This window comes from Brachypodium distachyon, chromosome 1 (assembly GCF_000005505.3).
Source record: "Brachypodium distachyon strain Bd21 chromosome 1, Brachypodium_distachyon_v3.0, whole genome shotgun sequence".
Classification (NCBI taxonomy): domain Eukaryota; kingdom Viridiplantae; phylum Streptophyta; class Magnoliopsida; order Poales; family Poaceae; genus Brachypodium; species Brachypodium distachyon.
The window spans coordinates 17,470,376-17,578,712 of NC_016131.3; the positions used below are offsets into that span (position 1 = coordinate 17,470,376).

The 108,337-nt window shown below is 44.1% G+C and overlaps 15 protein-coding genes, 1 long non-coding RNA gene, 5 other non-coding genes and 1 pseudogene across 31 annotated transcripts; 13 read left to right on the top strand and 9 right to left on the bottom strand.

Annotated features, from left to right (window-relative positions):
- Positions 1-2,748: 2,748 nt before the first annotated feature.
- Positions 2,749-3,905, bottom strand: LOC100831009 (stress-response A/B barrel domain-containing protein UP3). The gene has a single exon (XM_003562659.4). It carries the CDS (start codon positions 3,833-3,835, stop codon positions 3,014-3,016), a length of 822 nt encoding a protein of 273 aa, XP_003562707.1. The 5' UTR covers positions 3,836-3,905; the 3' UTR covers positions 2,749-3,013.
- A 720-nt stretch (positions 3,906-4,625) lies between these two features.
- On the bottom strand, positions 4,626-9,725 carry LOC100845440 (peroxisome biogenesis factor 10). 2 transcript variants are annotated; one of them, XM_010237421.3, is made up of 11 exons: positions 9,401-9,725; positions 9,258-9,289; positions 8,088-8,177; positions 7,553-7,647; positions 7,254-7,455; positions 7,020-7,089; positions 6,462-6,540; positions 6,102-6,235; positions 5,879-5,967; positions 5,367-5,452; positions 4,626-5,281 (listed from the first exon to the last, which is right to left on the bottom strand). In XM_010237421.3, exons 1-11 carry the CDS (start codon positions 9,591-9,593, stop codon positions 5,179-5,181), a joined length of 1,173 nt encoding a protein of 390 aa, XP_010235723.1. In that variant the 5' UTR covers positions 9,594-9,725; the 3' UTR covers positions 4,626-5,178. The 2 variants fall into 2 exon arrangements, with proteins under 2 accessions (XP_010235723.1, XP_010235725.1); XM_010237423.3 differs by lacking the exons at positions 9,258-9,289; positions 9,401-9,725 and adding an exon at positions 8,291-9,232.
- Positions 9,726-9,798: 73 nt separating this feature from the next.
- On the top strand, positions 9,799-12,453 carry LOC100831316 (probable small nuclear ribonucleoprotein G). The gene is made up of 4 exons (XM_003562660.4): positions 9,799-9,994; positions 10,100-10,122; positions 11,823-11,944; positions 12,076-12,453. Exons 1-4 carry the CDS (start codon positions 9,960-9,962, stop codon positions 12,136-12,138), a joined length of 243 nt encoding a protein of 80 aa, XP_003562708.1. The 5' UTR covers positions 9,799-9,959; the 3' UTR covers positions 12,139-12,453.
- A 1,559-nt stretch (positions 12,454-14,012) lies between these two features.
- Positions 14,013-17,894, top strand: LOC100845739 (40S ribosomal protein S3-3). Of its 2 annotated transcripts, XM_010237434.3 has the most exons (7): positions 14,013-14,170; positions 14,257-14,404; positions 14,479-14,650; positions 15,154-15,208; positions 15,294-15,425; positions 15,516-15,699; positions 17,484-17,894. In XM_010237434.3, the coding sequence occupies exons 1-6, from the start codon at positions 14,144-14,146 to the stop codon at positions 15,669-15,671; spliced, it is 690 nt and encodes a 229-aa protein (XP_010235736.1). In that variant the 5' UTR covers positions 14,013-14,143; the 3' UTR covers positions 15,672-15,699; positions 17,484-17,894. The 2 variants fall into 2 exon arrangements, with proteins under 2 accessions (XP_010235736.1, XP_010235735.1); XM_010237433.3 differs by lacking the exon at positions 17,484-17,894 and having other exon boundaries at positions 15,516-15,866.
- LOC112270321 lies at positions 15,992-16,129 on the top strand. The gene has a single exon (XR_002962713.1). It is a non-coding gene; the product is annotated as a small nucleolar RNA snoR135 (small nucleolar RNA).
- Positions 16,197-16,334, top strand: LOC112270320. The gene has a single exon (XR_002962712.1). It is a non-coding gene; the product is annotated as a small nucleolar RNA snoR135 (small nucleolar RNA).
- On the top strand, positions 16,400-16,537 carry LOC112270323. The gene has a single exon (XR_002962715.1). It is a non-coding gene; the product is annotated as a small nucleolar RNA snoR135 (small nucleolar RNA).
- On the top strand, positions 16,605-16,741 carry LOC112270324. The gene has a single exon (XR_002962716.1). It is a non-coding gene; the product is annotated as a small nucleolar RNA snoR135 (small nucleolar RNA).
- On the top strand, positions 16,805-16,942 carry LOC112270322. Its single transcript, XR_002962714.1, has one exon. It is a non-coding gene; the product is annotated as a small nucleolar RNA snoR135 (small nucleolar RNA).
- Positions 17,895-19,350: 1,456 nt separating the features above from the next.
- LOC100831618 (PHD finger protein ALFIN-LIKE 9) lies at positions 19,351-23,779 on the bottom strand. Of its 2 annotated transcripts, none has more exons than XM_003562661.4 (5): positions 23,579-23,779; positions 23,361-23,393; positions 20,932-21,160; positions 20,218-20,344; positions 19,351-19,955 (listed from the first exon to the last, which is right to left on the bottom strand). In XM_003562661.4, exons 1-5 carry the CDS (start codon positions 23,667-23,669, stop codon positions 19,632-19,634), a joined length of 804 nt encoding a protein of 267 aa, XP_003562709.1. In that variant the 5' UTR covers positions 23,670-23,779; the 3' UTR covers positions 19,351-19,631. The 2 variants fall into 2 exon arrangements, with proteins under 2 accessions (XP_003562709.1, XP_010235739.1); XM_010237437.3 differs by having other exon boundaries at positions 19,351-19,958.
- A 2,961-nt stretch (positions 23,780-26,740) lies between these two features.
- On the bottom strand, positions 26,741-32,921 carry LOC100831926 (protein bem46). Its single transcript, XM_003562662.4, has 8 exons — positions 32,578-32,921; positions 31,053-31,088; positions 30,880-30,958; positions 30,688-30,742; positions 30,492-30,608; positions 28,788-28,952; positions 27,998-28,253; positions 26,741-27,360 (listed from the first exon to the last, which is right to left on the bottom strand). Exons 1-8 carry the CDS (start codon positions 32,813-32,815, stop codon positions 27,344-27,346), a joined length of 963 nt encoding a protein of 320 aa, XP_003562710.1. The 5' UTR covers positions 32,816-32,921; the 3' UTR covers positions 26,741-27,343.
- Positions 32,922-34,902: 1,981 nt separating this feature from the next.
- Positions 34,903-40,353, top strand: LOC100832222 (nuclear transcription factor Y subunit A-4). The gene is made up of 7 exons (XM_010237450.3): positions 34,903-35,110; positions 37,587-37,681; positions 37,774-37,936; positions 38,459-38,571; positions 38,653-38,721; positions 39,234-39,365; positions 39,729-40,353. Exons 2-7 carry the CDS (start codon positions 37,625-37,627, stop codon positions 40,071-40,073), a joined length of 879 nt encoding a protein of 292 aa, XP_010235752.1. The 5' UTR covers positions 34,903-35,110; positions 37,587-37,624; the 3' UTR covers positions 40,074-40,353.
- Positions 40,354-40,675: 322 nt separating this feature from the next.
- LOC100832529 lies at positions 40,676-44,760 on the bottom strand. Its single transcript, XM_003562664.4, has 4 exons — positions 44,324-44,760; positions 44,140-44,220; positions 41,241-41,413; positions 40,676-41,118 (listed from the first exon to the last, which is right to left on the bottom strand). The coding sequence occupies exons 1-4, from the start codon at positions 44,619-44,621 to the stop codon at positions 40,924-40,926; spliced, it is 747 nt and encodes a 248-aa protein (XP_003562712.1). The 5' UTR covers positions 44,622-44,760; the 3' UTR covers positions 40,676-40,923.
- Positions 44,761-49,736: 4,976 nt separating this feature from the next.
- On the bottom strand, positions 49,737-51,677 carry LOC100846045. Of its 2 annotated transcripts, none has more exons than XM_024454574.1 (4): positions 51,259-51,677; positions 50,759-51,096; positions 50,394-50,466; positions 49,737-50,091 (listed from the first exon to the last, which is right to left on the bottom strand). In XM_024454574.1, exons 1-4 carry the CDS (start codon positions 51,434-51,436, stop codon positions 49,901-49,903), a joined length of 780 nt encoding a protein of 259 aa, XP_024310342.1. In that variant the 5' UTR covers positions 51,437-51,677; the 3' UTR covers positions 49,737-49,900. The 2 variants fall into 2 exon arrangements, with proteins under 2 accessions (XP_024310342.1, XP_010235769.1); XM_010237467.3 differs by having other exon boundaries at positions 50,882-51,096; positions 51,259-51,668.
- Positions 51,678-55,823: 4,146 nt separating this feature from the next.
- Positions 55,824-59,265, bottom strand: LOC100832840 (acidic leucine-rich nuclear phosphoprotein 32-related protein 1). The gene is made up of 2 exons (XM_003562665.4): positions 58,012-59,265; positions 55,824-56,547 (listed from the first exon to the last, which is right to left on the bottom strand). The coding sequence occupies exons 1-2, from the start codon at positions 59,182-59,184 to the stop codon at positions 56,284-56,286; spliced, it is 1,437 nt and encodes a 478-aa protein (XP_003562713.2). The 5' UTR covers positions 59,185-59,265; the 3' UTR covers positions 55,824-56,283.
- A 5,638-nt stretch (positions 59,266-64,903) lies between these two features.
- LOC112268725 lies at positions 64,904-68,452 on the top strand. Its single transcript, XM_024454762.1, has 3 exons — positions 64,904-65,275; positions 65,913-66,131; positions 67,878-68,452. Exons 1-2 carry the CDS (start codon positions 64,994-64,996, stop codon positions 66,129-66,131), a joined length of 501 nt encoding a protein of 166 aa, XP_024310530.1. The 5' UTR covers positions 64,904-64,993; the 3' UTR covers positions 67,878-68,452.
- Positions 68,453-70,373: 1,921 nt separating this feature from the next.
- Positions 70,374-73,708, top strand: LOC100846353 (pectinesterase QRT1). Its single transcript, XM_024454421.1, has 5 exons — positions 70,374-70,944; positions 71,308-71,497; positions 71,588-71,794; positions 72,519-72,754; positions 72,854-73,708. Exons 1-5 carry the CDS (start codon positions 70,598-70,600, stop codon positions 72,999-73,001), a joined length of 1,128 nt encoding a protein of 375 aa, XP_024310189.1. The 5' UTR covers positions 70,374-70,597; the 3' UTR covers positions 73,002-73,708.
- On the bottom strand, positions 73,519-80,835 carry LOC100833465. The gene is made up of 6 exons (XM_003562667.4): positions 79,840-80,835; positions 77,439-77,524; positions 77,252-77,356; positions 76,384-77,172; positions 75,958-76,180; positions 73,519-75,076 (listed from the first exon to the last, which is right to left on the bottom strand). Exons 1-6 carry the CDS (start codon positions 80,138-80,140, stop codon positions 73,827-73,829), a joined length of 2,754 nt encoding a protein of 917 aa, XP_003562715.1. The 5' UTR covers positions 80,141-80,835; the 3' UTR covers positions 73,519-73,826.
- Positions 80,836-82,455: 1,620 nt separating this feature from the next.
- On the top strand, positions 82,456-86,699 carry LOC104582033. Of its 7 annotated transcripts, XR_002960029.1 has the most exons (8): positions 82,458-83,188; positions 83,312-83,419; positions 83,820-83,951; positions 85,379-85,456; positions 85,607-85,663; positions 85,825-86,095; positions 86,214-86,301; positions 86,386-86,699. XR_002960029.1 is itself a non-coding variant. In XM_024454657.1 (7 exons), exons 1-6 carry the CDS (start codon positions 82,934-82,936, stop codon positions 86,298-86,300), a joined length of 717 nt encoding a protein of 238 aa, XP_024310425.1. In that variant the 5' UTR covers positions 82,457-82,933; the 3' UTR covers position 86,301; positions 86,386-86,699. The 7 variants fall into 7 exon arrangements, 1 of the variants encoding a protein (XP_024310425.1); XR_002960033.1 differs by lacking the exon at positions 85,607-85,663 and having other exon boundaries at positions 82,456-83,188; positions 85,705-86,095; XM_024454657.1 differs by lacking the exon at positions 85,825-86,095 and having other exon boundaries at positions 82,457-83,188.
- A 1,480-nt stretch (positions 86,700-88,179) lies between these two features.
- Positions 88,180-96,517, top strand: LOC112269806 (annotated as a pseudogene).
- Positions 96,518-99,567: 3,050 nt separating this feature from the next.
- Positions 99,568-101,570, top strand: LOC106866847. The gene is made up of 2 exons (XR_001407867.2): positions 99,568-100,198; positions 101,120-101,570. It is a non-coding gene; the product is annotated as an uncharacterized LOC106866847 (long non-coding RNA).
- A 4,675-nt stretch (positions 101,571-106,245) lies between these two features.
- Positions 106,246-107,999, bottom strand: LOC100834080 (60S ribosomal protein L9). Its single transcript, XM_003562669.4, has 3 exons — positions 107,542-107,999; positions 106,753-106,875; positions 106,246-106,570 (listed from the first exon to the last, which is right to left on the bottom strand). The coding sequence occupies exons 1-3, from the start codon at positions 107,902-107,904 to the stop codon at positions 106,487-106,489; spliced, it is 570 nt and encodes a 189-aa protein (XP_003562717.1). The 5' UTR covers positions 107,905-107,999; the 3' UTR covers positions 106,246-106,486.
- Positions 108,000-108,337: the final 338 nt, after the last annotated feature.

A 108,337-nucleotide genomic window follows, 5' to 3' on the forward strand; every position in this document is an offset into this window, starting at 1 on the left:
ATAAGCTCGACGGTCTACGGACACTATCACGGAAGGTAGGAACTGATTCATAGCCATAGGCCGGTGGCGGGGTCATGGCGATTGGCGAACAATGTCTCTCTCTCGCCATCGCGACCACTCGCGTATATGCAGAGAGAGCTCTTGTTTGTTGCTGTTTTTTTGACTGTACTCTCTCTTGTTGTTGCTTGTACTAGATAGGGTAGATTCTCGGAATTAACAAGCATATGGCGAATGTGGAAGTAAAAAGAAACAAGTATGCGGCGAATCCACGAACCTCAGTCGTCAAGCTAATCCATTGACTCCTTCGAATTCCTACCGTTCCCAGCGCTGCCGTCCTTGCTCCTTGGAAGCCCAGCCGCGGACCCACCTACGCGGCCGTGCGCCAAGCAAAAACCGGACGGGCCTCGAATACCCAGAGCGGGGCGGGGGCCTGTCACTCTCGCATCCACGCCACGCCACGCCAGGCCATGACGCAGAGCAGTACTGGCATTGTATTCTACGGAGTACCTAGTGGTTAAATTAGTCTAAACCCCAGGCCAAAGCAGCTGCTTATACTAAAACACAAGGCAAATGAGTAAAAAAGTTCCAAACCCCAGGCCATGACCCTTGTTGTTGTTCCCAGGCGCCTGGCCGCCTGGGTCCTATCTGATCTGCCTCTGACGCAGAGTTGTGCCAGCCCAGCCTTTATATACACAACGAGCTACAACCCTGGCACTATGACACGACGGCAGCCTCTACCTTAGATCGTAGTAGTAATGGCCGAGATATCACTTGGCATGGAGGGCGTCGAGGTCGCGCCAGGGCCGGCTTGGACGATGGATGGCCGGCGGTACTGTCAGGTGGAATGGCTGGTCTGCGTCATCGGCTTCACCACCGCGTGCATGGCAGCCGCCTTGGCGGTCTACAAGGCGCCCGCCGGCGTCTTCGACGGCCACAAGCTCGCCTACTACGTCTCCGTCCTCGTCGCCGGCGTCTTGGGCCTGGCGGAGGTGTTCGCCGCGGTCACATGGATGTCGTCCGAGGGCTCCAGCGTTCGCTCCCTTGCATGCCGTTGCGTCTTGTACGCTTCGTTTCTGCCCCTGGCGTTCGTGGCAGGCCTCGGTGGACTTCGCTTACTTGTCAAGTAATAAGAGTTGCTTGCCCGGCCTTAATTACCTGTTTGTTTGTTGGGTTTGGTCCTTAATCCTTTGTTTGTTTGTTTCGTTGTTTGTGTGTGTGTCTTACTTATGTTTGGTAATTAATTGTGTGCTGAAGGCTTTGAACGTTTGTAGAGAGTGTTGCATGATTCTGTATGACGTATAAATGTCTGTCATCACTGCATGACGGATACATGTACGTACCCGTCGTCGTGTGTACTATAGTGAATTTGTGGAGTAACAAGACGCCCAAAATAACTGTCTGGTTCGGAATGAACTGCCAGAAGTACATATCAATGTGATTGTGCTTCAACGTCAGATTGTACGTGTTTAATTATAGTTTATTTTGGAATCGCATGTTTACAAGTCATGTTGATATAAACATGAACTATGGAGATCAGATGTCGCCGTCTCCGTATTTGAGTGCTTATATGTACGATATTACTTAATGACATAGATGCACATAAGTTTTGTTAATTTGTCAAACTTTTCAAAGTTTGATCAACTTTATAACAAAAATATCAATATTATGGTAAATATATTTTCATACTCCCTCCGTCTCATATTAAGTGACTCAAATTTGCCTAAATATGGATGCATCTATGCCTAAAAAGAATCTAGATACGTGTAATAGAAAGTCACTTAATATGAGACGGAGTGAGTAGTATATTGCTTTGACAATTTTTAGATTGACTCTTGCTTTGACAATGTATATACTAATATGTTTTTTCTATAAGTTTAGTCCAATTTTAGAAATAACAAAAATTATATGTCCTACGGTACATTTTGTAAAAAAGGAGTAACACAAATTATTGGAGATGGCAAAGCTGAAGGGGTCGGCTAGTGTCTTTATGTGCTCGGTTCTTACAAACGTCCCTGCTTGGCTATTTAACATTGTCCATGTCTGTAATTTTGTCGCCGGACGTGGAATGAACAGTGGCGAAGGTAGAAACAAAAGTTATTGGGTTCAATCCCCTTATTTATGGTGTATTTTTCACTAATAAAAAAAATAAGACTACATTAGCGAAGGATTTTCCATTGGGTTCATTTGAACCCAATGAACCCAACGGTTGTATACCTCCACTGGAAATGAAGACCTGGAAGGCCCACGAATGACAGGTGAACGGCTTAAGAAGGGATGAAAATGGGATCCTCCATATAGGCATGGCATCCTCAACAAAAAGATGGTACCTATTTCCACCTCATCATCTCTCTCCTGTACTGTGCATACCTTGCTTTACTTTTTACCTTTGCTTTTTTGGCTAAGCCCACACGTCATTCTCTTGCATCATCCCTTGGTACCTGTCCTTGAGCCCTTTCCTCTGCAAGAAACTGATGCCATGCTTTTTCCATCCACGTTGGCTTTGGAACAAGAGAGTGAATTATGCTGCATAACCTCGATGATGTGCAACTGTAGGATTTAAATCATTTTATTGAAATTTTGTCACGGCCCTCGTGTCACCCAAATTCCCGGTGCTGCCCCATTGCACACCTGCCAGTCCTGATGAATCTGATTTCCACTAAGAACTAAAGTGGTCGAGGTGCTCACGAAGAAAAGGAGTACCAGAGATAATCAACCAACGGGCACGAAGCAGCACAGACGACGGCAACATGAAAAGCCCAACAGCTTCCCGTGCTCCTTTGAATCACAAAAGGAAGTGCGTACCAATTGTTTGGTGTACTGCTCCAAACATGATACACAAGGCCTCTCCCGGAATTTCACACGCACTGTGTCAAAATTCAGAAGCAGGATCTCCGGCAAGCAATCCTTATTCATCACACAATTCGATCCCAATTTCACGAGTACATTATTCCCAAAATTAACAACACAGGAACACTCGAATCTAAACCAAAACCTGAGATCCCTCATGGCCTCATCAGAGGCTCGCCGCCGCCGGAGCGTCCCCGGCAGGCCCCGCGACGAAGTCCAGCACCAGCACCTCGTCGAGCAAGGGCCTGACGGCGGCCTTGGCTGCCTCCACCTTGCCGTCCCCTTCCACGGCGTCCAGCTCCTCCACGCTGTCGAACACGGCCACCATCCCGAACTGGTACCCCTTGGCGCGCGCCGGCGAGAAGTTCTCCCCGAAGCTGACCCTGGAGCCCCTGGCCTCGCCGGCAGCCTTGGTCGCCGCGGCGACCTCCTCCACGAGCCGCCCCACCTCCACACCTTCCTTGACCTTGGCGAGGGTGAGTCGGATGGCTGAGCCGGGGGTCACCGGGGACGGGCCGGCCGCGGCGTTGACCCAGTCGACGGCGGTGGCGTCGAGCGCGTTGGGCTGCACGTGGGCCTGCACGGCGGCGACGTGGGCCGGGTGAGCCGCGTAGGCGGCGAGGTCGGGCTTGGTGGCGTAGCGGGAGTGGAGGAGGTGGGTCGGGCCCAGGGCCTCGGCCGCCGGGGAGCGGAGGCGGAGCACGGGGCCCGCGTGGATGTAGGACAGCCCCGGGACTTGCGACGAGAGCGCCTGCAGCGAGGAGACCATCGCGGCGGCCGCGCCCGAGGTCAGGGACTCCGGGCGGACCTTGATGAGCACGAAGTGCTCGATCGGGGCCGCGATGGCGGCGGCGGGGGCGGCGGAAGACATGGCGGCGGCGGCGCGGACGGCGGAGGGTTTGAGGCGGCGGCGGCTTAGCGGGGAGGAGGCGAGGAGGGGTAGGTGGAGACGAGGCGAAGGATGGATGATGGATTTGAGGCAAATCATGGTTTAGCACGAGGGGAAAGCAGAGGAGGTTAAAATCTGGGGGGGCTGGGACAGTGACCTGAAGATCAAGGCATGGAGTTTTATAGGGGGTTGGATGCTCCCGGCGCACGGGCTCCCACGGTGGCGGCTGCGTCCCGATGGTTGGTGTGTCCAGTCGTACGTGCTGCAGTGTGCAGTCCATGGGAGCATCGTGAGTTCGTGGCACCGTACATCAGCCGTTGCGTTACGGAGTTGTCGAAGTGCAAAACGCAGAAGTTTGCTAATTCTCCTGACAGCTCTTAGAATTTTAATGGGGTTTCTGTTGTTGTGTGGCGATTACCGTAATTTATGCGGAGTACTAAAGACATGATAATGACTGAAAATAGACCAATTGCATGGGAGTTGCATGTGCTGTGCCTAAATACTTACTCTTCCGATCCATAAACAAATGTTATCCATTTAGTACAAAATTTATACTGGTACAAAGCGGACGACATTTTTTATAAATCGGAGTGAGTACAATCTTGTCTATGAATGATGTGGAGCAAAAGTATACGGAGTAGATCGCACCCCCGGAAAGCTCAAAGCGGAAGAAACTGGCATATCCGGCACTAACGGGGCCCAAGAGACAACATCAACATGCATAATTGAACCAGGTAATTCGTTAGTCCCTCCGTTTCATAATTCTTGTCTCAAATTTGTTCGAAAATGGACGTATCTATTCCTAAAAAGCGTCTACATTCATGTAATATTTCGACAAGAATTATGAAACGGAGGGAGCAGTAATTAAGAACAGGAGCTGCCCGTAGAATGGTGCACTCAACTTAAAAACATCAACTGATCTCGAACGAGTAAACTAATACAACAGGATCTTCATAGTGCCGTTGAAATGTTCAATGCAGCTGTGGCAGGAATACATGGCTAGGGTGTACAAACATACGGGCAAAAGATAAGACCTGATACAGGTGTAGAGAAAACAAAAACAGGATATCCGATTGCTCAATTGCTCTCTGATCCTAGCAATTCATTTCTACCCTACATAATTCACTTGTTTCCCAACTGTACAACCTACTTGTACAAGGGTATCTATTCTCGTTTCAACTTCTCTTTTCTTCATATTCTGTTTGGTCCTTGGTGCTACTTGATAATCTCTGCAGCTGGAAATATTTAGCTGGAGTCTACTGTCTACAACTTTATCCAATGGCCTTCTACAGTTCTATTCTTCTTCCTGTTTTGGTATACTAAAAACATTTCAGCAGAGGCTGAGTTCTTGCCATACTACAGTATTGGATATATTTGTCTTGATGAAGGCATGGAGAGAGGAGGGGAAAATATGATCCCTTGGTACTGTCAGAAATGATCTGCTAGAAATCCGAATGATATATACAGATCAAACTTGAATGAGTAATAGGAGTTCTGCATAGGGGGCACTCAGGCTTCTCATTGCACCATTCCATTATGCAATTCCTGCATGTTATGACATAAGTTATTCATAGCAATTGAAGAGAGTGGGAGAGATGAAAACCAGTTTGCATCTGTAAGACAAATTTACCAGCAGAAAACATGTCCGCAGGTTGTCGCAGTAGGATTCTGCCGGGTACTGAGACAGAGAGTGCATTTGCTCTTGCTACTGGGCGCCTGAACAACAGACACATAATATACAAAACATAAGCATCGTACAATAGATCACATGTATAAAATAAAAGAGTAGCTGTCAAAAGCATATGCAATTCTAGCCATAATCTTAAATTGTACTCCCTCCGATCCATATTAATTGTCGAAATATTACATGTATCTAGACGCTTTTTAGGCATAGATACATCCATATTTGGGCAAATTTGAGACGATTAATATGGATCGGAGGGAGTAACATTTGTGGATCCCTGTCTTTCTTGGCCCGAAAAAAAAGCATTGTGAGGTGCATCCACACTCTGAGGAGCATCATGGTAACATAAAACGTTTGGCTTCCAATACAGATGCAAACATTTAGTTGAATTTCAGATTGTTCTAAGGTCACCCAAGTTAGTCATACAAACTCAAGAATTCTTATCTGAGGACAAATACCTCTGAGCCAGAAGCCAAATCAACAGCTTTCCCATGGCGGATGTCACTGATGATATTTCCATCTTCATTTAGAACAGGTACACTCCGACCTGTTTCATCGTTGATAAGAACATAAATTATCATACGCCATTGATATTTGTACCACTGTAAGAAAGTAACTCAGACCTTCAACATAATAAAGAAATGGTTATTGGTGCAACAAATTCAGCAAAAGAGTGTGTACCTGTAGATGAAGGATAGCTTCCGGATGAAATTTGATTAATGGAAGTAGCTATTGATGATAAGTTACTTCTTCGGAGTCTTTCAGCACCAAGAATACACAGCTGAATTAACAAAAAAATACCCAATATTTGATACCTGCAAATGTGGATAATTAAACTTGATCTTCTGGAGAATTTCATATCCAAGAGGAAAATAGTTTGACGATAATAAAAAACACTAGAGACCATGAGAAGACTTCTTATCATTTACATTCTCAAATTCGTTTCCGGAGTGTAATTAACTTCGAGGCATCAATGGCTGTATGCTTTGGTTCTGTTTGAGTTTACTTTTAGATGTAGCAGTTAAGTACAGAAAAAGGTACCTGGGCCTTTGATTCATTGGCTTACCAATGAAAACATAATGAATACCTGCTCCTCGCTTTGATAAATGATAATATAATCCTACAGAGAAGGACACATAACAAGAGTTAATCAAGTACCTAATAGTTACTTGTTAGTACAGCAGATCCGACAGAGGTGATAAGAAAGAGGATACAGCCAGTCATTGCTTAAGGTTTGAAGGTAAACAATATTAACAAGGTATTACATCCCACCACAGATAAATTGAAAGGAAACTCAACAACAGTGTCTAAGGAATTATGAATGTGTGACAGTGTTCTGACAAGATAAGCTGCATAACCTTATGAGTAAGATTTAAGCGAATGAGTTGAATTTGTCAAAAAGGGTCTGCCTGGACATTTTAATATGCCTACGCCTCATGATAAATTCAGGTTCCATGAATTTAAGGTGACCACTGAGCAGGACAAACCAAAAAGAACTTTTCAGTTGTTGTTACACAAACCCATGATAACGATCAACTGGCCTTCAAATATATCTCAAATGAAAAAAGGATTTTACATATCCTATTGGATATAAGATACCTTCAAAATAGAAGAACATCAGATTTGTCCGCATAGCCAACTGTATAAAATCTTGAGCAAGCGGCAGCATCTAGGAACAGACAAGACACTTAGACACATCATATAGATGTTAATGTTAGATAAGAAGCATCTTGTTAGTATTAGAATTATATTGTCATTTATCAGTGAGAATTTTTTAGGAGGTGTTCCATATTAAAATAGGGATGGCACATATGATCTAGAACAATTTCGTACCGAAGGCCATTTCTGAACTACCCATAGCCAAAAGGCATGAGCTCTGCTTCTCAACCTCGAGAGACTAGAAGAAGTCATAATTCTGGAAAAGTCACTCGTGTTTGTAGAGGTTTGTGCAATGCCTCTACTAGAATTATCAATTTCATGATGATAATCAAGCTGAGAGTCATCAAGGTAAATACCACGGGAGACCATTCTCGAACTGTTAAAATCAGTATGAACAGAAAATATGCAATCAGCTTCTTCGAGCAAAGAGAATATTGGCTAGATGACAGCATTGGAAATTATTACTGCCATACCTTATTCTTTCAGCAAGATAGGGCACAGTAGTTTGGTACAAAATGAAAAGGATCCGCCTCGCAGGTGTGGGTGGAAGTCCATGTGAGGTTGCAACCTGAACAACTCGATCACAACATGGACAGCATCAGCATGATACTAATACTAATGTTATCCTTGAAGATTCTAATGTACTGACTATTTTCTGCGCACCAAATTCTACAAGATACAGAATGAGAAAACTGATCATCTCACTAGCCATCACATTTGGTGTTTCCTTGCAAAAATAAAAAAAAACATTTGGTGTTCCTTGTCTTTTGTTTAACAGGAGCTTTCGATTAATTTGCTAACTAGGCCCATCTAATAAAGTAAACAGTATTACGTTCAATATCATATGAAAAGTAACTCCATGATAAATAGTATTAAGATCATAAAAGTTTCTTATGATTTGTATGTAAAACTTGATAAATAGTATTTAGATCATAGTAGTTAGATAATGTTTTCCCTCGGTGACACAAGAAAAACATAAATGATGCTAAATAACAAAAACAGTATGACCTGAGATATATCACAATATTCTTCTCCTAGTGTTTGCTGGCCTGATCCAGTTGTTAGCAAGTAATAAAGGGACTGACCAAGCAATTTTATCTGCAGAAATTCAAATCAATGTAAGTTTCTGCCACATTCTACAAATAACATTAGAAAAAAAATGTAATAAGAATGCTAGCACAGAAACAAATGCAGAGGAAAATATTCAAAACCTTCCTCTGTGCAGCTCTATGGAAAAATTGACAGAGCTCAAACAGACAGAGACAGGAAAAGCGTCTGTCTTCGCAACGCTTATACATGGACCGTATCTGATTTTGCCATATAGGATAGAAATCGGCATGGAAGAAGAATTAAGAAGGCTAAATCGTAGCTAAATGACGATATGACGCTTATTTCCTGATTCCAATGAAAAGCATTCCTCAACCTATCCGCTGCGGCGCTGACCATTGGCTGAACCAATTTCACCAAGGTGCTCTTCCCCAAGGCAATAGAGAAAGAGGAAAACAATAAAGACATTTAATGACTGGACCCACCATAAGATACAGCAGTTGAGAAGGTTGTGTATCTACCTGGCGTGGCAAAAATTAAGATACGGCAGAACCGTTCTGCGTTGGGACTGGCCTTATCCAGCACAACAATCATCCTATTCTACTGAATGAAATGCAACACATTACAAATATCATCTTGACATTTTCGAAACATAAGAAACATCAAGCATGTAAAATAAATACAACATACAAGCTCTCCATTTATACTGCTTGACCAAAATAGCTATTTGCAGTGAAGATTACTATCGGTTACTCGGTTAGAATACCTTCTCGGAAGAAACTTTGAAATCTCTGCACTTATTGTTTTAAGCGCCACTACCCAATAAAGTAGATGTGTTAGCCAAATTGGAATCCTTTAAAGCACATGATCTAGCTAAGTGGTCAGCAAAATTCAGAGTTGTAAGTTTTAACAACTACTATACCAAAATCCTAACCTCTGATAACATCCAACAATGTAAAATCTAAACGAGTAGTAACCTAGCACTGATAAAGTCTACACGATTTGGAACATTGATTGGATGATGTAGCAACAGACGCATGGCATGTCAAAATTCTTTCGGGGGATAGCGATCAACTGCTACAAGCTAATCATGGGCTCATGGCAATATAGGCAAATTAGTTAGCCCCTCACCTCGTTCTGGTAAGCAACCGCAACCCTGGTACCTGCATCACCACCAAAACGCCAAACAACCTCAAATCACCACCAAATCGCAAAAAAAGGCTAGGCCTAAGACGAGCTATAGGGAAGAAAGAAAGCAGGGGGGTTTCGCGGACCAAAGAGGTGGCGGAAGGCGTCGCGGCAGGCCTCAGTGACGTGTGCGGCGTAGCTATCGTCCTTCTCCGCCGCGCGCATGACCTCCGGCTGCGCCGCCGTCGGAAACCGCCGCGGACGAGCGGCTGCGCCGCCTCGGGTGCCGCCGCGGGAGCTGGGCCCCGCATCGCTGGCAGGGGCTCCGGCTGACGGCATCTCCTCTCGCCCACGCTCTGGGTGCTCCGCACGCGGTAGAGTCCGGGGCTCGGAGGAGTTCGCGCAATCGCGCGCCGTGGTGAGCTCCGAACCTCCGATGCTCCGATGGTAGTTTTTGCAGATACACCCCTGTTCTTAGCTCTATTTCTCTCTTTACGTCTCTCCTGCAATTTACGAAGGGGACTATGACCCACATGTCAGAGATCTTAAGGGTCTGCGTGGTATTTTAGGGTTCCAGCCTCCCAGAGCGTTGGCGTTTTGGGTTCAGGGTTCTCGCGGCGGCGGCTCGTACTTCCTTTCGCGTCTTCTGAAGGTTTGGGTTTAGCAGCGCGGAAAAGCTTGTGGATCGTTCGTTAGGGAGTCGCCATGAGCCGATCGGGGCAGCCGCCAGATCTAAAGAAGTAATCACTCGGTCCTTTTCCTCCCGGATTAGATCTATTTTGCTTGTTTTTTGTCTCTGTTTTGATAGGATTTTGATGCGATCTTTTTCTTCTGCTGGATTGCAGGTACATGGACAAGAAGCTCCAAAGTAAGTGCGCCTACCAATTCTTTAATTTTTACTCATAATGTTAGTCAGACGCAGCACGCAGGATGCATTTTTTTTTAGATTCTGGGACGTATATGCGCTGTTATTGCCTAATTTCCGTTCCATATTTATTGAGAATGATTATTAGCTAATGTGATGTGCAAAAATCTTATGTTTGTATTGGTCGGCACTGTGTTGTCTTGTAACTAGTACCTGTTGATGGATTATGAGATTTTATATGGTCATTTAGAAAAATATGGAGTGTTGTTTACTTGTTTATGTTTTATTCATTTGCTACAGTCAGTACACTTTTGTGACATACTTGTACGGTTGTACCATATTGTAGTGTTTGCGAAACCTGAAAGTGGTACTGTTAGCACTTAGCAGCCATCCCTGGAAATGTTTTGGCTGAAGAGTTGCCCTCTTTGTCAGTACAGATATTAAGATAAGTCAAAAATTGAAATGTTGCTTATCTGTTTCATATTTATGAATAAAGCTTGACAACTGGCTGTAGTACATAGGAATGTTAATATGCCGGTAATTTGCATCCGACAAGTTTTGCTAACCAGCTGTGCTGCCTTGCAGTCAGCCACATTGTTGATGTAAATGCCCTAAATGATGATATCTTAGCAAAGCTATGGATTCATGTCCAAATGAAGCTTCTTTGTCATAGTTACTCTGATAGGGCATTTACTGTTCTGTTCTGTTGCTTAGTTGTAGTCTTACAAAGTTACATCCAGATATTTGTGCACATCTTGTCATCTCTGGCTTTTGTATTCTTTGGTGCTTGTTATCATGTTAAAAAAAGGTTTTATGTTGCTCTGCCAACTATGTTGTGTATTACGTATTATGTTGTATTTCTTAATTCTACTTAGCCAACTTTCATGGTTATCTTGAATCAAGAACTTTCTTCAAAATCATGGATCATTTCCAAGTTAAGCTTTTTTTTTCATCATTGCTCTGGTAGGTGGCAAAATTTGGTACCATCCTCGAGGCTCCAACAATGGGGCTACATGCAAACATTATTAATCTATATTATTAATGTAGCTATCCCAAACTGAACCCTGCTAGGTGACGTAAATCGATCTTATTTTATTTACGTTCCGAGTGGCATCCTTTCTCTTGCTCAACTTACGTCCATAAAAACAATTTTACTTGTGAACGAGGTGCCTTTCTGTTAGTTCTAGGAACTACTGTCGCAAATTTCACTTAATTTGAATCGTTGTGATCATCCTCCATGTTTTACTCATGCCCTCTTTTTATTTATTTTTATTGAGTCGTTCACTGGTAGTTGAACTTTTTACCTGAATGTCACACTATAGGGGAATCATGGTACTATGACTGGGATAACAGTGTGTGGATCGGGTTTGAAAGTGCTAGATTACGACAGTTGTTTAGATAAAGCTATTGAGGGTGTTGGTATCTCATGTTAACATGGTTTTAGACTAAGCTACTTAAGTACCCTATCATGTGTAAACTGATTAAAATCAGTCTGTCCATAATTCTGATTGAAAAAATGGCAGTGTTGATTATTGGGAGCTTCATATCCTCCCTTTTTGTGTTTCAAGCACCGATTTTCTCATGGAAAAAACTGTGCACTTTGATCAAATGTGGTGTTAAACTGTGGATGTAGCCGCCAATATTGCCATGCTCTGCTTCAGTCGGCTATTTTTACTCACTGGCTCTCTTTTTAATTTTGCCAGTCAAACTGAATGCAAACCGTGTAGTCATTGGCACACTTCGAGGATTTGATCAATTCATGAATTTGGTCGTGGACAACACTGTGGAGGTCAATGGGAATGACAGGAACGACATAGGAATGGTGGTGAGTTATATCTTCTACATGTTCTCTTCCAATGACGCAGTCCCTGCCAAATTATCTTTGCAATTGAAATACTTACCAGCTCATTGTCTGTGCCAACCATATAACCAAGCATATTGTAACAACTTTTGCAGGTTCTCAGAGGAAACAGTGTTGTGATGATTGAAGCCCTTGAACCAATTGCCAAGTCTCAGTGAAAATCGGTTTACGTACTTCTGGTTGAGACTTTGAGCTGCTAGTTTTTGTAAAAATTGATATGTATGCGATTGGGCGTATTATACTGTAACGTCGATGCTGTATGAGCTTTGCCACCTATGTATGTTTAGCCTCCCTTTGGTTGCATACACCGCTGAAGTCATTGCTATTTAGCTGCATTCCATGCAATACTGTGTTTTTATCTTGTGTAGATGGCCATGGAAGCTTGGTATTGTGTGGACCACAAACTAGACATCTGTCGGTACTGTCGATAGAGATCATAGGCATATTTGGTTGCAAGAAAATAACTTCGTCAATGTTCCTCTCATCGTCTGATCTTTGATTTGCAGAGCACCCTTTAGCTTTTGATCTCTGTTGCCACTATAAGTTCGTGTGAAGTCCTGTTAGCTCGTTTCAAAAGAATTTAGAGGATTCACAGATGGGTCACATGCTCTGGAGTGCTACGAATTCTTGTAGTTTTCTCCTGATCTATTTGCAATCCTCTTTGAACTCCCACATAAGGTCACCTTCCATCCTGTTCTCCTGTTCGGCAGCATTTCGTTGGCTGTTACCGTCGAGCCTGAATTAGGATACTGAAGAAGTCACGTCTGGGGCAGCACCAATCTCTTAAGCTCTTGATCTTGATCTATGTCCGATGCCTGCCACCGCAAGGAACATTACCGCTCTATAGTTGCATAATCGATAGCATCTACGTTGATGTGGAAGGAGCGTCCCAAAGATGGGGTCGAAACCAAGAAACGGAAGATCAACATTTGAGCCATTGTCGCCGCTTAGTCGATGCAACCGTCTAAAACCTAATTTCACCGCCCCGGAGGGACGGTACTCTTGACCGAAAGGAGCACAATTACTTGACTTCCGTTGTTGCCCACTCTGTGAAAGAGAAAAACAACCAGAGGGATTGTTAGACCACCTGAGCGATCTCCTGTGTTTAGCTGTTTTAGCTTCTTGGCTCCTCTAGGGTTTGTTCCTCCCCTCATCTTTTGTTGCGTCGTAACTCTGCGCCCCGCGCTTGTACATTCCTCTTCTTAATTAATGAATCAGTGTTGTCGTTTTTCTTAAAAAAGACCAGAGATGAATCTAAAAGGTGTATTACAAAACTTAATCTAAAACATACAAGGATTGAGGGGGCGAGACGAGCCCCCTACCACACGATGTCTATAAAAGCCCAAGAGGCAGTGGAACCAGAGAGATCAGAGGATTGCGGCATTGGTGACTTGGACAAAAGACTCTTGATTTTTTACAAACAACTCATGGATTTTGATTCAGACTCAAAACTTGGCTGCTAAAATGTGTTGCGCTGAATTCGTTTATACTTTTTCGTGAAAAATGGACATAAAAAGAAGAAAGCTCGTTAACCAGACTAAAAATGAAGAAGGCAAAAGCTGCTTGAAAAAATTTGATTATCATAAGGCTGGTCATAGTGGGAGTAACAAAGGTGGTAACATAAGTGCCAACTAAGCAAATTTGGTGATGTGACATGTTATTAATGAGGAGAGGGAGGTTTGTGATAACTAGATATGTTACCATAACATCACACAAATTAAAACAAGATGAGTTTACAACCTAATAAATAACACAATGCATGAGATCACATATATGTTACTACCCACTATGTAGGTAGTAACTTATACTAGTAACAAAGACATGTTACCACTCTAAGTTACCATGCATTATCACCAGCATAATCCACGTTAGTGCTGAAGTAAGACCGGTGGTTCTCGTCGTTCTCGATGGAGTGATGGCACCAACCGGCCCAAACGGTGCGGCGCGGCCGAATGATCGATCGATTCGTGCGCCCGAGTCCCGACCGACGCCTAGCGACCTGACTAGACATTTCGAACAAAAACCCTAGCGCCTGATCCACCTCCGTATATATTCGCATTCGCTCCCCTACGCTTCTCAGCAAAACCTAGGGTTTTATCTCCGTCCTCTCGCTTCAGCCGCCGCCGCCGCACCATCCTTCTCTCCGTTCTCCGTTCTGCCACCATGGCTCAGATCAGCAAGAAGCGGAAGGTACGAGAGTCCGAGCTACTCCTCCCTCTAGATCCCCGGCTGAATTTTCATTCGTCGTTGGTTCTGACGCGTCGCTCCCCTCGCAGTTCGTCGCGGATGGCGTGTTCCTGGCCGAGCTGAACGAGATGCTCACCCGCGAGCTCGGGGAGGACGGCTTCGCGGGCGTCGAGATCCGGGTCACCCCCATGCGGACCGAGATCATCATCCGCGCCACCCGCACCCAGAGCGTCCTCGGTACGTGCATTTCTGGAAGCCCATTCTGTAGTGGTTTGGATGCCGAATCTGAGGTTTTAATCCGTGGTTTCTAGGTGAGAAGGGTCGCAGGATCCGGGAGCTGACGTCGGTGGTGCAGAAGCGATTCAACTTCCCCGACGGCGGAGTGGAGCTCTACGCCGAGAAGGTCCTCAACCGCGGCCTCTGCGCCGTCGCCCAGGCCGAGTCCCTCCGCTACAAGCTCCTCGGTGGCCTCGCCGTCCGAAGGTTGTTTTCGAACTCTACACGCCCTGCAACTGCAACTCACATTAATGCACGTCATACTACCATGTCATCTTCACAACAGGCTTGGCTGATTGCCCTCCAGGCCTGTGTTCGATGGTGACACAAATCAATCACCACCCTCCATTGCATTTTTAAGCACTATATGCATACTGCTTCCATTGCTTGCTGCTTTGGAGGGAATATGAATAGAGTTTCATACTAGTGTTCTGTCATCTATAAAGCAAATAGGTCACTTTGTACCAACTTTGTGTCGGAAGATGACTAAATTACCTGTGCCAACCAGCCTTCAATTGCTGGGAAGTTTTGTCAATAGGCTTCTAATGTGTTTTTGACTGGTTGGCCTCATTACCTGTATTTACTTCATAAGTCTTGCCTTCTGTTAGGATTCACTTATCGAATTCCTGACCAGGATGTCCTATTTCTTTGTAAGAATAATAATTGTTTTTTATGATGCTCTTGTGCTAAATCTGCTGTTGTATTTCCAGGGCATGCTATGGTGTACTCAGGTTTGTCATGGAGAGTGGTGCAAAGGGCTGTGAGGTATCTGTCCTGTATACTAAAGGTTTTTAGTTTTGGTTTCCGTCAATATAATTCCACGTGCTCATTCGCCATTCTTTCTTTGCAGGTTATTGTTAGTGGGAAGCTTAGGGCACAGCGTGCTAAATCTATGAAATTCAAGGATGGGTATATGATCTCTTCTGGTCATCCTGTCAACTTGTATATTGATGGAGCTGTGAGGCATGTTCTTTTGAGACAGGTTTGGTGCTTTCTATGTCACATGAAAGTGTTTGCTTCACTTGATTACGTTGGTTTTGGTTATGATGTTCTATTTGTTACTTGCTTTCAGGGTGTGCTGGGTATCAAGGTTAAGATTATGCTTGACTGGGATCCGAAGGGCAAGCAAGGACCAGCTACACCTTTGCCTGACCTTGTCACCATCCACCCCCCTAAGGACGAGGACGAGTTCTTGAGGCCTCTTGCACCTCAAACTGCAGTTGCTTAAAAGAAGAAAAGTAGTCGCTTTTGAGTAGGCAAGTCTATGTGATTATATCAAAGTTCTAATGAAGTTTAGATGACAATGAAAATAGTCAATTAACCTTTTGAAGTTGCAAACATCAGCAACCAATATAATACTTTCAGAATTTCTCTTAACTATGGTATGAATGATTCGTGCTCTGTCATATCATTTTGCTCACCATGTCTGCTTTTTCATAATGCGAAAATGTAATGTGCTTGTTTTATTTCTGTTCTGTGTCCTTTTTATGTGCAGTGATCAGTTATTCATATTTGGCATGAGTCCAACCTGGTGACTTTGCTCATCATCTTGCAGGATAGTGTGTATTGGCTTAACGCTTTGTTTTATGCGTCTTATGCTGAAAGTGTTTCCTGCTATATCAATATGGAAAGTGGGCAGTTGGGTTAAGCTTTGTGCTTTCTTCAACAATCATTCTCCATTCATCTAAACTGAAATGTTTGTGTTTTTTGCCATCATGTTCTTTGGATTTTGTTTATTTTTGTCCATTGTTGCCTTGCAGGATAAGTGTGTATCGGCCTAATGCCATTCGCTATGCATTTCTGCTGAAAGTGTTTCCTGCTATATCAATATGGAAAATGGGCAGTTGTGTTAAGCTTTGTGCTTTCTTCAACAATCATTTTCCACTCATCTAAACTGAAATATTTTGTTTTCCACCATATTGTTCGATGGATTTGTTTACTTTTGTTCAGTGTTGCCTTGCGGGATAAGTTTGTATCGGCCTAATGCCATTTGCTATGCATTTCTGCTGAAAGTCTTTCCTGCTATATCAATACGGAAAGTGGGCAGTTGGGTTAAGCATTGTGCTTTCTTCAACAATCATTTTCCACTCATCTAAACTGAAATGTTTGTGTTTTTCAACATATTGTTCTATGGATTTTGTTTACTTTATTCCAGTGTTGCCTTGCGCGATAAGTTTGTATTGGCCTAATGCCATTTGCTATGCATTCTGCTGAAAGTCTTTCCTGCTATATCAATATGGAAAGTGGGCAGTTGGGTTAAGCTTTGTGCTTTCTTCAACAATCATTTTCCACTCATCTAAACATAAATGTTTGTTTTTTCACCATGTTCTATGGATTTGGTTTACTTTTGTCCATTGTTGCCTTGCAGGATAAGTGTGTATCAGCCTAATGCCATTTGCTATGCATTTCTGCTGAAAGTGTTTCCTGCTATATCAATACGGAAAGTGGGCAGTTGGGTTAAGCTTTGTGCTTTCTTCAACAATCATTTTCCACTCATCCAACCTGAAATGTTTGTGTTTTTTCACCATCATGTTCTATGGATTTTGTTTACTTTTGTCCATTGTTCATTGCAGGATAAGAGTATATCGACCTAATGTCAACCATTGTGATTATTATACATGTTTTACTCATTTCCTCTTTTTGTTAGTTTTATCGGGCCATTTGCTACTACTTGATCTTTTTACCTGAATGTTAGCACCATGGTACGATGACCTGGGATAACAGTGCCGATTGGGTTTGAAAGTGCTTGACTCCCTCTGTCCACAAATAAGTGTATTTCTTGGTTTGTCTTAAGCCAAACTTTTCAAGATTTAACCGATTTTGTTGAAAAAGTAGCAACACATGATCTCAAATCATTATATTTATAAAACTATATTTCAAAATGGAAACGGATCTAATGATACTAGTTTAATGTAGCTATATTTTTCCATGAAGTTGTCAGATTTTGATATTTTAACTTAGGACAACATAAAAATACACTTACTTGTATACTGAGGTAGTAGCTGTATACTGAGGGAGTAACTTTAATCTGTGGATGCAGCTACCAATACTTTCATGCCCTGCTTCGGTTGGCTGTTTTTACTCTGGTCATTGGTACCACTTCGAGGGAAGCTGACAGTTGGGTTAAGCCTAGGTCGACTCCAACACAGCCACCCAATCCGTTTTGGTTTTGACCTGGACATCCCAGAAGCTCTTGTCGGGCCTTTGTTTGTTTGGGTCTGCTGGTGCTTCCAACAACAAGGTCACCTATTTGATCTGTCTTATTATTGTCACAGACGGGCCAGGGAAGGGTAAAGTGAGGACGAGTGCAGTGTGCACGCATTACCCGGCCCAGATTTGGTGTGGGTATATCTTTGCGTTCTGTAGTACCCCTCAAAAAAATAATCTGTGCGTTCTTTCGTATGCTCCAGATTTCGTGTGTTCTTGTGTATTTTTGCTTTCTTGTTCGTCATACTGCATGTTTTCGTATGCTCCAATCTGTGTACTGCTGCCCAGCGATCCTGCAAAAGTGATCTCACGGGCGCTTCTCTTGCTTTATACTGATATGGCCTATGGAATGCAAAACCTAATTTAATTTGATATCAAATTTTGCAGAATTGTTAAAATTCAAAGCAGTATTTGTTTTACTCTCCCTCCTGCCCATATTACTTGTTGCAGATTTAGTACAAATTTGCACTAAATCAACGACAAGTAATATGGGTCGGAGGGAGTAGCATTCTTAATGTAAAATGACCTATATGATGTCTTTTGAATTATTCAAATTTTTTTGGAAACTGATTTGTACCATGATACAATTTTCAAGTTTACCAATTTCTTTGTATGACCAAAAAATTGGTCCTGGTTGAATTTGATTCAGACTTTTGGAGTAAGCAATGCTACTCTGCTAAGTCTTTCATTTTCCTGCCAAAGTTGTTCGGCTCATAGACAAGTTTGATTAGCCAAATAACTGGTAAGCTTTCAACGTTGGTCACATATTTGTCTTTACAAAAGATCAATTTCATGCTTTTCGAGGCACCAAGCTTGTATTTGGAAGGTTGATTTTATTTGTTTCTTAATTATTTATGCACATCTATAAGTAAGAACGAAAAATGTTTATCAAAAGACACCGAATCAAACATGAACCTTTAGAGTCTGTCTAAAAGAAAACATGGAACTTCAGGGCATGACCGATGGACTTGGATCCCTGACTTTATCATCGCTGACAGGTGGGGCCGGGTCCAAATTTCAGTGTCTGACTTTTAAGTCACGGCATCCCTCTCCATGACCGATATCTCGCAAACCTGCCGCAACGGCTCTACCAAACTGCGCAATGACACCCTTGCTCAAATACGAGAAGGAGCTCTGCTCTGTACTTACCTTCCTATGCCATCCTCATTGGAACGGCAACCGCAGCGTCTACTCCAGGAGACACCGCCGGAGACCGTTCCATGGTGGCTGACAAGGTGCTATGCCACAAGAGCCCGGAGGTGTTGGCGTCGCATGCGGCATGCTGCATAGGTCGTGTCGGCAGGAATGCAGGATTGGATAGTGGGATGCCCCACATCTCGCTTGGCTCCCAATATTGGCCCCAATGATCATTACTCCCCATTACTCCCTTTCGAAATTTTAGACAAGTAACATGGATCAGAGGGAATACGATATTATAGAACCATAGAACCAGCGTAGTTTAACCGAGTTTACTTTTTTTTTTCCTTGAGCACCCACGTATTCAAACTTTCCAAGGGTTAGATCCAGCGTTATACTACCTTACCTCTGATCCTAAATACTTGTCACTGTTTTAGACAAGTATTTAGGAACACAGGGAGTACTTTCTTAGCACCTGTACAACTCTCGAACTAAACAGGAAATTAATCTTTATGCCTTGGTGATTTTTCTACACAGCAAACGGCAGACAAACAAATGGCATCTTTCAGAGAAACATTAGGCAGATCTACGAAATCATCACCGAACTCTTAACTTAGTACAGCAGGTATCAAATCCACATTTAACCCAGCTAAAATAAAACCATCTACTGCAATCCAAATTAAGTTACATTGTACAGGTAGCCTAGCCCTCATAAGGGCAGGGCTCACGCCAACTTGACGCTTTCAAGTTTGTTACAGCGACTGCAATAAGATTACTGCTCAGTCCTACTATGCGGCGAGGCATGCTGCCTCGCCGCCACCTGACCACAACGGCGGCAGAGATCTTAGGAAGACAGGCGTGCCCGCTTGTTGCTGCCACTGCCGTTGGTGCCCGTGCAAGAAGGGCACTTGTACTGCTTGATGTGCTCCGCCTTGGCCGGCGTGATCTTGACGCACTTGCCATGGAACCACCTCTCGCACATGTCACAGCCGATCCAGAACTCATCCGTGCCATAATTGTCCCCACAAGCTCCACAAAGCGTCTCCCCGTGCTCGTCACCACCACCGGCAATGGCGCCACCATCCTGGCCAGCATCTGGGGCTTCATCCTCGCGGTCTTCCTCCTTCGGCTGAGGCTTGGGCTGCTTTGCCCGAGGCTCAGATGTTTTCTGCTGTAAAAGAGGAGGGTGCAAGTGAGCCAGCCATATGTGAAGTAATATTTGAAAACGTTAGTAAAACCATAGTGTCCTAGAGTAAAAGCTTACAGAGGATCAAGAAAGGACTTGTTTGAGGAATTGAAAAAAAAAACAGGAAACAAGGAATCAAGCAGATTGAAAACACAAATGACCTTATCAGTGTAACGATGGATGTGTTGCACAAACAGATGTCAAAATCAAGATACGAGTAAATCTAAAGAAAAATGAGACACACCATTTTATTGCTGGACTTGGATTTGCTATTGCTGTGATTATTATTGCTCGGTGCCTTTGTTTTACTCTTCCCACTAACAACATCAAAAATAGTGGGAAGATCATTAATCATACCAAACAGGCGCTTCCTGCACAATAGCAACAGGTAAGCGTTAGCAACAACACATCAGGTCAGATAGTTGAAAAAATAGCAAGAAACTCAAAATCAGCGGTCCTCACAGGATACACCATACACCAAACATTAACAGCAGAATCACGTGGAGCATTTCCTGTATACCATGACAACTCCAAATACAGATGCTATCAGAAGTTCACCGACTATAAAACATTTTCTCAATCTTCACGTGTCTCATTTTAGATGATTATAGGTGTCCTGGGAAACTGCCAAACTGGCCTAAGGTTGGAAAATGACATGAGGCAATGCAAATTTTCAATGCCAGATTAAAATGCTCCCAAGCCTTCTTCACATCTTTCATGGAAAATTCTACTGCAAGTTTGTGCAGTTAAGACCTGGTCCAGCCTTTCTATTAAACATCATGTTTAGGTTGTAATTTTTTCTAGGACCCTAAAACTAAGACATTAAGTCTGTAGCTTAAACATTAGATGTGGTTATGGCACCAATATAGAAAAGAACTACACAGATGGAAGGAAAAGCAAGTGCAGATACTAGGAAAAAACAACAGTACATATTCCTAGAAGATGGGTAGAAATCTACCTGTCATTTTTATCAAATCCAAATCGAGCACCAAAGTAAAATGCAACAGAAAGTAACCATGCGTCGCTGTGCACAGCAACCATGGATAGCCAATCTTTTTCCTGCATTCCATCTCGTGCAAAGTTAATGCCCAATGCTGGCTCTGGGAGCTCAGGCGGCACTTCTTCAGCAGGTAAATTTACTTCCCAATGCTCATTGGGAAACCCATAAAGGCACAGATTTTCTTTTTCTGTAAAAGAGAACACATGGCCATGTTAAGGCCCAAATTATGATGGCTCAGCTCAAAAGAATCTCAAAAGGCTCTCATAGATATGAAGAAACACAATAGAATGCTCAGAAGTTGAGCATGAATCAGCTCATAAGATGAAGCATCAAGTCTACTTGAAATAAGGATGTGATTCTGCAAAATATTTAAATAAACTAACAAAAGACGCAGATATAAATTATAAAGATGAAAAGAGCTATAAAAATGCAATTAAGACTAATCATTATCAAGGCCTGATATATATGATAAGAGTATCAAAGCTAAGGTCTTTTACTACTACATGAAAAATAATCATCAGATAAAGCAAGTACATGACCAGCTGCTATGGGTTTAGGTAGAAAAAGGTCGCACGTGGTAAAAGGTAAAGCCCATATCATCAAGCAATCAGTCCAGTAGGGAAAATACTGTCTTCCTATTCTTCAGATAAAGAACCCTCTGAGATCTCCCCCTTGTATTTCACACATTATGCATGCCTAATGACACATCATGATAATTGTACCATTAGCCATTCAAATTCTTATTTCTATTTACCCCTAGAATGTTGCCAGTAAATCTACATAAGCCTGTCAATTCACCATCATACTTAAGTAAACAGTGAGTTCCTCTCCTCAAAAGGCTCTCATGCATATGTACAAAGCTCAAATCAAGCTTACAAAAATGCTACTCCCTCCGATCCATATTAGTTGTCTCAAATTTGCCTGATGTATCTATGTCTAAAAAGCGTCTACATACATGTAATATTTTGACAATTAATATGGATCGGAGGGAGTATTATTTCAGTGCACCATTTCCTAGGAGACTCTTCAAAAATATACTCCCTCCATTTCACAAAGGTTGGCGTATTTTAGTTCGTTAAGGCAAGACTTTGACCAAGAATTGCACTATTAATATGTAACATATATGATACAAAATCATGATTATTAGAAAAAACTTTTAAAGACGAATCTATTAATTTCATGTATGTAAAAACACATATTAATAGAGTTATCATTGGTCAAAGCCTTGTCTTAATGAAACAAAATACGCCAACCTTTGTGAAATGGAGGGAGTACTAATTTTCAACCAAAGGCTCTAACATTCAGTATGTTTCCACTAGCCAATGCTAGTAAGTAAGTTGCTCAAACCATTGACGGTGCTTGCAAGCTGCAGTGGAGCCATTACACGCAGCAGCATTGGAGAACAAAATGGAAGAGGCTGACGGTAGAGCCATTTTAGGAGTGCAAATTCAGAAGAAGACCTTGAAGGCTGGAAAGCTAGCTATACCCTTATAACCAAACCATCTGGTAATCTGATAAAATTGCACCACCATCTAGTGGATCCAAACATCACCGCTCTTAGCTCTATGCAACAGTAGAACTGTACACAATAGTACCAAGCTCACTAACCAACATGAGGGTGAGAATAGAGCCGCTACCGTCGTTCGCTATAGACACTAAACAGCAACAAGGAACTGCATGTCCTATCATTGTAGTCTGCCAGTCCTTGCAATTCAAGAACTGCATCAATCATTATTAGGGCAGAAGAATCACACCCCACCTACCAAGCAGGACACAGTAATGCTGAACCCAACAACCCCAGCTCACATATACACCCCAGGCCCCAAGTAGCAGCCTACCACATATGTGGCTTCTTCCAAGGCCAGTGACAGCTCTTCTACTGCCAAGAAAGCTCCAAGGGGCATTTAGTAAGCACGCCACACTACCGCATGAAGGAAAAGTGGAAGATTTCAACAGGATGGGTCATTGATGAGTTAATCAACCACTTCTGGTCAGTCGACTGCTGAGACCTATACCGCACCTAGCCCCCTCCATAGGATGCTCGTTATGAAATCCCCAATCAAGGTCCTCTGCTTGAAATTCGCACATATTATATTGCTACTACAACTTTATTTGGGTCCATGCATACAAAATTAAACCTTTTTTTTAATTTTCCTCGAGGACGATTCACAATAAACTATAGACTGGTCTACTAGTTCTTCAGTACATAGAGTAAAACTCGGTTAAGCTTATATCTAACACTGAAAAGGAAAACTGATTGGTTTTTTTTACTGAAATTATAGTAAAACGCGCATCCCTAATTAAAAGCAGTATCACGAATAATGTTTTCGAAGCAGAACATATCCTAAAAAAATTCTTTAGGAAAATAAAAACAGGAATTCACTCACCCGGGTCGCATTGCCGGAAGAAATCCTCGACATCTGCAGCAACAACCACGGGAAACCAGTCACGAGACCATCCGAGGAACAAACAAAAACAAAAAACCCACGAGCGGCAGGGGAAAGGAAAAAAAACACAGCCCTGCATCTGCAGCCCCGCACCTCGGCGAAAGAGAAAAAAACGCAATCTACCGAAAGCGAATCTGCGGTAAGGGCAAGGCACGTACCGACGGTGAGCGCGCGGGCGAGGCCGTTGCGGCGGCCCTTGTAGTCCCGGAACACCTCCTCCACCGTCCTGGGGTTGTACTGCGCGTCCATTACCGCGAGGATTCGAGCGGCGGGGTGGAAGACGGAGGAGGAGGGGGTTGGTACTAGTACTGCGACGAGTGTGCGATTATTTAATTTTGACAATTTCGGTGGTATCTTTTCGAGCGGAGGGTTTTAAAAGAGGAGGGGAGCGCAGCGGACGCCAAGGGAGGGAATGCGACTTAACTGGATTGGAGAGGCCGCGGTACGTGTCCGTGCTGGGCGGGGCCCACCGCCCATGAGACATCCCGAGTCCCGACGGCGGGGGTGCGTGTACTGCGTATCCTTTCTGCTTTTCTTCCTGGCTTCTCTTTTTTAAGGTCCTTTTTTAATTAATTTCTTTGTTTGTTCTGAAGAGTTTTACGTTTCTCCATAGAGAAAGCAGAGTTTGTTCCCAGAAGAGCGCAGATAGGTGGTACTACTCACAAGGCTGCAAAAATGAGGCATGTTTTGGTCGGCCAATTGAACTTTGTTTGTCAAGTCTTTCACGAATATTTTGCTATTTTTATTCGTAGTTATAAAATCAGCATGACAAAGAGGTGTTTTTGAATGCTCATGTCTTGGTTGTGCCCGAGAGCAACTAGATTGTGGATGTGATCATCATGGATGGGTCCTGAATTTCTAAACAAGATGTTGAAGCTGACGCACGTCTATTTTGGTGGGTTGGCGTATAGATGACATCCCCTTCCTGATGATGTTGTTCCTTGTCAGAAGGTGTTGGTGTGCTCATCCTGATATGAGAGGTTGTCGTCACCTTGGTTTGTACCGACGGAGTTGCGGAATCGGGCGACAATCAAACCCTTGTTTACATAGGTCATTCTATCGTGCATGAGTTTATTGGCTTCTCGTTCACGAGTAGGTGCCGCTAATGCGGATGGCGTTGCTGCTGGAGGGTCTTTATGGCAATTAAGATGTTGCGTGGAGTGGGTTGAAACTAAAGAGCGTTTTGGTGTGTGATGCTTCTCCGTACGGCACGGCATCGTCTGTTGTTTCCTTTTTCTTTTGTAGTGGTTTAGTTGATTACGTTCTTGATGTCGTGTCGTCGTAGTGACCGTGTATATTCTATCATCCATTTGTATACTTTCCATTATAAAAAAAAACTAAAACACACAATTTCTCGTTTCGTACGGTTATTATGATTCTGGAGGATCTAATATGCTCAACTTTTATGTTGAGATGTTTCATTGCCAACCTTGTTCTTGGCCACTGAAATATTTGTTGAAAAAGATTCAAAAACGGTTGGAGGGTTGGAAGGGCAGATTAACTATGATAAATTCTAGTGTTGGAAGTGCCAGATGGTTAAGTGGACGTTGATCTGTCGGCCTACGCAGAAAGGTGGATTGGCTATCAAAAAATTGAGAGCATTAAATATTAATAGTTTATTGCGTAAGTGGTGGCGGAAGTTGGAAAAACAAGATGACATTTGACATCAAATTGTTTAAGAAGAGGTATTGGAAACAGGACAATATAAGGCAAATTAAGGATAGAGTGCCTGACTCTGGTAGTTGGAAAACTCCTTCAAAAGTCAAAAAAAATTCTACATGCAAGATAGAGTCTGTGGGTAATGGCAAGTTGGTTTGACTTCTGAGGATATGTTTGGTGTGGTGAGTCTTCTCTCAAGGGATCAGTTACTGCTCTTTTAAGCATTTGCTATGAGCAAGCTAAGACAGTTTGGAGATGCATTCTAGCAGATGGCAATTTACTTTCAAAAAATGGCCGGATGATAATTTGGTCTGATGTGCTATTAATAACCAGGCTAATACTCCTAAGTGGAGATGAGCAAAAACCTGGAGAAGACGCTTACCGAGAGGATACTAAGGAGATTTGGTTGGCAAGGACTCCTTTCATAGTGGTGCTTTGCTCCAAGTTGTTCATAGATTTTGAGGGCGTGGTGTTTGCTCTCTTGCTAGCATGTACAACAACAATTTTAGGAGTTCCGTTTGATTCCTCTTGGTCACTCCGTTTTTCCTTTTTTTCGTTGGACTACTTCTGTTGTTCCGTTAACATTGCTAATCATGGTTTTCAAAGCGTCGCCTAGTCGACGCTTAGGCGTCGAAGCGTCCGGCGACGTCAAGGCGTCGTTCTCGCCTTAGATTTCTGACTAAGGCGTCCTGAGGCGTCGCGTAGGCGTCCTGGGGCGTCGCCTAGGCACTGAAATTGCCGCTTCAATCCATTCTGGACGCTCTCGAGCGGGAAACAGAGATTGGGCGGGAGAAACCAAAATTGGCAGGCATAGGCGAGAGAGGAAGTGAAATTGGAGGGAAATTAGAGTAGGGGGAGAGAGGGGAACACCAGGAGCTCCCGCCCATCCACCTCCGTCGCCAGGAAGCTGCCCGCAGCCCGCCAGCCTCTCCCTCAGCGGGAAACAGAGCTAGAAGGCCCAGAACTCAGAAATCGGTGGGAGAAACTGAAATTGATGGGAGAGGAAGAGAAATTGGAGGGAAAACGAGTTGGGAGAGAGAGAGGGGAACACACCAGTGGTGTAATTCGTGGGAAAAGAGAGAGAAGAGCTCCCGCCGACCAGATCCCATCCTCCTCCGCCAGTCCGTCGCCAGACTGCTGCCCGCCAGATCCCCTCCTCCCCCGCCAGTGGTATAAATCGTGGGAATTCAAGATATGAATCAGGTTTTCTGTCTACTCATGTCTGTCATATTAGTTCCTCTAGCGCTTTGCAAAAATTGACTAAGACGTCGACTCGCTTCGCGCTTTGAGCACCTAGGCGTTGAGGCGCCCCCCAAACGCCTTTCGCCGAGTACCAAATAGGCCAAAGAACTCCATCCAACCTCAATACATTTCGAGTACCAGTAGATTACAAATTACATCGTGTGTACATGTCACCTAAAGTTTACTAAGGAAAATAGTGAATCTCACCAAACTAGCCAGGGGGGCGGAGAATCTTGTGAGTGTGTTCCCTAACCCTCGTACGGAGTACAAGCAATGAGTTCCTGATATGACACTTTCTTGTGTTTCACCATTGAACACACAATTCTACAAATGACGGGGTATGATGAAATACATGCGCAAAACTGAGAATTGAAAACCACGATTCGAGGTTGCTTTGATTTGTAGGATTACAGAAAACAGGCTCATGGACGTTTGGACCTTTATTGGATATTTGGATCTCAGTTCACAGGAATGCTACAGTTTTAATAGGAACCACTCCTCCTAATTCATTTGTTAATCCTACAAATCAAAGAGGCTGCATTTGCCTATGCAACTCTCTTTCTTGATATTACTGCCATTTTGGTACAACAGACAAAGGGAGAAACAGGAAATCACATTTGTAGCAACAATCAAAATCACAAAACTGAGTGACTGAGCCAACAATATTATCCTATGTTGATTTGTCATACACCAATGCCAGATTTTCTGAGATGCCCTACTACTAACTCCAGTAAACTGCAAATACTTGAATAAGCCAATTCAAACATGATACTGTAGAAATCAGCAGTTCAAGGCCAAACCACACTCGGAAATATATATGCCCTTCCACAGACAAATTAGCAGCAGCGCAGGGTGGAGAACAACCTCAAAATATATTCACAGCTTTGGCTTCTTGAGGTGGAATGGAGCTGAACCATCACCTGAAATAATGGCTTGAAGCGATCTTTAAATCATCAGTGACTTGAATTGCATTGACATCCAAAAAACTGCTGGAAAACATAACGCTGCTATAGATCTTCCAGTTATTGTGCAGCTTCATCTAGAGAGAATGAATTCTAGTCAGACACAAGCGGTAACTCGCACAATTGTAGTTCAGCACCATGAACTAGGTTAAAAAAATTAAAGAGATAAATGATTGGTAGTTCAATATTGACATAACATTAGTAAAATTGCACAATATAGTCAAATACACATATGGCAGCAAAACACATCACAACACGTATAACCATTAGCAATCATTACTGCACTTATCATGGAAAGAGTCATCGAAGCAAACAAATGGTAATTGAAAAAAAGAATCACCAGAGCAAAACATGTATAAACGAAGTACTCCCTACGACCCATATTACTTGTCGAAATATTACATGTATCTAGACGCTTTTTAAACATAGATACATCCATATTTGGGCAAATATGAGACAAGTAATATGGGTCGAAGGGAGTACAATAAATTCATATACTCCCTCAATCCGGTATCAAGTGTCGCAACTTTGTCTAGATACACATGTATCTAGACGCGTTTTAATGTGTACATACATGCGTATCTGAACAAAGTTGCGACACTTAAATACCGGACGGAGGGAGTAGAAGTTTAAATTATTCTAGGCATCTTACCCAAAGCAAAGAGAAAAACAAGATTTCCTGAAAAATGTTATAATAAATAGATAAACAATTACCATCGTCAGCAATTTCACTTGCGCAGCTTGTATCACAGCTCTGCACTTCTGGAGCATATTGGTCTAGAAACAATTGGATTGTCCTCCAGTAACGGTCCCCTCCAGATATCCAGGTATCCATATGCATACCATTGGGAAAATCGACAAATCTGCAATTCTTGTTATGCTCAGAAGCTTTGTCGTACAGCATCCTCATGTGTGAAGGGGGGACCAGTTCATCTTGCAATCCAGAAAGGCAGAGAATGGGTTGTTTGACCTGCAAAGAATATAGTCAAGCAAGTACATGACTGGAGTGAAGAAACAAAGTCTTAGTCAGGGTAAAAAATAACATACCATCTAGACTGGACAAAAAAACAAAAGGTGCAGACTAGCATACATACAGATTGAGGTCTCAGATTAACAGATTACTAGGAAAAATATACTGTATGCTTTTCTACGAATAAATAAATAAATAAATTAGATCACCATAAGATGTCTAGGTATGTCATCGTGTTTCTACCATGTCTTTAAAAAGTTTGGTAAATTTTTTGAGATGGTTCACATGTAAGAAAATGGAAAAGGCGGTAGACAGAGACCACCACCATCTTTATTGGAGTAAAGATGATTGTTTCTGAAGGAGCCAAAGGAGCAAAAGGCTGTTTGATCACAAATTGATATTCAATGCTCTCAAAATTTGGAATCTACACTCAGATTTTCAACATATAAATAAAAATACGATGAACATGGAAGTTACTGAAAGCATGAAAAGAAACATATCAGGAAGTTGATGTAAACCAACCACAAAACCCACCTCTGCAACAACATCAAGTGTATTCCATGGAGAGCGAACAACACAGTTAAGAAGTTTTGGACCTTTAGCAGAACTGCCGCCTATGAACCATCTTAAGAAGGGCAGCATGATACCGGCCATATCCAATATAGATGTAAAAGTATTTTCCAATATTAGAGCAGACACCTGCAACATAGTCATAGAGTAACATATATCATGATTGTTATCAACTGCAAAGGCCAGAATTCAATGCACTTGTGTAGATGTTATTAACTAACTAATAGTCCAATACTCCTTTTTTCAATACATGGCGTATTTGGATCCGCTAAGACAAAAGATTTGACCAAGAGTTACTTTGCTAATATGTAGTTTTGATGACATGGAATTTTTATCAATATGTTCGTCTTCAAAAGTACTTACTGATAACTGTGGTTTCGTATCACACAAATCAGCGAATCACAGATTAATAAAGTAATTCTTGGTCAAAGTCTTGTCTTGAGAAAACCTAATAAGCCATGCATTGAGAAAAGGAGGGAATATATGGCTTAATCTCATTGACCTAAGCACAGGACTGCGCTCACATCCATAAACTCTAAGAGCCTGCTTTGGGTGTCCTATGTTGATCACATCAGTAAAATGTTGGATGTAAGTAATTTCCGTTAACGGGTGAGAGATATGTGGGAGCTGTTTTGAGGTATTTCAGTTACCGAGTTCTAACCAATATAGATGGAAGGGAAAGAAATATCCAGGAATGTCTTTGTTTCATGTGAGACTTCTCTACCTACACCGCCTTACAACATGCTGCTGTTAACCACGGTGATGTGCCATCATTTGATTTTCAGCATACTAATCAAGATTGTGCATTGCTGTCAGCCACCGGAGTTTTTTACACTATATAAGTATATACTATAGTTAGTCGTATACAAAAAGAATGACGAAGTTGGAACTTGGAAGAAGTACCCTGTGGAACTACCCAACTGTAAGGAGACCATAATATGTGTATGGGGGTAAAAGCGGTTGCTGTCTCTATCGCATACATCGACCTATTTTTTTCTCTTCAATTCCTAATATTCACGTAATCACATCCAAATACTTTAAATTGAAAAAAAAGCATGTGTTCATTCAAAGATTTGAATTTCTTGTGGATCAGTGTTTGAAGAAGACATTCTAATCTCGCATTTCCAAACAAGAGGTTCAAATTTCTCAACCCTGTCTTCGAACTTTACAAATGGGGTGATAATTCAAAGGCATGGTTATTCCAGTCTGCTTCAAATTTAAAACTGGAGTAAGAAGAGTTCTAAAAATACAACAACTGGAGTCATAACCAATTACCATATGTCAATATAATGCGATCTTTGCATACAACACTTAAATAAGTCATATCAGCAACTCATAGAATGTGTTAGGGCAGGTTTACATTCCACATGAGTTTATTTTGGCTCCATTAACCAGCATACCATCGTTGTAATACCGATTTCTCAACCTTTAGGCAAGATCTCTAGAAGAATCTTGGAAAAGATCCTCTCAATCATGACCGCATGAAGATCCAAGTCTAATTTATGGTGATCATTTTGAATGTTGATCTACAGGTTCCACAAAAATTATTCGCAAATAAAAATGCAGTGAAGGATACAAACGTAACCAATCCAACAGCACAGAACAGAGGAGCATATTTCTCACTTTTCTATAGCAATACGGGTAAACAAATTGTTGTACCATCAGTACCTTGTCAGGATTATTTTTTGCAAGAACTGCCCCAACAGCACCTCCAAGAGATCTCCCAAAGATAACTATCCTGGATGTGTCAATGTCCTTCCTCTGAAGTAAATGATCAAGTGCGGCCTATGAAAAGAGAGTGTGGTAAGAAAGATTAAACAGAACCATAAAATTAAGAACAAAACTAAATGAAAGAAACAGCAACCTGTGCATCTTTTGTGATGCCATCCTGAGAAGGATAACCTTCACTCTCGCCGTACCTACAAACACAATTCAAGTTTAGGTGGATTAATAAATCGAAGAATAAAGGATACTGGAAACACAAACAATAGAGAGATTCAAGCAAGAAGAATGAAATAAGGATAACAGAATTGGTCTATACTGTGGAGAACCATACCCTCTATAAGAAAGCATAAACACATTGCACTGTAGCCGCTGCATCATTAGTCGAACGCATTCCAAACGGTGTGCAATGTCTATAACAAGTAAAGGCAACATAGTATAACCACAACATAATATGACCATCGCTGAGATATCGTTTATTAATAATTTTTATGAAGTTTAGGATACTGCCGGCATTTTCTTGGAAGAACAGAATGGTTGGACCTGCATCAGGAAAACACTATCAAACAAATAACACTGTGGAAACAAAAACAATGCATAGTTGACGAACAATCAAGATTGAGCAGAGTAGTTCCTAAGCATATATGACGTATAAGGTTCATGGTATAATACTGATGTAGTAATGAGAGTGAATTGAAGAAAAACCTTAAAAAAAACACCTGTCTTAACCCTTTCATTCGCATATATTTTGAGCATCACGAATAGTCGAATACCTAGCTATAAAATAATACGAATATCATAACTTATCTTCCTAACTCAAATAATAAGAACACAGCAAGGCTAACAAAATACAGAAAAAAAACAGTGTATCATACTCATCTTATGCAGAGGCAAGATCAGCTAGAGTCGTAGATATCACCAGCTAGAGAACATTCATGATAAATTCATGTATGCATGCAAATTCTTATTTTGTAGCTAGTTGATCCAGTTGCACATGTGAGACCAAGAAGTAACCAAACTGAGTTGATCAGAAAGTATGCTCAGTGATGACCCCTTTTTTAGGGGAAAAAGAGCCAAGTGTTGCGACGTGCCAAAGTATTTTGGAAGTACATGTGAGAATTGCCATATTTCTTGTCCACAGATCACCACCAATATATTTTCCCATCTCTTCCTGCTTTTAACAGAATCTCAATTCACATGAATTCGTTATGTAGTCGTGCATGCCATTATATATCACCAGAATGCTTGGAGGGTATCTACTTACTAAACCATCTTTCACTGGAGCTAAGCACGTAAAATTATAAGGTGGAAACCTATAGCGATGGCCAGGAAGCCTTATGGTACAATTGAAATAGTATGTGATTGGCAGCTAGCAACAGTAGAGAAGACAACAACACATCACACATCACAGTATAAATATAAATATGGAAACTACATATGTGGAAAATTTAACCCTACCACATATTGAATACTCATGATATTCCAGTTTATAGAACAGCAATAGCGCATTAAGAGAAATACAAAATACTAAGCACAACACTGTTGCACCACAAACACATGCCAGTACCAACTACAAAATCGCAATGAAGCTGGAACCCCAACTGAAAAACACTGTGAGGTCAGCCGATCAACTCACACACCAAACTACAGAGAACTGTACAACAAAGCAAAGAAACCCTAGAAGCGATTAAGGCCGCATGGCATATCCAGGCAGGCAGCGAAAGTAGACTACACATCATCTCGCAGCAGAATCATAAATATCGGACTATTTTCCCGTGAAGCCCCAAATCCTACACAGATCCGCGGACCCATGTCCCGATCAAGGGAGGCAAGACATGAATGGACGCCGCTATCAAACCATGCAATTCTCGGATAAAAACGAGGCCTAGCCTCGACGAGATCCACCAGCTGAAGCCCCGGCAAAACGAACACTACCGATACCAATCGAGAATGGAAACCATTGGATACGGGGAAAAGAACCAACAAACAATAGGAGGTTTGCGGAGGATTGGGGGGACTGGGGGACGCTTGCCTCGGCAGGTGGGGGAGTGGCGGAGGAACCAGGAGTGGAGGCGCACGCCGTCGGCGGCGCGGAGCCAGACGTCCTCGTAGATGAGGCGGAGGCGCGCGGGGGTGATGGGGTAGGCGCGGGCCAGCCCCGGGAGCACGGGCACGTAGACGAGGCGCTCCTGCAGCGCCACCAGCGCCGCCAGCCCCACGACCGCCATGCCCCCCGCGCCGTACGCCAGCGCCTTCAGCCACCCCACCATCTCCGCCGCCGCCGATGGGAGGAGAGCGCTTCGTCGGGCGGGGGATGGCAGCGGCGAAGGGTGCTCTTTGACTCTCTTGTCGTCGGTCGGACTTGGGTTTGTCAGACGGGAGCGGATCTGGTTCGAACCTGACTTCGATGGCAGGCCAGCAAATATCTCAGTTGGCCTTTTTTCCTTTTCGATGAATTGAACTGAAATGATTGAGTATCGTGTGGTACTGTGGTTCATTCAGGGCACTTTGTGTTGCTGCAAGCCACAAATGCCATAAACTTTTCAGAAACATCGACATCACTGATTTAAATTGTACTCACTCCGTTTCATAATTCTTGTCTCAAATTTGCTCAAAAATGGATGTATCTATTACTAAAAAATGTCTAGATATATGTAATATTTCGACAAGAATTATGGAACAGAGTGAGTATCTACCACACCGCAAATTTTTAGTTTAGTTTTGATCAAAGATTCTCTAGGTAGCATCACTCACAATACATTTGTATTTGGTACTCTATCCAATCCATATTACTTGTCGCAGCTTTGTATAAATATGTATGTACCTAGACGCGTTTTGGCTGAACTAATCTGCTTGGTAGATACTGATTGGCTCGATTGACCACATCAATGCAGTTAATTTCTTCTTCTTTTAGGTCAATTAGTACCTTATCTCCATGAAGCCTACCAATTTAGATCGTCCCAAGTTGAGTACATGTTGTTACCTTGATCTTCTATAAAAACACACATCCTCGTTCCTCTAACGCACAAGACCCCTTAAAGTAAGAGGTCCACCGGTAATAACAACGAGCATGAACCTTCTCCTGGTCCTTAGACCATGTATAAGTTATGTAAAAGCAATGAGCCAAAGTGGTAGTTTAGGTATGAAATAATACTTTTTTCTTTCTAAACTAGCCCACCAAGGATCGAACTACATGTTTTGATACCCCTTCATCCCTTGTACATCGTGAAAGACGTATTGTAATTTGGTGCGCCAGATGACGTGTCCATCAATAACGATACAACAATGATGACTTCATTGATATGAGACTCCACGACTCCTGTCTTCTACATGCAATGTGTGAACTGTGCGTGTGCGCGTATGTGTTTAATCGTATTTAAAAAAAAAACTAGTGAATCGTCTGTGTGAACACAACCTTACAAGAGAAAGAGATGACAATTAATTCTTGGCCTATGTCGTTCGATGGATGGTGTTTTCTGTTTTGTTACAAACATCAACTTACTACTTGAACGCACCCTAATGTAATGATGCCAATTTGATCTCGCTTCTAAGCTATCTTCAAAATCACCGGTCAAATATGAACACCATATGAGTAGGATCACGATTACTTTCACAAAAAATTGCCATCTCAAAGAATAAAGTAGTAGGTCAAGAGCTAAGGCCTTCCACGGGATGGTCGGACCAAACTCAAACTTTTTCCTGCCACCGGAGATCGATCCGTGAAACTAATTTCTTCACAGCGTGCATGGACCGATCCAAGTTCCAGAACAAGACCCACCTAAGGGAAAACAACTCTATTCACCCTCTTTGTGTAGTTGGTCGGGTGGGGTCAAGATTTAATTTTCTATTGTTTTATTGACAGTTTAGATCGGTTCATATTCATATGTAAGCTTCGATTCATACTTTCTCCTGCATGTACCAGCCCTCTCCAATGGCATGATCCATCATCCCAAAAAGCAAAGTTTGGTCCGGTTAAAGTTACACACCGGAGAAGGCCTAAAAGAAGACACTAAAATTTGAAGGAAAAAAATTATGTACTCCGTATTTGGGACATAATGTACACAATCATTATATTTTGTTTGACTTGATTTTTTAAATGTAGTAAAAAGTGATGTACAGTATATTGTTCAGTTTGGGAATTTTAGCCGGTCTTGGCCTCTTGGGCATACTGAGATATGTTAACGATACATATATTTCAATGTACAAGTGAAAAAAAAATATAAACTTGGTGCTCAGTTATAAACATATACGCTCTACAAAAGCATGCTCCATACCCTAATGATCATCTGATTCTTGTGTACCTATATCAATAAAAAGAATCTTGATGACATGCCAGTGTGGGCACAAAAAAAAAAGTTCATTATCAGAACAATAAGAGACTGCAACAGAAAAAAGGGTCAAACAGCAGGCTGCATATTTGGCGAGAAGAGAGTGACAGTCCTCTCCTCTTCTTGATCCTCCGTGCTTCTGCTCCTCGCCTCCTCCGCCCTCAAATTTCTCGGCTTCACAAGGATTCCAAGAGATAACTCACTGGAAGAGGATCTTGAAAGGAAGCCATGGGAGAGGTAACAGCTCTGCCGCCTCCCTCTGAGAAATCCCCAATCGTGCTCTTGCATGCACCATCCCAGCTGGTAGTTCTCATCTATTTCCCTTTCCTGGAGTGGCTTCTTAGTTCTTGATTACGGCATGGCACCCCGCGGCCTGGATTGTTTCGATTTTTATCCCCCATGAGTTTTCCCCATTTGGTTCTTTCCTTGGTTTCGGTTTGCCTCTCGGAAATTTGGGGCTCTTTTTATGCGATTTTCGGTTGGTCTTGCATAATTTCGGTTCTTGGCGATAGGGTCGCTTGGGCGAGATTTAGTGCTTTGAGCCTTCGAAATCACCTTCTTTTGCCACAATATTATGCGTGTTTCCTGGGAAGTAAAAGCTCTTGTATTGGTGTTTTAGGCCGTGGAGTGGATGAAAATCTCACTCCCCTTCTGCAGGATTTGGTGAATTGAAGCTAAATTGTGTGTGAATTGTGACGGTTTCTGCTGATTCTGTTTGACAGTTGTGTCAGGATAATATCCACGAGGACAGGAAAATAGATGCTACTACTTCATATGGACACTGTCCAATTAAGCTTGTCAATGTGTGAACATCTTGATGGAAGCTGCATGTTTGCTATGGTCTACTTGTTTCAGCTCTGCCTGTGTGATTTACCTCTGTCACTAATCCTTTGTTTGTGGGATTTGATTAGCTCAAGTTTATAGGAAATTCCAGAAACTTCTGAAGATTCTGGGATTGGAAATTTTAGACTTGGTATCTTCCACTAAAAGTTGTCTAGGATTTTTATTGATGGTGTGCATGCAACAGATGTAAATCTAAGGCCGGTATAGAGTTGGAGCTAGAGTAGTACTGAGGGAAGAAATCAGGGATTCCTTTGAGGCAGGATTTTTTCAGGATGGTTTGCAAGGAAGTAAGGAGTCCCGAATGGGAGATAATGTGCATTGCTTGATTACAAGAGGAATTATTGTTGTATATACTACGTACATTGCCCGAATGGGAGACAATGTGCACTACTTGATTGCAATACTGTTGTTAGTATGCTGGTATGTTTGGTTTGTGCCTATCTTTGCCCTGCCAAAAATTTCGCAGCCTATGAAGATTTGGTGTTTGTTCGGTTGGTTGCCAAATTTTTTGGTTGCATATGGAATCTTGCCAATTCACCTCACAATTCCTTCACAAAGCTTGCCAAATTTCTGGCCACCAAGGGCTAAGAAATTCTTGATCAATATTTTGGCTAGCCAATGGTTGGCAAATTTTGGTAGGGCAACTGCCCGCGCAAACCAAACATACCCGTATTATTATAGTCTATTTGAACTTTTTTATGGTACCCTGGTACTCCATAACGAGGGACTGGAGTACCAATCAAATTTAACCCTTGATTTAAAAGGGTATTTTAGACATTTTTCCATACTAGGGTGAAGCTGATGTGACCCTCCGTCCAGATTGAGCACATCTGCAGGCCACCGCCGCCTCCTCCCCGTTTGAAAGCTACCATGGCATGGCATGTTTAGGTTTCAAAATAGGGCTCAATCCGATAATTACTTATGCAGACATGGAGGGACTTTCTTACTCGGCAGATCTCATGATTCTTTATAAAAGAAAATACCACGTGCAGTATATTGCTGGTTGCATACACCATCTGAAATCTCCATCACAGTCAAAGTGATGAACTATTGATCTTCAGGCTATAAATATTTCTGTGATTCAGCCAGCCACAAGTCATTACTGCATCAGGTGGCCTATTACCTGCTCGTTCCGCTACTAGGGTGAGCAGTGTGATGGCTCGACGGCCGCCGGCAGGCCAAGCCGCCGCAATCACCGTCTCTTCATGGGGAATATAAACTGCCTAGATTAAATAAATGTTTAATTTTTTAATCAGGAGTAGGTAATTATCTTCTTGATTACCATTTTACCCCTCAACTGATGGTACTCCATAGTTTTTAGAGACAGTACTCCTTCCTGGTTGTGATGTGTAGTACAAACTAAGGACGTCCATTGGATTCAGATAAATGAACGGCTTATATTTATTCTGGGGTACCGTAAAATAACTCTATTTTTAAACTTGGAAATTAAGGTCAATGTTTGTGTCTATATTTTTGTATTGGCTCTGGGATGATGATTCTTAGGCTAGATATGTTCCATTTGTTAATATGCTGGAGGTAGTTTCATGATATGCGTATGTCTACCTGTGGCAGGATGCCGTTTCTTGTTGGAAGGTCCATCTTTCTAGAGCTTTTGTTTATTATTCTCATGGTTCAGATATTGCCAATTATTTATTTCACGTGTTCATACATATGCGTGATTGTTTGCTTAGTTTGTAATATCAATTGTCTAGCACACTGCTAGTGATTATATTCTTTAATGATTAGAAAGAAAGTCATAAGGAGGTTGCCATTGGCCACTCTTTTCTTACCATTTTTGGTTTAATGCTGGCAATTTGTCATGAATGTTGTTTAAGGTGTCATTCACCTAATTAATTAGAAGTTTCTGCAGAAAAATGTTGCTCGGAACTAAGCGATAACCATCATATAATGCTAGCACTTCTGCGGAAAATGGAGGATCATCCAGGCCATCCTATTTCCAACTATGTAAGCCTATTTATGGTGGTACCATGAGGTTTTTTGGCTTGTTATACCACACATAGCAAATTTATCAGCTAGCTTATATACACGTCATGTAGGATTTCTTGTCAGGGAATGGCTGTCATACAAAGAAATTAGGTCATAAAATCTACGACCAGGACTCCTCATCAACCAAGTCTGGCCGGTCTCAACAAGAAGCATCTGCAATGAGTGACAGTAATCTAAATGAGCAACACACCTCAAGGTCTTCAGCACAATCTGGTAATACTTTCTTTAACTACATTGCCACGTTAGTAACCTGAGTTTCCCTGCTGTTTCAGCCTTTATGCTGCAACATTTTATTTTGTTTGACTCTCTTTTTGTAAGACATTTGCAGCGCTGCTTCTAAATCTAGATACGACTTGTGTGGAATTGCATTTTAGTTTTCCCTCGCTTCTTACCAATGCCTTTCTCTTGGAGGCATTTCTCTTGCAAGGTACCGACCGAAGCATCAAGCACATCTTGCCAAGTTGCCAGCCGCCATAGCTGGCTGTTTGGATGGGCTTGAGCATCCACAGTCATGACAAAATCTGCCTCTTATAGTGAACTGCCTCTTAAATGCCTCTAAGTCTTAGAGGTTGCCTCTAAGCCACTACAGCAAACTGCCTCTAAGCCAAAACCTGAGAAATGCCTCCATTATTTAAACATCATTAAGTTATAGTGGGTCTTCGCTCTGTTACAACTCTCTCTAATGAATTGATGTGATTAGAGCTTCATGCTAGCAGTTGGTCATTTTTTTTTCAGACAATGATGATGGTCATGGGAAGTACAATCAGGTTATGATGAAGTCACCGTTATCTTTGGGGAACCCAGAAGCTGGTTCCTCACCTGCAAAGGTCGATTACAGCCAATCATTTGTAAGTTATGTCATTTTGAGGATTGTTGTTCTCTTAAATCTTATGTGATGCTTTCAGTTGACCACCTATGTGTTGTTCTAGGCCTGTATGCCTTATACTGCTGATGCTTATTATGGTGGTGTCCTGACAGGATATGCCTCACATGCCATTGTAAGTTTACTCCAGTCTCCAGCCTTCTAGTTCTCGGATGAAACCCTGTAACATTCTACACAGTTCAAAGTGACAGATGTCGCATTAAATTTCACTATAATTCATTTGCGATTCCTTTTGAAGTTTTTTTGTGATTTGTTGAGATTTAGAGATCTGGTATCACCTGTGATTAAGCCTTTATGAAGCCTTGTTGTGAAGGATATTCTTTCTGGCTGCTTATTTATGGTTTTGATTATTGTTCAAACGAAAAGTGAGAAGACGAGTTCTTTAAAATGAAACAGATGAATGCACAAACAATTCATTGCTTTTAGACAAGTACTGTCAAACTTGTACGATTCAGTCTTCTTTGCACAACCTAGCTTTTGCTATTTATGGCACATACTTCCATGCACAGCAGCAAACCCTTTTCTTTATTTTTACATAAAAAAGCTTATAGCCCTGCAAGAACAATTTATCATTTCAGAACTATTTACCCATGTTCATGCCGAACTAAATGGCACAACAACTCTCAGGTGCCAGTGTCTGCTGAGTCTACAGCAGAAGAGCCAGTGTTTGTTAATGCAAAGCAATATCATGCAATTCTTAGAAGGAGGCAGATACGTGCCAAACTGGAAGCCCAAAATAAGTTGGTGAAAGGCCGAAAGGTAATACGACACTAAGAATTTTGGATTTATTCATGGTACTGTCTTCTTTAAGAGATGCTCCGGACTCTGGAGTACTTCTTTGTGCATAAATTTTCAGATACAAATTTGTTAGGTCGCTTTGGTAATATTGTGATGGGCTATCTAGCTCCGGAGTCCAGACTACATTCTTGTGCTATTTCTTGATCAAATCTATGCCAGAGGCAAATTGTTTCTTTTGGATGTCCTCTGCACCCTTTTTGTAGACACATTGTTCCAATCCATTTTGTTCTCCATTTTAGTTTATAAAGGCTTGTGCCCAGCTACTTACAGCTATAAGTTTTACTTGGCAAATATCTATTTCTAACAGTGCTCCTTGCATCCCAGCCATACCTTCATGAATCTCGTCATCGTCATGCGATGAAGCGAGCTCGTGGATCAGGAGGGCGGTTCCTCAACACAAAGCAGCTCCAGGAACAGAAACAGATACAGGCTTCAACTGGTGGCAAGAATACATTCCTTCAGAGTAGCCCGACTTTCGCACCTTCAGCATCTGCTCCTTCCGACATGTCAAATGTCTCAACAAGCAGCAGAATGCTGGCTAATCATCAGGAGCGTGCCTGCTTTCCATCGGCCGGCTTCCATCCCATGGCCAGTTTGGGCGCACGGAGTGGAGGCGATGCAGAGCTGGCCGTTAATGGCATGCAGCAGCGTGCTTCCATGATGAGTTAAAGCATCCTTTGGTGCGCCGCTGGTGGCAAATCATCCTTGGCTTATGAAAATGTGGTTCCGAACTCAAATAAATCAAACTTGGTTGGAGTCCTTTTGAGTTTCCTGTAATTGAAAGCACTGGTTGGCAGATGCTTTTTGTATGTTGACACTGAAATCCGTACCTGATCTCTTTTGTGTGTACCCTTCTAAAATAAAGTCATCCTGGCTCAAGGGGCTGGGTGGAGGCCATTGGCCTATCCTTCCTTACCTGATGTGTTATTTATTTGGTACTTAGGGTTCATAACCTGCAAGTTTATTGTTGCAATCCAGTGACTTCATAATCTGTGTTGCTGATTTCAGTACCTGCAACTTTGTTCATCTTTTACATTTGATGTGGCAACTCACCATTAAATAATAAACACATCAGCGTTCTGGAATGTGAGCTTACAACAAGAACCTGAAAATGATATCTGTAGGTCCACGAGCCAGTGAGGGACGGGTACCTTTCTTATCTCACATTTCAACATTTATTGGCAGAGGTTAGCTTCTGCCACTGAAAGAAATGGCAGTACGATAGTGATGTTCAAAACTGAACAGAAACAGCGATGTACCGGGGCTCCGAATGTAAAATCCAAGAATTTATCAATTGCTTATCTGTTACTAGCAACGGGAAATTTAGTGTGCTGGCTTCAAGAAGGTTCAGTAAGTACAGAATGAGTTCCGCGCTCAAATTTCTCAAAATGCTGACCAGAACTCTGATTTTACTGGGAGTTCTTACCAACGCTGCATCAATTTACACGCCCAATGGTAGACAATTTACAGCCTGGGCGAAAAAGAGTTATGAGGTGAAGAGGAAAATGGTTCTCTGAGTTTAAATGGAAGCACTCATCCTCAGCACCATTTCGAGCCTCTCAGCCTTGCGGTAGTCACTGTCAGTCAGGACTCCAGCTGGAAAAGGTGTAATCTCCAGGACTAGGTGAGGACCAGGGAGCTCATCAAACAAAGCCCTTACGTTGTAGCAACAGACGCTCTCTCCATGCGCGCTTTCCCTCCTTATTTGACAACCCTGAAAGTAAGTTAAAGCATTAAGTTAACAGAACACCGATTTAAGAACAATCACAAGAAGCATGCCTAACACCTCAGTTTTTGAGATGTGAAGTGTACTGTCCTGGCTCAAAAATAAAATACCTTGTGAGTGGAAGCATCCACAAAATGGTCATCTTCAGATAGAACCAAAGCAATTTCTTTAAGAACCCGCCGACCTTCTTCCTTTGAAGGAACTCGGTAAGTCCTCTTGAGGGTGCCTTTGGTCGTTGGCCTCCATTTGCTCACTAGCTTCCTCTTATCCTGGCCTTTATCACCTGAATAAAAAGGTCATGAACCAGATTCATTTATGAAACCACAAGCATATGAATAATATATAATGTGCAGTGAACTATAACTGCATATGTTCTACCATATTTTCATGAATTTTGTCCTCATCAAGGCAATGCATCATAGGAATCATGATGATTCCACTATAAACCTTTTCAGTCATAACACTCGGTTATGCTTTGTCTCTTTCAACATTAATACAGAACTAGATGAATGAAGCATGAATGATTAACCATATTGACAGTAGATTGTATTATAATACGAAAAATTACTGACCCTAGTAAGATGAGATTTGACACAATGGATTTCTCAACCTTTTGATAAACCAAAAAAATAAATAGAAAAAGAGAACTTAGAACCAAGATTAACTACAGATTCAGAGTACTCTTAATAGGGCTAAAATCGCTGCATGCTAATGTTAGAACCAAGATTAACTACAAATTTAATAGGGGTAAAGTCGCTACATGCTGATGTTAAAATAACAGTGAGCAATGGTCCTCCAAATCACAAGAGAGATGCTTAGAAAATGAAGAAGCTGTAGCAGTAAATTTGTAAAAGTAAAAAGACAAAGTAATCCAAGCAAAGCGTCAAGAGTTGACAAATCTATGTAAATCCTTCCCCATTTGAGAGGTTAGATCCTTGCAGGGGCAAAGCCCTGGGCACCTGCCCGGGCTCAGCATCCGAGCTGCCATGGAGGTGCCCTGATCTCACGTGCTGTGAAACGGGGGTTTTCAGGCAACCAGCGCTAGGCTGCTAGAGCGCGCACAGTGCCTGCATGCATGCATGCAAGACGCTGGGCCCTGAGGCACTATCACGAGTCCACGACTCTGTTGCTCTGCTAGGTGTAGACTAACAGACTTGAGCGGTGAGCCAATGGCCATGGATTTGGAACTATAATCATTCCTTTTTTTTGTAAAATGCATGCGTGGTCCTACTATTATTGCTAGGGTGTTAACTTAGTCCTAATTCTACAAAACTGTATATTTGAGTCCCAATTATATCTAACATGTTCATCGCAGGTCCTAAACACCCCGCGGGGCGCTGAACGTCCAGCATGGCGCCTTGATTAGACAAGTTGGCAAGAAGGCCCACATCGTAGTGCAAAAACCACAACAGAAGTAGGGGCAGCTGTGGTTGTGGTGCTGACAGCGACGAAAGCGGCAATGACCCCTTCTTCTTCTTCCCTCATTTCCCTGGCGGCAAACTAGCACATGAGCTCCTAGCTAGACATGGTGATGAAGGAAGAAGCTGAGAGCGCAGTCAAGAGGAGAGGAAGAAGATGGGGGAGGAGAGTAGTGAGGCGTGGCCTTTGGTAGGGATCTATTTGCAACATTTGCTCAGCTCCAACAGCGGGAAATCTCCCGCAAGGCCCTGTGCCAACGTTTCAGCGGTCAAAGTGCACCACCTTGCAGGGCTTTTTAGGACCTCCATTGAACAACTTAAATGAAATTGGAGCCCAAATCTGCAGTTTTTAAAAAATATACTCCCTCCGTCCAACAAAGGATGTCTCAACTTTGACTAAATTTGAATGCATCTATACACTAAGTCATGTCTAGATACATCCAAATTTTGAAAAGCTTGAGACATCTTTTGTTGGACAGAGGGAGCAACTAACTTGACACCCTAGCAATAATAGTAGGACCACACGTGCATTTACTCTTCCTTTTTTACTCGTGTGATGAAAATAGCATCTAGTTATATTATGATTTTTATTGATCTTCCATATTTGTTCTTGGGTGATCATTTCAGTGTGCCAATTACGACTAATTCATTTTTAATCTTCTTTTACTGGATAAATCTTTTTATATGTATTTTGTTTGCACTTGACCTAACAAAAAACTAGTGGTTTGTCACACTACCATGCAAGAAAAGCGAATCCAAAAGAAATTATTAGAGATAATGACCCTTTTTTCTCATATATAATTGTGGTTTTCAAATTTAACTAGTGTGTTAAGTTTTACTCCAATTGTGGGAGTGCAAGGCTACAAGCAAATAGAAGCAACCCAATACCCAATGTCTGAAAATCTCCTTGTTAGGCTTGTGTAAAGCACCAAATTTTGACATTGTCATGAAAAAGATAATAAAGCCTTTGCCACACATATCATAATTAGGCTCCAAAAATTCCTGGCTCAGCCAATGGTTTCTTGCATAGTCTATATGTCTGATTCCTTGCATAGCCATAAGTCTGCAGAACCACCCATGCACCTTTAATTTAAACCACCCATAAGCACTGCCCTCAATCCGTAAACAGATTAAAACATTTTCGTGCCAATAGCGAACTAACCCTCTGGAACATGTTTCTGTTTCATGACTATGCCAATCCACCATTGCATGATAGTTTTGCAAGTTGTCACCTTTTTCTGCATCTCAAACTAAGTTGACACACAGAGATACCTTATTTCCACCTTTGCTCTAGCAAGTCAGAGCATTTCATTCCCATCCAAAGATGCAAAGTTGCCTATCAACATGTACTCGAGCAGAAAGCTTTCTACCCAACAGAATCTTTTTTTCCATACGCCGCTGCCGGGTTCTGTTACCAAAATAAAGGAACAAATGCCCCAGCTGTCCAGAAAGACAGGCTATCCAACAGATAGAACATATTTTTTTAATTTTCCAGAGCCACTACCTCAGATACCATACTGTTTCATTTCTCTGATAACATTCACATTGTACATAAAAGATTATATTGACAAATTTTGAATCTACACAATACCTGGGGGGCCGCCACGGAGCTTGTCGGCCCACTTGGAGAACCCTAGGTCGCTGTCCCCGGCGCCGTCCTCGCCTCGAATCTCTGCACAGCACCACGACGAGATGAATAAACCATTTCATACCCGAATCAAATCAGCAAGACACGAATCAAACCAGCCGTATCATCCACGGGGCGCGCGGTTTACCGTGGGAGAGGAAGGGGTTGCGCGGGGATCCCGCGAGCCCGGCGTGGATGAGCGCGTAGTAGAGGCAGAGCCGCCCCACCCAGACCAGCACGGGGCCCTCGAGCAGCGACGCCGCGATGGGCCCCACGGCGCCTGCCGAGAACGCGCCGGCGGCGGTGGCGGTGGCGGCGCGCCTCGGCGGGCGGACGGCGGACGGGAGGAAGGGGGTCTTCGGAGCCGGCGGCGCGCGGAGGGAGAGCGGGCTCGTGACGGCGGCGGGGCCGGCGACGGCCGGGGCGTGGAGGAGGTAGGCGAGCATGGTCGATTGGCGGCGATGTGGCTATCTGCAGCGCGTTCGTTTGATTCACTGTGGGAAGTGCTTCACTTCAGTATTCTTTCTGGCCTCCTTTTGTCAGTGGTGTAGAAGAAAAAAATTGGAGAAACGAGAAAAAGATACGGATTGGTTGGAAATGCAAAATCTTAATAGTTGGAAATGCAAAAAGCAAGCCACGCTAAGCCAAGCTAACGAGGTTGTCGCCTTTTGGTGTCTGGATAAGTATGATACAAACTGTGTGACGTGTTACCAAACTTTTGTTTTTCAAAACGGAGACAAAAAGCTTTGCCTCATCTCATTAACAAAGAAGATTAAATCTGGTTAATTAGTGAAAAACCAAGTAAAAATGAATAAATATGCTACAAACTGGGCGACGACCCTTGGTGGTCAGTAATACTAGCTTGTACTCCCACCATCTCATATTAAATGACTTTTTATTACATGTATCTACACACATTTTAGGTATGGATACTTTTATATTTGGACAAATTTGATTCACTTATTATGTGACGGAAGAAGTATAATTTAGTGAAAAATGTCACTAAAATATCTACCATTCCGATTTGCAATTTCGTTGGCAAGAATATTGTGCTTGTATGCATGCGGTGGCTTAGGATAATGGCCAAGAGATGGAGGGCGACAGGCAGGAGGACTTTGGGACAGCTACAATATAGCCTTCGGATGGCAAATGGTGCACCTCTATTGGCCTGGTGCAAGGCATCCTTTTTTCAACGGAAATTCTAATTTACCGGAGCCGGTATCTACCAGAGTTTAATTAATTGTTCATCCTCTCGTTCGAGATTCGTTTTCTGTTTTCAGGTTTCGTAGATTTTTGTTGCCTATAGCTAGCTACCTAGACGTGGGTCTCAGGCCCTGGATGGGACGTGGTTGCTGGTTGGGGAAGGCAACGATACAATAACACATTTTAATTTTTGTACAAATTATTTGAGGGTCTAAACGAACTTAGAATTCGATGAAAATTTGAGGGTTTGTTTAAGATGGTTTTTCCCACCTAGAGAAAAATTTCCAAAAAAATTCGAGCAAGATCAAAATTTCGGCTGATCTCCACCGATACTAGTACCACACTAACACGTTTTGATAGTTGCACAAATTATTTGGTGGTCCAAACGGACTCAGAATTTGATGAAAATTTGATGGTTGGTTTAAGATGGTGTTTCCGACCTACTGAAAAAAATTCAAAAAATTTGGTGCAAATTCAAAATGAAAATTTTATTGAAACAGTAGTGCTGCAAGTTCAAAACGACAAAGTTGAAAATGATGTGTTTTACAAAGGTTTGAAATAGAATCTAACTATTGAAACGTTAGTGTCCTAATGATTGCCGATTGAAACATTGATGTCTCAATGAAACTTTCTTATACAACTTTGATCATATAGGAATAAGTCAAAATCTTGCCGATTGAAACAGTCCGATTGAAACGGTAGTGTTTCAATAAACTTTCATATATATGGTCAATTAAAATATTTGTGTCTCAATGAAACTAGTGTTTCAATGTTAGTTCAATATTTGACCACTGGAATAATGATTGGTGCTAACGAAATTTCAATGACTTGTCAATGAAAGTTCAATGGTACACACGTATTTTTTAAATGATGCATCAATGAAAAAATCGCACGGATTTCAATGAGGTATCTTTAAAATTTCAGAACTAGCCGTATCTAGCCATAAATGCTGGCATGCATGTAGTGGTCAGAGCTAGCAACAAAGAGCAAAGCAATTTATTACTTCCGTATTGAAAGATCGGTATGGTCGACTAGAGGGGGGAAGGTGAATAGGCGACTAACAATTTTACTTTTTCTTTTCACTTTTAAGGATACAAGCATTAATATATGGGTTCACTAAAACGTCTAAATGAAGAACACCCCTAGTATGATGCAATAGCCAAAGCACGAGCACAAGCAATAGATAATCAATTGAAATTTGCTTGATAGCCGAAGCACAAGATAAACAATTAAGCTTTGCAAGTAAGTAAAGGGGCAAGAATGATACCACACGGGGAGACGAAGATTTCATCGGAGTTCCACCTATTGGGGTCAGTGTACGTCTCCATTTGGAGGAGTGCTCTGCCACAAAGGTAGAGGCGCCACAAAGACTCATTCTATTCTCCAACTCACCACACCACAAAGGTGGGATGAGCTCTCACAACACCACAAAGGTGAGGTGAGTTCCACTAAGTGGCTTCCTTGAGGGCGAATGTCAACCCTTACAAACTTGACCGGGGCTCTCTCCACAACTTAATTGGAAGCTCCCAATCCGAGAAGAAGGCCACGTCTCCACAACTTAATTGGAGGCTCCTTCCCGAATCCACAAGCACCACCTCACAAGATTAATGGCCTTGAGGAGACACCTTCCGGCTAGGAATCCCAAAATCCCAAGAGTAACAAAATCCACAAAGGAAACAAGGGGAATCAACTTTTTGCTTTGGTGAAACCCTAGATCTAGATCTCCTCCTCCAATCCTCAAAGAATCAATAAGGGGGGAGCTCTATGGAGGGAGAATAGCACTTTGAAGCTTTAGAAATGGTGTGGAGAGAGTTGGGCTTCGGATAAGTTCATCCCGAGGTAGGGGATGACTATTTATTGGGGTCCCGAAATCTAACCGTTATGCACTAAGTCTGCCAGGGGAGGAAGTTCCGGTACCGTGGAACTTCCACCCTTGTTCCGGTCCAACCTCCGCCAAACACAAATGAATTCCAGTAGCATCACGGAGGTAGGCCAGACGTTGGGTGGAAGTTCCGTCCTACCGGATGTAGGCCGGAAGTTCCGGGCCTGGAACAGACCTGGCAACACAGTTAGACTTTGGATGGCTCTCTCTCGCACGGGTAGACTTTATGTGAGTGCAAATATGGTAGTTTGTGTACGTGAAGTTGATTCACCCATTACCTTCACGTGTGGACTCCCTCTTAATAGTATGGAGTTCTTACGACTCAATATAAATAAAAAGCCACTAAACACCGCTACGCTTCTTTCCTTTTTGAGGGCAACGAACCGTCTTGTGCCATATGATCTCAAATCTGAAACACTCGAACACACGGTTAGTCCACGAGTCATGTTGTCATTAACACCAAAATACTTAGGGATCAAAATGCCCTTTCACCTATGCATGCACTGTGGCCAGTCCCACGCCTGCACCTGCATGTGGTAGGGACAGCGCCTCCGGATGGAACCTGTTTAGAGACAGCACGGATCTCGACGAAACTTTATGGTGGATTTAATTCCGGTAGATCCCGGCCCGGCAAAAAAATCGCTTTACTTTTTTCAATGTTCCAAGCGAAATCAGGGTAGGCCGGCCCCGCCTGACACAACTTCTCTTTTTTTAGCTCAAATTGTTTCTGAGTTGAACAAACAATTTGCTGCACTACATTTCTTCCCATATAAGGGTAATAATAAACAAAGCATGTTTCCCTCAATTTATTTTATTATATCAATTATATTTATACCATATATATCTCTGCCGTGTACTTCCTCCATCCAAAAATAAGTGTCACAATTTTATTTCAAAATGAGCAAATCTACACAGTGAAACATATCTAGACAAAAATGCGACACTTATTTTAGGACTAAGGAATTGTTACTTATATGAGGCTTCTGGCTTTTCCAAACAATTAATACATACTCGTTATACATATTTTAATTTCTTCTTAAACAATTATTCTTGATTTGCAAGTCACATCATCTAACATTGTAAACCTCATCAGAGAACTAACTTTTTTCTGTCTTTCCATACATGATGCAGTTTTTCTTAGCCTAGATTGTGGCGGGGAGGCCGGAGACTACACAGACAAGAGCTGTGAGTGTATGCTAAGTTTGAGAGGTCAGAGCTGCTCGCTGGTCCACTATTTGTGATTAATGATTCAAGTTCGGTGGTGGTAGAGGAGGTCGTTATATTCATAATTTAACTAGACTTTCGTAAATTTTCTAACAAGCTTACAAACCAAATTTTCTCCATTAGTTTCCCCTGTCGCCACTCAGCCTAAAAACAGTGATCTTATCTGTCAAGTAGCTTCAGCTTAACATATTATACAATACTTTCCAGCAGACAGGGCAAAACAATATTGTTCTAACATCCAAGTAAGAGAGAGTACAAGATACTTAGAGCTTAGCGTCTGCCTCTCAGATGCTACCACGGGCCAACTTTTCATTTCTACATAGAGATTTGGATGCAGAAAGCAATTAATCAATCAATCAGGTATATCGCATTATTATGTGTTCATTATTTGTAGAACTTATTAGGTCGGTTATAATGATTCATATAACACATGTTTGGTTATAAGTAACTAGATTTGTTGTAAACTAGCCGGATACAATCTAGAGGCATGGGGGGCATTGCCCCCTCTCAATTTTCTAACCAAGCTTGCGACCCATATTTTCTCCATTAATGTCCCCTGCCACTCAGCTTAAAAACATCATAAATGGACTCTCTTATATTTCCGTAGGTTCGCCCTTAGTAATAAACTGTTTGGTTCTGTTACAATAATGTTATTTTCTGTTGCCATTTGGTATAAACATTAATTGTAACTAGACTTGCCCATTTTGTGCTGTATGTTTATGTAGCAAGAAAACAAGTTTGGTTATAACAGTCTGATGAATAAAGAATGTTTCCCTCAAGTATATATTTGTTGTACAGTTCTTAATTTCTTAGGCAACCATAATTATTGATTTGTAATTAATTTATATCGTCGAACATTATAAACCTCATCAGAGAAGTAATTTTTTTTGTCCTTACCATAACTTATGCAGGTTTATTTAGTGTGGACTGTGGCAGGGAGACCGGAGACTACAGGGATAGCCGAAATACCAACCTAAACTAAGTGTTTGTCTTTTTCTCAGTTGAAAATCTCAGTTCATGTAACAAAGATGTTCGATTAAGATATAAGAGTCATCCATACTCTCACCTTTCCTATGTGCTATCGTGTTTCAAGCACGTCTACTGATCCCTAACTAAAAATATGCGACTCTCAGTAGCAAAACAGCTAAACTAACTAGAGCTAATCGTGAACCAAAGCACCTCTCGGTCTTAATTCATATAGTATATCATCGAGATTAGCTATGATCATCACCAAAAGGAAAATTATGCTAGATTTAGCACCTCAAATACGATAATCAAGATCATGATTAGAAGCTGAACATTCTGCAGCAGATTTACACGATCCACAGTTAGGCATGGACACCGTATATATACACAGAGCAGCTCGTGCCCGTATGATCATGGATCAACCCTGAAAGTTGTGTTGTGTATGTGTTGCTACTTCGCTACTGTGCTGGGCTCAGGATTCAGGTCCTCTTCCTTCCAGACCGGGAGGATCCCCTGGCCTGCCAGCCTCTTGTACACCCAGAACACCACGTACTGGGGAGTGACCCTCTTCTCGTCTACCAGGAACGGCTCGATGGTGCTCACCTCCATGGAGTACGACGTCATCGCGAACCCCTTCGGCCCTGCGCTTGTTTTCAGTTCACCAAGGTGAGAAATTCAGGTTAACTGAAAACTGGAATACTAGAGTGGAACTAACGGTGCTTGGAAGTTGGAACGGGTTAATTATGGACTGATCGAGCACTGTAATTTACAATCAGAAATTCTGAAGTTTGGAACGGAAACAAGCTAGATCATGATGGGCTTGTTGCCTTGTCAATAGCATTGGCAGCAAGGAGAAGGGCGTACACCATTGCATGAGAGGAAGGAATGTGAGGTGTATTTAAGGCCTCGAATAAAAAGAAGGTTCATAAGTTCGTATGTGTACCTGTGAGATCTCCCTGTGGAAAGAAGGCCCAGAAGTAATAGGGGATGTCTTTCTTTTGGAATGAGCCTTCCAACTGCAATTCATCGACACTAGAATTATTAGAGAGATGCCAACAATCTTTCTGAGCTTTTACACATAAATGCTAGCATTCTGCATGCCTATATGGTGGTGGTTCAATACTGTATCAAGGAAGAAACAAATGCTAAAAACTGCTGCAATCGCACCACTACAACGTACTCCCTCCGTTTCATAATTCTTGTCGAAATATTACATGCATCTAGACAATTTTTAGGAACAGATACATCCATTTTTGGATAAATTGGAGACAAGAATTATGAAACGGAAGGAGTATTACTGATACGTACCCTGCTTGTGGTATGTAAATCGGTTCGTTCCTGATTAACTTTGACGCTGACAAAAGTGCAGTAGCAACGCCAAATCACAATCTTAAGGGCTAATATATGTAGTGGCCAATCCAGTGGTCTCACCGTGTTGTTTTGGAAGGAGAGCTCGACCTGGGACACATCCTCCTCGCCCTCCAGAGCAGCCTTGAGCGGAGGGATGATCTCCTCCTCCATCATCTCAGGGAGCGGCTTCGGCGGGGGCTTCTTCAGCTTCGCAGCCGCCGCCGCAGGCTTGGCTGCCGGCTTCGCCTCCGCTGCGGCTTCCTTGTTGTCACCGTCCGCGTCCTTCTTCTCACTAACTGCTCCAAAATAAGCACAGATAATTCAGGCAGCATCGAACACTTCTAACGCTTCACGCACACGAAGAGCGGATTAGGCATTACACGCCCCGATCACCATTGATGGTTTCCCCCCCTGGTGGAATTAATAGGGATCGAGTTAAGTGATCGAATTGGGGGTACCGGTGGTTGCGGCGGCGGCGGCGGACGATTCCTGCACGGCGGAGCAGGAGGCGCCGGCGCCGCGGGGGAAGGCGACGACGAGCGGCAGCCGCTTGGCGAAGAGCGGCGGCGCGTGGTGGCCGCCTCTGGGTCCGAGTGGGGTCGTCAGCCTCAGCAAGCGCAGGGCCTGAGGCGCCATGGGATAGGAGGACTAGGAGTCAATTTGGCGCGCAACCAGGGGCGGTGGTTCTTGGCGCGCGATCGGAGGTGTGGTGCGTTTCCTGGTTGAGGCTGGCCGGTCGGTGATTGGTCCGTTCCTGTCCACTGGTTCGGTTGGTTTGGATGGCGCAGACGCCGTTCTATCTGCAGGCTGCACCACTGCGCCTACGCCCCAAGGTCAAGGGAGAGAAGACGAGCGTTGCCGTGCCGGTGCCCTTCCCTCTGAGCCAGCCATTTTTCTCCTCCACGATTTTGCTAGCGGCTAGATCATGCTGGTGGTGGACGTGGCTGCCGGCCTGCAATAGACATCGGCCGTCCGATTAAGCAGCCTATGGTTCAGATCAACCAGGGCGCCAGAGCGGTAACATTGTGTGGATTGTACGCAGTACGCCTTCTCGGGGCAACCCTGAACAGTCAAATTTTTTTTTCTTTTTTTCCTGGGCGTCGATTTAAAAATAGTCATGGGCAGTCATAGTCATCCGATGTAAAGTATTCCTGTGATCCTAAATTCTTGACTCAAGTTTGTCTAAATGTGGATGTATTTATTCTTAAAAAAACGTTTAGATACATGTAATATTTTGACAACAATTTAGGATCGGAGGGAGTAGATTTTATTTTTGGGTCAGTCATGTTTTTCTTTTGTTATTCCATGTTTCCATGGGATGACGCGCTATGTGTGGTGTTAAGATGTGTGTCAAGGTATGTGTTACTGATTCTTTGTGTCATTTGGAGTCAACGGTAGAATCGCAAACACAACTGAATTGTCTTAGCTAGTTTGACGCTAAACCTATTTCTCAGCTAGGTGTATCAACAAGAGGTCGACTCTTACATAAGAGCATGACTCTTTTGGAAATGTTGGTTTTCTTCTCTTTCTTTCTCATTCGAAGCAACAACTTTTAAATAAAAGTCAGTCAGTTGAGAGTGGACATTTGGATGCCCAAATCCTTGCATGACTATAATTCTGCGAAATTTAATTAGGAGTGACCAGGAGACGGCATGGCTGCTATAATGAAGAAAAAAGGTTGTATCATTCATGTTAAGAGATCCTCTCTTTGCTAATACAGAACTGGAACACTTATTTACAGCTCATTTAGAAGGATTTTTAGTCTTTTTACAACTCAACTCTTATGAATTTTTGCTACGTACAACATTCATTTCGCAGGAATAGAGATGCTAATTTTTTAAGGATTATGCCCACAATAACCTAATTCCTCTGAATTTTCAACATTAGGCAAGACCTCATAAAAATTTTCTACCATGCCGTCTTAATACTTTGCCATTTTAATGATTTTAAAATCATGTAAACCCAATAAGCCAGTAATTTCTCCTCTTTTAGTACTCTCTCTGATTCATATTAATTGTCTCAAGTTTGCCCAGATATGGATGTATTTATGCTAAAAAGCGTCTAGATACATGTAATATTTCGACTACTAATATGGATCGGAAAGAGTACGTGCCATTTCTCATAGAGGATTGACATTTTTTTTAGAAGAGCCAGTTATTCTTGTGAGCTTCCGAAAATTATTTATCTCTTTTGGATCTACACCACTAGAGTCTGTAAATGTTGAGATTGGCGTGGAACCTGTGGCTTTACAAAGGGAAAAAATATTATGTAATACCATATTCTCCACTCTTTTTCGAGGGAATGCTATCTTTGTCTCTTAACATAAGGTAGTGTTTGGTTGCAGAATCAGTTAGAAGGGAATGGAACCATTCCGTTCCTATCAAAATGGAATGAAACGGAGTGGTTCTAGTATGTTGTTTTGTTAGGATGGTTATAGAATGAAATGGAATGGTTTCATCTTGTGTTTGGTTGGGGTAATGGAATGAGATGAGAATAATGTAATCATCTTATGGTGAGATTACCTCTCTATGACTGTGAGTATGGTATGAGCAATAATTCATTTGTAGCATCCGGAAAAAATCGCAATACTTTTGTTTGTATTTTCTTCATCAACAGACTATGAAAAATGAATTCGTTGAGTGGATAGCAAAATCAGATGGCACAGCCGGCCATGATGAACATGGAGATTACCTCCTCCTCTGCCGCAAGCGGCCTCCTCTCAACACCTCGCCGACGGCCTCCTCTGCCCGCCGCCCTCCGTCAGTCTCCTCTCCTTTTAGCCTCCTCTCTATTGTAGCAAGCCTCGCCGCGGGCCTCCTCTGCCGCAGGCGGCCTCCTCTCCCTGCAAAAGCCTCGTAGCCGGCCTCCTCTGCCTATAGCACCCCCTGTCCCCGGCCTCCGCCGCCTGCAGCAACCTCCTCCGACCGTAGCTCGGCCGGGATCTGCTCGAGATGGCCGGGATCTCGTGGGGGTGGAGCCCAATCTCCCAACCGCCATGGGAGAGAGAGACATGAGACGAGGGGGAGGACCGCCGAAGGAGATAGATAGGAGACGAGGGTGAGAATAGAGAGGAAAGGGGATTTCGGGAGAGTTTGGGTCTGGTTTTCCGCTGGGCCCCACCGGTTCTGAGAGGAACCAACACATTCCTTCGTTTGGTGTTATCAGTTGGTTCCACATGTAAAGGGTATATTCCCTTCTGAGGAACCACTTGTTCCATTCTAGTTTTGCATATTTCAGGAACCAAACGCAGGAATCATGTCAAAAAATGGAACGGTTCCATTACATTCCATGATATTCTACCAACCAAATACACCCTAAAGAAATGAAAAGTAATCTAGACACATGCTAGTCTATATATAGACATATGTAAAACAAAAGACCTTCTAAATTTACAGGGATTGGCATTGTTTATCTTTACCTTCGCCAAAATTCCAAAACGGCACTTTTTACTCAAAAATGAGAGTGCGTCTCGGCTAAAGGCTTTTCCCTACCATCTGCTCCACCCCACGTCAGTGACAGTGGCCCCGCACCACCACCATCCCCTGCCGAACAGCTTTTGACTTCTCTGCCCACCCGCATCTTTCGGCCCCGCTCCAGCCTCTAGGCCCGGTCCATACACTCCGTGAGCCGTGCCACGCCACAGCTCAAATGCAGGCAGTCTTCCAGGCCGTCCGATCTTTCCGGACCGAGCCGTCCGATCCTCACGGGCACCCCGTGCTCGCCTGCCTGTGCCTCCTGTCTTGGTGTGTCCCTCTTCCTCATCGCGCGGATCTGTAGACACGGACCACATGGTCAGCTGAGCCAGCCACACGGCGGGCCACACGAACCAGTGGATAGCCGAACTTGGGTGGACCATTTTCTTTTCTTTTTTTGTTAGAGGAGGGTATGCGTGGAGCTGGTCCACGTAACACTCGGTCCATCGCAAAAAGAGCAGCAGCCCTAGCCTAGGCCAACCGGCCCAAGTAAAAACTTCATAACAGCCTTTTTATTTCCAAAACATTCAGTAACTTAAACTTGATCCGGCCAGCCGCGTTCGAACTTCCGGCCCAGACCGGCCCTTTTATTAGGTCACCGTAGCTCGGCGAGAAGAAAACTTTGCTCTCTATTTACCTGCGTCCTGCCCCGGCACGGCAGCACGGTAGCGTCTGGATCCAAGGCGAGAACTACAAACACACTCGCGACGCAGACCATGAGCCACTGACAAGCGGGACCAGCAAGCCGCGTGACCCCGCAAGCCTAGGCGTGCCAGTTTTTCTTCCTCCTCTTTAATTTCCAGCCAGAGAAAGACGCGTCAAACTTGGCGAGCCGGATATTCAATTCGGGTGTGCTGCGGCCTTGTGGGGCAGAGACCAGGCCAGCGAGAGCACTCGATGCGGGGGCAGGACCGTAAAACAACATGGGGCTAAATAAAGGAGAAGGGGTCGCCCTAGAAACGGGAAGCATCCAATGAAGGCATATCCCCGCTCCCGAATCTCCTCGAGCCGCTCACCGACAACGCGCTCCTCCCGCGCCTCACGCCAAGGCAAGCGCCCAAGCCACACCACCGGTCACGTTACCCCCCAGCCCCCACCACCACGGCGCCACTTGCGAGAGATCTCTCGCAACAACTTGCCAAAAAGGCGAAAGAGGAGCGCACAAGCTGTACTCCGCTCCGCCACCCACCGCCAACCTCTTTTTACTCACTTCCACTACGGAAATCACGTCTACGGAAGGCGATGGCTCTCAGAACCGAACGGGCGATCTTACGAGACCCTGGACGCGGGGCCCCGCATGCCAGAGAGACGCGGTACGCGGCACCACCGCCGTGAACCATGGACATAGCACAGCAGCACAAGCACTTCAGCGGCCAAAAAATTCCTAAATAATACTCCAGTCCAATTGCCTGGCTTGGGTGTTAACAACCGGGGGGGCTTCGGCCATCGCTGCAACCACAGCCATTTCACCTATCTCAAAGCACGCAGGGCACCACTGCGGACAGATGCATGTTGCAGACGATTCTACCGTAACAAAGCACACAGCACAGTTCAGCCAGGGCAAGGTGTAAACTTTCAAATGCAGCCAACGGCTACTAGGGGCGATTCAAAGGGGGGCCTTTCCCGGGCTTTTCCTTGGAGGGAAAACTGGAGTTTGAGCATGACAATGTAGCCTACACTACAGCCAATCTGCCAATGTAACAGAAATTTGAAAGGTGGAGGGAAAAGCCCCTGGGGTGTTGTAACTACCATTTGAAATTCAGGAGGGAAAACTCAGGAAGGGGTGTAGTGCAGGCAAGAAGGGGAGCTGCTGGTTCACTGTCCTACAACTCCATTTCCCTCCTAAAATCTGCTGTTTGAAAAGGAGGGTGAAGTTCTCCCAATCCAAAGTCTTTACAGAAAAAACCGGCTAGGAAAAACAGGGGAAAACCCACCATTTCTGTTTTGCTGATGCTGCTCCTGATTACTTCTTTCTAGCTGAGAAAAGGATCCATGTACATGGCTGCTTGGTCAGTGGTGCTTGAAGGGCCTTGGGTCCTCAACGTCATCATCCTCATCGTCACTGCCACTACCAGATGGATCATCGTCCCTTTTCCGCTTGGTGCCCTGCGAGGAAGAGGGCTGGTCTGTGACACCCTCATCATCATCGTCATCAACCTCATCTCTGTCTTCATCAACATCGTCAGGGTCAGCAACATCATAGTCCCCTGGACTTCCCACAGCCATGGCTTGTGGGGGCACAATTGGTTGAACAAGATACTCTGTGTCTTCATCCTAGCAAAATGGAAAAACAGGGGGGAAAGATTAGGATTGTGCTTCTACTTCTAGATTTTCAATGTCACTAGGAAAATAAGTATTTGGACAACATTATACAAAAACAAGGAGAAATACTAATAATAATCGCCTACGGTTGCTAAATGTAAATGCCCAGACAATCAAATAAATTACGAGAACAGAGCACAGCTCGGGTGGTAGTCCAGCAAGGCATGCTGGCTGCCCACCAGGGTTCGAGCCCCCGGGTTCGCATTCTCCTGCTTCACCTTGCAAAAATTAAGTACATATTCTATATATGCTGGCAATCGCGCCTCAAAAAACAAACTAAGGGAGATATAAACTCAAATAAATTACCCCATACAGAGAAAGAAAGATCACCCACGCAGAAGATAGAAATTAATGAAACACAGCAGACAGAATGCTGGCAATCGCGCCTCAAACAACAAACTAAGGGAGATATAAACTCAAATAATTACCCCATACAGAAAGAAAGATCACCCACACAGAACATAGAAATTAATGAAACAGCAGACAGAATTTATTGAGACACATAACTGAATATCACAGCATAAACTTGAGTTACAATGCAGGCAACCTAGTTTACAGCTAAAGGAGATCTAATTTTGCATTTTGGTCAACAGAACAACCCGACACAAAAGAAAACACATGATTTCACTAATAAACTAACAGATGTCTCAGCCTATAGAAGATACATGCACTTATTGAAGCTCAATTTCACAGTAAAATGATAAAAAAAACACAAGTACTGCCAGATTGAACTATAAACTGTAGATGCGTAGAGAACTCCTGGCATAACAGATACATAAAAATCTTCCGATTTCCCCAACACGTACATCAAAAACACAAGTTAAGAAGGCATCAAATTTAACATTCCAAAATGAAAACTTTTAAGGTCAATATCATACGAAACTAAACCTACTCATTTTAACACAAAAAATCAATCTTCATAGGATTCTAACTTGCAATATCTAGCTTAAACATATATGCTATGTATATTCTTCATTTAATCATTCTGAGGACATACATAGTGTTTCTACAGCCTAAATATTATGAACAACCAATGTCACTAAACATAAAAGATCACCTTCAATTTCCTTTTGTGGTATGTTCATTACCAAAGTATGAAACCTACTAGTACAAAATATAGGAGACTATGGAAAGGCAGGCCTAACATATGAAGTTCTGTTCTTTGGCAGGGGAAAAAAACATGTCCTGCTCATATAAAGAAGGCACTAAACAAACACACAAACATAACTAATGCATGAACTAGTAATTTCCTTAAGAACAAAACTAGCCACAGTAGAAGTAACCTGCAACAGTGTGTGTCAGTTAATATTGATGTTGCTAAACTCAAAAAATCACCAAAGCCACAAATTAAATATGCAGAAATTGAAATAGAAATTGAAGTACTTGAAATGCCCGTAGGAAATTAATGCCTTATACCTCATCATCAGCGTCATCGTCATCGTTCCCCTCATCATAAACCCTATTATCCTCCAATCTTTCCTCATCTTCCTCTCCAATCTCACCGTTCTCATCTTCATCTTCCCCTTCCCCTTGCTCATGCCCATCAATCTCTTCCCCGACACCCCCTGCCGCCATAGCAACCCTCCCACTACTCTCCGGCTCAGCCTCCTCACCATCATCCTCAACCTCCTCTTCATCATCATCCTCATCCTCATCTATGCCATCTTCCTCCTCATCACTACTCTGTACATCATGCACCTCAACAACAGCATCATCTTCGTCACCGTCCTCATCAATCTCTTCCCCCAAATCCTCCTCCTCCTCATACTCTTCATCATCTTCATCGTCATCCTCCTCCACATCTTCATCGTCCTCAGCAGGGGCACCACCGACCGCCGCGACCCGGAACCCATTCGCCCGGTGGTGGTGCTCGCTTCCACCATTAGGCACGACCTCATCGGCGTCGCTCTCATCCTCGTCAACATCGATCACCCCGTTCACCTCCACCGGATGCGCCGCCACGCCACGACGAGAGTGGGATACGCCCCCGTTCGCCACCTCGCCGCTGCCCGGATCCTCCTCATCGTCGTCCTCATCATCATCTTCCTCCTCGCCGTCACCTTCCCCATCCCCCTCGTCATCGTCGTCATCCGACTCGGGCCGCTCGTTCTCGTCGGCGTCCATCTTGTCAAGGTACTTGAGGGTCCGGATCATCCCAAAGACCCTGGATCTGTAATCCTTGACACGCGTGACGGGGCACTCGTAGAGATCAAGCGAAACGAGGCGGAGGCCGGCGAGCGGCGCGAGGTCGTCGACGTCCTGGATGCGATTGTTGCTGAGGTCGAGGTCGCGCAGCGAGCCGAGCCCGGCCTCGACGAGGTGCTCGAGGCCGCCGGCGATGCGGTTGTCGGAGAGCGTGAGCCGCGTCAGGTTCCGCAGCCGGGGGAACCCCGCGAGCGACGCGGCCCCGACGCCAGCGATCGACAGATGCTCCAGGCTCTGGTACCGCTCCAGTATCTCCTTCGCAGGCAGCCGCCCGTGCATGCACTTGACGGCGCCGTCGAGGGTCAGGCTCCTCGCCGGCGACGCGCTCCCCTCGCCGCCGGCGTGGAGCGCCGCCTCCACCGCCCGCTCCCAGGCCTCATCCATCCCTCTCTCTTACCACCTCCTCCCGAAACAAGAATCAAATTAAAAAAAAAATCGGGGGTGTTCGGTTGCGAAGGCCTATTTGAAATACAGCGATTTATACGGGGGAGGGTGTTAACCTCGCCATTGGAGGAAGAAGGGGTGCGGTTCACGGGTCGCGCCGTGGACTCGGCGCACGGATGGCCGGTGAGGGTTTGCGTGGGCAGCCAATGGGAGCGCTCGGATCGGGTGGCACGGATCGATGACGTGGCGGCATCGTAGAGGCGTGTGCTTCCTTTGAGAGGAGCCGGGGGAGCGGAGAGGCGTGCTGGGCTCGGATGATGCCAAGAGCATCTTTTCCTCGCCTCGGTTTCTTTTTTTCTTCTCCTTCTTTCTTTTTCTGGTTTTCCGAAATCTTTTTCTCTTAAGGGCGAGATATTGTTAGTTAATTTTGCGCGTGCTGCCGTGTGCCCATGTTGTACCTCTAGGCGGGTTCCTCACTGACATGGCGGGCAAAGACGTGTGGGTCCAAGGTGGAAGTGGAAGGGGGTTGGTGTGTCCAGGTGTGTGGTAGAGACCGTCTGATCGAGAGGTTGCGCTTTGGACCGTCGGATGGGTAGGGGTTGGCTTCTGGTTTCGTGCTGCCTACCTTTACCCAACGGAAGGGGACATAGCAGACTGGCAGTGGGGCCGGAGGCGGCTCAGCTGGCGCGGGTTTGATTTGGACACGCGTTTGCGTTGGACACTTGGACTTGTTTGCCACGGGCACAGCGACGGTCCGAGAGAGAGAGAGACTGCTGCAAGGGAACCTACCTCGTGTACGTATCATCCAGCGAAGTTCGTGCGATAGCTAGAGATAGAATACGAGGGGAAGGCATTGTGGTAAATAATGTGAAGGATATAAGTTGAAGTTGGATACACTGTTATTCTTTCTTTCTTTTTGAAAGGTAATATACTCAATAGCAGTATTATTCTTGCTCTTATACAACAATGCACTAATGAGTTGGACAGGCCGTAAATGTAGCCCCCGGCAAGACAACAACTGCGGATAATGGAAAAGAAAATGGTAAGTTGTTAGATCAAAAGTTTTGTGAATGGTGCACCCACACACGGCAAGAAAGCATGAGTAGCTGACGGTCGGGCCGCGACGAACACCGAACTAACTTGCCAGGCATACAAGCAAGGTGCAAAGAACGAAGAGGCAACACGGCACCAGAATGCAACCAAATGAGCAGTTCGACTGCTGCCGCCACTTCCGTGTTCTAGCGCTAGCAGCCGAGAAGCAACACGTGGATACTCCAAGGGACGCTCCTTTCTTTGTGCTTTAACGGTTTTAATGTGCATATAGTATTTTTCAAGTCAAGTAAGTTGGAGAAACAAATTGATGTCCCATCTTCCATCTTTTCATGGAATTAATTTAGGGATGGTCTAAGAAGTTGCAAACATATTTTAGCTTCAGGAGTGTTAGGAAACCAATATATGGTCTCATGTGTTCCTAAAAATAAAAAGTGTGCTTGTAACATGAGCGCGGAACACTTCTCATTGTTGCTTTTGTGTTTTTCTGAAAGACAACCCTACCCAACTTTCCCTTTTCTATATTTCTCCCCCGGTTCCTTGCTAGATCTCCATTATTACCACATCAATCAGAAATAAAGGAATTACGGGCATGTAGTAGAGATAATAAGATCAAATTGACCATAAGTTACTTTCTTCGAGCTCTGACCCAAGTCAAAAGTACAACTAAGTATTTGTAACATGTATATTTAATGAACCAGATACAGCTCAGATCCAATGGATGTAGCGATTTAGATCTCAGACTAGTCATAGTGGGAGTAACAAAGGTGATAACTAAAGTGCCAACTAAGCAATTTTGATGACGTATCATGTTATTAACGAGGAAAGAGAGAGTTTCGGTAACTAAATATGTTACCATCACATCACACTTCACAAGATAAAATGATTCTATAAAACTAATAAATAAGGTTTTGATGTTACCACAAATATGTTACTACGCACTATTAAGTATAAACATAGATAAACTAGTAACATATACATGTTACTAATTTATGTTACTCCCCATTATGACTAGCTTCATGACTACAAGTTGTAGCACCATTCTGTTTTGGACAATTTTAACCGGTTTGAATTCACCGTTTCTAGTTGGACTTTGCACCATTCATTGCACATCAAACATCACTAGAACCCCCACCCCCCCCCCCCTCCGCCCAAATCAATTAGAACGGGAAAAAAAATTAAAAAACATTAAAAAATTGCATTTACTGAATGGTAGCATTTTGTTATTTTCCATAAGAAAGTAAATGTAATTTATGTGTGATATGCAACATTTGCCATCATGTAGGTTAGATCTAGATTGTCCAGCAGGTGTATTTGATGAAGTACAAGAGGAAATATAGGAGTGTAACAAAATGTTTGAATTCACTATTAAGTGTTTACAAGTTTCTTGTGATGCGGAGTACAGATTTTGCATAAGGATAGATAGTTAACTACAGGGGTACACAAATGAGGATTTCCATCAACTGTACGTCGCAGCGAACAACCATTTTCAGCCAACACGTTGAATGATAGCTTGGTACATGCACACAAAAAAGATTCAACGTTAATTTCATCATTCATTTTATCTTCTTCCGATCTCTCCTCGTATCGACCTTGCCTTAGCCTATAGGACGATGGCGTTAAAATTGTTTACCTTGAAAAGTACACATGATAATTATGCAATGGTTAATTAAGCTTTGGAAATCTAAAGAAAACTATTATTTTGAAAAAGCTTGTCTATGGTACATGTAGAGATCATACGCCATACACTACTCGAGAAATGGGCCCGGATGCGTAGGCCCTCAGGAAATGGGCCGAGGTTGAGTCTCCCGGTTACTGACCCACACGCTGTAGCCTGCACCGACACATCTCTGAAACATTCTAGAATTTATGAATTGCCCAACTGCTCTCCTTCTCCAGAGAGGGGGATGACCGTCAAATAGACACACAACACCGGAGTACCGGACGGCCTCAATATGGTCAACCTGGATGTCTCTCCTTCTGAAAGGACAAGGTCTAGACTTTAGAGGCTGGGGGTAATTGGCATGTACAATTTTGGGGATCCTCCTCTGTTTGCCGATGCATGACGTACTGAGCATGGCTCGAATGAACACCTGAAACCAACCAGCCAAGGAGCCAGCCTGTTACGATTACGCGGTTCTGGGAATCCTCTTCAACCAAGCAAAATTTCTTATCTCTCTCTTTTATTGAGTATCGTGTGGTGTTTTGCCCTAGGCTATGCGGAAAGTGCTTTTATACCGGTGCCGGTACCGGATTTCCCGTCGGATTCGCCCCCAAACCGCCCCGTGATTCCCGCCAGGCCAGCGCGTTGCTCGTTTTGAATGAATTAAATGCACGTGCCAATCTCAAACCGTGGAACGAACGGCTCATCTACCGGTGATGGAGCTTCTACATTCACCGCTTACCTAGGCTATGAAACAAACCAGCTCACTGTTTTATGTCTAGCTCCATTGGGTGCCGATGTAGTATGGGACAAGTATGCAATGTGTTTGGTGACCAGCGATTGTGATAGCCTTATGGAATATTGCTGTTCCAATAAAAAAAATTGTTCTCTTTTCCACATATTCAACCTCGGTGGAACAAGGAAAACCCTAGCCATCGCAATTTGAATTTAGTTTTTATCCACCAAAATTCTTTCGGTTCCTCCTGCCTTCAGTGCATCAGAATGCAGAGGAAAACATGGATCGGCCGTGTACGCTCGTGTTCGTCAACAACTCGAAATTTAGTTTTTTTTACACCCATCACGGCGCATCGCAGCTGTCCAGCACGACACCCGGCCAGATCCAACAGCCGCCGTCGCTAGATCGCGTCTAAGCCTCCGCAGGTGGCAGAGCAGTCCAGTTCACGCAGCCGCGCTCCAGAACGTTCAACGCACCTGCACGACGACACGGCAGACGCACAATACCTTTGATCGCTCCGAAACAAGAACAAATCGATGCTACTTATTTGGGGACGGATGGAGCATGTGCTGCCGGCCTCCCGATGCTTTGCAAATTGCGATCAGCACGACAAGAACGTGCGATCCGTCGGCGCTCGGCACCTCCTGATGCTTTCCGATCAACACAGCAAGAAGGAATGGCTACCTTTGTACATTGTTGATCAATAGTGCAAACCATTAGAGAGCTAACGTCTAACTTGAAGATCAGTAGTTAAAGCCTTCAATGTCAGCACTTTATGCATTTTAAAAAACTCAAGCAAATGAATATTGGCACAACCGGGAAAGAAAACTATTAGATGAAAATGAGATTGAATCAAGACTTACTTTATTCGATGATGGACAGCCCTATATAAAGGGGTACAAGGAGGTGCCTTTGCCGGGGCAGACGCGAGCAACGGCTGCGTTTGTTCCGAAAAATGCGCACGAGGACGCCCGGCGGTTTGCACTCAGGCAGCCACCCGGTGCTAATTACAAGATAATGATTAAACTAATTAATTTCTTAACACTCCCTCTAATCATGTCTTGTCTTGTCCTTGCGAGTTGTTCATCATCTTTGAAAAAGTTCCTTCAGAAAAACCATGGGAGAAAAATCTGAATAAAATTGAGTTATGTAATATGTCATGAAAAACTCCTTTAAAACCCATCGGGAAAAAGAGGAGAAAAATCTTGTATTACCAGAGTACAATGTAAAAGATCTGATGATCATAAGTAGGTTATATTACCAAGTGCTTACTCCTCCTGAATTTTATAAATCTCGAAGTCGTCTCATACCAATTCCATTTACATATTTTTTCAATAATGAATTTGGTAAGACTTTGTAAATAAATCTACTAGATTATCACATGACTTTGTTTGCAAAATATTTATCTCTGGCACGGTGGTTGGCCTGGCGGTTGGTGCACCGGATGGAGGTGTGGGCGTTGAAGGCGCCGCGTTCCGGCGCAGGCACTACCTCAAGGGGCGTGTCGGCGACTGGTTCGTCAGCTTCCTCGGCATAGAGGGAGTCCAGCTAAGCGTTCGCTTGCCCCAATCTTAGCGAGCGGCAGATCGTCGACTGGGGTCGGCATCGGCAGTTCCCACGGCTCCAGATCTTCATGTACATCCATCGGGTACCAAGCTGGATGTGGTGGTGATGCCGCAAGTTCGTCGTAGAAGACGACGCCACATTGGGGGCCATAGCCCCTTGCAGGAGCGAGACCCCATGCGTGGAATCGAGGGCGATGTCCAAAGCGGTGGCCGAAGTGGCGACTACCAAAACGACGACGCATGAAGTGGCAGTGCCCAAAGCAGCGACGTCGACTTCCAAAAACCTAGAGGGTAATGCATATTCTCGCCATCTTGATTCTCACCTTTCTTGTCCTCTTTCTGTTTTCTTCTTATGCTCTCAGTAGAGTCGCGTGCAGTGATGACGTATTAGATGAGAATGAGATTGAATCAAGACTTGCTTTATTCGATGATGTACAACCATATATAAATGGGTACAAGAGGCGTCTCTGTCCGGACAAACTCGAACAACGGCCGCGTTTGTTCTGGAAAATGCTCCGGTGCTAATTACAAGATAATGATTAAACTAATTACTCCCTCTGATGCATATTATTTGTCAAAATATTACATGTATCCATACGATTTTTAGTTATAGATACATTCATATTTGGACAAATTTGAAACAATTAATATGGATCGGAGGGAGTATTTAATTTCTAATAAAAATGACAGGTTCAGATCCTACCGGCATACGACACGCACACACTGTACGGTACCCGCCACTCCACTATCTGCTGATACAGAATCTGGACTCCGGACTGGCCCGGAGTCGGAGCCATGAAGTCCGTCGCCGACCACCATTACCACGGCTTCCACTCCCCTTCGCCGGCACCGGCGACGAAGATCTCCATCCCCGTATCCGCCGTCGGCGCGGGCGCGGAGGCGGCGCTGCTCGGGAAGGGGCGGTACAAGGCGTGTGCCCTCGCCGCCATCGCGCTCCTCGCGCTCTGGTCCATGTTCGCCGCCTCCGTCACCCTCCGCTGGTCCTCCGAGTCCGAAGACCTGGCTGCCACCTCCGTGGACGTCAGCGACCCCTTCATCGACGACCTAGACCCGCTCGTATGGCTCCCTCCCTCACCCTTTCTCTCTCGGATCTTGCCGCGATTTGGTGCTTGTTCTGTTCCTTGGCCTCAAACATGTACTGTAGATGTCTATTTAATACAAATAAATGTCACATTGTCAGAAGATAAATAAGGAGATGCATTGGTTACCTCTAGCGGTCTAGCCTCTGGGTTTCAGAATGGGAATGAAATGGGTGGTACACTGGTACCGGTTTCAAGTTTTGAACAATCACATGTTTTCAATCTCTAAAAAGAAACAACTGTAACAGTGGAAAAACAAGATCGATCAAGCAATGGCCAATGAAATACGGAGTATTTTTCTGGACAGATAGGGAGTTGGCGGCTTGGCACATACATCCACGCCTTCTCGGTTTCTAAATGTTCAGTTTTGTGCTAAGAAAATGCTATGCGTTTTAGTTGGTATATTACATGGATGAAGAACTGTATACCTTTCCTCTTGATTTAGGGTATGGTAACTTGCTAAGTTGCGGTAATTATGTGGGTAGCGCTTCATTCTTGATAGCTGTTACCAGCAGCAGAAAACCAAGCTAAAGTTGAAACAGATGAAAGTAGAACTATTTTATTGTTTGTGATTCTGTTAAGTACTGAAGTATGCCTACTTATGAATTGATTAGGAGATGGAGGAAAGGGAGAAACTAGTGCGCCAGATGTGGGACTTGTATACGCGCACCGGTGATCATGTATGGCTTCCACGGTTCTGGCAAGAAGCATTTGAGGCTGCATATGAGGAGCTTGCTGGTGATGATACGCCTGCAAGTGACGCAGCTATATCTGAGATTGCTCGCATGTCAGTTCACAGGCCTGAGCTTGAGCAGGCACGGAATAGTAATTAGGTATGAATGAATTGTTTTCTTTTGCTAACTGTGTTGCTCCATGTAAATATTGTTTCCTTTTTGAGGTATGAGATCGAATCTTTATGCTGGCTTTCACTAGCGAGCATTATGTTAACGTAAGTGTGATTATCAGCTCGTGGCTTTCAAATATCATACAGTTTGTCAGTATATTCTGTAAGTTGTTCAAGAGGGTAATAATTTTTTTTGCTGGGTTCTGCAACTAAGATCAAAATTGGGATCAACTATTGCTACACAGCAAGGACTGTGATCGTGAGTCATCTCTCATCAGAACAATGATTCCATTTATGTGCTCACTGCTAAGATTCTTGATTGCAATCTGCAACTTCTCAACTCTGGCAACTGATTCAGTGGTGGATGAAGTGCAGGAAGCTCATATGACAAATGATGTTCCAATAATAAATGATGTTCCAATAATTGTGCGTATATGGGATGCTAAGCTAGATGCCATTTGGGAATTTCACTAAATAAATCGAAACACCTTGCAAGGCATCTTATACAGCAGTTCTGGCAAGTGAATATTATGCTCGGAGATTCCATCTAGTATTTTTTTTTCTACTCGTAGATATAGCTTATGGAAAATGCTGCTTTTTTTGGTTACGTGTAACCAATATTACAGCATAACTAGGATTGTGCCCACTCTTTACTGTTAGAGTACACATGTTTTTTCCTTTGAAATTACACGTCTGGAGGATTTTGAAATAAACATGAGATCAAATGTACTTATAGATAGTACTTACAAGTTTCTATGGAGTTTTGACGTGGTTTCAAGAATCTGTATTGTATGATCTGTCAAGTAGTTTCGTAAGTGCATCCATTCCCCCCATGGATCTGAACCTGATTGTAAGGTGAAATTGACTAGATGTGTCATTCTCTTTTAGTATCAGTTTTTGTGCTCAGCTTAAAAGTACATACATATATAAGATGAGTGTAGTGGTGTTCCATTTCAGTTACTATGTGATTTTTCTTGCTTCAGTGCATCACTCGCTAGAATATCATTTATGTGAAACCTTACTTGCTTCAGTGCATCACTCAATCACGCTCCACAAACCTGCAAGCCGGTAATTTGGTTTAACTGACTGGATGCTATGAATGTCTAAAACAGTAAATGTATGCTGAATTTCTCCACATATCTGCAAACATTTGCAGAAATTGGAATCCAGGCCTCCGTTCGAGGTGAATAAGTAGAAGATTAATGTAAATTTTGACGTCCCATTTCACGTGAAGATCACTTGCTAACTATACTCATTGCAGCAATTCAACTTAGATTGTTGTCTTCTACCTAGCTTGTCAATCGATGCAAAAGTTGCAATTTTATGCCAGTATGCAAAGTTAAGGAAATCCTTGATAAAGCAGACTGAACCGTCATCATCTCCCTTGTAATAAGTACTTTAGAATCCTTAGCAACCAGATGAAGTAGGTGTGATTCTATATTCCTGCACATATCATGGAACATCGTTTCACGGGATATTTGGACACCAGAATCATTTCTGCACCGGTTTTGCCTGCTCAAAAATAAGAATCATCATTGTGCACTCACATACCCTTTGAGCATGTGAAATATTCAATCATCTTAATTTGCATTAGTCTATTCAACTCAAATGGCTCCCGGTATTTTATATTAAGTCAACTTGATCACTTATCCTGTGTGCCCATATTGGATTTTCTGATTTCTGGGCAGAAGTACACTTATTGAGTCAATCTTTGTTGACTCGTCGTATTGCACAGGCTAGTCAGGAAAAGAATCCTGTTCCAACTAAAGGATGGGAAGAACAAGAAGGTCATATGGTAGATGATGGTAATAGAAGGAGCAGCAGGAATGCAACTGATGACAAGGAAAACTATGGATAAAGCTATGGAGAGAGCGAAGATGAAGAACTTGGAGACTCAGAAAGAAACCTGAGGCGAGGAGGAAAATGATGGCTGGTTCTATTATCTTAAGAAGAGTGGTGATGGATATCTTAAGCAGGGTGTTTGGCTGGAATGTGGCTTAGGCGTTTGGAAGCTGGTTGAAGCTGCTGCACCTGTTAATGGTCATTTGCTGAACGGTGGTACTGGAATGTAATAAGTAGTCTGTTTCGCTTCTATTTCTGTTGTCCAGAAGTTACCTGGCAGCTGTTGTTTTTTACTTTCAGTCTACCTCTAAAACCCTGTGAACCTGTGTGATTTCTGTATGAAATCGGGGTGATGCCCTTGCTCTAAAAAAAGAAGTAAACATCCTGATGGTCTGTAATTGTGAATAGTATTGCTATTGTTATATACAAAAGATTGTTATTGCGGTAAATATACAAAAGAAATTGTAATGCTGTTGTTGCTATTTTAGATGACAACATCTTACTTTCTTTTGTGCAGCACTGCAGCTCACAGAATGCAAGCTTCTTTCCACAAAAGTTTGCAGATCCATAGTGCATCCCTACATGTACGCCTTCGATTATTTTTTTGGAATATTTTGAAACTTGTAAATGCACTGTTTTGTTTCAAAATAAAGAAATCACCAGATCAACTCAGGATCCAAAAGCAGGTGTCCAGTTTCAGTTTTCACCCACCCTTGCTTGCTGTAGTGCATTACCCGCTAGAATACCAACCTTTTTGCTTGGATTTTATGAATGTCCAAAACAGAAGGATATATGTTGTAATTTATTTATTTCCAATCATTTCTCTTTTGCCATTAACAGAACATTGCAGCATTTCGACGGGACAATGGCAGTCCTCCGTACCAACACTGACCGTTTTCAGTGCATCGTCCATTGGAAAAAAATCTAACGAGAACGCGTGCATGGGATTTTCTGGGAAATTTAGCATTGCCTAAACCTCAGAAGAGAGGCCTGCCACGTTGACCGTTTGGTAAATTTTCAACGACGTTAGGTTTGTGCACGTCAATGCTTACTGGCCTAAACCATCATCATTTTTTAATTGCCCTTTTTGCTTGTTTGTTACTAGCAGAGTAATTTGAAGAAGGCGCAAGCAGGAAGAACTATTATTGGCTCGTAGGCTATCTTGCCATTGTCGTCTGAAGCAGCATTCGGTTTAAGAACATCCTTTTGCCTAATCAGAAGCCAGAGCAGTTTACTGTTGGCCATGACAAAAACCAGGCCAAAAAAGAAAGATAGGGACGAGCATACATGTTTGGACCCAACAGTTCTGCACTAACTACTTACTAACTTCCCCATTAAGATTTTGAGCCTTCCATTTCAGAACTCCAAACACAAATTCCCCAAACAAATCTTCGTCTCCCCCAAGCACACAAGTCGTGGCCAACCTTTCCAGTTCCACACATCTTTAAATGATATAAACAAAACAGCAGCCATTATGCCGTGCACTTCTGAATTTAATTACCCAAGCAATTAGTCTGTAATAAGGAGTAATAGCCATGGGAAAAAGGGAGTAATAGCCAGTATCACCCTTATGAATTCCCTGTCCAAATAAAATGTGACTACTTTCTTTAATGGATAATACACTACGTTGTATTCTAGTAGAAAAATCCCCTAAAAAAAGTATTCTAGTAGAAAAAAATATGACTACTTTGGCTGCGTTCTTTCCGACTTCTATGAAAAGCTTCTCTGAGAAGCTGTCATCCCTGCTCATCAAATTTGGTCAGGCTCCAAACAAGTTTAGTCGATTGACCAAATTTGGCAGTCGGTTTCTCCGAGAAGCTAGATGGAGGGCAGCTTCCTGCAGAAGCCCTCTAAAGAATGGGGCCAAAGCTGGTCACCCTAGTCCAGTGATGATATGTACACCCATGTAGCGTGTGGTGCGAGTGGGATATCAATTTCTCGTGTGCGTCTTTCTTGTACTCAATAGAGCAATCTGTCGTAATCAATCTATTTCTGTGTGCGTTTTCCTTGTACTCAGGAGAGCAATCTAGCATAAACATCACATGCCATGGGCGCACGCCACGGTCACGTAAAACGCATCTGTTTTCGATGATTTCACGGAGAAAATGGCCTTTTTCCCGAGTTATCCTCACGAAACCGTGCACACAATTAATTTCAACCATATCAAAAACTTTTTCTCTCATCGATCTTTCCTGTGTAGTACTACCAAACAAACATGATTTGCGCAAAGATATCGATCGATGGGAGCCGAAAAGGAGCTTGTTAAGCAAAGGTTTTAGTCTAGCATGCAACCGGCGGCCGGGGGCAGGGCAAGCGCTCCCCCATATTTAATGGCGTCACCACTTCCTCACGCCTCCAAACGTCTCCTTGCATCCCCATTCCTTCTTACATCTCCATATCACCATCATCATATATACCATCACCCCGATCATGTCATCTGCTTCTAGCTAGTAACGTGCAAATCAACCAAAACCCCAAGAGCTAGGCCAGGGTCGATCGAGCTCTATATAATCCCCCGCTGTGCTCAGCTAAAGATTAAAGCACCAACAAAGCTCTTCTTCCCAATTCCCAAACCACTGCACGTGTGCTAGACTCGACCGATCACTGCCGTCCATGGCGGCCGCGGCGCCGGGCAAGCAGCACCGTTTCTTCCTCGCGCTCTTCGGCTTAATGATAACCCTGCTCTTCGCGCCGGTCGCCGTCTCCGGCGAGGGGTTCATCACGTGGGAGGACCTGGCCATCCCTGCCATGTCCGCGGCGGGGGGGGCCCGCCGCGGCTTGCCGGCCGGAGCGCACTGGCCGGGCAGTACGGCGGCGGCGGCGGGGCCGGAGACGGAGACGACGATCGTGGTGTCGCAGGACGGGACGGGGCACTCGAGGACGGTGCAGGGCGCCGTGGACATGGTGCCCGCCGGCAACGCCCGGCGCGTCAAGATCCTCATCAGGCCCGGCGTCTACAGGTGATTGCATCGATCGACGAAGAACTGCTGCTGCTGCTTCAATTCTCCCTCGTCGTAGTAACTGCCTTCCAGAGTTAATGGCCATTAACTTTAATTCTTCGTTCCTTCTTACTAGCTTCTGAAAAAAGGCCAGTTCAGTTCCGGGCTCTGTGTGTTTGCTACATCCGCCTAGCTTAGCAGCTTTGCTGCCAGTAGCAACTTCCCATTTTTATCTCTGTCTTGTTGCGAAACTGGAGTATACTACACGTAGGCTTCTAAATTTGTACTAGCTAGCTAGTTCCTACATTGTGTTGCATGCAAGGTGTTAACGCTTTGGACTAGTGGAAAGCTTAACTAGGTGGGGGATTGATCTGATGGATGCAGGGAGAAGGTGACGGTGCCGATCACGAAGCCGTTCGTGTCGCTGATCGGCATGGGGACGGGGCGCACGGTGATCACTTGGAACTCCCGGGCGTCCGACATGGACACGACGGGCCACCAGGTCGGCACCTTCTACTCCGCCTCCGTCGCCGTCGAAGCTGACTACTTCTGCGCCAGCCACCTCACCTTCGAGGTACTTATTACACATGATCAATTGGCCGAATTTATCTGCACACCAAAATGTGGTATGCTCAAAGAAGCGCAATGCGATCGGTGGGTGCAGAACTCGGCACCGGCGGCGCCGCCGGGGGCGGTGGGGCAGCAGGCGGTGGCGCTGCGGCTGTCGGGAGACAAGACGATGCTGTACAGGTGCAGGATACTGGGGGCGCAGGACACGCTCTTCGACAACATCGGCAGGCACTACCTCTACGACTGCGACATCCAGGGCTCCATCGACTTCATCTTCGGGAACGCCAGGTCCCTCTACCAGGTATGTACGGGGCAAAGATCCCCAAGATTTCTCATCTCGTCCGTCCAAACGTTCCCCTGCATTTGGGTGTCCGTTTTTTTATTTATTTTGTGTGTGTGTGGGTTAATTTTTGTTTAACAATTTGGTCATGTTTGGTAGGGATTGGTTGTTCCTTCACCCTATTCTGCTCTCCCCCTAGGCTGCTATTTGTATGTTGATTTTGTGCCACCTTGCCATTTTCGTGTCTTCTCTTCCCTCCATTCCATGGACCATTGCTAGTTCAATTCTTTGGTCGTTGCATTGCTGGGTTGCTGTCAAGAATTCGCAGCTCTGGCTTCCACCAACCCCGCCATTCCGTTCCATTTCTTACAGCAAACATGGCTTTGACACTTGGTCCTCTCACTTTCTAACGTGTATATGCTCTGTATTCACAATTGAGGCCCATAGCTTTGCACATAGCTAGATTAGTCACAACAGCTCAGTGGGATCAGGTAGCTAACTACTTAGCCCCCGCACAATGCTCCAATTCTCTTGCACAAATCCGTGCTCAGACCTTCCGTGGTCACACTCACACACTATCTTCGTACTCTCCTCGCAACTGTCGCAGACGTGTCGGCGAATGCGACGTTACACGCTGCAAAAACAAAAGTTTGTTCTTTCACAATTTGGCAATACGAACTTATTCGAGTTTGTGTGTTGTTTGATGTGACCTGACCGAAGAAGGGAAACCCATACATGTGCGCAGGGTTGCAGGCTGCACGCGGTGGCGACGAGCTACGGCGCGATCGCTGCGTCGCAGCGGAGCTCGGCGACGGAGGAGTCCGGGTTCTCGTTCGTGGGTTGCCGGCTGACGGGTTCCGGCATGCTCTACCTTGGCCGCGCCTGGGGCAAGTACGCCCGCGTCGTCTACTCCTTGTGCGACCTCAGCGGCATCGTCGTGCCCCAGGGATGGAGCGACTGGGGCGACCGCGCACGCACCAAGTACGTTTTCATTTCCGGGACTTGTCCGTTTTACTTTATGGGGGCTGAAATCTGAGGGAAAGTGACATGGGTTTTTGTTGGTTTTGGGCGGCATGGCAGGACGGTGCTGTTCGGGGAGTACAACTGCAAGGGGCCCGGGGCGAGCTCACGGGAGAGGGTGCCGTGGTCAAGGGCGCTCACCTACCAGGAGGCCCTCCCTTTCCTCGGGAGAGACTTCATCAATGGCGAACAGTGGCTCAGGCTGTAGAAACATAGATGTAAAGCCCATGGAAAATTCCTTCAGATTGCTATTCTATTAATCTCCTGCAGATAATGTAAAACATAGTGGCGGCGGCGATGAGCTGACATGTAATTAACAAACTTGGCATAGCATGTGGGAAATGAGATTTGTTGTTGGGCGTGTCAATCATAGCATCCCACCAGACGAGACTCTCCCCTCGAGAGTTTGCATGGACCAAGGAAGGAACATCAGGCCTAACATAACGGAAAATGATGAGATCATGGGCATGGATGGATGGGGTTGGCAACCGGTGCATAATTTGACTTCAGAGTTCAGGATGCCAGAAATAGGCTTTGCACATTTTGGCAGGGAAAAAAATCCACTCATTCTGCTGCTCCTTCAGAAGAGATAAAAGCATGCGCAGCTGCAGTTCCATAGGAGAATGAATCATGCCGTGGAACCGCTGAAATCATTGCAGCTCTTGAATGCAGGACATCAAACAGCCACACTTCAAGCACAAGCAAATTGGGACAAAGAATGTTGCTTCTTCACAAACAGATGGGTGATCTGTGCTACTCCAGGATTAAATTGAGGCAAAGATCGACCAGACTGCTATACAATATGACTGCCAGGGGTAATATTTTGTCTGCAATCCGCGTAACTGCTAACAGATATATGAGAGAACTAGGAGAAATACAGAAACTAGCAAAAATACGCGTTTACTGAGACGTGAAGTCCACGGTTACTCTCTGCTATCAGCCAACCTAGTAAAAAACCCTGCACTGGGGTTACATTCGCCATATCTATAGCTATGTACATAAAAGTCTAATATGAGGTCGAACTTCCCAGACTTCACGGCTTGCCAGCATCTACGTCTACGCCTACTTCCCCGTTGCAGTCCTGTCCATCATCATCATCGACCCTAGGCCGTTTCCCTAATACTGTGTTCTTGTCATCTTCTACAGAAGCTGAGGCCTTATCGGTCAACCTGAACACTTCTTCGTCGCAGTGCTGTTCAGCGTTATTGTCCCCAGACTGCTTCCCTAATTGTGCCTGCTTCTCAATGTCTACAGAAACAGAGGCCGCAGTCAAACTGGAAACTTGCCCATTGCACTTCTGATCAGCAGCATCGTCCCTAGGCCGCTTCCCCAATATTGTTTCCTTTTCATCGTCTGCATCAGCAGAGGCTTTATTAGTTAAACTGGATTCTTGCCCATTGCACTTCTGTTCAGCATCGTCATCCCTGGGCCGCTTCCCTAATATCGTTTGCTTTTCATCATTTACAACAGCAGAGGGTTTATCAGTCAAACTAAATGCTTGCCCATTGCAGTTCTGTTCAGCATCATCGTCCCGAGGCCGCTTCCCTACTATTGTTTGATTTTCATCCTCTACAGCAGCAGAGGATTTGTTCAAACTGGGCGCCTGCCCATTGCAGTTCTGTTCAGCATCTTTGTCCTTCCCTAATATTGTTTGATTTTTATCCTCTACAGCAGCAGAGGAATTGTCAGTCAAACCGGGCGCTTGCCCATTGCAGTTCTGTTCAGCGTCATCGTCCTTCGTTTGATTTTTATCCTCTACAGCAGCAGAGGATTTGTCAGTCAAACTGGGCGCTTGCCCATTGCAGTTCTGCTCAGCATCATCGTCCTTCTCTAATATCGTTTGATTTTCATGCTCCACAGCAGCAGAAGCTTTATCAGTTAAACGCACATCAGTTTGCATATCAGTTCCTGTTTCTTCCCCATTGCAGTCCTGTTCAGCATCTTCATCCCTAGGCCGCTTCCCTAATATTGTTTGCTTCACATCCTCGATACAAGCATATTCTTTATCCATCAAACTGACCTCAGTTTGTGTATCAACTCCTGTCTGTTTATCTCCACCGGAGTTTGCTTGCACAGCTTCCAGCTCTTGTTCAGGCCTTGCAGAATTGACAGAGCCTAAACCACCAGTGGACGTCACAATATCAAGTTGCCTCATCTGGACACCAACCGAAGGTATTCTCGATAGCACAGCTGGTTTCCTTTCTATAGATACCCAGCGGCTCTTGACCCAATCTTTCGAAATTCTTGTGTCATTTAGCTGGCATACCCGAAAAAAGTTTTCACCTGGAACAATAATAGAAATGTCAGCACCTTCATTTTATTGCAACTTGCACAAGTAACTTGAGGAAATACATTTGGAATACGAGTACACCTGCTTGCTTATTTCTATGACATGAGTATTACCAAGATAACATTCTTTCTACATCTAATGGATTGCTTCCACATATTTGCAAGCAATTCTACTACATACTGTTTCTATAGATAATAGTGTATATATAACTACTGCGAAATAGATACTTCTGGAATTCACATACTAATTAATACCTTAACTGAAGCAAAATATTTAGAGTTAAATTCCATTGTGTGCCCCAAATTCTACAGTCATATCATACGGAACAGATGGGTCTCAACACAATAATGTGCAATCCTCAGTTCCTCACGATTCAATTAATGCCAAAGAATTGCGGTAGTAATCCCCCCCCCCCCCCCTCACACACACCCACCCATTCCCCGCAACAATAATTGTGTCATCTGATACAGAGTAACATGGAGAAAACATCCAAAAATCCAGGCACAAGTTGAACGGTAACTAGGAAAGTATTCCATTTTGTTGGATACAGTATGATTATCCATCATCGTAGTGTGTTACATATAGATTAAACTAAATCGAGTGAATGGAGTATAAAAGTTCAATCTAGAATTCTAGATTTTTTGTGGGATATAGCGTGATACAATATGATTATCCGTAAATCGCAGCATATTTCCTACACCTAAGGAACCTAGCTATAGAGGAAAACGACACCCTGTACCTGAACCATTTAGATTTTATTCTCTTAGTTTATGTATTACACAAACATTTTATCACGACAAAGTTTCGTATTCCGTAGGCAGTCAGCAAGCAAAGAGAAAGAATGGGAAAACACCATTTCAGCAAGGAAAAGCACCTGGAAAATATATTTGCAGGCTATCAGGTGAAATGGAATCTGTACTGACTACAACTCCTTCCCACCAGCCGCTAAACTGCCAGACATCAACAGCAGTTCCAGGTAAAAGAGCAGTGTCATCCATCAAAGTATGTTGTTGAGGACGTGGCCTAATTCTGAGCCGGCCTGCGCATCTCAGTCCAAGTTTATCAGGAAGAGCCAATGCAGAGGCAGGTACCCGCTCCTACAGAGAAGTATAAAAGATTTAATTGACACAGCAAGAAATAACATCATCCGTCAAGTATATCCTTGTGCAGAGAAAACACAATAGATCATGACATTGGGGATAATAAAAGGAGTAAGAAGATGCCAAAAATTATGATATACTTTCCCTTTCTTAAATGCATAATTCAACTTGAAACTCATACTAAGATCAGTTAGCCATACCTCCAGTCTACCACAGTCATCAGCATTCTGGAGATCATCATATTGAATCTTAAGCTTGTTATGACTAGTACATGGCTTGAGAACCGTACACCTGAACCAGCAGCCTACAATGCCACTGTCCTGAGACAAAACCTCTATCTTGTCGCCAACATTGTAGGTTGGCATAGGCTCATTCTGGGGCCCTATAAACTTAACTGAGAGATGTTTTCCGGGAGATTGTTTACTAGGTTTCTGATAAGATGGCATGGAGCCTGCTTGTGGGCCTCTGCAGATTTTGGTACCCAAACATTTTGAATAAAGTCTCTCATACTGCTTTGAAAACTTAGTCTTCCCAGGTGTGCAATGTTTAACTGCCCTTGTGGTATCAGAACCATCCTTTTCTTGCTCAGGTGAAACTTTCAAGGCCAAAACAGCAGCTTGACTAAAATATCCACGCAATGTTCTCAAGTCAAAATGCTTAAATTTATTTTTACTGTACTGGCGGAAGCAGAAACGGATTCCCACCAAAGAACAATTTGGCAATGTGTCAGCATAGTTTTCATAATGCTCGGGAGTTAAAACCGTTGCAATATCATCGACACACTCCACGCTGATTACTTGAGAATAAGCAGTGATGAAAACTTCGCAAGGATGAGGAGCAGGAGGAGGTATTGCGCAAGCAAATTCCTGGTTTTGATGAAACCATCGCACTTTGACCTTCTTATGTCCCTTCTTATCTTCATACATATCCTCCAGGTATGCAAGATAGCGAGTTTCTTCCTCTGACATGACAAGCACAAAAGAGTGGGTCTGCAAAATGGGACGTCATTTAAAATAAAATAAAAAATTATGGGCAACTAGGTGTACAGATAGTCATAACAAAACTTACAGATATTGTGGTCCCGTTACGAGAAAAGGCCTTATAGTGGTGAAGCTGCTTACTACAAGTCCAGAACGGACCAGACCACATAATATCTGAACTGCAAGTTGTCCCCTAACAACATAATTCAAAAATTATCAACATGTTCAAGAAAGAAGCAGAGAAATAATATGCAAAGTTATAAGTGAAATCATACCACATTGTGACACACAAAGCTACCAGTTTCACTGTATCCATCTAAACCGATGCTGTTGCCCACTCGAGGTCCAAATTTTGAAAAATCTGAAATGAACAAGTAATACTATGATGATGATATTAAATATCCGTACCACTTCGGCACAAACTAAAACAAAATAATACAGATGATGATCATACAAGTTAAATGTGTATATGCTGAACTGAAATGACCTGACATGCAATCTAAACATTACAGGGTAAGAAATGCAACAATGCAAAGAAGAACTCTTAAGGATATGAAGCAGCAGCAGTTCATAGAGACCCGTTTTGTTCCAATGGTATTGTTATCTATTAATATTTTTTTACAAAGAACTCGAGTCGCACCCTGGCATACATATTAAAAATATTGATATTAAGCAGGCTCGGCTTGTCTTTTTCTCTCAATGACGTATTGTTTTTTCCCCAATCCAATCAAAGATGCTCAAATGGCATTATATACCTGACAATTTGTTCTTATTCTGATGGGAAAAGTATACGTGACTAATTTTATCCAACCCATCATCACTCCTATTACTGCAAGTGCAGATATGATTGATAGAAAGCATGCCTGGTCTATATCTTCTGCGGCAAATGAATCAAAATAGTTTATGAAGTATGATTGAATCTTAACTAGTATGGAGATGCTAGCAGACACAGGAGTCATCTCAAATGAGGTGGTGCAGACTGAGCGTTGGTGATCCAGGGATGAACAGCCAGGACTCGAGTGGGGTTAAAGCCCTCAGCTGTTGCCAGGTAGTCCTTGGTGTGCAAGTTAGTGCTTGGTATTCTGGGTTATTGTTAGCTGTTGATTGGTGATTTGAGCTCCGCTAATCTGCCATGTTGTCATGATGTGTAGTTTCTGTTAGCACTTAAATACTTCTCTTGCAAACTGGAGTCCCCTGTCATTATATAAGACCTCTGTGTGGCTTTCTATTTAAAATTAGACCATGATGGTCTTTCCTCTAAAGACACTAGTATGAGATTTGTCTTAATGTGCAAACTGGAATGACCCCATATGGTCTATGCTTTTGTTCTATACTTCTAAAGTTCCTGAAGAGGAGATTTAAATTAGATGAGTCTGGTACTTTAAACCCTAGTGTTGATTAAAAGATATTCTCAGTGGCTGGTACTACTATAATTTTGCATATAACAACACGCAGACTGTCTCAACCTTCATCTGCTTTCACAATTTGAATTTTGCGCTTCACCATATGGGTGCTTATTGCCAGTTTCTAAAACTCAGCAAGTCCATGAACTAGTAACTATATAAGTGTATAATCTTGCATCCATGCATTTATGTTGGTATGATTGTTACTTGTTAGTGCATAATCAAGAGGTTTCCAGTTTTGCCAAACTGTAAAAGTTGGGAATGGAAATGCATACTTCTCCCCATTCCCAGTTGGAAAATGATGGTGGAAGGACTCAAATGAGTGTCTATAAAGTGCAACAGAAACCATGTTATCACATATCCCACGTTAACAGCAACCCAACAGATAAATACATAAACAAACACAGCAACAAGTGGTTACTCAAATATTACACTACTGAATGTTACTTCAGTTAGGGCATATGAATGCTACTCCCTCCGTTCCGATTTGTTGGGCCGATCTCCCTGGCGTCCCGATTTCAGATAGATAGGCCGATCTCCCCGATTCCCTCGTACGAGCCTCGCGTCTCCCTTTTTTCTCGTAACTGAAGGGGGCCTTTAATTCGGGATTTCAGGAAGAGGAAACGCCCGCGTACGCTCTTTATTGGAGTACTCTCCCACGTACGAAGCCCTTTCTCTTTATTTTTCCCACAGCAGCACAGCGCCATACAATGCTTCAGGGGTACAATCTGCAAGTAGATTTTTTTGCGATTTTTCTGTTAAGCCTGCAGTTAATGATGCGCGAGGTGGGAGTCTGCCTTGGTTACCCTGATCTGAGAGATCAGCCCAACAAACCGGAACGGAGGGAGTACAAATGTAATTTTTGGTCAAAGATTGGCATAAAATTCCGTGCGGACCTTATAAACCCGGACAGAGGGAGTACCATATTTCATTTTGAGATAAAATTGGACAGAAGGTCCTCAACCTTGCCATTTAGGTCTATTAATTTGCATTACACTCTGCCATGCACTTGAAGATTTGAACATGCTTATTGCATCTAAGCAAAACAGGCTTCGGTACCAAGATGTGGTAAACTATGCACACAAGATTTCTAGACATTCATATATAACTGGAAAGGTATATTCATGTAAGTTGACTAATACCATCATGAGGTTCCAGAAACACTGAACAGAACAACATGTTAAACTAACTAAATAATAATGGATTGAGGTAATACTTGGTGGCAAAACGAATTAATGCATTGAGTGCTATGAGCAAAGAAGGTGAGAGTTACTTGATGCGAGGGTCTTCGCTGGAAGGAAGGACTCAAGCCAATCCACCACCTCACGGCGCGAGCGCCACTTGCGCGCAAACATCCCCTGCCCGCCATCAACACCACCGAATCCCTGCGGCCCATGGAAGTCTTCTGACACGACGTAGAGCATGTGGCGCAGGCTCCGCTCCGTGCCCACGACTGCGAGGTGCGACACACCATCGGCGTCCTCCAGATAGTAATGCACGACGCGGCTGCCCCTCTCCTGAGACAGGAACTCCTCCCTCCACCTCACGAACTCCGGGCCGTCCTCCCTCGCCATCCTTGCTGCAACACCAACAAGGACGCACGGCCAGCCAGGAGCACTACACAAAAGAAGGAGCCTTCGGCAACAAGCTCATGCCCTTTCAAGGGGTGGTGGGGGACCTAAAACGAAGAAGACTGTTCTAGGGCTCTATGGAAGAAGAGGAAGCGGGGTCCTCTCTCAGAAATCTCGTAGAACCCCGAGAATCGCACGGGGAACTTCAGATTAACAAGTGAAGCAGGGGGTTGGGGAACGGCGGCCGGGGATTTCTCGCAATCCCCGGAGGAGGAAGGTTTCTGGGGCTTCAGAGGGACTTGGGCGCAGTCCTCGCTGGCCAAATCGGCTTGAATCGGAAGGGGTTCAGGCTCACCAAGAAGCCTTCCATGGACCGGTCGCCAGCAGCGAGCGCCTTCTCGGGCTGATTCGCACCAAAGGAAAACCAGAAGAAAAAAAATTCAAAAAATTACTCCAAGAAAGATGGCGGCGGGGGCGTTCTCGGGAAACCAGCAGCAGGAAGACGGTGCTTCTCGGGACTGTGCCTGTGCGCAAGGCCCCCTCGGCAGGAGGGCGAGGAGAAGGAGCGAGCGGAGAGGTGGGAGGGGAGGCGGAGGCGGAGGGTGAGGAGAGAGAGAGAGAGGGGTTGGTTGAGGGTCGGAGACGGACGGAAGGGGAATCTATTGTGTTTCCCCCTCTCTTTCTACCTGTCTCGCTTGGTTTTCGCCATGGGGGGTGTCAAGGTGAGAAGTGAAAATTCTCTGGGTTTTCTTGGTCTTCTGAAACTTGCAAGGAATAAGGTCAAATACAGCCGTGACAGGAACACCTGCCCCGGTGCCCCCCTCGTGTTTTCTTAAAGTAGATCGCATAGAGGCAAAAATCGATAATTTTGTGTTTGGCGTAAAATAGTCTGCGCTAATTTTATTTTTGAGAAAAGCTGCGCTAATTTTTTTAAGAAAACTAATTTTGTTTTTATATAAACACCTCACGCATTGGCACTTCACCTCGGCATGAAACGCCAGGTCCAACGACGTCCGGACCATAAATTGCGTACCACCGCCTTGGTACCACTGTCAAGTGTTGTCGTGGGATTTTTCTTTGAGGGGAAACTATGGACGTAAAAAAAACAGCATGCACATTGATACTAAAAAGACAAGCCAGAGCCCATGCTATTTTATGAGATTTATTTAAAAAGTCATGCAGATAAATTTACAAGATTACAAAGCGGTTTACACACGTGTCACGTCTGTGAGACATCATGACCCCATTCAGTCTTGAGGAGTTCGGAGTAGCATCAATATCACATAATATTAGATCGCTTGAGCGCCGAGTGGATAAGAGACTCAGCAACTTCTTCCTCATTTATAAAAACCATGGCATTGTCCCTTATAGATGTTCCATAGAACTGTAACGAGGAGTGATTCACACCTTGTCTATGCTAATGTCCGGCCAAAAGTTGAAGACGGATTCGCATGCATGTTGATCAAGCTAAAGAGTTTCTATGTCAATTTGACATGTAGTTCTTCCAAATAGTTATTGCAAATTGGTAGTCTGGTTTCAAATAAAATGCCTTCAAATATGCAGACATGATGGAGATTGGTTTCCCATCATCAACTCAATTGATCCAGTTATTCGAGAACTGCATGATCAAGATTAATGTGGCCAATATTGATTGAAGTTCGTTCAGATCTGCCGCTGCTATGACTGATAACCACAGTTGTTTCAACGAAGAAAGCGAAAGAGCTTTGGCGACCGAAATATTTTGGAATATCTTCGGAGCCCTCGACTATGCAGGCCACACTCGTCGATTTGTTTTGCTCCTGGTGGCCACAGAGATGGCAGCTAAGCTGACGCGGTTCTTGTGGTCACTGTCTCGGTGTCGCGAGGTCCTTCGATGGTTTTAGGTGTGCTTTTCTTCAACGCTGCATGTGTTTTTCCTCTCACGTTGATCATTATGTAAGCCTCTTAGATGTTTTGTTTTCTCTCTTCTTCTTTTCTTGTTTTTGCGCGAAAGAGCTTGTGTAAATCTCGACTCTTAATTAGTAAGTAGATTTTTAACACTGCCATTTTCGTAAAAAAAAGACTTATTTCATTTAGTTTGAGGAAGTCTTCGACCAGTAATTACTCCATCACACTTGGATTATGTGATACAAATCGTAATCATAATTAAGTACTCCCTCCGTTCACTAAAAGCACGACAAGTATTTGCACTAAAACCACGACAAATATTTAGGAACGGAAGGAGTAGTTTTGAATTTGAATATAAATACAATGTTACCAATTTTATTTCACAGAAATTAAATACGCCAAGAATTGAAATACGCCAATGGTATCAATTTTAAAGGAAACGAAATACGCCATAGTTGAAACACAGGGAGTCGAAGGCTAAAAGTTTACAAAGTTTCGTTTGAGAACGGGAGTTATGTTCGCTGCTCAGTACGCGTTTTCGTCGACTGGATCAACGGAGATCGGACGGTCCGCAATGGCCGACTCGCTCGGCTCCACGTCCCAACGTGGCAGCTGAAGAACGGAACGGATTCCTCTCTTTTCTTCTGATGAAACCGGATACGTCATGAACAATTGATCCTGGAAGAACAAACACATCAGGATTCGCGACCAAGGAACACAGAATCCGGACCGAAATGCTCATATATTTCACCCTGAACGCAGAATCCGGTCCGAAATAAACCCGGCCTGGAGTATATATATTGCTGCTGCTCGGCGAGGCGTCGCCACGTGTCGTTCGCTTTCGCGCGCCCGCGCCCTCCCAGCTCCAAACTCTCAAAACCTCGAAAGCTCCACGCTCTCGTCTCGTCCATGGCCGCGCTCATCTGCGCCTCCTGGGCAGCAGCACCTCCCGCGCCAAACGCTGCCGCGTCCCGGGGCGCCGCCGTCGCGCGCCCGGCTCGCGTGACCCTGCAGGCTTCCCGTGCCCCCTCGCCGGCGCCGCCGCTGAGGATCCAGCGCCGCCCTCGCGCCGCGTCGATCCTCTCCCGGTGCCACAAGGGGCCCGATCATCGCCAGGAGCCTGAGCCGGAGCTGGAGCCAGAGGACGCCGGTCCCAACGCGCCAGTAAGTAATTAAGCTTGCGAGCTTCCGCCTTGATTTCCTCTGTCCCCCACTCCCGCGTGATTTTCCATATATGTCCCGACTCGACCGGTAATTGCCCCTTTTCTTCTTCTTGTTCTTCCCCAGGGTGCGAGCTTGGAGAGCGACGTATTGGCCGACTTCCGCGAGAGGTTAGACAAGTACCGAGCTGAGTACAGGGCCTCGCTGGGTCTGGCACCGATTGCTGCTTTATCAGTAATGGATCTCTTTAGTTCCATCTATTCTGTTTTTAATTGCTATGCAATTCGTTCCTTTAAGTAATCAAGTAGCATCTCAAAGTAATGCATGGCAATAGATAGAGCCATAGGGGTTATGCGATGTCGCTGCAAGCGACCAAATTTTGAGAGTCCAGTTAAGCCATAGAGGAGGGGCTGGTAATTAATCGAATGTCAGTGCGTAGTATCACGTTAGACTTGTATGGACGATCAAAACAAGATTAATTGGAGAAGGCAGCGAAAACATGTACTCCGTAGTAGTGCTACTATTGATCAGTCAAGTTTCATCATAAGAGACTCGCTACTGTTGGCAGTTCTTTTTTATTCCTGGATTTCTTATTTTTGTTTCTAACTTCCCATTGTTGATTTTGTTTGAAAAGCGTGTGCCGCCCGACATGTTTCGTAAGCAGAAGGATGAGATTCTTGGCCACATACGGGAGATCCATCGTAAGCAGAAGGATGAGATTTTTGGCCACACACGGGAGATCCGTAGTTCCAATCCTGACATTCCGGTTAGTCTCGATCACACCTGTCATACAGTATACGTGTTAACGTGGCCAACCGTGTGAAAGGTTCCTGTTATTGTATTACTTAGTGCACGTAAGAATTAGTGGTGAAAAACAATGAATGTGGTAAACTAAACTTGGTTGTCCTTTTACTTACTTGTCTAGTTAAGTAACTTTATGAAATTTGACCTAGGACAAAACTATAACATCTTATAATTTGGAACAGAAGGAATGGAAGATTATCATGTTCTGAGATTTATTCTGGATTTCCGAGGAGCAGCATTTCGAATAATAAGAATAAATTTCATAAAACCACACTTTCCTACCCACTTGTCTTGCAGAACCACACTTGTTAATTTGTCCGTTGCGTCAAAACCATTCGGACAAAATGTAACAGTAAACCCAAAACACACGGTTTAGTGAACTTGACGGGATTTCCGACAGCTGGGTCAGTCGCCACGTCGGATCCGATCCGGCCCGACCCGACCCATTACCCTCCCACTCCCTGCCTCCCCGTCCCATGGCCGGACTCGGGGAAGATGGCGACGCATGGTGACTTGGCCTTGCTGCCGAGATCCGTGGAGGCGCGGCGAATCCAGCGGCGTGGTCAAGGAGGCGAGGTGAGGACAGAGGCGGCCGGTCGACGGCATGCTTGCGGCGGCAAGCGAGCTTGACGGCGCGGGAGAGATTGGGGCGGCCAGAGTCGAGGGAGGAGGCGGCGCCGTGCTCGCAGCTTCGCAGCGGAGCTGGTGGTGCGGACGGAGAGGCGGGGGACGCAGGGAACCAGTAGCGCACGAAGCGGCGGCGCTCCTGCCGGAGTTGGGGAAGAAGAGCGGCGTCAGGCGAGGGGATGGCAGAGCAGATCGCGGACCCAACGTTCAGCGAGATGGCGGAGCAGCTGCAGACAGCAGCAGCTCAAGGCCCGCGTCGCCGACATGAAGGAGGACCCGTCGTCCATGAACGAGATCGAGTCTGGTGACCCCTTGTAAGCCCCATCGATCCACAACACCAATATCCATCGATCAAAGGTGAGCTTCAGTGATTCGCTGCTAATGAATCAAGCTAGCACGCCTTCAACTAGATCAATCCACACCTGGACGGGAAGACCGGCGGGGAACCGGGGAGTAAATAGAGATGGGGAATTTTGCGGGGAGAGAGAGCGGAGCAGGTGGGTTATCCGGTTACTAACGGGTCGGGTCAGATCCGATTATTTGTCTGACAGATGGGCCAGACATGTCAGAAATCCCATCAAGTTCACTAACCCGTGTGTTTTGGGCTTGATGGCACAGCGAACAAATTAGCGACAAGTGTGGTTCTGTGAGACAAGTGACTAGAAAAGTGTGGTTTTCTAAAATTTACTCGAATAATAATAATAATTTGACGAGCATGCTTTATGAATACATTGTTCAATCTTTATCCGTTTGTGATTGTAGAATCTAATGGCCAACATGATATCACTGGCGGTATGTGAGAATGCACAGTCAGCTCTGGATTTAGCGTCCACGGTCATGGTAATAAGTGCTAACTAAATTACTTTGTATTCTTTTCTTTACATACCGTACATTACTGCATCTAGTGCATTCTTGCGTTCTTTATTTTTTACTTGCGGCTGTTGAATGACTCCAACTGTATCAAATTCAACTTTGTACAATCCAATCCAGGAAATCTCAACATTAGGCATCCGTTCAACAGAAATTTCTCAACATACAACCAACCAGGTAACTTTCGCTATAAGATTCTTCTTTTATGTGTTTTTCAGGAATAAACATGGACATTCATTTTTCTCTCCCGAAAAGGTGGTAAACACCCCCGCCTTCTGTATCAATTGATGCAATGGTAGACGCCATATAGTGATCATTTTCAAAATACATATGGTTAGGATGTACGCAACTATCTTTTGTAACGCTGCCGAGGAAGCCTGCCATGAGGTGTTCCAGGTGGACACAGTTCTTTCGTTTCTTGGGGCCCTTGGATCTTTAGGGGCAATTGCTCATATCTTGGTTCAAGATAATATGGATAAACCGGAAGGAGGTCCTTTGAAAAATAAGATTAACCACCATCAGATAGAAACGGATTACCACAAGTTTAATAATAAGATGGGTCTTTTGAAAGAGAGATTCATGCTGGGTGCACCAACTGGCGCACACAAGGTACACTTCTTTTTGGCCCATTGATATTTCCCCACATTATTTTGGCTATACAGGGCACATCTTTTTGTGCCTGCATATTTTTTCCAACTTCCAATACTGTATATTTTTGTTCAAACAGATGATGAGCCAGATACTCGGGAATGGTTCAATTCTTGCAGAATCATATGTTTCCAAACTGATCCAAGATGCATTACCTCGTGATTGAGGTGATTAAATTGAGTTGCAGTCTTGCAGATGGCCTTTGCTATAATTATGAATTGCAACTAATTAATCACCACCATGTTGTGCAGGCAAAAAAGCTGTTGTGTATGTTTAATCATCTGCGTCTGCCGGCCTCTTCTTGGTGCGAAAGCCTTGCGCATAGTACTTGGGGGAGAGGAATCTTCTTTGGTCGAGTCTTTGGGTGTTCCAATGGCTCCTTTGCTCTGGCAGCGTCAGAAGAGAAATATCCCCAAAAAATAAAGTAGGATGTCGACATTGTAAAGGATAAATAATAGTGTTCAATGATTTGTCTGATTAGTAATTTAGTTGTATTTGTTTTACCATGAGAAATATGGCTTGTTCAAGAGTTACTCAACTCTAAAAAAGTTTACTTTTGTACTTTTATCTCTTTTCTTTTGCTAGACATTTCATCTCTGTCAGAACTGAAACAAATGGTCCTTTGACCCAAAGGAATACCTGTGCTTAAAGTGTTTTAGTTTCATTTAAACGTTGGGAGTATTCAAATAAATTCAACTTGAATGTCAGTCAAAAAAGAAAAAGGCTGCCTACTTTTTCGTCAGCCAGCCAGCCAGAGCATCCTCCCTCGCCCGCCCTGCGCCCCTGCCCGCCTATATAAAGCCCACAAGGACACCCATGGCCTCGCCTCATGTCTCCACTCTCCAGTTCCTCCCACATCGTGCACCATGGCGGCTTCGCTCGGCTGCATCCTCGGCGCCACCGCCCTCCGCCCGACCTCGCTCGTCGGCCATGGCTCGGAGATGGTGCTGGTTTGTCTCCCGGCCGGCCGCGACGCCGGACTGGGGTTCCCGGAGTCCATGCGCCTGGTATGTAACCATGCAGTCTTTCCGTTCTTGTTCTTGGTTCCAAGAGTGTTCGATTTTCTGCTCGTTTCTCTAAAAAAATCTGTTCTTGTTCTTGGTTCCAAGGGTGTTCGATTTTCTGCTTCTTTTCTCTAAAAAAAATCTGCTCTTGTTCTTGGTTCTAACTTCTAAGGGTGTTCTATTTTCTGCTTCTTTTCTCTGAAAAAAAAATCTGTTCTAAGGGCGTTCTATTTTCTGCATCTTTTCTCTAAAACAAAACTCTGTTCTTGACTTCTTGGTAGTGCTTGGCTTCGGGGATCGCGAGGCCGACCATGATGAAGTTCTCTAAGCAGCTGGGCCAGGGTTCTGATCCGTCAGAGGTACGTAGTGCCTCATCAGGTCCTTCTTTTTCTTTAATTTGCCACTTGGTTTAATTTCTGTTTGGCGTAGTTGGACGATTTCGCAGCCAAAATGGAAGAAGTGAAGGTGCTGTATGCCCGTATCATCAATGCGGCGGGACTGCCTGAAGGAGAGGAGCTTGCACAGGCAGTGACGGAGCCAGAAACCGGACAACGATAGTGCTAAGATGGGACTAATGATGCTATACTCGTAGATTTTACATACTGATGAACTAAATACTTGATGAATCCTCTTGTGAGCATCCTTGCCACGGTAGCACCGGGCCTGGCTCCGCCCCTGTGCACAGGGCAGGCTCCAACGTCTGGCTGAAAAATTGGAGGGCTTGCTGCTCCAGGTGGTGGGCCGCCTCAATCCTGCGCCGGGCTCTGATCTCTACATGGTAAACCGACCGCATATGTTCTTCGGCCTTAAATTCATTCTTGGGCTTCTTTGGACCGAAAATTGACCTTTCTTAATCCCACACAGGCCCTGTGGATCACGGCCGTCAAGTTCGCTGGGGTGACCGTGTCGGCCCGGGCCAAGTGCGCGCTGTGGGGTTTCGCCAACTCGCTCTACACCGAGCTAGACGTCCTTCGCAGCGTCGTCTCTTCCACCACCGACCGTCCTCTGCCGTGCAAGAGAGCTGACTTGGACTTCGGACACATGGAGATTGCTGATCCGGAGGTATCTAGATTTGGGTCTTTTTCTCCCTTCCCATGCATCGTTGCATCAAAATCAAGTTGCTTTTTTAGTGTTTTTTTTTTTCTAATATGCTTGCTGTTCTCGCAATTTCCTTAGGTGGCTCTTCTGGCACTGCTCGGGACACACCTTGCCATGGTCCAGGTTGACATCGAAGCCTTGATGGAGTAGACAGGGTATGGGGTCCGTAGAATCCTCGAGTTTCCTTTTCTTGCTTGTGATCCCGCCGCGCCGAGGACGCGTCCTCCAGTCTTAACGGATATTGGTGTCGTCATCATGTTCTGTTTTTGAGTTCGTTTTCTGCAAACGCCGCCGGGGACGCGTCCTCCCATCTGATGTTATAGATTCTGAAACTGAACGGTACCATTTGCTGCAATGTTAGTTAATTTTGTCATCTTATTATCGGAAGATTGTATCAGAAATATATTGTGCCTTGGCTGCTTGGCGTCATGGACAGCGTGCAGGCAATGCAATTTCACATTAGACTTTGCATATACAACTTCATGATCTGGGTTTTTTAATTGTTTGGTTATTTCCAGTTGAACTTGTGTTTTAGACCCTGTTTAAGAGAATAGGATGACCCTGTTTTATGAGTAAAACTAGCTATGCTGAAAACGGTATATGAGCGCTCTTGCTTATTCATCTTAACGAAGTTTGACAGCATTTCTACTGCAGCAGCAGCCTCACCTCTTTGCCACATGCCTTCTTTATTTGGGTCAGCAAAGTACATTAATTTTCATTTTCGGTTGCGCTGTTGCCTTCACATCAAATTGCTTAGAAAAAAACAAATTACAACGAACGAGAGATCGCCCAGGCACATGTTTGGATGTTAATTTCTTTCCTCACCAACATTAGACAACTAAGAAGCGACCAAAAACTTCGCCAAAAATTTAGCTAGCCATTTCGCATGGCAAGCTTGAGCCCGAACCAAGCATATATTTCAACCAAGCAAAGATATCTTGGCAGAAAAGATTTATGATGACTGGATAAAGGATCTCAACAGGAACATGAACATAGACTGGTTCTCACAACACAGTATAGCAAAGGAGCACCTCATGATCCAGTTACATAACATCATAATCCAGTACAAAACTCAACTGTCAACTTGTGATCAACAAAAAAGACAGCAGATAATGCTGGTTTGACTCTCTAATACAGCTTTTGCTACCAGCTACAAAGGAAATACAGTTCACTACTCTTCCTTGATGGCGCCCTTATCACTCACGTAGATACCTTCCAAGAACTTCCTGGTATCCTTCTTCACATGACATTTCTGTTCCAAGTAGAAAAGGAAACCAAATGAATCATGATGCGAGGTAATCAAACAATACAACAACTGACAGTTCATGCTGCGCATTTTAACAACTCATACAGAACAAAAGGAGGTTCACAATTCAAAGGCTAGACAGTTTATGTTGTGCATTTTAAGGTAGTACAAACGACAGTGATGCAACGATTCTCACCTGGTCAATCAGAGTAGCAGATCGAGAGACAAGCTCAATGTCATTTGCCATCAAGGACTAGCTCATCGCCTCATCCTTGACGTTCTCAGAACGCAAGATCGTCACACCGTCAAGCATGTCAACTTTACACACATACTCACAGAAAGTAAGAATGTTTCATAGCGAAAATTATTAGGAGTGCTTTTGTCAATTTTGCTCATTTGTGGCGCTTTATTTTCAGTTATGCAGTGAGCTTAGAAAGGAGACACTGGAGTTTGCACGTGAGTTACCCAATCTATTCCGATAGATCACTTCTTGGTGTTTTCAAATGATGTGCTGGGTAAAGTAAGAAAAAGGATATAAAGAGCTTGTGATTTTCTCTTGGACAATACTAGGGGGTGATCGTGCACTATTAGGCCCCTCACGGTGCACACCGGTATATGGTAAGTCTCTTCTGTCCTTTTCTAAAATGGAATACATTATCCCCCGCCGCCTCCTTGATTTCAAGGCGTGCTTCCAGCCTAGTACATCGTGCGGCCGTGCGGTCTCCTCCCGCCAACTCTTGTGTCGCCAGGCTGTAGAAAGTGGGGGAACAAAAGTTGCCCCTTCATGCAAGCAAAAAAGGAAGGCCAAAAGCAAAAACAATTATTAGGCAAAGCCCACAAAACATTTTCTACACTTTTAAATCAGCTTTGTACAGGTTGCTGTGGCAACTCTTTTCTTCAAAATGCATCAACACGGACAGTACAGTAGGGCAGTTTAATAAACCTTCTAATGCGGGTTTCAACAAGGACAATGCCTCCTCCAGTTTCAAAGAGTAGCAAATCTGCTTCGTACAGGTTAGATGGTTCCTCCAGAGGACCCAGATCCATGCTAAAGTCAACTGCACGAGGACAACCTCTAGTTTCTACTACACGTATACACTCTTCAGGAAGATCTCCATGCTTGACCAATAATTTTCCATCTTCTTTTGTGAATATATCATTTGTAACCTGCACACAAAAAAGAGCAAAGAAAGATGAGTTTGAAAGGTATAATGTAATTCTAGAATACATGTTAGAGACTATTAGTTGTCTGTTTTGCAGAAAAAAATTCATAAGAATTGACAAACAGGTTCCAAGTTTTGCTTTGAGTTTAACTATCGTAAGTTTGGCTAGTGAGAACCTGGTTAAGTCTCTTGTCTCCTTTCCAAAAAAACCTTGCCCTTTATCCAAGCAAAATGAAGCAACTCTGCTTGCTTTTTCTTTCTTTATCCCCTCCACGATCCCATCTTCTTCTCCATCGTCCCCAACTGACCTTCTGGACGTCATGATTCCCTACTTCGTAGCAATAAAGGTTGCTTAAGGGATTGTGCGAGCAATCAAAAGGTCCTCAAACCACCCAGTTATAATGGTATTTGAGCATAGCACTTCTCTAGTGATCACTTTTGCTGATCAAAGTTGCCTGGGGCTTTGTAGAAATCAAAAGAAGGTACAGTACATAAAACCTAATCAAAGTTGCTTTTGGGTACATTTTGCCTTCCAAAACCGGTAGAAATCACATTAACAGAGATCCATGCCCCCACAAAAATTGCTTATCTAACAATAAAAAATGAGAAACACCCAGTAGATCCTCCTGGTAGTCATGGTTGCCAGAGAGAAAATTGTGGCAAGAGAAGGTGCAAAAAGTAGCACGCTGCTATAGCCCTGTGTTGGACACCTGATAGCTACATAAAACACAGAAAAGAAAAAAAAAATACAATTAGGTGCACTATATTGCAAAAGGTGCACTATACAAAAAACACATAAAAGAAAAGCATAAAAAGCACTTAGGTGTGTTTAGCGTTACCGATTCTACAAGTATGTTGCCCAAAAACAAAAAAGAGAAAACACATGCACGCTCTAGCCATATGATTACTCAGGTGAATGTTTTATCCCCACTGTTGCTTTGTTCTTTGCGAGAAAAGACCCACTAAACACACATAATTCTTTTGTTCCCTAATATCAACATTTGATCTTGTCGCAGTCAAACCTTCTGGTTTGTTGCTTTAATGTTACTTACTTTCACTTTGGCACTTCCATGTCTAAAAAAAGCATGCTTCCTGAGGAAATAGAACCCGAACAACATGCTTTACTTAAAGGCAGCTCCAAAAAAAAGGAGAAGAGAAACGATTAAACAGACAAATTATGCTCCTTAGGAATGCAACTTGTAATTCAAAACTTAAGCTAGGATGCAACTTTTACTCCAGAAAAGGGCGATGAAAAAACAACTTAGTGTCAACTATAGAAATTATGCTTCTTAGGATATGCAACTTCTAAGTCAACATTTCAGCTATGGAAGCGTCTTTTATTCCAGAAAAGTTTGGTGAAGTAAAAAGAAACTTAGTGTCACCTATAAACTGAAATTATGCTTCTTATGAATGCGACTCCTAAGTCAATATTTAAGCTGAGAAGCAACTTTTACTCCAGAAAAGTTTGGTCAAGTAAATACAGCTTAGTGTTATAAACAGAAATTATGCTTCTTAGGAATGCAACTCCCAAGTCAAAATTTAAGCTTAGAAGCAAATTTTATTCAATAAAAGTTTGGTGAAATAAAAAAGCAACTTAGTGACAACATAAACTGAAATTATACCTCTTAGGAATACAACTTCTAAGTCAAAATTTAAGCTGAGAAGCAACTTTTACACCACAAAAGTTGGGTGATGTAAATGCAACTTAGTGTCACATAAACGCAAATTATGCTTTCTTAGGGATGCAGCTACTAAAGTCAAATTAAGCTAGGGAAGCGACTTTCGGTCCGAGAAAGTTTGTTGTAGCAGCTTAGTACCTACCAGCGCTGTAATTATGCTAGGATGCACCTACCGAACTCAAAATTAAGCTGATTAGGTCTTACTGCTAGGGAGAAAACTCATAGAAAATTGCGTGAAAATTTGCTTAGATTGGGGCAATTGTGGGAAGGATTTGAGAGGATATAACCTTGATAACCTGACAGAACAGTAGATGCGTCCCTCCGTGCTTAACTTGTTCATCGTCCTCAATGCCCCCGCCCTGGTCTATGCGCCCCGCTGTGCCTAGATTCAACAACCAAAATCGCCTTCATGCAGCCCACCTGTGCAATTTCTTCAGCACCCCTCCCTTCTATTGTAGTTGACAAACCCTAAATCATAGGAAATCAAAAGTTAATCACCCCTAAAATCACCCCCTAAATGCCCCAATTGCTACATATTTTAAAAAATGCTGCATGCCAGAGTTGGAATCTGGGGTAGGCAAAAAAATGGAGATGCTTCTAGTAGCCATATTTTTCACAGCAAGGACAGGTGTTACACATTTAATGGAAAAAATAACATATATTATGGGTAATCTAAACTGTCAGCTATAAGCAAACCAAAAGCAACTATGAACCGTCGACTACAAAACAAAAAGAGTAGCCTGAAACTTACAGAAAAATACAAGCACTACTTCATGCATAAGTTGTTTTAAAAAATAAAATTCCATAGACTTCTTTGCTACAGAAACACACATGTTGGAGGTGATTGTTTTGTCCCCCAATACTTTGTCTTAGGCAAAAGGGCCAAAACACTGAACAGTTTGAATCTATCAGTCCCCCCCCCCCCCCTTCATAATACTAAAAAAAAGCAAGTAGGGTAAAAATTAATCAAAACTATGAAAAATGTAGGGAACAAACTAATGTAAATGTGTAGATGAAAGAAAGTTCTAGTAGTAAAATTGCTAGCAACTGAATAGTCAAGTTTAGCCAAGAAAAATAGTCTGGTCTACCTATGCGCACCTTGCCTCAGGTGATTTATTTCAAGAAGTAGTCTTCACCTAGAACTGCTTCAGACCCTGCAGATTAGCTATGCTTCTATACCCTGTTCCCGGGTGAGCACTGACTCAATCAATTTTCTGGTTTCTCTTGCCTCCACTACCAGTACTAGTTTTCTGCCTCCTGGCTCCAGCAGTGTTTCTACTTAAGAGAAGTAGAGGAAGAGAACAAGAGACTTGTCTTGGCCAGAACACTAGCTTCGATGATGGCCAGAGGCTTCTATTTGCCTGAGTTATTTATAGCTGCAGCATAGTCACTCTATAATGAGCAAATAATACCAAAGGGGGGTAGTTTCGGTTGTAAGGTAAAAGCACATCCTACACGATGATTTGTCTGATCGATGCATATTAGAGGGTAAAACACAACTCCTAATCAGTAAAATGTGAACACTGAAAGCAAAATCCTACTACACAATGCAACACGGGATTTTAGGTACAGAAGCATGGCCCTTCAGGCCAATTTAATGAGAAATTTAACACATGCTAATATAGTGAAATTACCCCCTGTACGAGATCAACAAGCCCCACCAGATAAGCATTACTGAGCTTGTTTCGAACAACATGACAAACTTACGAATCACATAGCTATCAGCCCATGGAAACATCTGCTGCAGCACCACCAAAGCCTAGAACACGACGTGCTTGAATTGGGGGCTAATGTTTTGCAGAGGAAATCAGGGGCAAAAAATAGGGGAAATAGGAGATCTAACCATGGGGAAAAGCTCGCAAAAACAGATGGCTCGATGCCCTGACCCCGTGGTTGATGTGCCCCGCCGAGTTCCTCACGGTCAGCAGAGCCGGATTCAACGATGCAGTCACCTTAGCATAGCCCTCACGACCTCCCCCTGCGACATGCAGGAGGTCCCGTGCCCTATGGCCTTGCTGGTAAAACTCGCGCGGTGGCGAAATCAACCAGCAAAACTCGGGCAAAACAACACGTTGACGCTGATGCCGCCCCTCCCTGCACTGCCTATGACCACGCCGCTTATCCGATGCTGCCCTTAATCCAAAATATTACAGCAAGTCAACTATCATGGCAATACCAGCCTGACACCCACGAAAAGCAACTTGTTAGGAGCTCTGTAAACATTGAACCTATCGAAAATTGGAGAACACTAGTCCCCAGAATAAAAGCAACTTGTTAGGAGCTCTGTAATCATGGAACCTATCGAAAATTGAAGAACACTAGTCCTTAGCAGAAAAGCAACTTATAAAATCACTAAAATCATTCATCAGTCAACCCCCCTCCCCCCCGCCATGAACTAAACACACTGGTCCTAATATATAGCAAAAAAAAAATGCCTAACAAAATAACCAGAGAAAGCATATCCTAATCCTACACTTGACGCAGTAAGTTGCAAGCAGAACATACAGGTACAATTGCTTAAGCACCCCCTGAATGCAGCTAAAAACCATGGGACTAAAAATTGCTTACCAACATACAACATATATGACTAGTACAGCAGATACATAGCGGTGGGCCTCCACATCTAAACCCAGGACTAATCAATCGGGCAAACACACAGGGGGTCAGTGAAAACTCAAACACAAACACATGCAGTAGCACGGGGCCGGGCAAAAACGCAGCCGGAACGATGGCGAACTGCAAAATCGACGGCATCACTAACACAACCCCACTAATGCTGCGAATTCAACAACTCAAGCGTAGATGCGCGTTGGGAGGTGGGAGTAGAAGGACGAGAGAACTAACCGAAAGCAGGGTCAAATCGATGAGCTAGATGCGCTCGTCGAGCTCGTTCCGCCCAGGCGTCGTGGATGCGAAGGCCGCGCTCGAATCACTAGCGGATCCTTGACCGCGAACACTGGATCTACGCGCCCCCCGACGTGCAGATGCCCCCGGCCTCGCCCACCACCAACAAAACCTGTGGGCTGCGGCTAGCCGTGGGGGTGTTCGACGGCGCGGCGAGAAATAGACAGCGAGTTGGGGCTCCTCGTCGACCACGCTCCCTGCCCACTCATGCCCCTATTCTCCGTTCTCCATCAACCCGCCCCGCCGAGAACCACACCGCACAGAAAAATCGCCGGAGAGAAGAGAAAATGACGGAGGCGGAGAGATTTCTGGAGAAATGAGAAGGTGAAAAGGAGGGGATAGCTATCAAACACAGGGACGGGTGGGGCCACCTCGGGGCGTCGTGGAGGGTGGACCAGATGGACTTTGTCCTAAATCCATCGGACGGCTGCACGTCGGCAGGAGAAAACGAGAGACGCGGAACTGTGCGCGCGCGACGAGCACTTGAACTGTGCGTGTGCGACGAGCACAAAAAGTGCATAAGCACTTTCGAGCAATTAGGTTTTCTCTTAATGGACTATTATTGTTTATGGTCAATTTAAAGGTGAAAATTTGGAAAAGGAGCAACGAATCTCAGAGCTGAGGAATCAGGTTCAGTAATCAGTACCATTCACCTCCATCTCAAGTTCTCGGCAACTAGTCATGCTATTCTTTATTTAATTCGGTCATTAAAAATAATAAATTTCATTTCAACCAAAACCATAAGAAAACCTAGGCAAAATTCGTACCGTGTGGATTATTTGCCCAGGTTTCTTATAATGTTTTCTGCACTTCATATTTTCTCTGAAACTGTAGCTGTATCTGTGATTTGTGCAGTGCACTATAATCAGAACTACAGAACTGGCTGATGCTGAGGACAGGCTGGCCGACTTGGAAAGACAAAAAAGGACGAGATAATGAAGTCCTACTCTCCTGCCGCACTCGTTGACAAGCCGCAAAGTGAGTGCTTTGAACAACTGCACCTCCAAGTTCCCCGTGTTGTGTATGGTTCCTTGGAAGGCAGCACCTGAAGTCTTGCTATTTCTCACACAAACCGATCGCTGACATGCTCACACTTTGCCTTGGTGCCTTTTGCTGTTGGTCAGGTCCAATGGTGAAGCTGGACGAGGAGTCTGAGGAGCTGCACCAGAAGTTCCTGGAGAAGGACATGGACCTGGCTTCCTACCTTTGTGCACAAGTACAAGAAGCTCCGCGCTGCCCATCACAAATGCGCGCTGCTCCATCTCTCTGGCAAGGCCTCACTTTGCTGATGCTGTCTGCCGTGGTTGTATCCCGTAACTTCCTCGTTCTACGTTACCGTGGATGTGTCTGGCCGACGTGCCCTGTGCTTACTGGTTGCATGCATGTATAGTTACATTGGTCGATGCCGAGTGCAGAATTAATAAGACCATGGTCTTCTTTTATGTTTACCCACAAAACACTCCATTTGTGCAGACAAGATGACGTGCGTAATTTATATACTCCCTCCAGACTATCGGCATGCACAGGGGCGGAGGAGAAAGGAAGGCGAAACTATCGGCACTGGGCCAAGCAACGCTACAGGAGCAAGAGCAACAGAAGAGAAAGAGAGGCGAGTCGAATCCGGCATTTCAAATTCATGATTTTGTGGACTGTTATGGTTCGAATTGAGGCAAAGTGTTCACCAATTTTGTAATGAAATAAATGTCCAAGATTGACACCTTCATATTGACTTCCAGTGCCAAATTTCCATTAGAGAAAAAAAACTGTTTAAAACGACCATCCGAAGCAAGGAAAAAAAAGTCATCGCAAGGAAAAAAGTTAACTTTTCGCTTTGATACGTTCAATGTGTCATGGCAAATGATCAAAAAAAAATTGTGATGGTGCTAGATAAAGTCAGAATCCGGTGATATGTTTCAGCAAAAGCCACAAAATAACGGTGATAAATTTCTCATTTACAAATGTGACATACTTTACCCCAAAATTAGTCTGGTTTCAACACGTCAGACTCACTGTTTGCAGTGACATGACAAGTCCCTATGCAAAGCGTAATTTGACGAGGAGGAAAATGCACTAACAGTCCCTGTACTTGGGCACGCGGCTCGTTTTAGTCCCTCAACTCAGGATTTGCATATTTTAATCCCTAAACTTGGCTTAAGCGCTCACCGAACTGATTGCGTGTGAATTCAACGCCACATCGGACGGTCAATCCCGCCAGCGTGGACACGGAGGCGCCCGTCTGGGCGACTATTTTGCAGTAACCCCCTCCTTTCTTTTCTTAATGTCTAGGTCGTGTTTTTCCATTTTCCCCTCCCATCCCTCACCTAAAAGACCCCGACGCGGAGAAGAAAAGAAAAAGGGAGTAAAGGGAGGCGACGTCAAGGTCGTCGGCTTGGTTGTCGGCGATCGGTTGCGCCGGAGAGCGATTTTGGCGCTAAGAATCACCTCTGGACCCACATCGCGACGCCGCTAGACGGTGTGGAGCCCCTGCAATGGCTCCAACACGGCTACTCGTCGCCCCTCTATGGTGAGTGCATCTTTCTCTCTCTGTGCGCATGCGATGTGGAACAATTTAGCCTTATTTCTATGCAATCCAGCCGGTCCATGAGGTAGATTGTTGATGGAGACTCGATTTTGTGGGTTAGGGTTTTGTGAGCGAAATTGGGGTTTTGAGTGTTGCTTAAAGTAGTTCAATTTTGAATGTTTCTGTAGGTGAAGACATCGTTGAGATCTGGCATGGTAGTTTTTTCATAGGCAGTGAGGTTAATCAAGCATATGTAGGTGACAAGAGTGTTTGGTTTGATTACTGTGAAGCAGAGACATGGTCTCTTGTCTGGATTGAAAGTTTGGTTACAGAGATTGGGCACGAGGCTGCTGGTAGAGTAAAAATGTATTGGTGTTTGCCTGGGAAAATACTTGGGGATGGACTTCCGTTTATATGGCAAGATTCTCATACAATTGAGATGACAAACATGGTGAATACAGGACATAGGTACTTAGTGTTGTTCTTTTTTGTCTGTTATCTTTAGGTACAATACAATTGGAATTTGCTATCTTTATATGTTTCAGTTAGGGGTGCAATTTGCAAAAGGAAGAAACACAAAGATGGAACTCCACATAGTTTCTGGGGGTTATGCGCAAAACAAACACTAGGCGGGAAACCTCCCGCGCTCTCTCCGTGGCATTGAATTCATGCGCGATCAGTTTAGTGAGCGCTTAAGCCAAGTTTAGAGATTAAAAGATGCAAATTCTGAGTTGAGAGACTAAAGTGAGCCCCGCGCCCACTCTTCGACGAGCCGTTTTCCTCCGCAGTCCTTTGCACACAAACACGTTCACTCCCGGAACAATAGTCAATATACGAGACATGCGGGCCAGAAAAGAAACCAGCCCCAGTTGTCAGTTTCCTACTCGAAGCCGCCGCAGCAGGGGAAACCATCAGATCGGAACATCGAGTGCAAATGTCCATACTTACTGATACGAATCCCCGTTAAAGACGCGGCGAATAGATGCGGGCCGACCGTACGCTGGTTGATCACCGGCATACGACTGTACACGTACGACGCAATCCATTTATCAAACAATACTGCTAGCACAAATTAATAGAAAAGGCTTTTTTTTGGTCAAACAAAAGAGAAAAGCCTTTTCTTATACTAGCACCAACTGGGAGTTAGTATTACGTGATCCAACACGTGCTAACAGGGCCCGACTTTTTGAGAGAAAGCTTCTCCAAAAATGAAAAGCAAATGGCCCAAGGCCCGCTAGAGCAACCCTCAATCCCGAGCGAGCGAGAGCGAGCGCCGTCTAGTCATTTTCCCATCGCTAGCGAGCGCCGTCCCTCTCGCGCTCGGGTGTATCAGAATTCGGATCTAGCAGGAGGCGAATGGCTGGAGGAGGCGAGCCTGGTGGTGGTGGTGGCGGCGGCGGGGGCGGCGGTGGTGGGGGAGGGGAGGACCTGACGGGGTTGATGAGATCGCGCTGCGTGTGTGCGCTATCTGCCACAAGTCCTACAATGTCACGCAAGGGTGGATGGATCGCCACACCCACTAGGCCACGGTCGTTGTTTAAGGGCATTTCGTAGAGGCATAATTGTAGAATGCCCTAAAATATGAGTTTAGCAGGTCGCCTCAAATTATCAGTGATTCGGGGCACTTTAAGAAAATGCATTAAAAACTGAAAGAATTAAGGGCACTTTGAAGGGTAAGTGCCCCGATTTTTTTTATTTCTTTACGAAAAGCCCCTACAAGGTTTTAACTAAGCATCCCGGTCCTTCCACCTCTATTAACGCAGTACCTCATTTAACGGACCAGTACGTGCTGGAATCACGACACCACGCACCGCACAACTCGCCACCACGCGCCGCCGCCGCTGCCGCCTCACTCGCCGAGGAGCTCGCCCATCTCCTCCCCTCGCCGCCACGCGCCGCCGCCGCTCCCGTCCAGCGCCGAGGATCTCGGCCATCTCCTCCGCTCGCCGCCATGCGATGTTGTTGCCTCGCTCTCCCATCTCATCCGTTCGTCGTCATGCGCCGTCGCCGCCTCGCTCGCCGCCACGCAACGCTGCCGCCACGCTCGCCAGTCTCCGCCGCTCGCCCATGTATCAAAGCTAGTTAATCCTCCACGAAACCCTCCACAAAATGGCCAATCCAGTCTCGACTTCCCTTGATCTGGTGCAGCAGTCACGCGATGGGTGAAGCTGCGGGGGCGCGCGAGCAGGCTCTCCCTTCTTCGACCTTAACCGGTGCCCGAAACGACGCGTTGCACGGTCCAGGCGGGACTGGTACGAACATGCCCGTAGGCTGTTCGACCAAAGTTCTCACCGGCTCCTCTCTTCTCTTCGCCTAAGCCGACCGAGTGATTACGTCGATGGGGCCGCCGCCACGCAGGAGAGACCGGTTATCTCGAGGCTCATGAATCCGCAGTCCTTCCTCTCCCATCCCCGAGCAACAGTCATCCCCGACGAATCTGCTAAATCGGGTATGTTCGTCTCTGTCTTTTGCGATTGTATTGTTTGAATTGTTCGATTTGAAGTTGTCTTGTATAACTGAGAATGTGCGTTTGCACTGTAATTTTCTCATAAATTTGGTGTATATATGTTTGGATGCGACGAGTTTCATCTGCAGGCACTGTTTAGTTTGTTTATCTTGTGTTTCTGCGAGCTAGTTGGGTAGTAAAAATCATGGTGAAGGATTGGGTAAGAGCACCTAGATCGAGTGTTACATCTTGTGACAGACTTCGAAATTAGTTGGGTTGTAGAAATCATGGTCAAGGATTTGAAGTTGTACTCTGTACTCTGTAGCCTGTATAGTTAATTAATTAGTTGAGAATGCACAAATTTATCTGCTTGCAATTTAGTAATTGGGTCTGAAAAATGCAAATGTGAGTGAGATACTTAATGTACATATCTTGTAACCGAGTAACCGACAACAGTCAGGTCAGAGACACCTAATGAACGAATACTCAAATAAGGATAATGAAGAAATCTGGTTCTCTTTTAGTTTCAGAGATATGTGATATTCGATTCCTTAGCTAGTCTGTGTGTCATTCAAGTTTTAGTTATTTTAGAGAAGTTGCAGCTAGTTTAAAAAATGCACTGTATTGTTATACTAGGTAAAATTGGCAGTTGACTCAACAATGAATTTAGGTGATATTTGGAATATAATGAGCACATTTGTCATTACATACCTGAAGAAATTGCGTGGTCCATCATTAATTCATTACATAATCAATAGAGCATAGGGGAGCATACAGATGAAGTGTTTGTACTCTGGCAACGAAATATTTGGGGTGCTATATTGGGTTTCAATGGATAGCTACTGTAACGCCTAATAAAATTGACAAATGAGATTGCTAGCTAGCCAAGCTAGTTTCAGTTAGTTTAAGACTTGTTGGATGCAGGCGTGTTATCAGTGACATGGCTGCCAATTTGAGGTTTTATTCCAAGCCCAAACTCCTTAGTGAGAATGAAGATCCACAAATTGGAGATGACAAGCCAGCCAAGAGAAGGAGAACTGCCAGTACAACCACGAGGAAATCAAGTTTAAAAAAGGCTCACAAGCTAATGTTAAGGTGCAGAATTCACAAGTTGCAGCTATGTAATTGAGAGTAACAGTGAAATATTTTGATATTGTAGTTGATCTTGTTTTTCGTTTCTGCTGGTAGCAGTCTTTTTGTATTGTAGTTCCAATCTGAATTATTGAATCTGTTTGGGATGGAACTCGGGTAGTTTATAACTGTTTACAATACAATTGTGGATGATAATGTACTGTTGGGGCACACAATTTGAATACTACTACATGTGATATTTTGGGGGCAGGTTAATGAAGTGCGTCTATTTGTTTTAAGGGCAGATTTCAAAGTGTATCCAATTGGTTTTTAAGGTGCAGTTCAAAATTGCTTCTATTTGTTTTGGGGGCATATTTCATAGTGCATCAAAACTAAATTTAGGGCATTTTTGAAAAGTGCCCTGAATAGTATCAAATACATATTTGAAATGGTGCCTCCATTGTTAGGGGCACTTTTTCAAAATGCCCCAAATACTTTTAGAAACATGAGTAAATGCAGCACTATTTAAACTGCCCTTACAGGTTTTTGAGGCAATTTTTGTACATTCCAGGGCATTTTGAAGTGCCCCGGATCAACTACTCTGCTGTAGTGACCGTGACCTGCCGGCCGCACGGCTGAAGCATCAACAGATGAAGGACAGGAAGGCGTCAAAAGCCGCTTCGAACAAAGGGAGAAAAGGCTGCAAGGCTTCGGCAGGTCAGGGAGAGAACAAGAAGCGATATTAGTCAGAGGTATTAAACCATGATCCTTTCCGAAACCTTTTGACGACTATACCGCTCGATCTCCGAAACCTTTGGACGACCATACGCTCCATCTTCGTTAAAGCCACTACTATGAGAACCCTCTGCTATGTGAATGAATGATGGCATGTGATCCAATGCATCTTTCTTTGATGCGATCCATCTTTCTCTGATGCGGATGTCATGCGTTGATGTGAAGCTTATTTGTGATGCCGCTTATTTTTCCGTGCTGTGACATGCGGTAGATATGAAATATATTTGTTTGAAATAGCCCCAGTGTTGTGTGGCCAGACTACTCGCCGTTGTGGTTGTAGCATGTGGCGCTTGTCCTCTACCAATTTTTAGTAAGCACAGACTGATCGTGTCAGCCAGTAGATCCTTGTCCTGTTGCATGTAAAATGTGCGTATCCTCCTGTAGCGTGTCAAATGTGCCTATCCTCCTGTAGCATGTCAAATGTGGTTCGTCAATTAGAAAGAATTCTGGTGCCTGTAGTAGTAGGGTACCAATTGATTTGGCATAAATCATAAAAATCTGGTTTACGTGACCCCAGATAACGTATTAACAGTATACATGTGTTGTATTTATTTTTCCTCGGTTCTTAAATATAAAATGTTTTGGGGCCTCTTTGGATCATAAGATTTTTGAAGATAAAATAGAGGATTCCAATCGTAAATAATATTTCCTATTGATGCCATTTGGCTTATAGAATTGGGACCAAGGAATTTCAAAGGATAGGAACTTTTCCTTCAAATTTTGGAGGAATTCAAGCATTAGGTCTATCTCTGAAATTTTTCTTGCATCTTCTCTCTATCTCTCTCATCTCTTGCTCCGTCTAATCTCAAAAATACTATTTCTTCCGATCCATATTAATTGTCGAAATATACATGTATCTAGATGTTTTTTAGACATAAATACATCCATATTTGACAAATTTGAGAATATTAATATGGATTGGAGGGAGTATATTTTTTATAGGGAACATCCAAACACTCTTTTCTAACAATTCCTATGTTTTGAATTTCTATAGTATTCAAAATGATATGATATTGCAACGGAGCAGGCGCGCACGGACTACGTACCGCTGCGGGGCGTGCGTAACTAGTCTGACAGAATCCCTTTTACGATCTCACGTCACAAACTTTTATCAGGAAACACGTGCACAGAAACGGGCACACTGGCCATCCCGCGGCCCGCCAAGTCCGCTCGGCCGCAACATCGATCTCGTTCTCGATCTGTAGGACGCAGGCACTCGGCACGCCAGCAGTTGCCGCCGCCGGCGAATCCTCTCGAGCAGCCGATGCCGGCCCGCCGCCGCCGTGAATCCTCTCGAGCAGCTAACTCTTGTTGTATATTCCCGTGTCCGTGGTAGCAAGCTCAAAAAGCTCAGAAACTGCTATAACAAATCCTAACTCAACACGTTTGCGGTTTGCTCAATATGTTCCCCCGACTATAAAAATACATATCCTTAATCCGTTCTTGAATAAGTACAAGAGTATCACTAGCAAAGTCCCTGAAACCAGTTGTCCAGTTCTAGGTGACAGAAGATTTTTTCTTTTTTTGCTTATATCAATGATCAAAGCATTTTTTTTTGCTTCCTCTAGGCTGTTGTGACGTGACTGTCGTGTCCGCCGCCGCCATCTGCCCTCCCGCAAGCCGCACTAGTCATCATGATATATACATATTTGATATCATAGGTGTTATTTATTTATTTATTACAAATTTGGTCAGACTTTAACAAGTTTGACTTTACACACAGCTAGAACATCTTACACTAAGGAACGGAGGTGATAGTAGATAGATGGGGGAAAACTAGAGAAGATAGTGTGTATTGCAGGTACCGTTACACAACTAGCTTTTGAGGGAAAAACCATGTCGGTTTACTCTCCATATTGGGATAGATGACAACACGTTATGCTCGTCAAGAAAATAGTATATCAATTTGTCTGTCTTCTCCTTGGAAGCAGAAATATATGTTGAGTGTCTTTTGCCGAGACGAAGAGTGTGCCTGTCACGCAAGTCGGCGACAAAACCCATGCGTTTGCACCCACGTCCGCCTCTAGAACCTCGACCTTAAGATTGTAGGGACGATATGAGAAGGGCAAGTATTGTTGTCGCTTTAACATGAGTAACTTGCCGTTGGAGACAAAGAGATGCCGAGTTGTACCCGACGAGCTCGACGCCATCTGGAACCCCAAAATCAAGGTCATAAAACATGTCATGGTCCTCCGGGTTGTTTGATATTGCCCTGCCATCATCGGTCTCGTGTGAAGTACTTGACACATCGTCGTAAAATCCATCCTCCACCTCTTCTTCATCCTCTTCACTCGACACTTCCTCTTGGTCTCCATTGTCTTTGTCCTCGCTACTTCGGTGGTCTGCTATTGCATTATCGTCGCCAGACTCATCAAGAATGCTCAATGTATCTTGATCAATGCTTGATGCCTTGTTGTACTCTGAATCAGCTTCATCACCGTCATTACCTGACACATGTCCATTGTCTCCGCTCTCTCCTTCTCCGTCCTCAGCACCACCAACCATCGTGGGCATGATAACATACTCAACATTATTAATAGCAGGCGTGCCGTCATCATCCTCATCAATATCCATCATGACAAGGCCACCGTGGTGGGTGATCCCATAGAGGGCATCTCCACAAAACACGACGTCAAATATCGAGGCATATGGCATCTCTTCCCTCGCAGGGAACCATGCCTCCCATTTCCCAGGACGGCACAAGATGATCGGATAGTTCAGGTTGTTGGTCGTCACGGCGACGATATCATCCTGGGTCGACCGCAGGAGCACGTTGCGGATCTCGAAAACGTGGGAGACCTTCCCGACGAGGCGGTCAAGCGCAGGGAGCGGCACACTCGTGTCGGTGAAGGGGTCATGCAAGAGGTAACTGCGTCGTCCATTGTCCGTGCTGATCATACGGTACAGGACGAGCCAGTTGTTGCTGGCACCTACGAACACCGTGTCGCCGGGGAAGGTGACACGATGATGGACCTTGCGATCAGGCAGGGTGACGAAGGAGCCATCGGAGCGGATGATCCAAGGTAGCTCTGGACGGACGTGGTGGCGGACGGCCGAGTGCCAAGGACGACACACGGCGCGGAAACGAGCACGGTCTTGGTGGAACGGGAGACGGGCGATGACCCGTCCTGTGAGCTCCGGGAGGAGATCGGCCCACGGAGAAGAAGGCTGCGGCAGACTCGACGACATGGCGTGATTTGCCGTGGTATTCGATCGTGTGCAAATCTGCAATCGGGTATATGCCGGTATACGTCCTTTGATTAGCTGGGATCCTGGAAATATCCGTGTCGGGACGGAAAGGAAATTTCCATGGAATCCTGGAAATATTCAGCTCCATATATATGAGTGGAGAAGCCGGGACGGTTCCGCTGTAAAACTGAGTCTCGATCGAGTAAGGTTACGGAGCCTCTGCACGTCTCGGTCTATTGCACGGTCGACGGTGTGCACCAGGTCTATGACACGCGGGCCAAAAAAACCAGCGCGCGGCAGTTTTGGGTGCCCGATTTGTCAGTGTCTTGCTCGAAGCCGCTGCACCTGGGATCGGAACCCAGTCTCAGCGTCTCTGCGGTGCGCCATGTCTCGAGCCACACTTTCCTATGTAAGTACTGTATACACGTATAACGAGCTACTCAAGCATGGTGCCATCCTCATCCTCCAAATTACAGCTACAATAGCGAGATCGATCGATCGGTCTGAGGCCTCCAGAGAAGACGTCGGCGTCCAAGGCCTCGACCGTGTAGGAAATTAAGACGTGACGTGAGTAGCGCGGCTTGAAACGTCCAACTCCCAGGTCCCAGCCATCCGGCAGCCGCAAGCAAAGCGGTCCCTGGCCGTTTCCCCGACCCGGGCACGGGCACGGGCACAATGGTGACAGACCAAGGGTGCGTCAGCCGCTCACGAAAATAATACTGGCGTTTTGCCTGCCGTAAGAAGAAGAGAAAAAGCAGTGTTGCGTGCGCGTGCGCGTGTATTACATCCAAACTAGCTGTATTAGAAACTCCAGATGCTCTACTTTCCAATGGTATAATTTTTGTGATATAAGAATCATGTTAAATTAGTTAGATTTAGATGTTCATTTTTCTCACCAATTAAAAGCAACCAAAACCAACAAAAAATTCTGGCTAGCCAAATACTTGGCATAGCAAGGTTGGGCCCTAACCAAACATATATTCCGATCGACCAAAAAGATCTTGACATAAATAAAATTATAATGACTCTGATAAAGGATTTCGACAGGAACATGAACATAGAATGGTTCTCACAACACAGTATAGTAAAGGAGCACTTTCCGATCAAGTTACATGACATCCTAATCCAGTACAAAATTCCACTGTCAACTTATGAGCGACAAAAAACACAGCAGATAATGCTGGTCTAACTCTCTAATACAGCTTTTGCTACCAGCTACAAAGTAAATGCAGCTCACTACTCTTCCTTGATGGCACCCTTGTCGCTTACGTAGATACCGTCCAAAAACTTCCTGATATCCTTCTTCTTAACATGGCATTTCTGTTCCAAATAGAAAAGGAAACCAAATGAATCATCATGCGATGTAATCAAACAATATAACAACATTCTAATTGCCTTAACAATCTCATAAAGAACAGCAGGAGGTAAACAATTCAAAGGCTAGATTGTTCATGTTGCACACTTTAAGGTAGGACAAATGACAGTGATGCAAGGATTCTAACCTGGTTAATCAGAGCAGCAGAACGAGAGACAAGCTCAATGTCATTGCCATCAAGGACTAGCTCATCCTTGACCTTCTCAGAACGCAAGATCGTCACACCGTCAAGCATGTCAACTTTCCGCACCTATTCAAGGAAAGAATGTCAATACAGTTCAGACATGACTCAACCAACTTTAACAGATAGGAGGGTTACAACAGATAAAGGCATTCAGGGACATAACCAAGCAAAACAAATGCTGAAGCTACATTTGTCTCTCAAGAGACAATTACATTACAGCATATGGCACAACAATAGTAATGCTAGTGACCCCTGTTGAGTCAGGCTAGATTGATCAAATAAGCGTGTAAGGTTGACAACATCTATGTTGCTTATCTCACTTCTAGGTGAACAAATCATATTCACTAAACAGCGGATGAAATTCTCAACCCTCAGTCATTTACAAATGTTTTACAAGCTACAGGCACATAGGATGAGCGCCATGATGGGCAAAGAAACCAACCGCAGCATACACTATGCTAACATAGATCTGACTATGTATGGCCAAGTACATTAAAATCTGTTGAATGCAACACTATTATCCAATTAGCTTACGGAGCATGACAAGTTTTGTGTGGTCACTTGCAACAGTAAGTGATCTAGTAGCTAGATGAACAAACTACATTCACAGCCAATAGCTTCTAAATCCTCGACAAATCCAACACCCCAAAATGGGGTTTTCGAATCCTAGCTTGATCGTTCAGGTTGTAATCGTTGCGGGCCACAAAAATGATGATTTGGTCTGTATTTTACCTTCTTCTCTCCGAGGAAGTTCCTGATCTCGATGGCCTTGTTGCCGGAGGTGATGGAGGCGTTGATGGGGAAGTGAGCGTAGACGAAGCGCATCTTGTAGCGGAACCCCTTGGTGACGCCGGTGATGAGGTTCTGGACGTGTGAGATGGCGGTGCGGATGGCGGCCATGGTGCGGCGAGTGCCGAACCACGCGTCCACCTTGAGCTTCCTGCCGCCCTCCTGCAGCTGGAAGTCGAGGTTGAGGTGCTTGAAGTTGCGGGTGAGTGTCCCGCGCGGGCCCGACACGGTGATCATCTTGGCGGCGACCTTCACCGTCACTTCCTCCGGGATCTCCATCGTCTCCGATGCCAGGATCGTCTTCATCTTCGCCGGCGCTTGGAAGTCTGGGGAGGAGGAGGCGGCGGCGGCGAGGGTGGTAGGGTAGGCTTCTGTTGCGGCGGCGGAGAGGAGGCTAGCTTATATACATGGGGTTTGTTTGTTGTTAGGGTTTGGGTGTGGGAGGAAGAGGAGAGAACCGGGCCTTATTGGGCTCAGTGTTTCACTAGGCCTGCTGTTTTAGGCCCAGTGTCATTTCAAGCTACGGTATTTATTTTATTGAACTTCCATTGTCTTTTCAGGCCCAGTATCATTCCATGCCATTTTTCACAAACTTTTGTTTACTGCATTTTTCGCAACTTTCTCAAAGAAAAAGTAACACGACATCTCAAGCGTTATGTTGAACATTTTCTATTATGCGGTTGACTATAAAGAATATAGTGACATAAAAAAGGCAACCGAATAATAAATTTCTATTCTC

Bases quoted from the DNA above. Each gene is read 5' to 3' on its own strand.
- LOC100846045 (XM_024454574.1), bottom strand. From the start codon at position 51,436: ATGGCGCCTCAGGCCCTGCGCTTGCTGAGGCTGACGACCCCACTCGGA. The intron at 51,097-51,258 runs GTACCCCCAATT...ATTTTGGAGCAG, and splicing joins CGCCGCCGCCGCAACCACCG to TTAGTGAGAAGAAGGACGCG. The intron at 50,092-50,393 runs GTACACATACGA...AAACAAGCGCAG, and splicing joins TCCACAGGGAGATCTCACAG to GGCCGAAGGGGTTCGCGATG.
- LOC100846353 (XM_024454421.1), top strand. From the start codon at position 70,598: ATGGCGGCCGCGGCGCCGGGCAAGCAGCACCGTTTCTTCCTCGCGCTC. The intron at 70,945-71,307 runs GTGATTGCATCG...TGATGGATGCAG, and splicing joins ATCAGGCCCGGCGTCTACAG to GGAGAAGGTGACGGTGCCGA. The intron at 72,755-72,853 runs GTACGTTTTCAT...GCGGCATGGCAG, and splicing joins GGCGACCGCGCACGCACCAA to GACGGTGCTGTTCGGGGAGT.
- LOC100845440 (XM_010237421.3), bottom strand. From the start codon at position 9,593: ATGCCGTCAGCCGGAGCCCCTGCCAGCGATGCGGGGCCCAGCTCCCGC. The intron at 7,456-7,552 runs GTATGGCAGTAA...TGATTTTAACAG, and splicing joins TATCTTGCTGAAAGAATAAG to TTCGAGAATGGTCTCCCGTG. The intron at 5,282-5,366 runs GTAAATTTGTCT...CATAACATGCAG, and splicing joins TGCGGACATGTTTTCTGCTG to GAATTGCATAATGGAATGGT.
- LOC100832529 (XM_003562664.4), bottom strand. From the start codon at position 44,621: ATGCTCGCCTACCTCCTCCACGCCCCGGCCGTCGCCGGCCCCGCCGCC. The intron at 41,414-44,139 runs GTATTGTGTAGA...CTTTTTATTCAG, and splicing joins GCTCCGTGGCGGCCCCCCAG to GTGATAAAGGCCAGGATAAG. The intron at 41,119-41,240 runs GTATTTTATTTT...ACTTACTTTCAG, and splicing joins TGGATGCTTCCACTCACAAG to GGTTGTCAAATAAGGAGGGA.
- LOC100831618 (XM_010237437.3), bottom strand. From the start codon at position 23,669: ATGGACGCGCAGTACAACCCCAGGACGGTGGAGGAGGTGTTCCGGGAC. The intron at 23,394-23,578 runs GTACGTGCCTTG...TTGTTGCTGCAG, and splicing joins CGCCCGCGCGCTCACCGTCG to ATGTCGAGGATTTCTTCCGG. The intron at 20,345-20,931 runs GTAGATTTCTAC...GCTATTGTGCAG, and splicing joins GGATTTGATAAAAATGACAG to GAAGCGCCTGTTTGGTATGA.
- LOC100833465 (XM_003562667.4), bottom strand. From the start codon at position 80,140: ATGGCGAGGGAGGACGGCCCGGAGTTCGTGAGGTGGAGGGAGGAGTTC. The intron at 77,357-77,438 runs GTATGATTTCAC...TTATGTTGTTAG, and splicing joins GCTTTGTGTGTCACAATGTG to GGGACAACTTGCAGTTCAGA. The intron at 75,077-75,957 runs GTGCTTTTCCTT...TTATTGTTCCAG, and splicing joins CCTGCAAATATATTTTCCAG to GTGAAAACTTTTTTCGGGTA.
- LOC100831316 (XM_003562660.4), top strand. From the start codon at position 9,960: ATGAGCCGATCGGGGCAGCCGCCAGATCTAAAGAA. The intron at 9,995-10,099 runs GTAATCACTCGG...GCTGGATTGCAG, and splicing joins CAGCCGCCAGATCTAAAGAA to GTACATGGACAAGAAGCTCC. The intron at 11,945-12,075 runs GTGAGTTATATC...CAACTTTTGCAG, and splicing joins GGAACGACATAGGAATGGTG to GTTCTCAGAGGAAACAGTGT.
- LOC100834080 (XM_003562669.4), bottom strand. From the start codon at position 107,904: ATGAAGACGATCCTGGCATCGGAGACGATGGAGATCCCGGAGGAAGTG. The intron at 106,876-107,541 runs GTAAAATACAGA...TTCCTTGAATAG, and splicing joins ACTTCCTCGGAGAGAAGAAG to GTGCGGAAAGTTGACATGCT. The intron at 106,571-106,752 runs GTTAGAATCCTT...TATTTGGAACAG, and splicing joins CTGCTGCTCTGATTAACCAG to AAATGCCATGTTAAGAAGAA.
- LOC104582033 (XM_024454657.1), top strand. From the start codon at position 82,934: ATGGCCGCGCTCATCTGCGCCTCCTGGGCAGCAGCACCTCCCGCGCCA. The intron at 83,189-83,311 runs GTAAGTAATTAA...GTTCTTCCCCAG, and splicing joins ACGCCGGTCCCAACGCGCCA to GGTGCGAGCTTGGAGAGCGA. The intron at 83,420-83,819 runs GTAATGGATCTC...TTGTTTGAAAAG, and splicing joins CACCGATTGCTGCTTTATCA to CGTGTGCCGCCCGACATGTT.
- LOC100845739 (XM_010237434.3), top strand. From the start codon at position 14,144: ATGGCTCAGATCAGCAAGAAGCGGAAG. The intron at 14,171-14,256 runs GTACGAGAGTCC...CTCCCCTCGCAG, and splicing joins AGATCAGCAAGAAGCGGAAG to TTCGTCGCGGATGGCGTGTT. The intron at 15,209-15,293 runs GTATCTGTCCTG...CTTTCTTTGCAG, and splicing joins GTGGTGCAAAGGGCTGTGAG to GTTATTGTTAGTGGGAAGCT.
- LOC112268725 (XM_024454762.1), top strand. From the start codon at position 64,994: ATGAAGTCCGTCGCCGACCACCATTACCACGGCTTCCACTCCCCTTCG. The intron at 65,276-65,912 runs GTATGGCTCCCT...TGAATTGATTAG, and splicing joins TCGACGACCTAGACCCGCTC to GAGATGGAGGAAAGGGAGAA.
- LOC100831009 (XM_003562659.4), bottom strand. From the start codon at position 3,835: ATGATTTGCCTCAAATCCATCATCCATCCTTCGCCTCGTCTCCACCTA.
- LOC100832222 (XM_010237450.3), top strand. From the start codon at position 37,625: ATGCTAGCACTTCTGCGGAAAATGGAGGATCATCCAGGCCATCCTATT. The intron at 37,682-37,773 runs GTAAGCCTATTT...CACGTCATGTAG, and splicing joins GCCATCCTATTTCCAACTAT to GATTTCTTGTCAGGGAATGG. The intron at 38,722-39,233 runs GTAAGTTTACTC...AACAACTCTCAG, and splicing joins GATATGCCTCACATGCCATT to GTGCCAGTGTCTGCTGAGTC.
- LOC100832840 (XM_003562665.4), bottom strand. From the start codon at position 59,184: ATGGATGAGGCCTGGGAGCGGGCGGTGGAGGCGGCGCTCCACGCCGGC. The intron at 56,548-58,011 runs GTATAAGGCATT...CCATTTTGCTAG, and splicing joins ACGATGACGCTGATGATGAG to GATGAAGACACAGAGTATCT.
- LOC100831926 (XM_003562662.4), bottom strand. From the start codon at position 32,815: ATGGTGGGGTGGCTGAAGGCGCTGGCGTACGGCGCGGGGGGCATGGCG. The intron at 31,089-32,577 runs GCAAGCGTCCCC...TTCCTGATGCAG, and splicing joins CCACTCCCCCACCTGCCGAG to GTCCAACCATTCTGTTCTTC. The intron at 28,254-28,787 runs GTGGGTTTTGTG...TATTCTTTGCAG, and splicing joins CACTTGATGTTGTTGCAGAG to GTCAAACAACCCATTCTCTG.